The sequence below is a fragment of the Crinia signifera genome, chromosome 8, assembly GCF_055691185.1.
Source record: "Crinia signifera chromosome 8, ASM5569118v1, whole genome shotgun sequence".
NCBI lineage: Eukaryota > Metazoa > Chordata > Amphibia > Anura > Myobatrachidae > Crinia > Crinia signifera.
In genome coordinates, this window is record NC_139224.1 from 144,785,363 (window position 1) to 144,929,541 (window position 144,179).

The window sequence follows — 144,179 nt, forward strand, 5'->3', positions numbered from 1 at the left end:
ATCCAGGGACTGACGTTTCACCATCAGTTAGGCCAAGGTGGTTTTGGGAAGGTAAGCAATGAGGTTTCAGTTGTCACAGGGGAATTACTATATGTCTCCATATTATTAGAGGTGAACAAGGCTGCAGTGCAATATCATTCAATGTCAGTTGTGATTCACCATTCCATGTAATGATATTGCACACAGTATAACTGCATGATGTGTAACATTCCCCTGCTATAATATAACACTACAGTGTCCGATGGTTCTGGTAGGGCGACCTCTTCTAGTAGTCACTGTAATAAGGTTACAGTATGTGGGGTGATAGAAGCATGGAAGGATAGACGCACTGTGTAATGTGTGACCTCCTACCGCTATAGAGTGGCCCCTTTTCTTACATTATCAGTGCAGCATCAGCTAGAACATCAGGGAATGTTGCCTGTATTACATGTGGCACTTATATACGTGTGAAACGTCTTTACATTGTGTAGAAGATGCTGCTTCACTGAAACGCAACCTGCAAGGTGCAAAATCTCTGGCAGTAAAAGTATTATATAATACTCCAGAGTGGGTATGGCCTGGCTGCTTGGGGCATCACATGGTAGCATTCAATGTAGCACTTTATTATTGTTTACCAGTGTAACACTGTCTAATTTATGTCCATCACCAGAGCCAAATTTCCCATTAGGCACATATTTGGGGGCGGCACTCCGATGCTTGTGATAGTACTGTCAGCATGAAATGTACCAGTAACTGCAAATTATCTACTGCACTGTACCATATTCCATTTTGAATAGAGTATAAATGGATAAACTGTCCCACTTAGTAAATATACATACAGAATAACAATCCGCCGCCCCCCCCCCCCCCGGGCGGCATTATTGTTGTGCCTAGGGGCGCCCTCACCCATAAATCCACCCCTGTCCGTCACTTATGTATCACTCCTTAGCACATAGCTCATGTTTTTCTTATTAACAGTAACACAAAAGCATATTTCTAGGGTGGTGCCCGGTGGTGGCTGGGCTTTACCGGCATGGGGGGGATTCCGTACCCCCGATGTAAAGCTGGCCATACACTATCACTATTGCGATGTATCGCAGAAGTGTATGGCCATCCCCCCCCCCCCCCCCCCCCCCCCCCTGGAGCTGACCTGGATCTTCTCGGATGGCAACATCGCATGCCATCCGTTAGCCTCCGTTATGATAGGGGACCATGCACTGGATCCGATGGCATGTCATACACATGGCTCAGCCCGATCCATCAGATTCGGATGAAATTGGCTCAAATCGAATTCAGCTTAGTGTTAGGGACCCACAAGGGATGACGTCACCATGACACTGTGGTTATGAGGTTAACACTGTGATATTTCCTCTAGGTTCTCCTGGCCTCACACTCAGCTCACAGCCAGTTGTTGGCTGTGAAGGTCATGAGCAAGAGATGGCTCCTAGAGATCGGCGTAGAACATGCATTCATGGAAAGAAAAGTGCTAGACCTTGCATCTGGGTGCCCATTCCTCATCCATGGCTACTTCTCCCATCAGAGCACGGTAAGGCTGTGACTGCCTCTGACCTTTTACATGTCGACCTAATGCTTGTGTCAACCTTTTTATCATGTCCAACATATTTCATGTGTTGACCTATTGACTATTGACCTATAGTGGTTAGCCTAATGACTGTCCACCTATGTACTGTTGGCCTAGGCACCGCCCCCTGGTCCCGTCCCCTCCCCATGACTGTCCTAGGGATGGCCATCGACCATCGATGATTCAAAATCATCAATGGTTTATGACCGATGTCGAATACTTTTGCCATCAATGGGGGAGAACCAGATGGCTCTGCCCCCGACACCCGCAAAGCCCCGCCCATTTATTGTGATTGGCCCACAGGCCAATCACTCATACATTATAGATGACCATCGATATGTAAAACTACGATGGTTACCCTTGCATAGTTTTACACTATTGATGGACTGTTGCACTTTTGCCATCGATGGCAACCATCGATGGCAAAGGCACCGATGGCCATCCCTAGACTGTCCATTATATTCCCATGAGAAGTGAATGAATAATGTATAGAATTTCCCCTTACTTAGTTATTTCGGACAAAGGTGACATTCCCCTCGCCCTAGCTCTGTCCCTCCTGCCTGTCCTGCCATGTATAATAACACTATTGCTTCTACCATACACAGAATCACGTGTTCTTTGGGATGGAGTATGCCAGTGGCGGAGACTTCCGTAGTCTCCTGATGAGGAATGGGCCCATGGACATCTCCAGTGCAAGGTGAGGATATAGAGTAATGTGTTGTTACAGCCGCTGATAGAGGGAGGACTTACTGATAGATTATATATTATACATATACATTTTGTATTCATTCAGTATTCAATATATAATACAGTATATAAAAGCATGCCTTATATGTGTCACCTTATATTGGGCAAAGTAATACTATTAGTAGTAACAAACTCCAGATGTGACAGGATTATACAGCTGCTGTCATCACTGTGTGCAGCAACATGAAGGTGGCCATGTACTAAGGGGCAGCTATGTATGTGGTTTGGGAAATGACACACGTCAGATGTGGCAGGATTATACATCACTCAGCCAGGGCCGGCTCTACCACTAGGCAGCTTTAGGCAGCTGCCTAGGGCGCCAGGATCTAAGGGGCGCTACCAAGTCTGCCTATCAAAAAATAAAGGATGTCTGTGAGGATCCTTGTTGTTCTTAATGCACCTCTACGACCTCACCTCGATACTTCCACTTGAGGCAAACTTCCCTATGTTGCTTCCCTCTCTTCCTGTACTCTGTTGTGGGTGGCAAAGGGGAGGGTGCTGGGGGCCTCCAGAGTAAGCAAGAGTCTTGCCCACCCACCTGGGGGGCTGGGAGGACCACTCAATTTTGGGAGGCTCTCTGCTATTCCAGAATGTTAATCAAGTATGCATTAAGGGGTTGAAAATGGTTATTGGTGGCAGTATGGGGGGGGGGGGGGGGGGCAGCAGTAGGCTGGAGTTTTGCCTAGGGTGCTGAGAAGCCTTACACCGGCCCTGCACTCAGCCATTATTTATGGGTGCCGGACCGGGTCCCGACAGTCATTTACCCGACGTCGGGATCCCAACTGTCAAAACACAGAAAGCCAGGTTCCTGACGGCCACCGGCTATTCTCCCTTGAGGGCAAGGCCGGATTATAATGGAGACATTAGCTAAAGGTTTTATGCATGGGAGTGGGGTAGTGCTGCAGCTTCACCTATCTGCCAATATGACAATGATTAATGGTGCTGAGCATCGGGAGCCAAGGCACACTGATTGCACAAGTGTGCAGTGCAGTACTGGGAGTTGACTAAGTCCCATGACACTTTAAACCAGAGGGCAGAGGCTGAGAGGTTTGTGCTGAGCTCTAATTGGTGGAGCTCATTACATGCCCATGGAGAACAGCAGCAGCAGATTAGTCATGGGAGGGTTTTTAATCAAAGGCAGCACTAGGACTGTGAGGTCTCCTACAGAGTAAGGTGCAGAGGGACAAACACAGGCTTTTCATATGGTATGTATTTATGTGTATATGTGTGTGTATGTAATATATATATATATATATATATATATATATATATATATATATATATATATATACATGCAGTTACCCATTACCAAGTTTATACTGCCTTTACTCTGTGTTTTGACAGTGTAATATTCTCCCATGCAGTGTGCGGCCAGTAATGACAAGTGCAAGGGGGCCCCCCTGGCTAAAGTACCCCGGGCCCCCCGAAGGCTTAATCTGGCACTGCTTGTGGGGGTCCCATAGAGGAAGAATACAATAGCGTGGCGAGTGCAGCGAGCCCACAAGGGGCTTTGTTGCGCTCACCATGCTGTCTGAGTCCGGCCAGTCGGGATCCCGATGTCGGGCTAATGACTGTCGGGATCCCGACTGTCGGACCCCTATATTACACCCATTATTTATACATCCTACAATGTAACATTAACCTGTTTTCTATCCAACAGGTTCTATGCAGCAGAGATAGTATGCGGGATTCAATTCCTCCATTCCAAGGGAATAGTCCATGGGTAATTATATAGTTACAGTATGATAATAGTATAATAAAGCAATATTACTATGGAGTGTATAATGCAGAATGTAATATACTGATCATGTCTGCTTCCTACATTCTACACGCTATACATGTTACCAATTGGCACATATTTCCCACTTACATGTTACATGGCCTCCTTTACATAGTAATGTACACTCTTTATCTACAAATCTCAGTAGACACAGAGGCTCTCTCTGCACAATTGTTTTATGCTTTTATTGTCAATTATGGCTGAGGAGAGTATTGAGTAGGGAGTGAGAGGTGCAGGGGAAGGAGGTGCTGAGAAGTGCAGGGGAAGGAGGTGGGATTGAGTGAGAGGTGCAGAGGAGGGAGGTGGAGGTGTAGAGGACGAAAGAGGGAATGAGAGGTGCAGGGGAAGTGCAGGGGAAGGAGGTAGAGGAAGGGAGTGGGAGGTGTAGGGGAGGAAAGATGGAGTGAGAGATGCAGGGCAAGGAGGAGGAAGTGAGCGGTGCAGGGGGATGAGGTGGAAGGATGGAGTAAGAAGTGCAGGGGACGGAGGGGGAGGTGCAGAGGAAGGAGGAGGAAGTAGGTAGTGAGAGGTGCAGGGGAAGCAGGTGGAGGGAGGGAGTGGGAGGCGCAGAGGAGCAAGGAGGGAGTAGACGTGCAGGGGAAGGAGGTGGAGGAATGGGAGGTACATAAAAAAGGGGACGGAGGTTATGAGAGGTGTAGTAAGGGAAGTAAGAGGAGCAGGAGTGACAGATGACAAATTAAGGAAAGCTCAAATAAATAATTGCGGAAGAGGTGGATGGACACAGGTTGGATAACTTCACCTAATATGGTTCCTTTAATTCCATCTCCAATTGCTATTTATATGAATCTAAAGGTGTCTGGCACTCACTACACAGGTAAATAACTCACCCATTGGGCCTTATTCAGATCTGAGCTCAGTACAAATTTGTTTGGAAAATGGGCAAAACCATGTGCACTGCAGGTGGGGCAAATGTAACATTTATATAGAGTTATTTTGATTCTGTGCAGGGTAAATATTGGCTGCATTATTTTTACACTGCAATTTAGATTTCAGTTTCAGCACACCCCACCCAAATGTTACTCTCTCTGCACAGGTTTCAACTGCTCCACCTGCAGTGCACATGGTTTTGCCCATTTTCCAAACAAATTAGTAATGAGTTCAGATCTGAATAAGGCCCATCACCCCTAAAAGCTTACAATCCCCAATGATAAATTGCAGCGGGTGCACTCAGGGAATAACAGCACAATAAGCACAATGTGCTGCCTGGCCCACGTGTCAGTGTATTGTTATTATTTATTTTCTGGTTACAAATAAGAATAAACTGACCCCATTTATAAGCTGCTCCCCTTCCCCAGCTGGGAACGACCAGCATCAGCCTCCATTTGCCGCTTCCTATGACATCAATATCACTAGTTATTTACAGTATGCTGTAACCACACATATTAGTATCACAGGGGTTATTGGGCTGAGGAAGGTTCCACTATTAAATAACCTAGAATTCTGCAGAACACAAACAGATGTACATGACATGGTGGAATCACATGGACACTAACCTAAATATGATTACATTAGTCCTTGCTCCCAAACATATAAAACTACTATTAGTTAGAATGTACACATGTAACGTGCAATATAATCTATGTACCAAATAATTCCTGTTTGTATGAAAACAAAGATTTTATTTTCTTCACAGCGACCTAAAACCAGAGAACATCTTGGTGACTCCAACAGGACATCTCAAGATCGCCGACTTCGGTCTGGCCCTTGAGATCACGCCTAGAGACGAGGGTGTTACTGGCTGTGCTAGAAGGTGTGGAGTCATTATTCCTGAGGTAAATGCAAAGGGTTTCCTACTGTTTCCTCATGTAACTATGTACATGGGGCCTGATTCCAACCCCGTATGTGACGGCATATAGCCAAGTTGGGTAAAAAGGATTCACTGTACCACGCACATGCATCGTTGCACATTTCTGGGTAATTCTGATTCTGCCAAGTGTTGGCAATTTCTCTCCATGTGGAAGATGCACTAACATCCCCCCCCCACCACCACATCACCAGCATTCCCCGGGTACCGCATTATTACTAATCCCACATGCACTAACATATGCGATTATTAATGCAGAGGACAGCTCTTTCCATAAGAGCTGTCATCTGCGATGCAGCTCTGGCATTGGACTTCTGGGTCTGGTGCAGAATTAACAGTAAACAATACGACTCTTATGTTGGGTGCACACCGGAATGATCATGATTGAAAAATACAAATCAGACCAAAGTGCGCAGCTGAACCCAAAGTGCTGCAAACATATCATGCACAAAGTAATAATCCCAAGAGTGATAAAGATGGAAATAGTGCATACATACAATAGGCGCTCAAAGGGTAACCATCAGATCGGAATCGGATCTAAAACATGCCAAAACGTGCCCAATTTACATAAAATCGGACTAAATTGCATCGACATTGATGGGACTGAGCAAAATCGTTCTGGTGTGTAACCAGCATTACCTTAAGTGACTACCCTCCACCATAGCGTCCTCCATGGGAACGGGTCCTCCAATGCGACTTCCGGTCCGGCTCTTACCAGGGGTAGATGACGTGAGACTGCTGCCGTGTGTTGGCAGGACAGCTGCTGTAAACAATATATAGTACGTGAACTGGCATATACAAGTGAAAGAGCAATAACTCGGGTCAAAATATACCTAAAAACAGCGAAGTACTTATTATTTATAAGCAATATAAAATATTGCTGCTGTTACTATAACATGTAGGGGTTATCTTTACCGCTATTTTGTTCATTTAAAAAAAAATTAAAAAATTTAAAAATAAAGTGATTGCTAAAATGTTGGTAACCAATTGCTCTCTTCTGGTAGCTGTATTTCGGCAAGGAGTACATGATTGGCGAAGACTGGTTCTCATTTGGAGTCATCCTGAACGAAATGATAACCGGAGGTCATGCTGCTCACTCAAGATTCTGCGCAACAGAATCTGCCGCCATGGACCTCATTAACATGGTAAATATGATATTACATTTATAAATTATTAATATAAATGATGTCATTGGTTGTATATAACTTTATAAGATGTTGGATGTAAGTAACCATTAGTCACTGTGTTATAGGATCAATCTGTTCAGTCCTCTGATCTCTATTGAAAACCAGAGTATGTGATCTACTCTACTGTCCAATTACTGCTACAAGTAAACTCTGCACTCTGACAGCCGGCCACTATTACTGACTACAGATGTGTCCTGCTACAGCTTTGCTGCGTATAGCAGCTTGCTGTAGTGGGATTGCAGTGTGAGCGCATCGCAGCAGGCTCCCATAAAGCAGCAGGGTGCATGTACCCGCACCAGCCAGCTCCTATATAAGTGTATGCATAGCGGGAGTGTACGCATACCATATGCCCCGCTATGCCGCGCATTGTGCAGCAGTGAATAAAGATTGTGGCTTTATGGAAAATAGCTGAATCTTTCCTCTGGCGACGGCTGACGCAGCTGTTAGCTATGCTATAACTATTGGCAGATAAGTAAAAGATCTACATGGGTGTTTTTTTATTGAGAGGTGACTTTTCTGCATTTTATAAATAGGATTAATAAATATAAAGAGCATCACAATGGAGTACATACTCCACGGCGTCTCTAGTCAGAATGATTTCTGGCCAATCAGGAGCCGAGAAAGTCGGCTCCTGATTGGCCAGAAATCATTCTAACTAGAGACGCCGAGGAAGTAACATCTCTGCTCTAGATGCGCAGAGATGTTTCTTCCTCGGCGTCTGTATTCAGAATGATTTCTGGCCAATCAGGAGCCGACTTTCTCGGCTCCTGATTGGCCAGAAATCATTCTGACTAGAGACGCCAAGGAGGAAACATCTCTGCGCCTGTCAAAGTCCTGCGAGCCGGGTACCAGATGGGAGCAGCGCTGTCACCGGAGAGGATGCCGAGGTCGTCGCCGGGGACCAGGTGAGTAGGATTTCCATCCTTAGGTACCCCTGGGGACTACCTCGGATCCCGGACCCCAGATTCTTCAGCCCAGGAGCCCCGGAACCCCAGGACCATCCCCGGAACCAGGACCAAGGCCCCGGAACCGGACTCTTCTGCCCTGGAGCCCCGGAGCCCGGATCCATGGACCGACCTACGGGCTCAAGGTAGGTAAGTATCAGTGTGTGTGTGTTTTGTGTGTATTAAACTTTTATTTTACAGTGTGTCAGTGTGTTTTTGTTAACTATTTTTTGTACTGCAGAACTACAAGTGCCAGCGGGCTCTTTAATGCCCCGCATGCTGGGACTTGTGGTTCTCCAAGTCCCAGCATGCGGGGTAGGCTTGCTGAGACTCATAGTTCTGATGAAAGGTGGGGGTATATTGCGCTCTACCTGCTAAGTGTACGTGGTGCTGCTTGATCCTAGGGGTTGTCCAGAACCCCGTACTTATAGGTTGAATAAATAGATGGATAGCGCACTCTATGTGTGGTATGTATGGTGAAATGGGTAGGGGTGGGGAGGTAAGGTATGGAAGGGGGGCGGGGGGGGGGGTGTGATGATACCTAAAATGACAGTCAGGAGGATAAGTGGTAAATGAGAAATATTTATTGATATAAACAATAAAGATGTTAATAGGCGGGTGTTCCGCTATAGCTGATGTCGACACAGTCAAAGGAGCAATGTCGGTATATGTCGATGCACACTTTACTGTCCCTATAGGAGCCCTTGTGGGGATTGGGATGCCAACAGGTTCCCTTTTACCATATGACTCATAGTTCGCCAGTAGAAAACAATAGTTTTACTTCTTTTTTTTACACAAGCCATCAGCCCGATGCCCACCGCCCAGGGGCATCGGGGACAGCCCCGGACTATCAGCATGGGCTGGTAAGTCCTGGAGGGGGGGGGACCCCTTCATTGGGGGGGTCCCCACTTCCCCAGGACCCCTGCCCATGCTGACCAGCCAGGGGGTTAATGCTTTGGCCGCGGGAGCTTATATAATAAGTTTCCCCCGGCTGTGGCATTACCCTGCTGGCTGGTTGTGTCCGGTGCTGGTTCTTAAAATACGGGGGACCCCTAGTCATTTTATCCCCCGTATTTTGGGAACCAGCGCCGGACCTTGAGCCTGGTGCTGGTTTCATGAAATCAAGGGGACCCCTATTTGTCGGGGACCCTGATTTTATGTCACCAGCACCGGCTCAGTGAGCCCGGGGCTGGTTATGCTCGGGCGGGGGACCCCGCGCTCGTTTTTTTTTTTATTTTAACCATTTTTTTTATTTTTTACAGCAGAACCCTGCACAGAACATTGCGATCTGTGCAGGGTTCTGGCTATTTCGCCAAACAGAACCTGGTCTGAAATAACTGCGCTAATTAGACACCTAAAAAGCGCGATGTGCAAATGCGCATTGCATTAAATAAGCGACTTGTATACTTTTCTGTACGAAAACATCTGGATGCGATAAAAATGCGAATTACTCTCGCACTTTTGGTCCGCATGCCTTAACGCACATAATATGCGATTTCAGTCCCTTAGCGCATCCCATTAAATTGGCGATTTAATGGAAAAATGCGATATCGCCATTTTGTGGTCTAATTAACGCCAAAAAACGCAGATCTCATCCCATAGAATGTCACCCGTTGTGTATATCTATAAGATGTATGTAAGTAATGCATGTAGTCTTATTTACAAATGTCTATACAATTGCCAAGCAAGACCTGAGCAGCCATTGTTACACAGATACATCAGCATTAAGGCCCATAGACACTGGGTGACTTTAAGCTGAAAGTCCCTCAAAACAGCAGGTTTACGCGGCTTTCAGCTCAAAGCCGCCCAGTGTGTATGCCCCGGCGATGAGCGGTGAGTGCTGCTGCACGCTCCCGCTTCATCGCCAGGAAAGCCCTTCATCTGCTGCTATTACAAGCAGATGAGCGGCTTTGAGGACGGCTTTGCATAGCTCTGCACTATGCAAAGCCGTCCTCCCCGCCGGACAGGGGGAAAGCCGCTCAGTGTGTATGCACTGAGCGGCTTTACGCCCCAGCGATGATAGCGATCATCACTGTCCACACACACACACGGCATAATAGCCCAGTGTGTATGGACCTTTAGGACACATATGACAGGAAATGGCAGAATGGTTACATGTTCTTGGAATGGGGAATGTAATGTGAGACACACGACAGATCCCAGATAGAATGTCAGTAGTAACATACTGTGGCCATGGAGAAATCCCTTTATATTCTTCTGTGCCGGCAGCAGAAATGTTTGTACAATGATTGTATTGAGCAACTGTGCTGTATAATTACATCCAAATACCTTTTTCAGCTTGTCAATAACCATCTGGGCCAAGAACCAGGAGTTACTGACAACATCCGCCACCACCCCTTCTTCCAGCACATTGATTGGGTCGCCATGGAATCCCTTGGGATGGAGCCCCCATACTTCCCTGTAAGTATAAAACAGAACTTCCATGAGCTACTCATTGCTGGTCAGCAGATAATGTATAAGTGCCAAACACATACATGGGGTGTGGATTAAGGGATCGGCTCTGTCTATATAGACAGCCATTATGTCAGCATGCAATAGGCTGACAGGGCCACTAATTAGACAGTGTCTAGGATAGACAGGGTGAAACGTTTAACTGACAAATTGTCAAGTTTTAGTCATTTTAGCCCTACTCCACCCCCTAATGCCTAACCCTAACTATCCACCCCAGTGTCTAAGCCTAACTCTCCCCTTCTGCAGCCTGACCCTGACCTTAATCCTAACTGCCTCCTAGTGCCTAACCCTAACTGTCATCTTCTGCAGACTAACCCTGACCTTAATCCTAACCCTACCTGAGAGAGCTCAATAAGATTTGGCACATGATGTGCCTTTTCTTACACATGAATTACATGGGATTTATCACACATAATCTCAGAGAGCTGCAGGCAGGGGTTGTATGAATTGAAAAATACTATTCAAAATATCAGGTGGCCGCTGATTGGCTGAAAGAGATCTCTCATCCAAACAGTGGCCACCCAGTCTTTTGAATAGGATTTTTCAATTCTCCTTGCCACCTGCCGGACCCTGCTCATCGCACCCAGGATGTCCTGCTGACTGCTGCACATAAGATGTATTTTATGCGCAGCCCGTCCGAGCTCTGATCCGATGCGTACGGGACTGCGCATCGGATCCGATCGGATGTCACAGACAATCTGCTGGATCCTCTGGCCCAAATCGCGTAGCGTACGGGGGCCTTAACAGTGTAAAGTTCCCTAACACAGTTATTCTTGTGCTCAGGGTTACATAAAAATCACTGACAAAGACACATTTTTAGTTTTCTTTCTAGCAGGGGACACACAAGTAGAAAGGACATAATTACTATGTTACCAATATTTTCTTATTGCCCCAGATTTGAGCTCCGTTACATCTTCTGACATTTTTCTAATATAATTGATAATCCTGCGCCTCATAATAAGCTGACAAGGAGACAAAGTGGACTATAGAGCACAGGTTACACTTACCATAGTGAGCTTCTGGAATGTCATTTTCCTCTCTGCACTTCTAGAGTATATAGATGTCTCTTGATAGCACAGAGTAGATGGACACCTGTAATTGCACCATAGCGACCTCACATCTACTGCAATGCTGTGGTTTTATATATATATATATATATATATATATATATATATATATATATAGTCTGAGCGACACCTTTTTACATTTATGCAACACTATTGCCACTGCCTTTAGCTTTATATATAGGCATTTTCTTAGGGTCTATAATAGAAACTACTATAAATAACCTTTATATAAAGAAGTTTGCTAAATGCCTCTGTCTGTCTTACACAGTCCTATGGTAGATGTAATAATCACTGATATACACTGTTACTTCTTATTTCTGTAGGCATTCTTTCCACCCTCTGCCTCCAGTAATAACCATCTAGAACTAATGGAGGCAGAAGAGGCCAATTACCCACCAATTACAGCGGCGGAACAGGCAAATTTTACGGGTTTCTCGTCAATTACCTCCAGCTGGAGAAGCTTCCCAAATCCACCTGGTCTAAGTTCATCTAGTGAGGCAGAGGCACTGCTGGATGCGACCATGCCAGGTTCTGCATGTAAGTACATTATATCTTCATTTTTCTTATTATTTTTAACCATGTTTGATTGAAGACTTCAACTTTAAATGGGGGCATGATAAAGAAAGTAAAAGGGAGCTAGATCTGGGTATAGCAGTATTATAATAACCAATAATACATGTTCAGAATGGAAAGTTTTACACTAAAGGGGCGTACACCCAGGGAGATTTCAGGTCATTCTCTAAGTGATCTCACTAGAAAATGCCCCTACATTTGCTGGTGAATTTATTCCAGCACTACATTATGTAGGCGGCATGTAATATACATAGATGGTACGTACAGCAAAAGGATTAATCAGTGCATTGGAATACATGTATGATAGTAGTTATGCAGAGAACTCAGTGTACATATATCCCTATGGAGCGAAGGAGAAATAGACAGAGTTATCTGCATTATTACTATCCTGTAGGGTGGGGTAATTCTGTGATTCTCTTGCCTTGTTTAGCTCCTCCGTTGCCTGAACTAGCCACTCCCTTGCCTGAACTAGCCCCTCCGTTGCCTGAACTAGCCACTCCCTTGCCTGAACTAGCCCCTACCTTGCCTGAACTAGCCCCTCCCTTGCAAGCACTTGCAATGGACCAATAAGTTCATTTGAGCAACTTGCCACTTTTGTGTACCACATATTTATTTCCTACCTGCTATTCATTAAGATCACCCTGGGCCTGATTCAGACCTGATCTCTATGCAGTGTACACTCGCTCCCTAGTGAATGGGTAAGCACCACCCCAACTAACACGCTGGGCATTCCAATGGTACCTCCATACAGGTGTCTCTGATCTACGAGCGCTGGAGAAATCATTCGATGGTTGCCGACCATCGAGTGATTTCTCCCCGGCTGCGAACGGATTATTATGCATATCATCCATTCGTAGCCGTACCGGGGATCGCGGCGTGCAGTGTGTGTGTGTGTGGGGGGGAGCACGGCAGGCACTGCGGACGAAGTTTGGTCCACACACAACGCTGTGAAATTCATGTCATGGGACCAGAATAAGGTCTTTACTGAGAACCTGTAAAAGAAAGATCCGTAAGCAGGGAAGAGATTTTGCGACCTCTCTGTAACTAAAGATACTCAGTCTGTTCCCCTTCAGTCTCATTTACATATTATATCCTGTACATGCAGCCAGCCAACAATTACTTACAAACACTCTGTCCCATCCACCATTTCCCATTAAGATGTGGCCCCTCCCCATAGAACCCCTGATGTGCAGGTCCAGGTGCTTACTCTACAGATGAGCGCATTAGTGCAAACAGAAGCGTCACAAAGCAGCTTATGCTTTGCAGTCCCGTAATGTTACATTCTAGTAAATTATCCAAGTGTCTATAGATTTCATCATGGAAACAAAGATTTATATTATGCTATATTGTATCTTGTTAGAAATGTGACCAGATTGCACATGGTGTAATAGGTACAATGTACTTTTGTTATCATATAGAACATCAGCTGAAATACAGAAGGTAAGAGGATGGATGTCAACAGGTAAGATATGAAGGAGTGTGAACTACAGTGGCAAAGGCTACACACCGGTCAGGTAGTATAAGACCTTTGTATTTGGTGGTGACGCTGGTAAGAGCAGTTTGGGAATAGGATGCAGGAGGCAGAAAGGTGGTGGTGGTGGCAAAGAAAGGAGAGGAATGTGATGAAGAAAGAAGGCGGTGGCAGCAAAGAGAGGAGGTGACAGGCAATGAGACCCAGAATATAGGCGGTGGCAGCATAGAAAGGAGAGGAGAGGATGGGGAATGAGACGCATTAAGCAGGCGGTGGCAGTAAAAAGAGGAGAAGAGGTGACAGAATGGGATGAAAAATGCAGGCGGTGGCAGTAGAGAGAAGAGAGGAGGTGACGGAAGAGATGAAGCAGGCGGTGGCAGAAAAAAGTTGAAATTTACATTTGAAAATTTTTTTAAGCATATAAATTATAAGAAATTATAGTGAAAAGATACAGTAGAGTGAGATATATAGTGAGATATAGAGTGAATAAATAAATAGATAGTGGATGAATAGATAGATAGGGGAATGCGACAAAGAAAGCAGGCGCTGGAGGTTGAGAGAAGAGAGCAAGTGACGGAAGAGATGAAGCAGGCGGTCGCAGCAAAAAAAATTTTAAGCATATAAGTTATAAGAAATTATAGTGAAAAGATATAGTAGTGTGAGATATATAGTGAATAAATAAATAGATAGTGGATGAATAGATAGATAGGGGAATGCGATAAAGAAAGCAGGCGGTGGAGGTTGAGAGAAGAGAGGAGGTGATGGAAGAGATGAAGCAGGCGGTGGCAGCAAATAAACATTTTAAGCATATAAGTTATAAGAAATGATAGTGAAAATATATAGTAGAGTGAGATATAGAGTGAATAAATAAATATACAGTGGATAAAAAGATTGATAGGGGAATGCAATAAAGAAAGCAGGCGGTGGTGGTTGAGAGAAGAGAGGAGGTGACGGAAGAGATGAAGCAGGCGGTGGCAGCAAAACATTTTTTTAAGTATATAAGTTATAAGAAATTATAGTGAAAAGATAAAGTAGTGTGAGATATATAGTGATATATAGAGTGAATAAATAAATATATAGTGGATAAATAGATAGGGCAATGCGATAAAGAAAGCAGGCGGTGGAGGTTGAGAGAAGAGAGGAGGTGACGGAAGAGATGAAGCAGGCGGTGGCAGTAAAAAAAAAAACATTTTAAGCATATAAGTTATAAGAAGTTATAAGAAATTATAGTGAAAAGATATAGTAGAGTGAGATATATAGTGAGATATAAAGTGAAAAAATAAATATACAGTGAATAAATAGATTGATAGGGGAATGTAATAAAGAAAGCAGGCGGTGGAGGTTGAGAGAAGAGAGGAGGTGACGGAAGAGATGAAGCAGGCGGTGGCAGCAAAAAACATTTTAAGCATATAAGTTATAAGAACTTATAGTGAAAATATATAGTAGAGTGAGATATAGAGTGAATAAATAAATAGATAGTGGATGAATAGATAGATAAAGGAATGCGATAAAGAAAGCAGGCGGTGGATGTTGAGAGAAGAGAGGAGGTGACGGAAGAGATGAAGCAGGCGGTGGCAGCAAAAAAACATTTTAAGAATATAAATTATAAGAAATTATAGTGAAAATATATAGTAGAGTGAGATATAGAGTGAATAAATAAATATACAGTGAATGAATAGATAGATAGGGGAATGCAATAAAGGAAACTGGCGGTGGAGGTTGAGAGAAGAGAGGAGGTGATGGAAGAGATGAAGCAGGCGGTGGCAGAAAAAAATGTAAATTTATTTGAAATTTTTTTAAGCATATAAGTTATAAGAAATTATAGTGAAAAGATATAGTAGAGTGAGATATATAGTGAGATATAAAGTGAAAAAATAAATATACAGTGGATAAATAGATTGATAGGGGAATGCAATAAAGAAAGCAGGTGGTGGAGGTTGAGAGAAGAGAGGAGGTGACGGAAAAGATGAAGCAGGCGGTTGCAGCAAAAATTTTTTTTTACGTATATAAGTTATAAGAAATTATAGTGCAAAGATATAGTAGAGTGAGATATATAGTGATATATAGAGTGAATAAATAAATAGATAGTGGATGAATAGATAGATAGGGGAATGCGATAAAGAAAGCAGGTGGTGGAGGTTGAGAGAAGAGAGGAGGTGACGGAAGAGATGAAGCAGGCGGTGGCAGCAAAAAACATTTTAAGCATATAAGTTATAAGAAATTATAGTGAAAAGATAAGTAGAGTGAGATATATAGTGAGATATAGAGTGAATAAATAAATATACAGTATAGTGGATGAATAGATAGATAGGGGAATGCAATAAAGAAAGCAGGTGGTGGATGTTGAGAGAAGAGAGGAGGTGACGGAAGAGATGAAGCAGGTGGTGGCAGCAAAAAATTTTAAGCATATAAATTATAAGAAATTATAGTGAAAAGATATAGTAGAGTGAGATATATACTGAGATATAGAGTGAATAAATAAATATATAGTGGATGAATAGATAGATAGGGGAATGCAATAAAGAAAGCAGGCAGTGGAGGTTAAGAGAAGAGAGGAGGTGACGGAAGAGATGAAGCAGGCGGTGGCAGCAAAAAAAATGTTAAGCATATAAATTATAAGAAATTATAGTGAAGACATATAAGTGTAAGATATATAGTGAGATAGAGAGTGGATAAATAGATAGTGGATGGATGAATAGATAGATAGACAGTGAGTAGATAGATAGATAGTGTGTAGGTAGATTACACAGATAGATAGGGGAATGCGATAAAGAAAGCAGGAGGTGGAGGTTGACAGAAGAAGGAGGTGGCAGAAGGAACAGTAGGTGGCAGGGGATGGGACAGAGGAAGCAGATGGTGGCAGCAAAGAGGGGAGGTGACAGTGAATGGGACACAGAAAACAAACGGTGGCAGCAGAGACAGTAGGTGAAGGGGAATAGAATGTAGGAAACAGGTGGTGGCAGTAGAGAGCTGACAGAATGGGATGAAGAAAGCAGGCGGTGGCAACAGACAGTAGGTGAAGGGGAGTGGGACGCAGGAAGCAGGCAGTGGCAGTAAAAAGGAGAGTAGGTGACTAAATGGGATGTAGAGAGCAGGCCGTAGCAGCAGAGAGAAGAGAGGAGGTGATGGGGACAGGGATGAAGCAGGCGGTGGCAGCAGGTTTCATATTTTTGTGTCAGTTTATGTTTTCATAATACAACAACACAATAAAGGCGTGTGATGGTCTGGCTAGAGGGGGAAACGGATGGAGGCCAGAATTTTTTTTTTCTTAATTTCAATATTTTTGTGATGTTGTATTATGAAAAAAAACAACAACACAAAACATGGCTAGAAAGGGGCAGAAGTGGCAGAGAGAGAAGGTGATGGGAAACTGGATGCAGAAAGTAGGGGGCAGCAGCAGAAAGCATAGAGGAAGACATATGGAATAGGATGCAGAAAGCAGGTGGTGGCAGCAGAGACAGTAGGTAACAGGGAATGGGACACAGGAAGCAGGCAGTGACAGCACAGAGAGGAGAGGAGGTGATGGAATGGAATGAAGAAAGCAGGCAGTGGCAGCAGAGACACTAGGTGAAGGGGAATGGTACGCAGACTACAGGCAGTGGCAGCATTTAAATGAGTGTCATCTACAGTGGCAAAGGCTACACACAGGTCAAGTAGTATAAGGCCTTTGTATTTGATGGTGACGCTGGTAAGAGCAGTTTGGGAATAGGATGCAGAAGGAGGCAGAAAGCAGGTGGTGGTGGTGGTGGCAAAGAAAGGAGAGGAATGGGATGAAGAAAGCAGGACGTTACAGAAAAAGAGAGGAGGCGACGGAATGAGACGCAGAATATAGGCGGTGGCAGCATAGAAAGGAGAGGCGAGGATGGGGAATTAGACGCAGGAAGCAGGCGGTGGCAGTAAATAGAGGAGGTGACAGAATGGGATGAAAAATGCAGGCATGGCAGTAGAGAGAAGAGGAGGTGATGGAAGAGATGAAGCAGGCGGTGGCAGAAAAAAATGTAAATTTATTTGAAATTTTTTTAAGCATATAAGTTATAAGAAATTATAGTGAAAAGATATAGTAGAGTGAGATAGAGAGTGGATAAATAAGTAGATAGTGGATGAATATATAGATAGATAGATATAGATAGATAGATAGATAGATAGATAGGGGAATGTGATAAAGAAAGCAGGCGGTGGAGGTTGAGAGAAGAGAGGAGGTGACGGAAGAGATGAAGCAGGCAGTGGCAGCAAAAGAAAATTTAAGCATAAAAGTTATAAGAAATTATAGTGAAGACATATATATATTAGAGTGAGATATCTAGTGAGATAGAGAGTGGATAAATAAATAGATAGATATATATCTAGTGGGTAAATAGATAGATAGTGGATGAATAGATAGATAGTGGGTAGATAGATAGACAGATAGTGAGAAGATAGATAGACAGGTAGATGATAGATAGTTAGTGGGTAGATAGATAGATGGATAGATATCTAGTGGGTAAATAGATAGATAGTGGATGGATAGTGGGTAGATAGATAGATAGACAGATAGTGAGTATATAGATAGACAGGTAGATGATAGATAGATAGATAGATAGATAGGTAAATGCAATAAAGAAAGCAGGCGGTGGAGGTTGAGAGAAGAGAGGACGTGATGTGGAAAGGGATGAAGAAAGCAGGCGGTGGTAGCAGAGACAGTAGGTTACGGGAAATGGGATGCAGGAAGCAGGTGACAGCAGTAGAGAGAGGAGAGGAGGTGAATGAATGGGACAAAGAAAGCAGGCGGTGGCAGCAGAGACAGTAGGTGGCAGGGGATGGGATACAGGAAGCAGATGGTGGCAGCAAAGAGTGGAGGTGACGGTGAATGGGACACAGAAAACAAACGGTGGCAGCAGAGACAGTAGGTGAAGGGGAATAGGATGTAGGAAACAGGTGGTGGCAGTAGAGAGAGGAGCTGACAGAATGGGATGAAGAAAGCAGGCGGTGGCAACAGACAGTAGGTGAAGGGGAGTGGGACACAGGAAGCAGGAAGTGGCAGTAAAGAGGAGAGTAGGTGACTAAATGGGATGTAGAGAGCAGGCCGTAGCAGCAGAGAGAAGAGAGGAGGTGATGGGGACAGGGATGAAGCAGGCAGTGGCAGCAGGTTTAATATTTTTGTGTGAGTTTATTTTTTCATGATACAACAACACAATAAAGGCGTGTGATGGTCTGGCTAGAGGGGGAACGGATGGAGGCCAGGTTTTTTTTTCTTAATTTCAATATTTTTGTGATGTTGTATTATGAAAAAAAAACAACACAAAACATGGCTAGAAAGGGGCAGAAGTGGCAGAGAGAGAAGGTGATGGGAAACTGGATGCAGAAAGTAGGGGGCAGCAGCAGAAAGCATAGAGGAAGACATAGGGAATAGGATGCAGAAAGCAGGTGGTGGCAGCAGAGACAGTAGGTGACAGGGAATGGGACACAGGAAGCAGGCAGTGAGAGCAGAGAGAGGAGAGGAGGTGATGGAATGGAATGAAGAAAGCAGGCGGTGGCAGCAGAGACACTAGGTGACGGAGAATGGTATGCAGACTATAGGCAGTGGCAGCAATTAAATGAGTGTAATCTACAGTGGCAAAGGCTACACACTGGTCAAGTAGTATAATACTACAAGTATTTGATGGTGACGCTGGTAAGAGCAATTTGGGAATAGGATGCAGAAAGAAGGTGGTGGTGGCAAAGAAAGGAGAAGAATGGAGTGAAGAAAGCAGGCGGTTGCAGCAAAAGAGAGAAGGCGACGGAGAATGAGACGCAGAATATAGGCGGTGGCAGTAAATAGAGGAGAGGAGGTGACAGAATGGGATTAAAAATGCAGGCGTGGCAGTAGTGAGAAGAGAGGAGGTGACGGAAGAGATGAAGCAGGCGGTGGCAGATTTTTTTTTTTTATTTACATTTGAAACATTTTTAAGCATATACTGTATGTTATAAGAAATTATAGTGAAAAGATATAGTAGAGTGAGATATATAGGACCTTATTCTGGTTGCGGCGGCCAAACGTACGTACGTTCCATATCAGCGTACGTTCCCCGTACGCAGCCGGTGAGCGAAAGTCCACCCACAAAATAGCCGCATACGGACGGACACAAACACCGACAAAGCGGAGTGGCGTACACTTGAGCGTACGCCAACGTACACGGACGGATCACCGCTTAGACTCCAACAACTGGCGTAAAACAGAGCGTACGCCACCGTTTACGGACGTCTCTCGTCCGTCTTCCCACCGACTTCTTGTGGCTATCTGAGCGTACGCCACCGTTTACGGACGTCTCTCGTCCGTCTTCCCACCGACTTCTTGCGGCTATCTGAGCGTACGCCACCGTGCACGGACGGGTCTCTATTGTTTTCAATGGAAAACTCAGCGTATGTCACCGCTCATGAGAGTGAGCGTACGTCCGTGCACGCTGGCATACCCTTCACATATATGTGATTGGTGACATTTTACATCCAGAGTGTAGTAAAATCCAAATCATAGCAGATCACAAAGTGGTACAGTAATGTATTTTGGGTACTATACAAAGATTGTGTGCAAAATAGTGGCCATGGGCTGAAAACATTGCTGAAACATCCTTTGTAGCTGTTAGATGTGGTTTATGCATTTGTATCATACAGTAAATACAAAACATATGTTTGTTTTAGAGTGAAAACGTTGACACATGTCGACTTGTGTAGATTGAGTGTGCTGCTGTGTAAAGTATATGAAAACACGTAGTGATTGTGTAAAAATGTTTTACAAATACCTACCTTAGCATATATAAGCAGGTCTTACAATGATTCTTACCTTAAATTAAACCAACCTTTACATGTAGAGAAGTGTATAAAGATATGCTTCCAATGTGTTTGAGTGCTGTGTGTGGCTTGCAGGTAGTGAAATAATGATTTTGACTTAATAGGCTGCAGCATTGCTTATTACATTCAGGTGTAGGTGTTTGAGTAGTAATCAGCATTAATTAGCAGACCCAGGCGTCCGCTCTCATGCGGTATCTGTAGGGGTGGTCTGAGGTGGCGGTTGGCGGCCGCCTGTTTTGTGTCCGAAATGAACGGTGCTTTCGCCGATCAAGCGGTAGTAGCACCGTACATTTTTTGTGCACACCCCCGTGTATGCCCATGTTTACGCCCAGTTTCCCTCATTATTTCGGCCGCTCCCCTCAACACGCCCCTATGCCGCCCACAATGACCGTACTCTTGCGGACAGGTTTTTTCGCACGGAAAGACCCGTCTGTCAGCGTTGTGGAGTCGTCGCGCCTGCGCATTGCGGAAGGTACGCATGCGCAGATCAAAAAAAAACCCGGAACGTACACTTACGGCCCAGCCGCCCGAACCACAATAAACCCCATAGTGAGATAGAGAGTGGATGAATAGATAGATAGATAAAGGAATGCGATAAAGAAAGCAGGCGGTGGAGGTTGAGAGAAGAGAGGAGGTGACGGAAGAGATGAAGCAGGCGGTGGCAGCAAAAAAAAATTTAAGCATATAAGTTACAAGATATTACAGTGAAGAAATATATATATATATTACAGTGAGATATATAGTGAGATAGAAAGTGAAGAAATAGATAGTGGATGAATAGATAGATAGATAGATAGATAGATAGATAGATGAATAAATAAATAGATAGCGGATAAATAAATAGATAGTGGATGAATAGATAGATAGATAGATATGAAGAGAGATATCCTGCACCCGTATGAGTAAATCAACGCGCCCGGTGCTGCTGTTCCTTGGCAAAGGAAAAATATATAGACATTGTTCGGTAGCACTCGGGTCTAAATCAACTTAGCAACTTTTAGAAAAAAGACACCAACACGGTAATCTTATGTCAACGTTTCGGACAGTGAAGTCCTTTATCAAGACATGAGAAGGTGTACACCTTCTCATGTCTTGATAAAGGACTTCACTGTCCGAAACGTTGACATAAGATTACTGTGTTGGTGTCTTTTTTCTAAAAGTTGCTAAGTTGATTTAGACCCGAGTGCTACCGAACAATGTCTAGATAGATAGATAGATAGATAGATAGATAGATAGATAGATAGATAGATAGATAGATAGATAGATAGATGAATAAATAGATAGCGGATAAATAAATAGATAGTGGATGATTAGATAGACAGATAGATAGATAGATAGATAGTGGGAAAATAGATAAATACTGGATGAATAGATAACTAGATAGATAGATAGTGGGTAGATAGACAGATAGTAAGTAGATAGATAGACAGGTAGATGATAGCTAGAGAACAGGCCGTGGCAGCAGAGAGAAGAGAGGAGGTGATGGGGACAGGGATGAAGCAGGCGGTGGCAGCAGGTTTAATATTTTTGTGTGAGTTTATTTTTTCATGATACAACACAATAATGGCGTGTGATGGTCTGGCTAGAGGGGGAACGGATGGAGGCCAGGTTTTTTTTTTTTTAATTAATTTCAATATTTTTGTGATGTTGTATTATGAAACAAAAACCCACAAAACATGGCTAGAAAGGGGCAGTGGTGGCAGAGAGAGAATGTAATGGGAAACTGGATGCAGAAAGTAGGGGGCAGCAGCAGAAAGCATAGAGGAAGACATAGGGAATAGGATGCAGAAAGCAGGTGGTGGCAGCAGAGGCAATAGGTGACAGGGAATGGGACACAGGAAGCAGGCAGTGGCAGCAAAGCGAGGAGAGGAGGTGATGGAATGGAATGAAGAAAGCAGGCGGTGGCAGCAGAGACACTAGGTGACGGGGAATGGCACGCAGACTACAGGCAGTGGCAGCATTTGAATGAGTGTCATCTACAGTGGCAAAGGCTACACACGGGTCAAGTAGTATAAGACCTTTGTATTTGATGGTGACGCTGGTAAGAGCATTATGGGAAAAGGATGCAGAAGGAGGCAGAATGCAGGCAGTGTCGGAAAATAAAGGAGAGGAGGTGATGGAAAGGGATGAAAAAAGCAGGTGGTGGCAGCAAAAGAGACGAGGGGATGGGGAATAAGACACAGTATACAGGCGGTGGCAGGATAGAAAAGAGAGAAGAGGAAAGGGATGAAGAAAGCAGGAGGTGGCATCAGAGACATAAGGTGATGGGGAATAGGATGCAGGAAGCAGGCGGTGGCAGTAAATAGAGGAGAGGAGGTGACAGAATGGGATGAAAAATGCAGGTGGTGGCAGTAGAGTGAAGAGAGGTGGTGATGGGGAAAGAGATGAAGCAGGCGGTGGCAGCAAAGGTGGTGAGGAATGGGATGCAGAATTACAGGCGGTGGCAGCATAGAAAGAAGAGGATAGGAATGGGATGAAGAAAGGTGGTAGCAGAGACAGGAGGTGATGGAGAATTTACAATGTAATATTTGTTTTAATCATAAAAGTTTATTCAAATTATAGTGAAGATATACAAAATTAAATATACAAGTCTAGAAATCAACATACATTTTAATTATTTTGTGTTAGTTTACTTTGGCAACAGAGACAGTAGGTGCTGGGGAATTAGATGCAGGAAGCAGGCAGTGGCAGTAGAGAGAGGAGAGGAGGTGACTGAATGGGAGGATGAAAGCAGGCGGTGGCAGCAGAGACAGTAGGTGATGGGGAATGGGAAGCAGGAAGCAGGCAGTGGCAGCGGAGAGGGAAGAGGAGGTGATGGAATGGGATGAAGAATGCAGGCAGTGGCAGCAAAGACAGTATGTGACTGTGAATGGGATACAGGGACCAGGTGGTGGCAGCAAAGAGGAGGCAACAGTGAATGGGACACAGAATACAGGCAATGGCAGCAGAGACAGGAGGTGAAGGGGAATAGGATGTATGAAGCAGGCGGTGGCAATAGAGAGAGGAGGTGACGTGAATGAGACACAGAATACAGGCAGTGGCAGCAGAGACAGTAGGTGAAGGGGAATAGGAAGTAGGTGGTTTGAAGTAAAGAGTGAAGTCGATGTGACGAGCAACGGGATGAAGAAAGCAGGCAGAGAGAGGAGAGTAGGTGACTGACTGGGATGTAGAGAGCAGGTAGTGGCAGCAGAGAGAAGAGAGGAAGTGATGGGTAAAGGGATGAAGCAGGCTGTGGCAGCAAAGACAAGAGGTCCAATATTTTTGTGTCAGTTTATTTTCTCATGATACAACAACACAATAAAGGCTAATATTTTTATGATGTTGTATTATGAAAAAATAAAGTAACCCAAAACATGGCTAGAAATTGGCATTGGTGCAGAGAATAGTGATGGGAAACTGGATGCAGAAAGTAGGCCGTGGCAGCAGAAGAGATAGGAAAAAGGAGGCAGGTGGTAGCAGTATAGAGTGGAGATAATGTGGCAAGCAATGGGATGCAGAAAGCAGGTGGTTGCAGCAGATGGAGAAGAGGTGACAATGGGGAATGGAGCGCAGAAAGCAGGTGGTGTCAGCAAAGAAGGAGGAGAGAAAGAGTTAGGGAATGAAGTGCAGAAAGCAGGTGGTGTCAGCAGAGAGAGGAGAGATAGTGTTAGGGAATGGAATGCAGAAAACAGGCAGTAGTGGCAGAGAGAAGAGAGGAGGTGACAGGGAATGGGATGCCAAAAGTAAGCAGTGGCAGGAGAGGAGGAGAATGCAATGCAGAAAACAGGCTGTATGGGCAGAGAGAGGAGGTGAAGGGAAATGGGATACAGACTACAGCCGGTGGCATCATAGAAGGGAGAGGATGAGGAATGGATTGAAGAAAGCAGGCGGTGGCATCAGAGACAGGAGGTGATTGTGAATTGGAGGCAGGAAGCAGGCGGTGGCAGTAAATAGAGGAGGTGACAGAATGGGATGAAACATGCAGGTGGTGGCAGTAGAGAGAAGTGAGGCAGTGATGGGGAGATGAAGCAGGCGGAGGTAGCAAAGACAGGAGGTGGTGAGGGATGGGATGCAGACTACAGGCGGAGGTAGCAAAGAAAGAAGAGGAGAGGAATGGGATGAATAAAGCCGGCGGTGGCAGCAGAGACAGGAGGTGACAGAGAATTTAACATTGAATATTTGTTTTAATCATAAAAGTGTATTGAAATTATATTGAAGATATACAAAATCAAATACACAAGTCAAGAAATCAACATACATTTTAATTATTTTCTGTTAGTTTACTTTTTTTATAGGATAGGTGATGGAGTAAGGGATAAAGATAGCAGGAGGTGGAGGTTGAGAGAAGAGAGGAGGTGAGGGGAAAGGGATGAAAATAGCAGGCGGTGGCAGCAGAGACAGTAGGTGCCGGGGAATGGGATGCAAGAAAGCAGGCAGTGGCAGCAGAGAGAGGAGGTGATGGAATGGGATGAAGAAAGAAGGAGGTGGCAACAGAGACAGTAGGTGCCGGGGAATGGAACCCAGGAAGCAGGCAGTGGCAGCAGAGAGATGAGAGGGGGTGACTGAATGGAATGAAGCAAGCAAGCTGTGGCAGCAGAGACAGTAGGTGACAGGGAATGGAATGCAGGAAGCAGGTGGTGGCAGCAAAAAGAGGAGAGGAGGTGTCTGAATGGGATGAAGAAACCAGGCTTTGGCAGCAGAGACAGTAGGTGATGGCGAATAGAACACAGGGACCAGGTGGTGGCAGCAAAGAGAGGAGCTGGCAGTGAATGGGACACAGAATACAGGCAGTGGCAGCAGAGACAGTAGGTGAAGGGGAATAGGATGTAGGAAGCAGGAGGTGGCAGCAGAGACAGTAAGTGATGCGGAATGGGACACAGAAAGGAGGTGGTGGCAGCAAGGAGAGGAGCTGACGTGAATGGGACACAGAATACAGGCAGTGGCAGCAGAGACAGTAGGTAAAGGGGAATAGGAATAGGAAGCAGGTGGAGAGGATGTGACAAGCAACGGGATGAAGAAAGCAGGCAGTGGCTACAGACAGTAGGTGAAGGGGAGTGGGACGCAGGAAGCAGGCGATGGCAGTAGATAGAGGAGAGTAGGTGACTCAATGGGATGTAGAGAGCAGGAAGTGGCAGCAGAGAGAAGAAAGGAAGAGCTGGGGAAAGTGATGAAGCAGTCGGTGGTAGCAAAGACAGGAGGTCTAATATTTTTGCGTCAGTTTATTTTTTCATGAAATAACAACACAATAAAGGCGAGTGATGGTTTGGCTAGAGGGGACGGTTGGAGGCCAGGTTTTTATTTTCTTTACATTTTAATATTTTTATAAAAAAATAAACCAACCCAAATCATGGCTAGAAAGGGGCATTGGTGCAGAGAAAGGTGATGGGAAACTGGATGCAGAAAGTAGGCAGTGGCAGCAGAAAGCGTAGAGGAAGAGATAGGGAATAGGATACAGAAAGCAGGTGCTGGCGGCAGAGAGAGGATGGGTGACACGGAATGTGATGCAGAAAGCAGGCAGTGGTGGCATAGAGGAGGAAAAAGGGATGCAGAAAGCAGGCAGTAGTAGCAGAGAGAGGAAAGAAACTGACAGGGAATGGGACACAGAGCAGGTGGTAGCAGTATAGAGGAAAGGAGGGGAGTGGGATGCAGGAAGCAGGCGGTAGTAGCAGATCAAGGAGAATAGGTGACTGAATGGGATGTAGAGAGCAGGCAGTGGCAGCAGACAGTAGGTGAAGGGGAGTGGGATGCAGAAAGCAGGCAGTGGCGGCATAGAGGAAAGGAGGGGAGTGGGATGCAGGAAGCAGGCGGTAGTAGCAGAGAGAGGAGAGTAGGTGACTGAATGGGATGTAGAGAGCAGGCAGTGGCAGCAGAGAGAAGAGAGGAGGTGATGGGGAAAGGGATGAAGCAGACGGTGGCAGCAAAGACAGGAGGTCTTATATTTTTGTGTCAGTTTATTTTTTCATGATACAACAACACAATAAAGGCGTGTGATGGTCTGGCTAGAGGGGACGGTTGGAGGCCAGTTTTTTTTTTTTTTGACATTTTAATATTTTTGTGATGTTGTATTATGTAACAATAAACTAACAGAGGAGAGGAAGTGTTAGGGAATGGAATGCAGAAAGCAGGCAGTGGTGGCATAGAGGATAGGAGGGGAATGGGATTATGAAAGTAGGCGGCAGTAGCAGAGAGAGGAGAGGAGCTGACTGGTAATGGGATGCAGAAAGCAGGTGGTGGCAGCAGAGAGCAGGTGACAGGGAATAGGATAAAAAAAGCAGACAAAAACAGTATAGAGTGGAGAGGAGGTGTCAGGCAATGAGATGCAGAAAGCAGACAGTGGCAGCAGAGGGAGAAGGGGTGGCGATGGAGAATTGAATGCAGAAAGTAGGTGTGTTAGCAGAGAGAGGATAGGTGGCAGGGAATAGTATGCATAAAGAAGGCAGTGGTGGCATAGAGGAGAAGAGGGGAATGGGATGCAGAAAGCAGGAAGTAGCAGAGAGAGGAGAGGAAGTGTTGGGGAATGGGATGCAGAGAGCAGGCAGTGGTGACAGCAGAGAGAGGAGAGGAAGTGTTGGGGAATGGGATGCAGAGAGCAGGCAGTAGCAGAGAGAGGAGAGGTGCTGACTGGTAACAGAAGGCAGAAAGCAGGTGGTGGCAGCAGAGAGAGGAGAGGTGCTGACTGGTAACAGAAGGCAGAAAGCAGGTGGTGGCAGCAGAGAGAGGAAGTGTTGGGGAATGGGATGCAGAGAGCAGGCAGTGGTGGCAGCAGAGAGAGGAGAAGAAGTGTTGGGGAATGGGATGCAGAGAGCAGGCAGTGGTGACAGCAGAGAGAGGAGAGGAAGTGTTGGGGAATGGGATGCAGAAAGCAGGCAGTGGTGGCAGCAGAGAGAGGAGAGGAAGTGTAGGGGAATGGGATGCAGAGAGGAGGTGGAAGTAGCAGAGAGAGGAGAGGAGCTGACTGGTAATGGGATGCAGAAAGCAGGAGGTGGCAGCAGAGAGAGGAGGTGACAGGAAATAGGACAAAGAATGCAGGCGGTAGTAGTATAGAGGGGAGAGGATGTGTTGGGCAATGGGATGGAGAAAGTAGGTGGTTTGCAGCAGAGGGAGAAGAGGAGGCTATGGGGAATTGAACGCAGAAAGAGGGTGGTGTCAGCAGAGAGAGAGGAGAGGAAGTAATAGGGGAATAGGATGTAGGAAGCAGGTGGTGGCAGCAGAGAGCGGAGAAAAGGTGACAAAATGGGATGAAGAAAGCAGGCGGTGGCAGCAGAGACAGTAGGTGAAGGGAAATGGAACTCAGAAAGCAGGCGGTGGTGGCAGAGAGAACAGAGGAGGTAATGGGGAATGGAACTCTGAAAGCAGGCGGTAGTGGCAGAGAGAGCAGAGGAGGTTATGGGTAATGGGACACAGAAAGCAGGTGGTGGTGGCAGAGAGAGCAGAGGAGGTAATGGGGAATGGTACACAGAAAGCAGGCGGGGGTGGCAGATAGAGAAAAGGAGGTTATGGGTAATGGGACGCAACAAGCAAGCAGTGCTGGCAGAAAGAGGAGTTGACATGACTTTCCATAGTCTCCCACTCATCTTGTTATACAGGGTGAAGGATGGTGGTACATCAGCGTTCACCGCTCATTGCCTGCCCATACACACTAGGAGATTTTGAGTTAAAAGTAGCTCAAAACGGAAAAAGTGGCAACTTTGAGCTCAAAAGCGCCTAGTGTGTATGGGCCTTAACTTTCCTCCAACCATCCAACTTTTATGTTCTGTGCTGCTCCACATACCTAACCAACTTTATCATTAGTGTACACCAGCCAACTTCTGTCGCTCTCCAACTTGTGATGTCACAGAGGCAAGCGGGCAGTGTCTGTATACTTCTGTATGCCTTGAGTAAATAAACATTTTATTAGAAAAATAAAAAACACTTTTGCATGTGTATTTATATCAATAAAACTAGAGAACCACAAGTGCCAGTTTACCCTGGGATCTCTAGTTTATTATCTCCTGCAGGAATTAATAAATTGACATCTTGCTAAATAGGCTTCAGTGTATACAAAATAATGAGTTATGCCGACCCTAGAAACCAGTATATTTGCGCATGCCCTGGTCCCATAGATGTTTGTGGGCAGCTGACGGTACTGACAGATCCAATGTGCTGGAGCCAAGGTCCTCTGTCCCCTGCATACTGCAGCATGGAACGCCCCCTGTCCAGGATGGTAGAAGACATCGCTACTCACAGATCTTTTATTATTGAAATAACATCTGCTGGAAGTTTACATGCTCTCTCAATATTTGTAAAACTTCTTTTTATAATAAATTCTATCTATTGTACCCACCACCCTTATTTCTCTGGTTTATTTATTGCTCCTGTATTACATATATTATGCAGCCTTAAGAGCGTGATCTCTCATCCTGTGATGTGAATACATTTCTAATTCCAGGAATACACAATGCCATAACAAATGGAATATGGGGTGTTGGGATACTTGCGGACGTACTATTACACTAGTGTGATTCTTGATGTGACCCAAACTTGAACTAATACTCTGAATGAATGAGTCGGGTGGTCAGGATTAGTATCAGGTTCCCACAGACCTCAGTGTCCGCACAATGAAGCAGATCGGCTTTCTGGACATTGGAGTCTGGCAATCTGTCCACAGGGATTACAAGTTGCCTATAAACCCCGTATTTAATGTACATGTCACCCTTGTTCTGTCCTAATATTCTATTACTATTCTTGGTCTAGATCTACAATAAAACTCAAAAGGTCGATATGGGGTTTTCAAAAGGTCGACACAGTGGACATGGACACCGTATCGGTGCATCGCGTCCCCTCGCATGGCTGGCTGTGCTCACCATACTTCGGGCACGGTGCCTCGTTACGCTTGGCACACTATTTTATTCTCCCTCCACACCCTAGTGGATGGTAGGGCATGAAAATCCGCATGTCGGCACATGTCAGCAAAAAACAAACAAACATGTTGGCCTTTTGGCTGTCGACCTTCCCCATGTTGACCTAATTTTTGTGTCGACCTAATGACCCTGTCGACCTAGACCCATGTCAACCTTTTGAGGTTGTTGACCTTCAATGGCCGACCCAATATATGTCGTCGACCTAGTGACCGTTCCTTATCTGGATAACCTTCAGAATACACAAATTGGCCCCACGGCTCTGTAAAATGGTCCTGAAAATCTGTGTCGGAAGATTATCCTGTCCCCGCCCCGCTATACAATGCTCACATTACTGGCCAACATTTGGTAAAGCTGCGTACACGGCCCTGGGCACACTATGGGAACAATTACACCAAAGCATCTGTCAGCACTAGCTTGATAACATGTCCTGCAATTTAATTCTGCAAAATGTAATCTTCAGTGATATCATTACCCCGATCTTAGACGCTCCCAGAGAGGAGAAGCAAAACTCCCTAGTGCAGTGGTTCCCAAACTGTGTGCCGTGGCACCCTGGGGGGCCTCAGGACACTTTCAGGGGTGACTTGGGTTGGGGGTCCAGGAAAAACTTCAATTATTTATGGTCAGTGTGATAGGAAAATCCAGATGTGTGGACAGACAGAAGAGAATCCTGTCCCTCATCACATAAGTGACCTAAGAATGACATATAAACACAAATTACTTAATATTCTTTGAGAAATATCTCAATAGGAAACCTTTGGTCTAGGGGTGATGCAAAAAGAATGTGATTATCTAGGGCGCTATGATGTTCGGGAGCCACTGCCCTAGTGTATAACAGCATCATTCTAGGTACAACCCCAAGCAGGTCAGGTGGAGTCTCCTACCAGAGGACATGCGCTATGTTTTATGGCTGACAATTGCGCATCCACAGAGAGGATTACACCCTATTCGGATGAGGTCAATATTGGGAATCACACGTCACCATTCAGCAGCAACTCCTATGAAACAAATGGAGAAATCTAGTTTAAACAGAATTTAATAAAGTGCAGAAGAATAAAAACATAAAGTGCAGGAGTGAATTGGACTCTGACTAGTTGTATAGTCTACTATAGAAAAAGGTAACGCAATCACAACATTAACATGTACAGTACATCAGGTGCCCCCAGGTTACCCGCCAGGCTCAGAGTTGGGATGCAGTTTAAATCCCGGCGGTCGGGATCCCGGCATTTAGAATCCCGACGCCGGAATCACGACCACCGAAATCCCGACAGTTTCTCCCTCCGTGGGTGTCCACAACACCCCCGGAAAGAGAATAAATTAGCGTGCCGAGCGTAGCGAGGCACCGGGCCCGCTGCATGGCAAGCGCAGCGCGCCCGCAAGGGGGGGGGGGGGGGGCGATCCACGTCCCCCCTTGTCAGGATTTCGGCGGTCGGGATTCCGGCGTCGGGATTTTGAACGCCGGGATCCCGACCGCCGGGATTTCATACTGAATCCTCAGAGTTACCCGGCAGGTTACCCGCCAGGCTCAGTCTAATAGGGCATGCACACGGTTCGATTACAGATGGAGCCCTTGCCATCCTTGGCCGGGGCTCGCCCCGACCCTCCCCGATGGCGAGCGCCGGCGGCAGGGGCTTCACTGAACTGGGACACGCGCGTGTGTCTCACACGCACGCGTGTCCCAGTCTCTCGGCAGGGACGCTGCGTGTCCCTTCCCATCTCCGCTTCAGACGGGCAGGGTTAGGAGGCGCTCGGGGCGGCAAGGGCGACGGCGGGGGAAGCGATGGGGACCGGAGGTAGGCTCCGTTTCCCAGGGGGCGCGCTGTATGTCTATTTTGCTATACGATTTTGCTTCAAATCGAACAGAAATTTAACGTATTAGATTTTCATTCGATCCCCAATACGCGGCACCGTGGCATCGAAATCAAATAGAAAAATAGACTGTGCGGCAAGACTATATAGTACAGATCTGTACTATACAGTCTAAATCAAATGTGTACTCGCAACATTCGATCCGATCCCAATTTATTCGGGACTGAATAGAAAGTATATTGCACGGTGTGTACACCCCATAGCAGCGCTCTGGTAATCCCTCCTCACCTACTTGTTTCCATACCAGGTGCATATTCCTCAAGGCATGCCATGGGATCAGGCTGCCATAAAGCACGGCTATTGCTGCTCTGATCTGGCAGGACGGATGCATTCACCGACAATTGAATTCCTCCACTAAATCTGCATCTGAAAACTATAAACCAAATCAATATAACAAATCATTGTCAAATCATTGGATTATTTATATGGACAAATTATATTGACCCCAGATCTTACCAGATTTATGGGGCAATTCTCAAGGATTTGCCTTAGTTTGCCTCAGGCCAAAACAAACATGGGTAATATAGGAGCCCAGGAGATACAGCAGTGCACCACACACTAATAGAGATGGTCTTACATCATTCCTAGGGGACGTCACTAGTCTGCGTGCTGCTGCTTTAAGGATGATATTGAAAGTGACAGTCACCTCCACAGGCCACATACTGTTATGGGGCCTACACATGGAGAGATTTCTTACGTTACTTCAGGGTTGCTGACTTTTACAGTCTCCTCTCCGGGAGAACCCTGGAAAGGAGATTGTCAGCAGCACTTCTGGGGGGCGGGGCTGATGGAGAGATCATTAGTCCCTGCCCCCAGTAATGCAAATCATGCAATTTGTGAGTCTCTGAGTAAGGGGCAGGGCAAAATAACAGTGATTTGCATATTTAGCCCCTCTGCCGACCATTTTAAATGTAAAACTCTGCCACCGGGGAAATGCGGGGCTCTGCCGGTATCTTGGAGGGTTGCCCACCTGTCCGGGGGGCCCGGGAGGGGGACACGATTTTCGGGACCTTCCCAGCCATTCTGGGAGGGTAGGCAACTCTGCGTTACATATACATGACTGAACAGTTAGAGAAGAAGCTGCTGGCCCACGGGCTACCAAGTATCAGTAACTGGGATAAAAAAATATGGGTGTGGTATAAAAACCCGACAGTCGGGATTCCGACAGTCATTAGTCAGACGTCGGAATCCCGACTGCACAGCGTGGGGAGCGCAATGAACCCCCTTGCGAGCTCGCTGCGCTCGCCAAGCTGCGGGCACGGTGGCCACCTATTTTATTCTCCCTCTATGGGGGTCATGGACCTCCACGTGGGAGCAGTCGGGATTCTGACGTCGGAGTAATGACTGTCGGAATCCCGACTGTCGGAGAGTCTTCCGGCTCGCAAAAAATATATATATCTTAGGTTAAATGTACTAGGCGGGACCCATAAATGGTACATCACGTATGGTGTCAATGCTGTACAAAGATCATGTAGGAACCACTTCATTAATAACACATTAGGTACGTACAGTATATACAGCGCAGTATTACTACTGTATTAAACAGTTGATTTTAAATTTAACAAAAATCATCTTAAAAAATCTATGGACAACTTGTGGGGTACGGATCATTAGGTCTACAAGAGAATGGTCAACAAGCATTGGGTCGCCACCATTAGGTTGACATGCAGAAAGGTCAACATGGGTCTAGGTTGACAGGTCAGTAGGTCGACATGGGCAAGGTTAACAGTCAAAGGTCGACGGGGTTTTCACTCTATTTTTATCCGAATTTCTACACAGAAAACACGGACACTGAACCGTAGCACCGCGTCTCCTCGCTTCGGGCTACGCTCGGCACACAATACCGCCTGTTGGCGCATGTCGGCTCAAAAAACTGTGAAAAACACCATGTCGACCTTGCCCATGTTGATCTAATGTTTGTGTTGACCTAATGACCTGTTAAACTAGACCCATGTCGACCCAGACCCATGTGGACCTAGACCCATGTCGGCCTTTCTGCATGTTGACCTAATGGTGTCGACCCAATGCTTGTCGACCTAATGACAGTATCCCACCTGTAGCTACACCTGCCTGAGGCAGTGGGGTTTGGGGAAAACACGGCATAGATCTCTGTCTCTCCTTTCATGGGTATGGGTCATTGGGTTAACCCAATTTGGGTTGACATACATTGGGTCGACACAGTTAGGTTGGCAGGCCATAGGTCAACACCTGTGAAAGGTCGACATAGCTTAGGTCAACGGGGACTTTAGGTCGGCATGAAAAAGGTCGACTTGAAAAAAGGTCAACATGATTTTTTTTGTGTGTGTGTCTATGCTGACTTACGTCAACATGAAAACTGTATAAGTGTAAAACAAAACATGTCGACCATCTTTATATTGACCTTTATCATATCGACCTAAAGTCCCTGCTGACCTAGGCCATGTCGATATTATATAGGTGACGACCTAACAGTGTCGACCCAATGTACAGTATGCCTACCTAATAAAGGCCAACCTCACAACCATATCCAACCTTCATAACCAGCCACACATTCCGGTACTGGGCAGTTAGGGGGAAATCAGCATGGAGTACCAGTAACCAGCACCGCACAATGCCATAGCAGGGGAACACATTACACCTACATCCGCCATACAGGCCCAGATGTAGGGCCTCATGGGCCTGGAGCTGTTCAAGGGCCTATTATGAGAAGTGGAGGCCAATACCATGTAATGGTGTGTACACACGGCAGGATATGCCGTGAGATGCGAATCCCGATACGATCAGATCTTATCGGGACTCGCATCGCACGGCATGCTGCAGAGGGACAATTTAGACTACATAGTGCAGATCTGCAGTATATAGTCTTGGCTGCCCTCTCTATTTCACTGCCGATTTGCGCTCACACAGGAGCACGCATCGGCAGCGCATCGGGCTCGCAAGCCCTAGAAAAGCATGCGATCTGCATGCGATATGGCTTCCGATGTTCACTATATCGGCAACATCAGATGCCATATCACCCCGTGTGTACACACTATGAGACCTATACACTATGAGACCTATACACTATGGACCTTATTCAGGTCCATTCGTAAGGCCGCGTTCGCACAGGGCAGATGTTTGTTGTGTTGTGTTACCCCGCAGGCTGCGAATGGATGTTTATGTAAGACTTCCATTCGCAGCCAGTGCGTGCGGACACACACTGTGAATGGGTGGCGGACAAGTTGCAATACTTAGGATTTATGGCCGACCATGTGACTGTGGTGTCTGCCTGGTGATCATCACGCTGCCATGGTGATGGGCCTATTTATGTGGAGGCCTGGAGCTGCAGCCTCCCATTGTTAGTCTGGCCCTGATGCTGTGTTATGTGCAGGAGTAATTAGTAAGCTGCAGCTGGTCCATGGTTACAGCTCCCAGCTCAGATTCTGCAACAATGTAACGATGAGCTGCAGAGATTAACCCTCTCTGTGACAGCTGCACAGGGATCTCACACCCTGTATTCACTGCTATCACATTATCCTGCCCCAAACTGGTGTTCTCAGGTTTGGGATTCATCAAGAAGTGTACCCCCCTCCCTCGAAGATAAATGCGGCCCCCACCAGGTATCCCCAAGGCCTGGTGTGAAGCCAAGAGATATTCCTCCCACCTCTAGTGTAAAAGTAGGACTACAGGTAACATCAAAGCAGGCTTACCTAATGCCGTGTTCTCACTGCGAGTGAGAAATACACTCGCTGGACCCCTGTTCTCACTGCAAGGCAAATTCCGGGTGAAGAAGTTCTACCGGGAATTTGCCTTTTAACACGGGTTTTTCGGCAGTGTGAACGGGTATACCCGTGTCTGCATACCCGGATCTCAGACACGGGTAAAAAGCAGGGTTTTACCCGTGTCTGAGATCCAGTTATGCGACCCATTCACACTGCCAAAAATCCCATGTTAAAAGGAAAATTCCCGGGTCTACATGCTAGACCCGGGAATTTGGCTGCAGTGAGAACGGGGTAAAATTTTATAGACTCGTCTCTGGGAGAAGTCTGGAGAGGAGACAATGAGCAGCACTTTCCCCTGGAAAGCTGTGAATCGCAGTATTTAACCTCTTAAGTGGTGAGTTTTGCTGTGGGGCCCTGGCAGGTTTGTCCTGCCCCAGCAAAACCCACCACAGATCGTAGGAAGCCGCAGCCCCCCCTCACCTCCGCTCCGGCATTAGTACCCTCGGGGATGTTTTGCGGCGGTTCAGGAGGACTCGGGAGCCTGAACTCTCCCGAGTCCCCCCAAGCCGCGCCGACCATCCCCGAGCCTGCTGCCTACGTCACTGATGCATATAGTGAGAGCCGGCTGGCGGCAGGGGAGTTCCGGAGTACGATCGCCGGAGCGGAGGGGGTTGCGACAGAAGCGGCAGGGGGGGGGGGGGTGACGGAGGGGACTCCTAAAGGTAGTGCTCCAGTGGTGCTCCGCTGGAGGCACCACTGGCTTGCACCTAAGGCAAAGTGGTATGCCTGGAAATTTTCTGGGACAGCCCAGATATGCCTGGAAATTTTCCAGGCATATCACCCAAGGGGTTAAAGGCCGATGTCAGGGAGGTTAGGGGCAGTGGCATAACAATAACCCCGCAGCCCCAGCGGTAACGGGGAGGCGCTGTGTAAGTGCAGGCGCCGGGGGGCTGTGGGGCTATTATAATGCCGCTGCCACCACAGACCCGCAGATTTGCTTGTATTCACTGCGGTCCCGGCTCCCCTCATGGCTTTGTTCTGAGGCTATGGAGACGGACCATCATAAAATGTCTGCCCCATATAGCAAACTGTTCTCTGAGACACGGGCCCGTAGGATGGAGACGGAGAGACACGGGCCGTAGGATGGGGACGGAGAGACACAGGCCGTAGGATGGGGACGGAGAGACACGGGGCCATAGGATGGGGACGGAGAGACACGGGGCGGTAGGATGGGAAAAGATAGATGCAGGGTGAAACTGAGGGGGGTAGAGAAATGCAAAACACAGGGCCTGAGATCCCTACACAAACTACAGTACTGTTTTGTGCCTGATAAAAGACCCCTCATGAATCATGATCCATGAGGAAGCCCTGGAAGAAGAGTACTTAACTGGGGGGATGGGTGGAAGCAGCCTGACACTGCACAGTGACTCACTCTTACCTTATATGTGCAGCAGAAGTCACCCTCCATCTCCTCCTGTCTGTCCCAAATCCACGAGCACTGCAGATTGTGGTGGTGAGGAATCTACACACTTGCTGGAGGGGATACGTCCGTGCTGCTGGATGTACTAGGGCGGGGGCGGGGCTTCTGTGGTCTGCTCATCTCTGCCTCTTCCTGTTGTGCAGGAGCTTCCATGCTGCCCTGCACAGTGTATGACAGGGGGGAGCGCACCGCAGTATAGAAATAATCCTGAGCATGATACAGTACTCCCTCATGGCAGCCCTGGGACTACAGGCAGCCAGCCCCTCTATAGGTGTCACTGTGGCTGCTGCAAGGAGGGATGATGAAGGACAGACAACGGAGGGATGATACCAGTATCACCACTATAGAGAGTGCAGTGGGTTGGGTTGGATTGGGTTAATAATAATGTCTCTCCACTTTAGCACAGCTTAGTGCATTTGCCCCCCCCCCCCCCTCCAACTGTATAATAATAGGACACCACAGACTGCTCCAACTGTATAATAATAGGACACTACAGGCTGCTCCCACTGTGTCTCCAGTAATCTAATGCTGCTAGCTACTGTAGTGATGAGAACACTGGGACAGCATGAGGTGACAGTGACACAGGGAACAGAGCAGGGAACCGAGATGCGGTGCCCCATGCACAGCGCACATGAGGAGGAGTGTTGGCTAATCCTGTTTTGCACCAGAACAAAGCTGCCTGACCCTGGATAGGCTGATCTCCTGCTAGCAGCACTTCCCACACAGCCAAGACTGCCCGCTGCCTGCTGTTCGCCACTGCCCACCTCACCCTGCAGAGAAGGAGCTTTCCTGACTTCTTCCATCTGTCCCTCTTCATGGGCCAGCAGATCCTGTTGTGGAGTATGCAGGAAACGCTGCAGAGCCGACCAGGAGCCGCCGCTGATGCTGGAGACGGATGTGAGACGATGAAGCTCCGTCTCCAAGACAGGCTTCCGCCATTACCGGTAGTGCAGCGGGAGGCTGTCCAGGAATTTCCAGTCACCCGAATTCCGTGAGAATCCCGGAATCTGGGTGACTGGAAAAGCCTACTGGAGGGTTGCCACCAAATCCAGGAGAATCCCGGAAATCCGGGAGAGGTGTCAACCCTAAGTACAGTACTTCACAGGAGAATGCTTTGCAGGTCTCACAATTACAAGTGAAATGATTATCTTCACCTGTGGATCTTTTCAAATGTGTTAGTGAGTAATGTGCACCTGTCAGTAGCGCACGCAGGGGGGGTTTCCGAGTACCCAGAAACCCCCCCCCCAGAAGTCTAAGGGCCATTGTCTGAAAGCTGAGGGTCCCCTCTTTCCAAAAGTACAAGAATTTTTAAAATCGGACCTTGGGAACCGGAGATATCTGACTTCAAAGCAGTGGTCCCCATCCAAGCCTGTTAATTGCTGTTCCCAGTCAGATATTTCAGGTTCTGTCTGACGTAGAGTTTTTCTGAGGATATATTCCAAAATCTGTGACTCTCCCCCTTTGAAGGAAACTAGAAGCTTGTCTCTACTGCAGGCCAGCACTACCCACTCAGCAGCTCCTGCAAAGCAGGGAGGCGCCATGCTGAAAAGGCGCTGTCTCCCTCCCTGCTCTGCTAAAGCTGCCTCAGCCCTCACTGTCACTGCCTCCTGCATGCCGCCCGCAGCGCCTGTCTGACAGTGGGTGGCAGTATGGAGAGGCTGAGCAGCTCCCTGCACCGCACACACACTGTCCTCCTCCTGCGACCTGCCCCCTCTTCCTCAAGGACACTTGCGCTGAGGCATGTAGCGCTGTCTGTGAATGCCTGGATGACATGTCATGTCCGGATCCGCTCCCTACCCATTGCTCCCTGCACCTGTCAGCTGTCAATCAAATGACAAACAGGCAGCAGCGCCGCCTCCCCTTCCTTCCCTCTTCTCAGTGTGCTGTGCCAGTTTCGCTGCCAGTCCTCAACACTCAGCCCCCTCTATCTCCTCCTTCTCTCCCCTCCTTTCCCCCTCAGTCATGAGTACTGCACATACTTTTTGCACTGCTTTCGGATCGCATCGCACACACATTGCATGCATGCCGTGCGATGCGATCTAGCCCATAACGTATGCGATTCTCGCAGCGTGTATGGGCACCTTTAGTGCCTGCAACATTTTGCGGACACAGCACTGAGATGGTGTATGCATACATGTACATGCACCCGAGATCTTTCATAGGATCGCATGTTGCATACACTCCCACAAACGGGCTGCAGCTTGTTGCAATGGCAATGTGAAAGGGCGCAAAATGTATGGTTTGCAGGAGGGCGCTGGACACCCTAGCACCGGCCCTGCTCTACTGTTCCCAGAACCAGAGATATCAGCCTTCAAGCAGCTGGTTACTGCTCCAGCTCCACACACCTGGTATGTAGTTTTATATACTCCTTGGCAGATTGCTCTGCCTCCTGAACACTGATCCCCTCGTCCCCAGTACCATTTGGTAGATGGGATTCTCTAGTTTTTAATTCCATTAAAATCTAAGAAATCTATTTCCGGGAACTGGAGATATCTGCAGTCAAGCAAGTTGTCCTCCCACCAGAAAATTATGAATAATAAGCCCACTCCACTGTACACCCCTCCTCTGCATATTAAACATCCTCTACCACCCTGGAAGTAATGTATTAGGGCCCCTTCATTCAGCCCAATGCCCCCTTCTCCCACCCCATCTCCCACCATCTGTGCAGTAAAGGGGTACTTAGTGGAAATTACTGATCCAGGCCCTACATGCTGAGCGGTTGATATAATACCCCCTACCACCCGCGGGACATCTAAACATATACTGGGTCACCTAAGTGTCCATCTCCGTACTTTGCTCCGCCCCTCTGGAAACCCCCTTCTGAAAATCCTGCGTTTGCCACTGCCTGTTAGGTGGTCTGGAAAATGGGATCTGTGTGTGATCCTGGGGGGGCAACTTTGAGAACCACTGCATTAGGTCGACAAATACAAAATAGTTGACTGATAAAAGGGCCGACAGTGGTTAAGGTTGAAAGGTACATACTGGAATTTGTTTTCAGTTTTTGGGGTCAAATCTTGTATGATTGGTATTATGTGACCACCATCATTAGAAACATATACCCTGGTGGGTTTGTTTCGCTCGTTACCCTCTGCTCCCCCAGGTTATGATTTCCAATTGTAGTAATTGTGGAAAGCAAAACCTAAATTTGGGACAACATGGGGGAAAAAAAGCAAAAACATTCAGTATATCAACCATTCGTGATTGACCGTTGTCATGTGACCTTGTCCCCTGTAATCTCTGCTTATTTATTTATTATTAACAGTTTCTTATATAGCGCACACATATTCCGCAGTGCTTTACAGAGTATATTTGAACATTCACATCAGTCCCTGTCCCAGTGGAGCTTACAATCTATATCCCCTACCACATGTACACGCACACATTGGCACCTCTGCACAATTCTAGGGTTAATTTTGTTAGGAGCCAATGAACCTACCAGTATATTTTGGAATGTGGGAGGAAACCAGAGTACCCGGAGAAACCCATGCAAGTATGGGGAGAATATACAAACTCCGCACAGTTAGAGCCATGGTGGGAATGGAACCCATGACCTCAGCGCTGTGAGGCAGTAATGCTAACCATTACACCATCCGTACTGCCCATGCCACCTGTTATCTATATTGTGTTAGCCTACTGACTATATTGACGTATACACGGTCCATCATTTGGATTACCAGTGAGAGCAGGTGATGATTACTAGCATGTTTTGTTAAACTCATAACTGGAAACTTGCATGTGATTTATATTTTATTATAAATAACTGAATCATATGCAGCAGATTGGGAAAAGTTCTCCAAAAATAAAGTACAATTTTGGACGACCATTCGTCAGGATTGGTTGCGTGTGGTTCGATTGTATGTTTTTTGTTTGTTGTCTGCAGTGATTGGAGGAGAGTTACTGGTTTCCAGAGAGACTTTTCTCTTATCCGACGCGACTTGTGATGCCTGTGAGCTGGAAGATTCTCTGGAAACTTTCTTATAGGTGCTTTGTAAAATGACAGGGATGGAGGTAATGGTCTGTACCGAGCGGCTTGTAACTTTTTTATTGTCCTCTATGGATTTTTTATACATGAGGTATGCCTTCTCTAAATCATCTCTCTCTTGCTGGGTCTCCTGCAGAAGCTGGGAGAGCTGGCTGTTCTTGTTTGACAGATCCCAAACCTTGCTTTCCATGCCCCCAAGCTGAGCCTGCAGTTCAGCTTTCTGCTTCTGAGTCTTCACAATGACCGGGACCATCTCTCGGAGCTGCACGGAGAGCATTTGGTTTTCCTCCTTTATTTGGGAACACTGGTCTTCCTTCTCATGCAGCTCCTTGATGATATCCTTGGTCATCTTGCCTCTGAATTTGGGGTTCCCCTCCAGACCCAAGTCCACCCGGAGTTTCTTCACTGTTCTATGCAGAGCTTTGTTCTCATTGGTCAGCTCTTTCAGCTTGGCTTTCAGTTCCTGGATCTGGCTGCGTGATGAGACTTCAAGACATTTCAGTTTGTCCCTGGATGACTCCTCCCTGCGGAGGGCGTCCTCCCTTTCCTTCTGGCACCTCTGCACAAAGCGACTGACTTCATAAGAGGACATGTAGGACCTTACCGGAGGATAACGGGGAGTGTCGAGGAGTCTCACCTCAGATGCGGTTCTGCAAGAGAAATCACAGTCATTGACCAGATGAAATATGAAGACCTACAATGTCAAAGCTGTTATAAGTCATTATCATTCATCATTATCATACCAATAGGTCTACCCCAAAAGGTTGACATGCAATATGTCGGCATGAAAAGAGGTAGACACATGACATGAGTTTTTTGTGTATTGTTTTCAAACCAACTTGTTCACTTACTTCACCACCCATGTCGGCATAAAAGGAAAAAATAATAGTGTGCCGAGTGTAGCGAGGCACCGGCCCCGAAGCATGGAAAGCAAAGTGAGTCATACGAGGGTACGCCTTAAAATAATTGGGGGTCCGTGTCGACAATTGCCGACATTGACAGCCCAAAAATTTGAAACCTCATGTCTACCTTTTCATGTGTCTACCTTTTTCCATGTCAAACTTTTGACCCTGTCCACCTTTCCCATGTCGACCTTTTGACACTGTTGGCATATTGAGTGTCGACCTTTTGGATAGACCATGTGGGGGGAAATTTACTAAGATGGGAGTTCTATTTCACATGGGATGTTGCTATGGGCAACCAATCAGATACCATCTATTATCTTCTAGAATATGCTAAATAGATTCTGATTGGTTGCCCATAGCAACATCCTATGGGAAATAGAACTCTCATCTTACTAAATTCCCGCTGCCTATCTAATAATACACCCCCGGGCCCACGTGTTACATGTGCTGGGATTTACCTACAATGTACAGTACCTCTGGGCCTGCTCAGTGTAATGTGGTATACAATGGACAGTACCTCTGGGCCTGCTCAGTGTAATGTGGTATACAATGTACAGTACCTCTGGGCCTGCTCAGTGTAATGTGGTATACAATGTACAGTACCCCTGGGCCTGCTCAGTGTAGTGTGGTATACAATGTACAGTACCTCTGGGCCTGCTCAGTGTAATGTGGTATATAATGTACAGTACCTCTGGGCCTGCTCAGTGTAGTGTGGTATACAATGTACAGTACCTCTGGGCCTGCTCAGTGTAATGTGGTATACAATGTACAGTACCCCTGGGCCTGCTCAGTGTAGTGTGGTATACAATGTACAGTACCTCTGGGCCTGCTCAGTGTAATGTGGTATACAATGTACAGTACCTCTGGGCCTGCTCAGTGTAATGTGGTATACAATGTACAGTTCCCCTGGGCCTGCTCAGTGTAATGTGGTATACAATGTACAGTACCTCCGGGCCTGCTCAGTGTAATGTGGTATACAATGTACAGTACCTCTGGGCCTGCTCAGTGTAATGTGGTATACAATGTACAGTACCCCTGAGCCTGCTCAGTGTAATGTGGTATACAATGTACAGTACCTCTGGGCCTGCTCAGTGTAATGTGGTATACAATGTACAGTACCCCTGGGCCTGCTCAGTGTAATGTGGTATACAATGTACAGTACCTCTGGGCCTGCTCAGTGTAATGTGGTATACAATGGACTGAAGGGCATTATAGTGTTACACAATATAAACTGAAGAACTGTAATATGGCACAATATGAAGTGTAAGCCGTATATCATAATATGAACTGGGGACACTGTATGGCATAATATGAACTGGGGACACTGTATGGCATAATATGAACTGGGGACACTGTGGCATAATATGAACTGGGGATACTGTATGGCATAATATGAACTGCGGACACTGTATGGCATAATATGAATTGGGGACACTGTATGGCATGATATGAATTGGAAAAAGTGTGGAATAATGTGGCAGCTGTACAATGTGACTTCATGTGAACTAGGCCATTACAATGGGGCATAACATTAAATAGGGCACTCCTATAGTTCAGAAAAGGAACTAGGGCACTATTATGGGGCATAGCATTAACAATGGCACTGCTATAGTGCATAAAAGGAAATAGGGCACTACTATAGTTCAGAAAAGGATCTAGTGCACTATTATGGGGCATACCATTAATTAGGACACTACTATAATTTAGAAAAGTAACTAGTGCACTTCTATGGCGCATAACATTAATTAGGACACTACTATAATTCAGAAAAGGAACTAGTGCACTTCTATGGGGCATAACATTAACTAAGGCACTATTATAGTTCAGAAAAGGAACTACAGTAGGGCACTACTATGGGGCATAACATTAACTAGGGCACTAACATGGTTCAGAAAATGAACTAGGGTACTATTATGGGGTATATACATAACAACTGATGCAAAGTGGTGTCTCTATACAAGCACTGGGACAGGGGCCCCTTCAAAATGTTTCTATGGGGCCCACTAGTTTCTGGCTACGACTGAGGTTTGAGGGATAGCTATACTCTAGCACAGTGTTCTTCAAACTAGTTCAAAACCCCTGACAGCTCAGAGACAGGTAATAATGAATACACCTGTGCATCAGCTAGGAGACTTGACCTGTGTGAACTGTTGTGCTGGGTAAACACTGACCAATATATTGACTGTTCAATTGAACCACCCGTACACCCACTGCAGAATTTGGAGGTTGACAGCTCAACTGGAAAGACCCTTGTAAATGACCAAGTTATGACATCAGCCAAGACTGATCCGGCAGCATGTACGCAGAACACACTGCCCAATCCTACTGCAGATACATGACTGGTCTTCAGATAAATATATAGGTGTGTACTCAGCCTGGGGGGATCCTGAGAACTGAGGGGTAGATGTATGAAGCAGCGATAAGGGAGGAGAAGCGATAAAGTGTCTGGTACTTTATCTCCGGCCAATCAGATCCTCACTGTTAAGTTGCAGGCTGGGTTTATATAGGAACAGCCAGGAGCTGATTGGCTGGTGATAATGTACCAGGCACTTTATCACTTCTCCTCCCTTATCACTGCTTCATACATCTACCCCACAGTCTGAGAAGCACTACTCTAACATATATTATATGTGTTGCTATATACATGTATATAAACAGAATACACAGACAAATAAGCCACTGCTTTATTAAATCTATCTATATATTCTAGGAAAGTAGTCATGCCCATAGAGGAGAAGCAGGTGGGAAGTGTTGGGGTGATGCTGGGCTTATTGTGTCATTAGGGCCCACACCTTGTGGGGAATTTACTTTATTTTAGATTTCCTAGTATACATCTGGTATAAAATATATTACATAGAACATTACTTTGTGTCTGGTATTCTAGTATACAATCTGAGCCTATTACGTATGGTAGTCTAGTATACAATACAGAGCCCATTACTTCCTGCCTAGTATTGTAGCAATAAACAATTACTATATCAGGGTTGCCGACTAGGGATGCCAATCCCGGGGCATTTTTTCAATCCCGGGATTCGGGATTGAAAAATGCTCAATCCCGGGATTCCCGGGATTGGCTTCCCTAATAATAAAAAACACCCTGGCCGCCCGAGCGCTGGGTGGGTGGGCGGGTGTCAGGGACCGCTGGGTGGGTGGGGGGGCGGGTGGTTGTCAGGGACCGCTGGGTGGGTGGGGGGGGGCGGGTGGTTGTCAGGGACCGCTGGGTGGGTGGTTGGCAGGGAGCGCTGGGTGCCCGTGAGCGCTGGGTGGGCGGCCGGCCGTCAGCGCTGGGTGGGTGGGCGGGCGGCCGGCCGTCAGCGCTGGGTGGGCGGGCGGCCGGGCGGGTGGCCGGGAGCGCTGGGCGGGCGGGCAGCCATGGATGTGCGGCTGTGCCCTGCGCAGCGTGACCTCGCAGCGTGACCTCGTCACGCTGCGCACTGCGGGGTATGGGAGAAGCCGGGCAGCGTCTGAGTGCTCAGACGCTGCCCGGCATTAAACTGCGCATGCGCAGTTTAATCCCGAAATCCCGGGATTGGAAATTCCAACCCGGGATTGAAATCCCGGCGTTTTGGGGGCCAAATCCCGGGATCCCGCCGATCCCGGGATTGGCCACCCTATTGCCGACCCTCCCAGAATTACCGGGAGTATCCCGAAAATCGGGTCCCCCTCCCGGCCCTCCGGAAGGGTGGGCAACCCTCCCGGAATCAGGAGGACCCCCACTGAGCCCCCCGATCGCAGCATTTAAATGTCGCAATCCGCGGGTCTCAGAGGAGGGGGCGGAGCTAAAACAACACATTCATGTCATTTAGCTTAATGATGTCACAGTCAAGCCCCGCCCCCGGACGGGTAATGAAAGTCTCCTCTCCGGGCTTCTCCCGGAGAGGAGCATTTGAAAGTTGGAAACCCTGTACTATAGGTTTAGGAGGGATGCAGTTAGAATGCCGGCAGTCAAAATCCCGGCGCCGGAATCCCGTCCACCAAAATTCCGACACATAAATTAGTGTGCCGAGCGTAGCGAACCCGCAAGGGGGGGGTGATCCACGTCCCCCCCATTTCAGGATTTCGGCGGTCGGGATTCTGGCAGCGGGATTTCATACCAATCCTGTCTGGTATTCTTGTATACAATACAGAACCCCTTACTTCCCGTGTGCTATTCTAGTATACAATACAGAAATCATTACTATATGCCTGGTAGTGTAGTATACAAGAGTAGTGTACATAAGAGCCCATTGTCTGAAGCCTAACATGCATTATGGTTTGAGAGGTGTACTGTCCCTGTCAAACACCCAACCTGCCACTGTCCTCAGAGCAGGTTGATTAAATGCAATACAGTTGTATTGCAGTAAAGTCCATTGCCTGGAGGCTTAGGGCGGTATTCAATGAGAATACCTGCGAGGTGCAGCGAATCCTTTTTAGGATTCGCTGCACATTCGCCACGTTCCGGAGCCGGCGGGCTCCGGTATTCAACGTGTCAGGGGCTCGCTGCCCCTGACTGGCGAATATGAGCTCCTGCGGCGATTGCCGCAGGGAGCCTGAGGACGGTGCCAGGCAGAGAGATGATAGTCTCTCTGCCTGCCCCAGAACTTTGTGGGGGGTAGGTGGGGCTCCCCGGGTGCCAGGCAGCACAGGCTGCCCCCCGGGGGTGCCAACAGGGGAGCGTATATTCACTACACACGATCGTAACGATCGGGTGCAGTGAATATATGAATATGTAATGAGCGGCTCGGCTCCGGCGCCCCCTGCTGGCTGCTGTGTAAAAAAAAAAAAAAAAAAAAAATTTAATTAAATATATATTCATGTGCTTACAGCACATGAATAAAAATAGCATGCCCCTCCTCAGAATAAAATTCCTGATTTTTTTACACCAAATTATGATTATTTTAAAAGTTCACATTCCACTTCACCATAAAAAGATAGCGATTGCTACTCGGTGAATCATGGTGAAAAAAACCTTGAAATGTATTCGCCATGTTGTCATTGAATAGGGTGATTCACCGTTTTAGTCAGAAATTCGCCAAACAGCACAAATTCGCCATAAAAACATGGCGAATCAGGCTCATTGAATACCGCCCATAATCTTATATACAACACAGTGCACGTTGCCTGGAGACTAATATTACATTGCCTGCGGGATAATATGTAATAGAGAGCCCACTGACTGGAGGAAAATATTAAATACAGTGCTCATTGCCTGTAGAATAATATGCAATACAGTGCCCACTGCCTGTAGGATAATATGCAATACAGTGCCCACTGCCTGGAGGATAATATACTGTACAATACAGTACCAGCTGCCTGGAGGATAATATACTGTACAATACAGTGCCCACTGCCTGGAGGATAATATACTGTACAATACAGTGCCCACTGCCTGGAGGATAATATACTGTACAATACAGTGCCCACTGCCTGTAGGATAATATACTGTATAATACAGTGCCCGCTGCCTGGAGGATAATATACTGTACAATACAGTACCCGCTGCCTGGAGGATAATATACTGTACAATACAGTGCCCACTGCCTGGAGGATAATATACTGTACAATACAGTGCCCACTGCCTGGAGGATAATATGCAATACAGTGCCCACTGCCTGTAGGATAATATACTGTACAATACAGTGCCCGCTGCCTGTAGGATAATATGCAATACAGTGCCCACTGCCTGGAGGATAATATACTGTACAATACAGTGCCCACTGCCTGGAGGATAATATAATGTAGAATACAGTGCCCACTGCCTGGAGGATAATACACTGTACAATACAGTGGCCACTGCCTGGAGGATAATATACTGTACAATACAGTGCCCACTGCCTGGAGGATAATATACTGTAGAATACAGTGCCCACTGCCTGGAGAATAATACACTGTACAATACAGTGGCCACTGCCTGGAGGATAATATACTGTATAATACAGTGCCCGCTGTCTGGATGATAATATGCAACACAGAGCCCACTGCCTGAAGTATAATATGGAATACAGAGCCCCACTGTCTGGAGGCCAATATACAATACAGTGCTTATTGCCTGGACACTAATATTGGTACGTGCTCATTGCCTGGAGGTTGATATGCCATACAGAGCACCCTGCATGCAGTCTAGCTTACAGTACGTAAACGTGGAATAGAGGTTTATGTTGGTTACTGCAAGATGCATATGATTTATGTTATCTGCAGCAAGTCCAATCACCAACTCTGACCCAATGCACGCGGGGCCACACATCGGGTCAGAGAGTGGATGTCAAACACATGCGATTTGGTACAATTTCACATGATTTCCCATCCCAATCCGTTGGAATCATGTAAAATTGAGCCAAAATTGCATCTTTGTATGGGCCACAGAGCAGGATCATATACACGCCACATTTGCAGAGGTGTAAGCATCTCGAAATGTGCATGGCTCTGCAGACATGCACAAATATGCTATTTCCCCTGCTATTTTTCTTTTTTTGAGAGGGTGGGGGGGGGGGGGGGGGGGATTATTTACATTATTTTATTAAATTTTAAAGAAAACACCTGGAAAAAAAAAAGAACAATGTGGTATATTGTCAGTTAATGGCAGAGAAGAATCACTAGGTTTGAGGTGTCCCACAATTAGCATTTGCAGTCTGTTCTCCTCAGTTATGTGAGACATAATACACACACAGAGCAATGTGCACTAATACCTGAGGGTCCATGCAGAGTGAACAGCAAAATGGAAGAAAATTATACCTAAAGTCAACACAGCAAAAATGTTGATACAAGCAATGGGTCAACACAGAAACATTGACACATAAAAAGTTTGACATGAGTTTTCAAGGTGTATTGGTGTTAATGTCGACACCTGAGCCAGGTAGTGTACTGGCATGCTTCAGGCCAGGTGCCTCGTCTCACTGTGCTCGGTACTTTAACGTTCCCAATCCGAGTCCACGTGGATGAAAAAAAATATTTTAAAGATCATGTGAAACGTGTCATGTGTTCATGTCAATGTCGACCTCTTGCTTGTGTGACATTTTGACCATGTCCACCATTTGTATATTGCCCATAATTGACAACTTATTGACTGTCGATCTAAACGTTGTCTGTCAGCCGGGGGCGGATTTAGGGGTCAAGCAGCCCCTAGGCACAACTTTTTTGCCCCCCCCCCCTTATTAGGCGTGAGGGGGGCTGGGGAAAAGATGGGGGTAGATAGAGGGAAAGAGAGACAAGAGAAGAGAGAAAGAGTAAGAGAGAGGTCGGGAAGGTGGAGGAAAGCACAGAAGAGATGAAAGAAAAATAGAGAAGAGGGCTGGGGAGACAGAAAGAGAGCGCGCAGGTGTTTGGAACACACATTACATATGTCCACCACTCCCCCCCTCCCCTTCAGTACAGGCTTCACTGTGCCGCCCCCCTCTTCCCCTTCTGTATAGGTGGTACTACAGTGTACCTGAAAGCCATGGCAGCACAGGGTCGGCCGGGGTCGCACATGGTCGCCGGCTCCTTCACTGGCGCTGGCAGCTCAGCTTTTCCCTCCTCTCACCAGTGCTGGCGGGGGAGGATGGAACGGCGCGTAAGGTGCTGGAGGGAGGATCGCAGGACTGAAGTGACGACGCTGGAGTACAATGGGACCGTGGCTCAATGGATTTGGTAGGTCCCTCTCACCAGCGCCGGCGGGGGGAGCATGGGACGGTGGCGGCAGGAGCATGACTTCAGCTGTGGTGCTGGAGGGGGGAGAGTGAGACTGAGGAGGTGCCGCTGGGCAATGCCCTGCAGCAGGGTCAGCGTGGGACTGAGGCAGTGCTGGAGGGGGGGTTGCAGGGGACTCAATATACTGCCCCCGTCTGCTGGAGGTCTTTCACTCACCAGCCCATGTGAGTGGAACATGGGCTGGTGAGAGGGACTGCATCTGCGATGCTGAAGGAGGGAGCGCGGGACTGCACTGCCCGCAGCACGCATTGTATTGGAAAAAAAAACTTTAAAAAGGGTGCAAGGGAGGGATGGCTAGCTGCCGCCCATAACAGGTGCCGCTTCTTGGCCCGTGCCTCATCGGACCGTGCATCGGACTGAGGAGAGACGCAGAGATGTTTCATCGGCTCCTTTCTTGGCTCCTGATTGGCCGCTAGGCGGCCAATAGAACCATTCTGAGGAGAGGTGCAGAAGATGAAACATCTCTGCGTCTCTCCTCAGTCCCAATGCGGGGAGCTGCTGGAATCGCCGGCATTTGGCAGAAGACCTGGACTACTTCGGAACGAAGAGGACAGATCTTCGCAGGAGGAGCTTGGTGAGAAGGATTTCCTTCCAAAGGTCCCCCATGGATTTCTTCAGATCCAGGACCCCGGACTCTTCAGCCCTGGAGCCCCGGAACCAAGGCCCCGGACCCCGGACTCTGCAGCCCCGGACCCAGGAACCAAGGCACTGGACCATGGAGCCCTGGACCACCGGACCCAGGGACCTACCGACGGGCTCAAGATAGGTAAGTATCAGTATGTGTGGGCTTTGGATGAATTAAAGTTTTATTTTTATTGTGTCTGTGTGTGTGTTTATTTGACTATTTTTATTACTGTGGAACTACAAGTGCCAGCGGGCCCTTTAATGCCCCGCATGCTGGGACTTGTGGTTCTCCAAGTCCCAGCTTGCGGGGGAGGCTTGCTAGTACTCATAGTTCCGCAGTATTAAACAATAGTTTATTTTATTTTTTTACACAGAATCAGCCCCGTGACCACCGCTCCAGGGTCATCGGGGACAGCACCAGGCTTCAGCACGCAGATTTTTTTATTTATTTTTCTATTTTTTTTTACACATTGCAGCCTGCACGGATTTGACTGATCTGTGCAGAATGCCTGCACGAATTCGTATTAGCGGCCATATATACGGCCGTTAAAACGAATCAATACGACATCGGGGATTACAAAGCAGTCGTATTTGACTGCTTTGTAAATTACCCTCCGGAACATGACTTTGAATACGGCTGAAACAGCCACATGCAGTCATAGTGATTCGTATTAAGAATACGAATACGATTTTTTGTATTCGTATTCTTAGTAAATTTCCCCCTGTCACGACCACCATTGCAGCTACCCGTGCTCCCTGTGCTGTTCCAGCCCTGCAGACCTCTGACGCTATGCCCTCTGCCCCGGCACTCACCTCCGCTGCTGACGCCGACCTGCTGCATTCTGTCACTCTGTCACCCAGGCGCCATGTCCATTCACCGGGTGTCAGTTCTGTTGTGCAGTGTCTTGGCGTGCTGGCTCCGGGTGGCGTGAGGCACGATCCGCCATGATGGTGTCCGCGTCCTTCTAGGCCTCAGGCTGGAAGCGCCGTCCGCATTGCCTCCGCGTAGTATTCTCCGCCAGCTGGTTTCTGTCGCCACAATGGGCGGCGGCCATCTTGTTGATGTCCACAACCTATGCTGCGCTGCTCCAGCTGTGATGTCACTCTTGCGGCCCATCCCCATTCAGCTCAGCACTTAAATATTGACTAGCCGGGCCAGAGCGGCAGTCAGTACAATGTTGTCCACCAGATAGCATCTCTGTGCATCCCTGACAATTCCTGCAGTATCCGCTGCAGGCTGACTCCTCTAACTTCTGGGTGAAGTCTATCGTGACTATTCCCGCTGGTCGTCCACTGCTCAAGCCATATCCTCCCACGGAACTCATCTGCCACCTCTTAGGATAAGGACAAGGTTAAACACCCCAAAGGTGTCATCTTCCTCCTGCAATCCTGACAGTCAATATCCGTGGCCAGAGGGAGGGTGGGGCACAGAGTGTCCCTTGAGGGCGCCGTTAAATGGGTGGCTCTGCTAGAGCAGCGGTTTCGTAAGTAAGGGTGTCAAGCCCAAACACAAAATATAGAAAGAAAAGGGGGTGTGAAACCGCGCTTTTACCAGTTAATGTGCAGCAGGTGAGAAATAAAAATACATTTATTATAAAAATACACTTATAAAATTCACTTATAAAAACATATATAATTATATGCGGTAGGCTGGTACTAATTGCTAATAATATGGAGCCGTGATAGTCACCCAGATTTTCTAGTGTTTGAGAGTCCAAGTGTCCGTTCCTATGGATGTCTCCTGAATGTCCCAATAAATGTGCCGATAGGACTGTTGATAATAGGTTCTCCTCCGGCCTAGGGAGCCCCTGTTGGTATCAGGCTCGACCTAGTGGGTAATTTTCCGGCCCAGGGAGCCCCTGCTGGAATAGGGCTCGACCTGGTTGAGAGGTGCAATGTCCTGATAGATGCGGCTGCTGGGGTGTTAATTCAGGAGAGCTGGTCCGGTCACAAGTAAATGTCTGGGTTCCACTGTGGGTGTCAGGGCTCCACCACACCGACGCGTTTCGCTCCTTAGGGCTTTTTCAAGGTGGCCAGTATCCCTGGTATCCTGGCAGCCACGACCTCATACAGCAAGAACTACTACTGGACTTCATCTTATTTCCATTTCTTCTTTGTTATCATTCAATCATCCAATCTTCCAACCACCCAATCACCCAACCATCCAATCTTTCAATCTTCCAACCATCCAATCTTCCAATCATCTTCAAGCTTCTTCAATAAGTATTATCATTATTGTCTTCTGTCATTCAACCAATATCTACAGTTATTTCATTGTGCCTTCATCCATATCTTTGTACCGCAGTATCTTCATTAAAAAAAGGTTTAATTTTATTAAATTGCTTCACTACATTCTGTCGTTCATGCAACAGCCCTACATTAAAGCACCCAGCCTCCGTTACACTCCGGCTGGTGCTTCAGCAAGCTCACGAAACGTGACATCCCCATAGTGTCACAGTGCCCGCTTTATTACACAGAGAATGTCGCAGTGCCCACCTTATTACACAGAGTGTTGAAGTGCCCACCTTATTACACAGAGTGTTGAAGTACCCACCTTATTACATAGTGTCGCAGTGCCCGCATTATTACAGAGTGTCGCAGTGCCCGCAATTATTACAGTAAGTGTTGCAGTGCCCGCATACTTAAACAGTGTCACAGTGCCCTCCTTATTACAGTCTCTGAGTGCCCGCATTATTACAGAAAGTGTCGCAGTGTGTTGACAGTGTCAGAGTGCCCTCCTTATTACATAGAGAGTGGTGCATTGCCTACCTTATTACAGAGTCTCCCAGTGCCCACCTTATTACAGAGAGTGTCTCAGTGCCCACCTTATTACAGACAATTTCACAGTGCCCGCCTTATTACACAGTCTTACAGAGAGTGTCGCAGTGCCCGCCTTATTACAGAGTATCACAGTGCCAAAGCAATGCTCAATATGTATGCGCTATATAAGAAACTTTTTATGAATAAATAATTACAGAGTTTCACAATGCCTGCCTTTTTATGTAGTGTTGCAATGCCTGCCTTCTTACAGAGAGTGTTGCAGTGCCCGCCTTCTTACAGAGAGTGACGCAGTGCCCGCCTTATTACAGAGAGTGTTGCAGTGCCTGCCTTATTACAGAAAGTGTCACAGTGCCTGCCTTCTTTCAGAAAGTATCGCAGTGCCCGCCTTCGTACAGAGAGTGTCGCAGTGCCCGCATTATTACAGAAAGTGTCACAGTGACCGCCTTCTTACAGAGAGTAAAAAAAAAAGGTGTATACAGTAGCAGCGCTTTAAATGGAATATTTAAAATACCATAAAAATTATAATTAGTAAAGGATTGGACCAGATTGTACAATTAAAAGCAATGATACATTTTATTCATAAAGTGACCAAATTGTGCTGGTACGATAAAAAGTTTGTGGGGGGGGGGGGAGAAAATGGGATCACAATGCGGGGCTGTCCATTCCTATTATGCCTGGGACCATATAAAGTGCAGATGCAAAGACAATTGGGTAGGGATTACCGTTCACCTGTAGACACGCTGGGGTGTAAGTTGCTCTCCCTGGGACTCAAGGCCCAAGTTGGTATTAGGGCCGAGTCACCGTCCAGAGTAGGGGAGACACCCGGAGTTGGCACTCCCAAAGATGGTGCTGGGGTCCTTAGAGGTGTTATATGTCCATGGTTAGGTCAATCCAATTTGGTCCAAGGCTGGTCTGGAACAGTCCAAAGATGGGGGTAAAAAGACACCTGACGCATTTCGCCGACTCAGTGGCTTTATCAAAGGTCTTGATAAAGCCGCTGAGTCGGCCAACTCCGGGTGTCTCCCCTACTCTGGACGGTGACTCTGCCCTAATACCAACTTGGGCCTTGAGTCCCAGGGAGAGCAACTTACACCCCAGCGTGTCTACAGGTGGACGGTAATCCCTACCCAATTGTCTTTGCATCTGCACTTTATATGGTCCCAGGCATAATAGGAATGGACATTGTGCATTGTGATCCCATTCCCCCCCCCCCCCCCCCCCCCTAAACTTTTTATCGTACCAGCACAATTTGGTCACTTTATGAATAAAATGTATCATTGCTTTTAATTGTACAATCAGTCCAATCCTTTACTAATTATAATTTTTATGGTATTTTAAATATTCCATTTAAAGCGCTGCTATACACCTTTTTTTTCTCTTTGCCTAGTTCGGGCCTAACTAACCCGATTTAAACCAGCAGCTGCTAGTGACTCAACCCAGGTCACAGCGCCACCTTTACCACCTTCCTCCCCTGTGGAGGAATACCTTCTCCTTATTACAGAGAGTGCCTGCCCTGTTATACAGTGTCACAGTGCCTGCCAGAACCGACTCCCCACACTCTACATCGTCATGTAGTCACAGACACATATATTCAGTTACAGATACACGTTACCATTACACAGACACCTATACTCTAACACATATACAGATGCCTATACGGTGTAATTACACAGACACAATATCATTGAATGTCCTTCGTAAGTTACAGTGACAGTATTGGCAGCTTCTCATTCCTGTGTCTCTCCGTGGGCAAAAATACACTGCAAGAATCCACCCCCAGAGACCCCCTACTGCAACCACCATTCTCTCAGTGAGACTGCCCCTCCTCGTCTGGGAGGCAGAGCCTCTGACTGTCTCAGAGTCTTACCGGGAAGTACAAGAGGCAGGAGGAGGCGGCGCTATTCTGCCTGGTGATCATCATGCTGCCACAATGGTGGGCCTATTTTATGTGGAGGCCTGGAGCTGCAGCTCCATCCGCCCCATTGTTAGTCTGGCCCTGATGCTGTGTACAGGCGTCGTACCCTTATACGTAGTATGCAACAGTAATACACCGTATACACATATTGCCACAGTAAAGCACCTTACACATATGGCACATCTTATTAATCCACTGATTCAAATAATTCCTCCATACACAAACTGCTTCCTATACATTACTTATGCCCTTATACACATAATGCACCTTACACATATGCCCCACATGATTAATGCCCATATACACATAAGGCCTTTTACACATACTGTACTGTATGTCCCACATTATTTATGCCCTTATTCACATAATGCACCTTACACATACTGTATGTCCCCCATTTTTTATGTTTTTATACATATAATGACACATAATGCCCCATACACATAATGTCCTTTACATACATGTATGCCCCACATTATTCAATGCTCCTTTATACTGTACATAATGCCCCACATAATCTCTCACTTTTGCCCCATATTATTAATTGCCCTTATGCATATAATGCACCTTACACATCCCCACTGTCTGCTCCCCTGCTCTTACTTAGCAGCAGCCGGGATCCAACTTCCAGACAGGTGGCACACGGCACCTACATTCCCCCTGGCTACTACCCTCCCGCCTCTGGCTTTCTCCCATCTGCCCAGTCCATGCCCAGGGAGCTACTACTTACCCGGCTCCGGCCATGGCTCTTGGGTGTCCCCTTGAAACACATAGCAGAGGCGGCCACGGGGTTGGGAGCAGCCTATGCCAGACATGCAGGGAGGAGGGCTGAGATCCGGAGATCCGTGCACCCGGTCCGACAGGGAAGAAAGCCTTGCGAAGTTCCGGCACGCACCCGCCAGGGTGTGGGGGTCCGTGCTGCCGCCACCGGGTTGGGAAGGAGGGTTTGCAATGTTCCGTTATGCACACACCAGGAGAGGGAGAAGGTGTGCGGGACCGTGCATCCGCCGGGTGGGGAAGCGGGGGTGGGTGCGGAGGTCCGTGCACCTGCCGAGTGGGGAAACTCTGACCGGCATAGGCAGCAGAGAGTCAGTGAAACCAATCATAGCTGTCTGAGTGACAGGGGCGTGCTATAATAAAGGCAGAAAGCACCCCCCTGTCACTGAGGCAGAGCTATATAGGTTTTTTAAATGTGATTTTGCAGCCTGCTGCTCGGCCCCGCCCCCTGCCCGCCCCTGTTTCTGGAACCTGAACATTATCAGCCGGAGGCACTGCTCCCAGTGCCGCCGAAACCAATAAAAATATAATAATTATGGCATAAAAATGAATAGAATAATATAAAGCATTTACTTATGACACACAATGGGCCTTATTTTGGTTCACTCTTTCTGACAAAATCCTTCTTAGATGGACAAAACCATGTGCACTGCAGGGGAGCATATGCAAAATGTGCAGAGAGAGTTAGATTTGGGTGGGGTTTTACTTCAAAGTGAGATCTATATTGAAGTGTAAAAATAAAGCAGCCAGTATTTTCCCTGCACAGAAACAAAATTACTCACCCAAATCTAATTCTCTCTGCACATGTTACATCTGCCCCCCTGCAGTGCACATGGTTTTGTCCATCTAAGAAGTATTTTGTCAGAAAGAGTGAACCAAAATAAGGCCCCATGTGTCATAAGTATTTTCTTTTATTATGTTTATCATTATTGATTATCATTAATGACAGGGGAGCCACTGCCTCCCCTGCCTCCCCTGACTGCACGTCCCCGACGTTGCCTTAGTTTAAGGGGGGCAGGTGGCAGCGGAATGGAGGCAGGCTGCGAGTGTGATGCCGGAGGGAGGTCAGTGTGTCACTAGACTGTGCAGCCTGGAGAAGTCGGGCGGCGAGCGGGTTCGGTGCTGCGGCCTGTGCTGCAGCTCCGATGTCACAACTCGCTTGCCGTCCCACCTCTCCCGGCCGCACACAGTCATGCCTAACCTGGTCACATCGGCAGGGGAGTTCAGCGAAGAAAGAAAGGTAGAGAGTAAGTTCTGTGCGCCTGGGCAGCCTATGGTGGGTACATCCAACAAGGGTGACCCTGGACCCCCAAGAAACAGTGGAAAAAGTGACAAAAGATGGGATTTTCCCTCCACCGGCGCCCTTGTGAATTTAAAATACGTCCCTAGATATATAGGAATGGTCCTCTTCTCCAAATACTGGCTAGAATATACAGATATATATAACCATATGTTCCTCCTGTCCCAATAGCTTCTCCTCTTCTCCCAAATCGACTGCTTATTTGGATAGTGGAACACCAATCCTCACAACCATAGATCATTTATCTCGGTCCGGATGAGACCCCAAAATAAATGCAGAAAAGATACATACAGTATGGTGCAATACCACTTTTATTGATATACGACAAACATGTGATGTTATAGTACAAGAAAAGAAAATGGCTAAGTACCGGATGGAATGGAGAATCTGAATTGAATCATTTCTTAAAAGCGCTTGAAATACAAAAGGATGATGGTCCGGAATCCATCATCCAAAGTTCTCTGCGGTCGGTAAAAGAAGTCCAGATCCTATTCAGGGTTACACAAATAAACACCAAAGACCTCCGTTCAGCAAAGAGCCTCCAGTTGTAGAGAGCGGCGGCGGTGCGGGGGGCGTGTTCGATTGGCTGCACAGTGTGACGCCCAGCATGACCTCTGACCACATCACGCTGCGCGTCTGAGCTGCACAGCCGGCACAGGACTCAGAGCAGCCAGGCAGCGTCTGAGCAAGTGCTCAGACGCTGCCCAGCATTAGACTAATCCCGAAATATTGGGCAATATTGGGGCCAAATCCCGGGATCCCACCGATCCCGATCCCGGGATTGGCCACACTAGTCACGGGCCTGGCTAATAATGTACAAGGGCCTATTATGAGAAGTGGAGGAGGTGAGGCCAATGCCATGTAGAACCCGTACACTGTAAGCAACAATGTCTTCCTAAACACATCAAAATACCAACATGATTTATGGCCCACATGATGATGGGCCTACTTTATGTGTAGGCCTGGAGCTGCAGCTCCATCTGGCCCTGTATAACCAAAATTCTCTGCACTACATCAATACACTATATACCCCCTGTACGCCGCACTACAACACTACACTATATACCCCGCACTACATTACTACACTATATACCCCTACACTTCACACTACATCACTGCACTATATACCCCCTGTACTGCGCATTATATCACTACACTATTTACCCCCTATACCCTGCACTATATTACTACACTATATACCCCCACACTCCACACTACATCACTGCACTATATACCCCTATACTCCGCACTACATCACTGCACTAAATACCTCCTACATGCCGCAATACACTACTACACTATGTGGATTAAACGGCGCCGCCCCCCCCCCCCCCTTTGTTCGCCGAATTCACTGGTACAGCTGCGAATGGATGTTTTGCATAACATCACTACAATATATACCCCCTATACTCCACACTACATCACTACACTTTATACCCTCTATACTCCATACTACATCACAACTCTATATAACCCCTATATTCTGCACTACATCACTACACTATATATCCTCTATACTCCATACTACATCACTACAATACATACCCCCTATACTCCGCACTACATCACTACACTATATACCCTCTATACTCCATACTACCATACATACCCCCTATACTCCGCAGTACATCAGTACACTATATACTCTTTATACTCCATACTACATCACTACAATACATATCCCCTATACTCCACATTACATCACTACACTTTATACCCTCTATACTCCACACTACATCACTACTCTATATAACCCCTATACTCTGCACTACATCACTACAATACATACCCCCTATACTCTGCACTACATCCCTACACTATATACCCTCTATACTCCATACTACATCACTACAATACATACCCCCTATACGCCGCAGTACATCACTACACTATGGGCCTGATTCTGGTTAATTCAGTAAATTGCAAAGCTCGCAGCTTATCGAGTCCCAGTTTGCCAACCCCACAAATTGCTGACCTCCCGCCGCCGTATCCCCTTCGCAACCATGGTATGAAAACACATCCCCTTACATGTCCCGCTGCTGGAGAAATCATTCGATGGTTGGTGACCATCTAATGATTTCTGCAGGGCTCACATATATAGTCAGTGGAGACTGAGTTATATTTAAGGGCTTCCGGCCAAAGACAGGGCAAGCGGCTGACATCATGTGACGTCCGCCACCTGCTCCCGGCAATGTCCATGAAACGCTGGGCGTTCCCATGGCGCATAGCCGCCACTAGCTCCCCCCGCCCCCCATGCTGACAGTGCTGATTATGCGTATGTGCAGGGTACCACCATCGGTCCCCCATGCGAACATGCGAGGGACCGAATTCACTAGAATCAGGCCCTATATACCCACTATACTCTGTTATTTAAAGTTATTGGAATCTATGGGACACATTCGGGTAACTGTGATAATGGCATTATGAATTGGGATGATCTACACAAGTAACAACAACTGAGTTCTGTAGACATTATGGCAGGAGAATTGTGTGGGCCTCACCTGTCAGGACCTATGGGGCTCTGCAGGATGAGGCTGCTCTTTTGTGTTTTATTGGACTAAGGCCCTTATTCTGATCGGTGCGTACTTTCCCGAATTCTTTCGGATCGCGTTTTTTAGCCGTCTGCGCATGCGTGGGGAACGCCATGCGCATGTGCCACGCATGGTCTCCGTACTTGTTCTCACTAATACCGTACAGAAATGTGCACCGCAATCACTCGGGCAATATGGGCGTGTTATGGGCGTCATGCGGAATGACACAGGGGCGTAGTTTCAAAGTGGGCTAAACTGGGCGGAAACATGGGCGGACACGGGGGAGTACACTTATTTTGGTAGGTGTGCATTCGGATAGCACACCGAATGCACGCGAACAAAAAGGGAAGAAATGTGCGGTGTCCAAAAGGCTAGTATTGCTTAGCGGGCACCACTCGGTCATGCGCTAGGCAATCGGAATGCCTAATCAGGACGGACGCACCTCAACCAATGTCAGCTGAACAGAATACAATCACCTAATTTACTCATTACTTGTAAATTACACGCTTCTCACTGCTTCAATTGAAACCAATGCACCTTAAATGGACCATTACTAAACACACACATATATGCTGCAGTTTTCACACACTTTTACACTGCAAATAATGAACACAACTTAATATTAATAATACGGTACTTGTGAGTTATCTGGGCTGCCGATTTTTTGATTGTATGCCTTAAGTTAAGGCATACAATCAGATGCGATGCGATGCGATATCGCATCGCATCGCATGCGACCATCGGATGCGATGACCCGATTTTTCCATAGGAATCAATGTTAAAATGGACTGAGTCCATTTTAACATGGAATTCAATGGGAAAAAGGGGTCCTTTTCATACCCCTACTATCCAAGTGGGCATGGAGTTGGATACAAACCTGTGGCGAGCGTAGCGAGCCACCGAGCCCGAAGCGTGGCGAGCGAAGCGAGCCCCGCGAGGGGACGGTATTCCGTGTCCCCTCGCGGGGCTCGCTACGCTCGCCACGCTTCGGGCTCGGTGGCTCGCTACGCTCGCCACAGGTTTATATCCAACTCCATGCCCACTTGGATAGTAGGGGTATGAAAAGAACCCCTTTTTCCCATTGAATTCCATGTTAAAATGGACTCAGTCCATTTTAACATTGATTCCTATGGAAAAATCGGGTCATCGCATCGCATCGCATCCGATGGTCGCATGCGATGCGATGCGATGTGCCCGATCCGACCCGATTTAGAAATCGGACGCCCAGATAACTCACAAGTACCAATAATACTAATACACATGTCACTTCTGCATGTATCAATTAATACAGACATTTGGGGGGCAAAAATAACATTTATTAAATCAACTTAGAAAATAATTTTGAAACCATCACAAAATAAATGGTACCATAACAGGACTAAAAGTAAATAATATATAATAAATAGCCACAGCGGAATCATTAGGAACACATCAGGTGGCTTCACAACAAAAGTAGAGCACCAACACTTCAAGTACAGCACACAGTAATGCTAGCCGAAACAGGGCAACAGGGGAACCAAACATGACATTTGAACCGCGGGCAAATGTGGTGACCCTCGGCACGGAATTTGTCACACGATGCTGACACACACAGCTCAATGGAAGATTTGGGAAGACATAACGCTGGAGATTAATGGGGACACAAGTTCATTTGGGGGCACGTTTGCCCCTGGCAGGCTCCTTGCCACGTGCAGCAGCTCTTCGGCCTCGCCCACGGCCACGCTCAGATGGTGGGTCACGTGGAGCACATGCTGGGGAGGGGGGGGGGGATGTTCTTCCCCCTCTGGCAGCAGGGAGTGATGATGGTGTTAATGCACCAGAAACGGATGCTATCAGGACCCTATTGCTGGTAACTAGCTCCACCATAAGCTCATTATGGCGGAGGAGGAGGTCATTTTGCCGCAGGGCTTGATCAGCCAGCACCTGCAGGCTATCAGCAATGGATTGCTGGGTGACAGCCATAGCCTGCAGGCTCCCAGCGATACTCTGCTGGCTGGTGGTCAAACCCTGCAGGCTCGCAGCAATACTCTGCTGGCTGGTGGTCAAACCCTGCAGCACCTCCTCGGCCCTACGCACCCGCTCTGATGCCGACTCTCCCTGCTGCACAATACTTTCAAGCACATGCCCCCACGTGGCCAATTCAGCCGCGGACATTGGCGGCTGCTGCTGCACGGGCCTGCTACTGGGGCCAGGTGGCATAGACTCCACAACCTCCTCAAGAGATTGTTGACCAAGCGGTGGGGATGCTGTTGAACGAGAAAATACCAATTACCACACATTCCATGCAAAATTCAAAACATCTACTTATGGCCTGGCAAATAATTACCTTCAAGCGTAGAAGCCATCACTTCCGCTGGGGACTCGCTGTCTATGGTGCTCACCCCCCGGACCTCCTCCACTGCAATGCAGCACTCTGCCATCTCTTCCAGGGGGGTGAGCTGCAGCTTTGATGGCATGGGGCCAGCCCCAGAGGTGTGGCTGTGTTCCCACCGCTGGGTCAATTTCTTTTTGAGGTTCCCTTTGAAGTCGTGCCACCTGCAATCAAAGTGTACATATTAATACATGTCACTCCTCATGTTTGCTGTAGCACCCATTGCAATCTGAAACATAATACAACATGTGCCTCCTCACACCAAACTTAGATTATATTCATTTTGAAAAACAACCCTTAGAAGATACAATCACACTCACCCTACAATAACTATCAATTCAATGACATGGCAAACATGTCTGTGCCTCCAAGCAACGTGACCACCCATTGACCAACTCCATCTAATATCTAATGTAAACATTACTGGACTTGTACTGCTCAAATGTAACACACATGAACTTGCCTCTTCTTAACGTGCTCCGCCTCACGAACTTGTGGAGCCACCGTATTAATCTCCGCCGGTATTTCCTCCCAGATCTTCCATCTCCTTGTGTGTGTCAACTTTTCCGGTGGGCACTCGATCAAATCCCGTGCCCGGGTCACCAGGATGGCAAGCTCCTTCGGTTCATATGCCATGTTTCTGGTGGTTGGTTCCTCTGTTGCCCGATTGCGGCCACGGCCACGACCACTGGCACTGACACTGGCACCGCCACTGGCACCGCCACGACCACCGGTTGCTGTACTTGAAGTGCTGGCCAGGCTACTCTGTTGGGAAGCCACCTGCTGTGTTCCCAATGATTCTGCTGATGCTGAGGATGGGCCAGCTGCCGATTGGCCTGATGTCGATGGCCCATCTGGCTGCTCTTCCCCCAATGGCTGTTCAGGGTTGATGGGGACATAGGTGGTGCTGGAGTCCATCTGAGCAAATAGGGCCTGCAACTCCTGCTCTTCCTCAGATGCAGATGCAGACATGTGTGCAACCACATTGCATTTGGCACACACACCTTTATATACTATTTCTGTAATAAGCGTACATCAGTGCCACCCTGCGTTCCGTACAGCCGCGTTCTGTACGGCCACGTTCCGTACGGCAGCGTCAACCGTGCGGCGCATAGGCCACGCCCCCTGCTGCGGGCAAAAATTCAAATAAAACCAGGCAGACTGAGTAAGTCTGATTTACTAGGTAAATGCAGATTAGTACACCAATGACCAAATAAAACTGAGTTCAGACATGAAATGTATATGTGAATGTACATCTGTACTGTGCACTTGTTTGGTATGTAGTAGAAATGACAATACCCATTCCATATGTAAATCCAGTCCACCACTTAGGCACAAGTAATCAGTGCTAGCATCCAAAACACATGTGAAAGCTCTCCAAATTCAGCCTTGATGCTAGCTTCATTTCATTCTACCTCTCTAGTATAGGCCTGTAGAAGGTAAGTGTACACATGGCGGCATGGCCTAATATTGGTAAAAGGTCTGGCACTATTTGCCATGTTTCTGCTGCATAGCTTTCATTATAAAATAGCTGTTTAGTACCGTGTTGAGTTAGGTGTAAGTGGCTAGTGATGCAGACTATTTCACCTGTTGCTTATAGCCATGTTTGGTGAATGTTATAGATTATATATAATGGTCTGCTAAACTATGCAAAGGTACAGCAAGTGTGGGTTTGCGATGCAAAGGGTTAGCCGTCTGTTCTGGCGCATACACGCTGTTACTGTAAAAATTAACAATAAAGTTAATACCAAATAACAATCTTCCCAACCAATGACAGTCCATGATTGCTTGTGGTGCCCCATTGGGAAAATGGCGACCTCCCATCGTGCAGCACCATTCTGTACTGCTGAACTAAGGGTCCTGGTGTCTGTCATGGAGACCAGGCTAGGGCGTGCGGGGCCCTTTATTACAAATGCCCAAAAGCGCCAGGCCTATCGTACAGCCCGCAGACGGATCTTCGCACGCACACAGGTGCGGAGGTCCGTGGCCCAATTGGAGCGAAGGTGGTCAGATCTGCGGCGGCGGCAACCTGAGCTACTGCAACGCCTCAGGCTACAGATCGCAAGATGTGAGTTTTAATGCAAATATTACATATTAACCAGTGAATGTTTTTAATAGATTATTTCAGTTAATGTGGGTAAATGGCTGGTAATGATTAGAAAAATCATTCACTATATATGTGTGACTTCCTGTTTGACATGCTGTAATGTAGGTATATGTATTTTTTTTAATGGAAAGATGCATGTAAAAATCATGTGCATTCATTAACACTCTTTATTTTTTTTTTACAGCACGTGAACGCGCAAGACAGGCCCGGGAGGAGGCCGAGGAGGAGCAGGGCCGGGAGGAGGTGCCAGAGGAATATATTGTGGAGGAGGAGGCTGCAGAGGTGGTTGTGGAGGAGGAGGCTGCAGAGGTGCTTGTGGAGGAGGAGGCTGCAGAGGTGCTTGTGGAGGAGGAGGCTGCAGAGGTGCTTGTGGAGGAGGAAGTGGGAGAGGAGGTGCTGACGGAGGAGGAGGCCTGTGAGGTGCAGGTGGCTGAAAGTGGTAGGTATACATAATGCATCACTAATAATTAGTAGAACAATTATTTGTAATGTAGCACTGCAGAATCAATTGTGTATTACTATAGTATTCAGTAAAAAAACAAAGTGGGTAACAACAGACACACTTAGGGGTTAGATAGGGTGACCAAGTCATCCATTTCATCCGGGACACATCTTAATGACACAGGTTTGGGGGATGGCTTTCAGCACCATTGAAACTGCCACAGATCCTGTGTATGTCATCGGTATCCTGGATTAAAGGGATGAGTTGGTGACTTTAGGGTTAGAGGGCCCTGCTGCAAGCGTGCAATCTGTAGCCTCATATAGGTCAATAGAGTTTATAGTGGAATGTTATTTCTAAACAAGATTAAGTATGGCATAAATGGACAGGCGTGGCTTATAATGGAGTCACACAGGGCTGGTCTAAGGCTTCTCATAACACTAGCCAAAAGTTCAAACTACTGCCCTTCACACCCCCCCATAATGCCACCAATAACCATATTCCAACATCAATGCATACTTGCCTAACATTCAGTAATGGCAGGGAGCCACCCACAATTGAGTGGTCTGCCCAGCCCCTCTGGTAGTTGAGAAAGACCCCTGTTTTCTCTGGAGGCCCCCAGCACCCTCCCCTTTGCCACCCACAACAGAGTACAGGAAGAGAAGGTAGCAAAATAAGAAAGTATGCCTCAAGAGGAAGTATGGAGGTGAGGTCGTAGATGTTCCACAGCAACCTCCTGCATTAAGTACAACAAGGATCCTCACAGACATCCTTGATTTTTCCCTAGCCAGACTTGGTGGTGCCCCCCTAGATCCTGGCACCTTAGGCAGCTGCCTAAAGCTGGCTAGTGGTAGAGCCGGCCCTGCAGTCACAAGTGGTCAGTGCCCCTGGGCCCTCCCCTAGCTAGCCACCCCCTGTGGTTGGAATGTATTTTTGCTAACATAATTGTTGGTTGATTTTGTCTTAATAAGAATAACGTAATGACTGCCATAGGAAAGGAGTGAATTAAACATCCAAGGCTGTGTGGACACTATGGAGCATGTGACTCGGAGCCAATAGGAAAACAGGGGAGGGCAGAGTTAGCTGGGATAATAGGGACAGGGAAGGAGGAGTCTTCCTCTTTTCCCTGTGGAATTTCCTCTGGATGGTTGGAGTGAGTACTGCTCCTGCTATAGCCTATTTCCTGTGGGATGGGGTGAGGGAATCCTTTGTTCTCACCACTGACCCTGCTGTAGATTTGAGGCATAGGTTGTGAATTGCTTTCAGTGCTTAACAACTTTAGCATTATATAGTTTATTAGGCCTTACCTGGTTTAACGGGATATACATAGGAAAGGGGTTACTTTTATATCACTTTATCTAGTACTGTTAGGATTGGTATAGCAGGGAATCTCTTAGCATTTTTATCTGTGCCCTCCTGCTCTATCACCTAAGCACCAGTGGCGTCTACCCGGCCACAGCGCTTGTCCCGGCCGCCCGCACGCTTCGCTGTGGACTCCGGCCTAAGTAATGCATCCCCGGGCCCAGTGCTGCACTCCCTGCGTCGCCCTGCGGCCAACCAACAACGCCTCCCACCCCCACTCTTAACCGAGTGGTGCCGCACCAACTGTAGCATCGGCTGTGTCCCCGCGGCACCTCTCAAGGTTCCCCCTTTCCTCCCGGCACCGGACAAGTCATGCTGTGGCTGCGTCCTGCCGCAGGGGAGCGGGGAGAGCATCATCTACCCCCACCGCAGACGCTAGGCGAATGAAAGGGGAAGGGGGGTCGCCTTCGGTCATCGGCGGGGGGGTGCAGCAGCGGCGGACAATGGGAACAGTGCCGGACGGAGGGGGGCACACAAGCCAGACTACATCCCCGGTCTGCCCCGGCTGAGAGTGGAGTTCCGGCCACAATCCTCTGTCCACCCGCCCACATGCTTTCGGCGAGCGGGCACTGGGCTGCAGAGCAGCAACAACGGCGCTGCATCTCCCAACGGCTCCCATTACTGTTGTCCGCCACGCTGCTTACAAAGCAGAAACCACTGCCAGCAGCTCATCGCACTGCAGCCGGGTCAGGGACCCAGCGTACGGGCAGGAAGGTGGATGAGGCGTCAGGCTGTGGGAAAGAGATAGAGCAGCAGCTCCCGTTCCCCACACTTGGTCACAGACGAACGGAAGTGGCCTGCTTCTGGCCCACGGCTGCAGCCGGGATAAAGGCAGGTTTGGGGGAGAAAAACAGGGCAACATCCAGAGGCCCACATGGGAAAAGAGCAGCAAACTCCAGTTTACCTGCACTTAGCAGGGAAGCTAGGAGCAAGGTGGAGGGGAAACGAAAAGCACTGTAAAAATTATTATTATTAATTTCATGGTAATCCGGGGGACCGATATTACCTCCGGCCCTCTGCAGTATTCCCCGTTCCTCCAAAAAATGGCGTTTAAGTAGACATGAAAATGCATCATATTTAAAACATCTGCTAGATTATACACTAGCAACCTGGGCAAACATATTCTCCACAGCTACAATAAGGTAGCTATACCCACACATAACTCTGTTACATTTGCCTCAAAATAACTGCTTTGGGGATTATCAACAATTGAATAAGGCATTTTAAAAGATTCCTCTCAGGTGTACAACCACACTTTTGGGGCTGCGTTCACCTTTAGCCTTTGGAGGGAGCAGGACACGCCGCATCAGGGGAGCACTTTGCAAAATTCTATTACCAACTATAATCTTCCTGAAACAAGTTTTCAAAAAGTAGCCTAGTATGTCCCAGAGTAACAATCGCAAGGGGGTCACTGCTGGTTAAGACCCGGAGGCCACTTAGATGTGATATGGCAATCGGGGGTGCCTCTATGCAGACACGGTGCCCCAAAGCTAATAGCCACCTTCAAGACGGGCGGCCTTAACCCCTTCACGACATTTGACGTATATATACGTCATGGCCGGGAAGTACTTCCCGACCGTTGACGTATATATACGTCATGGCTTAAAACTGTCACTGCGTCTAGAGACGCAGTGACAGAGGGACGATGTCTGCTGTCCCTGACAGCAGACATGTCCGTGCATGCCCAGGGGGGGCGGCGATGCCGCCCCCCCGTCGGCGATCGCTGTGATTGGCTGTTCATTGTGAACAGCCATTCACAGCGTTTTCTGTGTCACCGGCGAATAACGTTCGCCGGTGACACGGGATCGGAGGTGATTGGTGCTGTAAAGTACAGCACCAATCACCGCGGGGTGTAAGGGTGACACTGGTGTCACCCCACCTCACCCCTCCCGCCCCCAAAGGCCGTGATTGGTTCGTCGGACCGACGGACCAATCACAGCCATGGAGGGGGGTTTAAACTAACGGTGACTGCACTGCAGACGCCATTCCGGTCTGGAATAGCGTGCAGTGCGGTCACCGTGCCCAGCTGCCGCCTATACTGACCAGAACCCATCCAAAATACTTACCTGATCATTGATATTGCTTATGCTTGTGACATCTTGTGACATCCTGTGACATCTTGTGCTGCTGCGATTTATTAGATAGAGAGAGAGTTAGAGAGAGAGAGATAGAGAGAGATAGAGAGAGATAGAGAGGCCTAGTGCTATATTTTGTGCTGCTGCAGTGTGATAGAGCTATAGATAGAGAGATAGAGAGAGATAGAGAGAGATAGAGAGAGAGAGATAGAGAGAGAGATAGTGACAGATTGTGCTATTTATTTTTTATATAACTGAAAGAGATAGAGAGAGATAGAGAGAGATAGAGAGGCCTAGTGCTATATTTTGTGCTGCTGCAGTGTGATAGAGCTATAGATAGATAGAGAGAGATAGAGAGAGATAGAGAGAGAGAGATAGAGAGATAGTGACAGATTGTGCTATATATTTTTTATATAACTGACTGCTGCCCCCCCTTTTGTGCTGATCAGTATAAATTAACTGATCAGCAACTTTTTGGGGGCGCAGGTTTTTTTTTATATATAGATATACCTGTCAGTGCTGCTGCTGCAGTGTCATAGAGTGATAGATAGTGAGAGATAGAGAGATAGAGAGAGATAGTGACAGAGAGTGATAGAGAGTGCTAAATTTTGTGTCTGCTGCCCCCGCCTTTTGTGCTGATCACTATATCTGAGGTGATCAGCAACTTTTTGGGGGTACAGAGGTTTTTTTTTTTATATATACCTGTCAGTACCACCAAAGGTTGTGCACCTGCTGCCCCTCACTGGTAATCAGTGTCGCATCACTGATCACCTTTTTTTATTTTTTGTGAGTGCTGTGGGGTCTTTTTTACATTTTTTTTTTTACACACACTGTGATTTTGTGTGTGTCCTGTGGCCACTGTGCGCTGATCAGTGACGTACATCACTGATCAGCTTTTTCGGCACAGGGTTGATCTATTTTTTTTTTTTTTTGGATCAAATTCCTGTTGCCTTTGAGCGCTGTTCAGTGACGGACGTTACTGACCAACATCTGTGCTCAATTTTTGGCGCAGGACCTTTTTTTTTTTTTAACCCCTTCCATTTTTTTTTTTTAACCCCTTCCATTTTTTTTTTTTTTAACCCCTTCCATTTTTTTTTTTTAACCCCTTCCATTTTTTTTTTTTTGAACCCTTCAATTTTTTTTTTTTTGTATTTTTTTTTTTCTGCACTACATACACACTACACACAACATACCCCCCGGGTTGAAATAAAGTTTGTACCCCCCCCTACACTATACACGTGTTGAAACATTTCACTACCAGTAACACAAAAATATAAATGGCATCCCAAATGTCATCCCAAATGTCGTCCCAGTCATCCAGGAGAATGTATTCGGTGGAGGAGGCATATGCCATGCTTGCCTCTGACTCTGACACAGCCAGTGAGGCAAGCGGGGAATTTGAAGGATTTGTCTTAAGCTCCTCTTCCTCCTCTGATGATGAGGGACCCCCTCAAAGACGCCCCCGTAGAGCAGCTGAGACCCCCCCCCAATAATTGATCTCGTATGGACCCCACCACCAGACAATTTTGAGCCCCAGGTTCCTGAGTTTTTGGCCATCCCAGGAATCCAATTTGATTCAACAGGTCTCAGAGAAATTGACTTTTTCAAATTATTTTTCTCTGATGATTTTATAAATTTAATGGTGGACCAAACTAATTTATATGCCCAGCAGTTTATTGCTCAAAACCCCACGTCATCATTTGCTAGGTGGACCCCTGTAGATGCAGTAGAGATGATGACGTTTTGGGGTCTGGTGTTACATATGGGCATAGTAAAAAAGCCACAAATTAGGCAATATTGGAGTACAGATGTTCTGTACAGCACCCCATTTCACCGTATGGCCATGCCCCGGGCTCGTTTTGAGGCAATCCATAAATTTATACATTACACCGATAATGCACAGTGCCCACCCAGAGATGATCCCACCTTTGACAGGCTATTCAAAGTCAGGCCGGTCATTGATCATTTCAGTGCCAAATTTGCAGAGCTATACATCCCTGATAAATGTATTAGTATCGACGAGTCCCTTATACATTTTAAAGGAAGGGTTAAATTCCGCCAGTACCTTCCCAGTAAGAGGGCAAGGTATGGCATAAAAATGTATAAGCTGTGTGAAAGCACCACAGGGTACACCCACAAGTTTAGGGTATATGAAGGGAAGGATTCAAGAATTGAACCGCCAGAATGCCCCCCCTCCCTCGTAGGTGTTAGTGGAAAAATTGTCTGGGATTTAGTGCACCCCTTCCTGGATAAAGGTTATCACCTCTATGTGGATAACTTTTACACCAGCATCCCCCTGTTTAAGGCCCTTGGTTCAAGAGGTACAGCAGCTTGCGGTACTGTGCGCAAGAACCAAAGAGGCCTCCCCAAAACGCACATTGCCCAAGTACTAAGAAGGGGTGAAAGCAGGGGAATATGCACCGAAAATATGTTGTTGGTCAAATATAAGGACAAGAGGGATGTCCTTATACTGACAACAATTCATGGAGACAGTACCACCTCCATCCCTGTACGAGGTACCAGTACCCACACCTCAAAACCAAATTGTATCCTAGATTACAATAAGTACATGGGCGGAGTGGATCTTTCAGATCAGGTACTGAAGCCGTACAGTGCCCTGCGGAAAACAAATATCTGGTACAAGAAGCTGGCCGTGTATATCATCCAGATGGCACTGTATAACGCTTACGTGCTATTCCGTTCTACCGGCCAGAGGGGGACATTTATGCACTTTCAAGAGGAAGTCATAAAGGGCCTAGTATTTGGGAACCAGCAGGCAGAGGGCCCCAGTACTTCTAGTACTGGCCCCCGTATTGTACCAGGGCAGCATTTTCCCAACGAAATCCCCTCCACTGCAAGAAAGGGCAGGACACAAAAAAGGTGCAAAGTTTGCTATAAAAAGGGAATAAGAAAGGAAACTATTTTCCACTGTGAAACTTGCCCCGACAAACCCGGCCTATGTATGAAGGAGTGTTTCAAAATATACCACACATCTATGGATTATTAGGTTCATCATTTCACCGTGCTTCGGGGGTCTTGCTAATGCCATATAGCACCCACCATTCATTCCACCAGAATCTGAGCTGCAAAATCCAAAAATCACTCCTTCCCTTCTGAGTCCTGCCATGCACCCAACTGGTATTTTTTGGTCACATGTGAGGCATTGCCGTACTCGGGAGAAATTGGGGCACAGACTTTGGGGTGCTTTGTCTCCTTCATTCCTTGTGAAAATGAAAAATTTTGAGCCAGAACTGCATTTTTGTGTAAAAAAAATGTAATTTTTCATTTTCACAGCCCAGTTGTACCACAATTGGTGAAACCCCTGGGGGTTTGAAATGTACACTATACCCCTAGATGAATTCCCTGAGGGGTGTACTTTGCAAAATGGGGTGACTTGTGGGGGGGTTCCACTGTATTGGTAATGCAACATAGCACCCACCATTCATTCCACCAAAATCTGTGCTCCAAAATCCAAAAATCACTCCTTCCCTTCTGAGTCCTGCCATGCGCCCAACTGGTATTTTTTGGTCACATGTGAGGCATTGCCGTACTCGGGAGAAATTGGGGCACAGACTTTGGGGTGCTTTGTCTCCTTCATTCCTTGTGAAAATGAAAAATTTTGAGCCAGAACTGCATTTTTGTGTAAAAAAAATGTAATTTTTCATTTTCACAGCCCAGTTGTACCACAATTGGTGAAACCCCTGGGGGTTTGAAATGTACACTATAAACCTAGATGAATTCCCTGAGGGTTGTACTTTGCAAAATGGGGTGACTTGTGGGGGGGTTCCACTGTATTGGTAATGCAACATAGCACCCACCATTCATTCCACCAAAATCTGTGCTGCAAAATCCAAAAAACACTCCTTCCCTTCTGAGTCCTGCCATGCGCCCAACTGGTATTTTTTGGTCACATGTGAGGCATTGCCGTACTCGGGAGAAATTGGGGCACAGACTTTGGGGTGCTTTGTCTCCTTCATTCCTTGTGAAAATGAAAAATTTTGAGCCAGAACTGCATTTTTGTGTAAAAAAAATGTAATTTTTCATTTTCACTGCCCACTTGTATCAAAATTGGTGAAACCCCTGGGGGTTTGAAATGTACACTATACCCCTAGATGAATTCCCTGAGGGGTGTACTTTGCAAAATGGGGTGACTTGTGGGGGGGTTCCACTGTATTGGTGCTTGGGGGGTCTTGCTAATGCGACATAGCACCCACCAAAATTCCACCAGAATCTGAGCTGCAAAATCCAAAAATCACTCCTTCCCTTCTGAGTCCTGCCATGCACCCAACTGGTATTTTTTGGTCACATGTGAGGCATTGCCGTACTCGGGAGAAATTGGGGCACAGATTTTGGGGTGCTTTTTCTCCTTCATACCTTCTGAAAATGAAAAATTTTGAGCCAGAACTGCATTTTTGTGTAAAAAAATGTAATTTTTCATTTTCACTGCCCACTTGTATCAAAATTGGTGAAACCCCTGGGGGTTTGAAATGTACACTATACCCCTAGATTAATTCCCTGAGGGGTGTACTTTGCAAAATGGGGTGACTTGTGGGGGGGTTCCACTGTATTGGTGCTTGGGGGGTCTTGCTAATGCGACATAGCACCCACCAAAATTCCACCAGAATCTGAGCTGCAAAATCCAAAAATCACTCCTTCCCTTCTGAGTCCTGCCATGCACCCAACTGGTATTTTTTGGTCACATGTGAGGCATTGCCGTACTCGGGAGAAATTGGGGCACAGATTTTGGGGTGCTTTTTCTCCTTCATACCTTCTGAAAATGAAAAATTTTGAGCCAGAACTGCATTTTTGTGTAAAAAAATGTAATTTTTCATTTTCACTGCCCACTTGTATCAAAATTGGTGAAACCCCTGGGGGTTTGAAATGTACACTATACCCCTAGATGAATTCCCTGAGGGGTGTAGTTTTCAAAATGGGGTGACTTGTGGGGGGGTTCCACTGTATTGGTGCTTGGGGGGTCTTGCTAATGCGACATAGCACCCACCAAAATTCCACCAGAATCTGAGCTGCAAAATCCAAAAATCACTCCTTCCCTTCTGAGTCCTGCCATGCACCCAACTGGTATTTTTTGGTCACATGTGAGGCATTACCGTACTCGGGAGAAATTGGGGCACAGATTTTGGGGTGCTTTTTCTCCTTCATACCTTCTGAAAATGAAAAATTTTGAGCCAGAACTGCATTTTTGTGTAAAAAAATGTAATTTTTCATTTTCACTGCCCACTTGTATCAAAATTGGTGAAACCCCTGGGGGTTTGAAATGTACACTATACCCCTAGATGAATTCCCTGAGGGGTGTACTTTGCAAAATGGGGTGACTTGTGGGGGGGTTCCACTGTATTGGTGCTTGGGGGGTCTTGCTAATGCGACATAGCACCCACCAAAATTCCACCAGAATCTGAGCTGCAAAATCCAAAAATCACTCCTTCCCTTCTGAGTCCTGCCATGCACCCAACTGGTATTTTTTGGTCACATGTGAGGCATTGCCGTACTCGGGAGAAATTGGGGCACAGATTTTGGGGTGCTTTTTCTCCTTCATACCTTCTGAAAATGAAAAATTTTGAGCCAGAACTGCATTTTTGTGTAAAAAAATGTAATTTTTCATTTTCACTGCCCACTTGTATCAAAATTGGTGAAACCCCTGGGGGTTTGAAATGTACACTATACCCCTAGATGAATTCCCTGAGGGGTGTACTTTGCAAAATGGGGTGACTTGTGGGGGGGTTCCACTGTATTGGTGCTTGGGGGGTCTTGCTAATGCGACATAGCACCCACCAAAATTCCACCAGAATCTGAGCTGCAAAATCCAAAAATCACTCCTTCCCTTCTGAGTCCTGCCATGCGCCCAACTGGTATTTTTTGGTCACATGTGAGGCATTGCCATACTCGGGAGAAATTGGGGCACAGACTTTGGGGTGCTTTGTCTCCTTCATTCCTTGTGAAAATGAAAAATCTTGAGCCAGAAGTGCATGTTTGTGTAAAAAAATGTAATTTTTCATTTTCACAGCCCAGTTGTACCAAAATTGGTGAAACCCCTGGGGGTTTGAAATGTACACTATACCCCTAGATGAATTCCCTGAGGGGTGTACTTTGCAAAATGGGGTGACTTGTGGGGGGTTCCACTGTATTGGTGCTTGGGGGGTCTTGCTAATGCGACATAGCACCCACCAAAATTCCACCAGAATCTGAGCTGCAAAATCCAAAAATCACTCCTTCCCTTCTGAGTCCTGCCATGCACCCAACTGGTATTTTTTGGTCACATGTGAGGCATTGCCGTACTCGGGAGAAATTGGGGCACAGATTTTGGGGTGCTTTTTCTCCTTCATACCTTCTGAAAATGAAAAATTTTGAGCCAGAACTGCATTTTTGTGTAAAAAAATGTAATTTTTCATTTTCACTGCCCACTTGTATCAAAATTGGTGAAACCCCTGGGGGTTTGAAATGTACACTATACCCCTAGATGAATTCCCTGAGGGGTGTACTTTGCAAAATGGGGTGACTTGTGGGGGGGTTCCACTGTATTGGTGCTTGGGGGGTCTTGCTAATGCGACATAGCACCCACCAAAATTCCACCAGAATCTGAGCTGCAAAATCCAAAAATCACTCCTTCCCTTCTGAGTCCTGCCATGCACCCAACTGGTATTTTTTGGTCACATGTGAGGCATTGCCGTACTCGGGAGAAATTGGGGCACAGATTTTGGGGTGCTTTTTCTCCTTCATACCTTCTGAAAATGAAAAATTTTGAGCCAGAACTGCATTTTTGTGTAAAAAAATGTAATTTTTCATTTTCACTGCCCACTTGTATCAAAATTGGTGAAACCCCTGGGGGTTTGAAATGTACACTATACCCCTAGATGAATTCCCTGAGGGGTGTACTTTGCAAAATGGGGTGACTTGTGGGGGGGTTCCACTGTATTGGTGCTTGGGGGGTCTTGCTAATGCGACATAGCACCCACCAAAATTCCACCAGAATCTGAGCTGCAAAATCCAAAAATCACTCCTTCCCTTCTGAGTCCTGCCATGCACCCAACTGGTATTTTTTGGTCACATGTGAGGCATTACCGTACTCGGGAGAAATTGGGGCACAGATTTTGGGGTGCTTTTTCTCCTTCATACCTTCTGAAAATGAAAAATTTTGAGCCAGAACTGCATTTTTGTGTAAAAAAATGTAATTTTTCATTTTCACTGCCCACTTGTATCAAAATTGGTGAAACCCCTGGGGGTTTGAAATGTACACTATACCCCTAGATGAATTCCCTGAGGGGTGTACTTTGCAAAATGGGGTGACTTGTGGGGGGGTTCCACTGTATTGGTGCTTGGGGGGTCTTGCTAATGCGACATAGCACCCACCAAAATTCCACCAGAATCTGAGCTGCAAAATCCAAAAATCACTCCTTCCCTTCTGAGTCCTGCCATGCACCCAACTGGTATTTTTTGGTCACATGTGAGGCATTGCCGTACTCGGGAGAAATTGGGGCACAGATTTTGGGGTGCTTTTTCTCCTTCATACCTTCTGAAAATGAAAAATTTTGAGCCAGAACTGCATTTTTGTGTAAAAAAATGTAATTTTTCATTTTCACTGCCCACTTGTATCAAAATTGGTGAAACCCCTGGGGGTTTGAAATGTACACTATACCCCTAGATGAATTCCCTGAGGGGTGTACTTTGCAAAATGGGGTGACTTGTGGGGGGGTTCCACTGTATTGGTGCTTGGGGGGTCTTGCTAATGCGACATAGCACCCACCAAAATTCCACCAGAATCTGAGCTGCAAAATCCAAAAATCACTCCTTCCCTTCTGAGTCCTGCCATGCGCCCAACTGGTATTTTTTGGTCACATGTGAGGCATTGCCATACTCGGGAGAAATTGGGGCACAGACTTTGGGGTGCTTTGTCTCCTTCATTCCTTGTGAAAATGAAAAATCTTGAGCCAGAAGTGCATGTTTGTGTAAAAAAATGTAATTTTTCATTTTCACAGCCCAGTTGTACCAAAATTGGTGAAACCCCTGGGGGTTTGAAATGTACACTATACCCCTAGATGAATTCCCTGAGGGGTGTACTTTGCTAAATGGGGTGACTTGTGGGGGGGTTCCACTGTATTGGTGCAACATAGCACCCACCATTCATTCCACCAAAATCTGTGCTGCAAAATCCAAAAAACACTCCTTCCCTTCTGAGTCCTGCCATGCACCCAACTGGTATTTTTTGGTCACATGTGAGGCATTGCCGTACTCGGGAGAAATTGGGGCACAGATTTTGGGGTGCTTTTTCTCCTTCATACCTTGTGAAAATGAAAAATTTTGAGCCAGAACTGCATGTTTGTGTAAAAAAAATGTAATTTTCCATTTTCACATCCCAGTTGTACCAAAATTGGTGAAACCCCTGGGGGTTTGAAATGTACACTATACCCCTAGATGAATTCCCTGAGGGGTGTAGATTGCAAAATGGGGTGACTTGTGGGGGAGGTTCCTAACTTTTAGCACTTATGGTGCCTAGAAACCTACATGGTGCCTAAAAAAAAATCTCATAAAAAGGAGGCTCCAAAATCAAGTAGGTGCTCCTTCTATTATGAAGCCTGTGGTTTGGTCAACGTGCACACTAGGGCCACATATAGGATATTTTTGAAAACAAAAGAATTGGGGGAATCAATTTTTAGTCACATTTCTCTAGTAAAATCTACTGTATTCGTTAGAAAAATGTATTAAAATTGAAACTCTGCAAAAAAAAAGAAATTTTGAAATTTCACCTACACTTTGTTTTAATTCCTGTGAAACACCTAAAGGGTTAACAAACTTCCAAAATGCTGTTTTGAATACTGTGAGGGGTGCAGTTTTTGAAATGTCATCATTTATGGGAGTGTCTCACATACAAGTCCCTCAAAGTCACATCAGAACTGAACTGATCCCTAAAAAAATCAGTGTTTGAAATTTTCTTGAAAATTTGAGAATTTGCTATTCATATTGTAAGCCTCCTAGTGTCCAAAAAAATTAAAAGGAAGTTGAAATAATGATGGAAACATAAAGTAGACATATGGTCTATGTTAGTTATTAACTATTTTGAGTGGTATGATTATTTGTCTCACAAGCAGAAAATTTAACATTTTGCAAATTGCTAAATTTTCCATTTTTTCACGATATTTTGGTATTTTTCACAAAAAAACACAGACTGTATCGACCCAAATTTACCACTAACTTGAAGTACAATGTGTCACGAGAAAACAATCTCAAAATCACTGGGATAAGTAAAAGCAAAAAAAAGTTATCCCCACTTAAGTGAGACATGTCAGATTTGAAAAAAAGGGCTCTGTCATGAAGGCACAAACTGGCTCTGTCATGAAGGGGTTAAGGCACCCATAGACGGTCCGTTCCCGGACCGTCCGTTTTGTACTATGCGATGCGCGCTCCCGCGCATCACATAGTACGCTACAAAAAGTATGTGCTGCACATACTTTTTGTACTTGCTATACATCGCATCGGATGGCATTGCATGCACACCGCATGCACTAGGCATGCGATCCGATGCGATGCATGCTAATTAAGACCCGAACGGATCCGTTTAACGGACCGTGTATGGGCCCCTTTAGACTTATATACTGTTCCAATTTACAGACAAACTTGCTGATGAATGGGTGGACAAGGATTGCAGTTATACAATGGCCCTGCTAGTAGCAGTGATGCTAACCACGGCACCACCATACTGCACTAACAGCAACTTCCTTCTAAAATTACCACATTTGCACATTGATTTATTGATTTGCAGTTCCTATTTAGCAGCAGATTTTGTAGGGCTTTACAATCGTAGACAGGGGAAAAACAAACTAGTTAACAACAAACAGACTGGGAAGTAGGAGGGCCCTGCTGCAAGCTTACAATCTATAGCTTTTCTGTCATATTGCCCACTAACCGCAATCTCTTGCTATAATTGCACTTGGCCCTTTGTGTTTTATGTCTCAAAACATCAGCCGCAATCTCTAGGTATACAGTTCTTAATAAAGGTGTTCGTCTCAGGGATCACCGTTCTCCAGGCATTTGTCGAGAATTGGGGCCGTATAACAGCATAATAAATAGATTACATAATATGACAGTGGAAGCACAGGGCACGGCATAATTAGTTATTTAAGAGCAATAACCTTTAATTGTTTAAGTAGCTACATTCAAGGAGAGAGGAGCCGCCATCTGCTACTCCAATCTACAATTATTAAGAGCAACGGCAAAGTTATGGCATGTTTTGGCTGCAGAACACAGAGGTTATGTGTAGGGACAGAGCTAGGTTCCCGCTCAGATATTCACTATGGCTTGGCTATTGGGTCACAAGCAGCAACATAAGTAAAGCTAAAACCGCTAGCATTAATAACCAATAGTCCCAATGTATGTATTCCTGCACTTGCTACTATCTACGTGTTAGCGGTGATTCATATTGTTCCCATATTACGTAGTGCATTACCGGTAACCTTGTACCCATAGCTCACTACCCTGGGATCTTACATTCTATATTTCCTTCCATGTGGACGCATATGGCCATTAAAAAGCTCATTTGGTTGTCCGCACCCAATGAATTTACAAGTATGAGTGTGGAATATTATAATTATATTCCACACTATAGCTTCCTTTAGTTGGATATGGCCATATGTGGCAATGTCATAGCATCATGTTGATACCCACTTAAGGAGGTGGAAAGCACCTAGTGGATATATATTTATTCCAAAAAACTGGGGGGTGTAGGTCGACACAGACAAAGGCCGACATGCCAAGCTACTGGAATGCTTGGGAGTCGCCACCATAGCGCCTAGATTCTAGTATAGGGGAGATTGAAGCCGGTAAGGGGGGATTAGTAAGTAGTAGTGATAGGCGTAGGCTTATTGACCTGGTCGCACTATATGCATTAACATAACTCCAGCATTAGGGAAGCGTGCCGCAGGAGGCGCACAATAGGCAGATGGGTTAATGCTAGCAGCCGCACAGCAAGGGAAGTAGGACAGGGCCCAATCACATGTCTCCACAGATGGCAAATTGCTCGAAAAAACGTGTAAGGAGGTGGAAAGCGAACCCAAATTGAACAAGGGTGTTGAGGAGACGTGGACAGCCGAGTCAGAGCAAGCAGGTGACAGTCCTTCCAGTGGTGAGACTATGTTTTTGGTGTTCTTCCTTTTCTGCGTATGCTGGGTCTCACGCCAGCCACTCTTGAAAGGAAGGGGCCGGGAGTAAGTAGCACGGTCAGGCCTCCCAAGCGCACAGCCAGCCAGATAGGCCAGTAGGCGGGCGAGCAAGCAAGGACACAGCAATAAGGGCGGGAGGGCGGCTTGGCCAGGGGCGGTCCAATATGGCTACACCGCGGAACTGCGAGGATTGAAAAAGAACCGCAGGCACAACAGCCAATTACTGCTATATTTCATAGCCCAGGGCAACCTTCACAACGGTTACAGCAGCCTTCAGCGGTGCAGTATTGTAATCCCTCTTACCTAACTACAGTAAGGGGAGTAAGTGGGGCAAAAAAGGGACATGCCGACCTTAAGGGGTCTAATGCATACTAGCGCAGCAGGGAAGCTGCGGGCCCTGACCTGTAAGTGGTCAGTCGGCCATGGGTGCAGCATAGAAGCTGGGGGCCCACGACCTTGACGGGTCTGATGCGTATTAGCGCAGCAGGGAAGCTGCGGGCCCTGACCTGTAAGTGGTCAGATGGCCATGGGTGCAGCATAGAAGCTGGGGGCCCACGACCTTGACGGGTCAGCTGGATGTTGCGCTGATGCCTTGAGGGGTTAGGCCTCTCCTCAAGGGAATTCTGCACACACTCTCACAGAATAGGGGCGGCTACAACCGCGGCAAGGGCAGGCCGCACGGCAAAAAAAAAAAAACATTTAAGGCCTTAGGCCGATGGCGTACCGCTAGTTACAATAAGTACATCTGCCCGCATCTACTGCCATGAGGGCAGTGCGCCAGCCAGATCGCGCTAGCGCTTGGGTGGATGTTCGTATGTCATTTGTGCCCATCCTACTCGGGGATTAACTACGCTCTGTTGTTGGGCAGAGCGTCCGGAGTTTTCACGCTTTTTTACCTGAGCTGACAGACTGAATTCTATAGTCAATAGTCCCTCAGCAGGTCCAGACTTTTTTGTCCTCCGGCCGAGTAATCCCCTTTCCCCAGAACCCTTCCCCCCTTTGTGTCAGAAATGGGCGTTCTGAAATTTTTATTTTCTTTGGCAGATCCTCCTAAAATACGCTAACATATCATAGCCTTACAAACCAGTGCACAATTCTTGTACCCACCCATAAGGGGTCAGGAAGAGATAGTATCGGGGTATGGAGGGCAGGTCACACCTTAGTCCAAAGGCATACTAGCGCAGCAGGGAAGCTGCGGGCCCTGACCTGTAAGTGGTCAGTTGGCCATGGGCACAGCATGGAAGCTGGGGGCCCACGACCTTGAGCGGTCTGATGCATATTAGCACAGCAGGAAAGCTGCGGGCCCTCACCTGTAAGTGGTCAGTTGGCCATTGGGCACAGCATGGAAGCTGGGGGCCCATGACCTTGAGCGGTCTGATGCATATTAGCGCAGCAGGGAAGCTGCGGCCCCTGATCTGGAAGTGGTCAGTTGGCCACTGGGCACAGCATGGAAGCTGTGGGCCCATGACCTTGAGTGGTCTGATGCATATTAGCGCAGCAGGGAAGCTGCAGGCCCCGACCTAGAAGGGGTCAGCTGGCCAAGGGCACAGCATGTAAGCTGCAGGCCCTGACCTTGAGTGGTCTGATGCACACTAGCGCAGCAGGGAAGATTCGGGCCCTGACCTGGAGAGGTCCCATGGCCATTAGCACGGCATAAGAACTGCGGGCCTCGACCTTTAGTAGTCTGATGGCCATTAGCGCATCATTACTTGCCCGCATCATAATTTGGACTTGCATCATGTCTCAGTTTGTGTTAGAGAGGTTATGGGTAGGTCAAGGCAGCACAGTGGGCCTGGCTGCCCAAGGTGCAGGCGCCACACATGGGCAAATGAAGTTTCATTGCCACCATCGGTTTCTCCCTGTTAGAATCCCCTATGTAAGGAAAGGGAGGATCAGATTTGTGGAGGATCTATTTCTAGGAGCGTCCTTTTGGTGCTCTAGTCTGGTGGCGGGGCGGGGGTGTCCTGGGACCAGGACCCCCGCTTTGGCGGAAAAGAACGGCAGATTAATTGATTTAGGTCTTCAGTAAGCGATGTTGATACATCATATCGGTTGTTTTCGGTGCGCTCACCTTCATTGGCTATAGGCCTGCGCTAGATCACCCGCTCGGGGGACAGCGAGACCACCCGCTCGGGTTGGCAGTCAATGGAGTAGGTGGAGCCATACCGCTTGTGTAGGGAATACGTCATTACATACGTCAGTCGTGGGGTGGAGCTTAGATCACTAGCCGTTCTTTCTGGGCCACCATTTATTTAAGGAATTGTAATACAAGCAATTAGCTTAAAGGTTTTAAATAAATTCAGCTAACAATTTCTGCCAAACCCAAGTCTCCGAGTCGTTATTTCAGGTTTATATAAGTAAGTGTTGAAATGTAAAAATGTATACATGCACAAGGTCGCACATCAGATGCTAGGATGTTTATGATTTTGTGCATGGGAGTGGGTTAGTGATGCAGCTTCACCGAACTGGCAATATGACAATGATTTAGGGAGCAGACCATCAGCAGGCAAGCCATGCTTGATTGCACAAATGTACTGTGCATTCCTGAGATTATTGTATTGATGTATGACTATGTTAAATGTATGTATGATTATCATTACTAATTGTACCCTTTTTAACATGCCCACAGATGAGCCACCCCAAGCAGATGAGGGTATCCGTGGGGCCCTTATACGAGTGAGGACACACATGCAGCTGGCCTTTGCAGCTATACAGGACCTCACGGACCTGCTAACTTAATTTTTGTATAATATTTGAATAAAAAAATAAAAAAAATTAATAATAAATAGTTGCCAATAGTTCGAAGTTGTCTGTGTGTTTTTTTTACATGAAACAGTATATGTGTAAATTGTTTAGATTTTTTTAAATGTGTAAAATGTACATACTGTATATAGATGTATGTTAGGTTCACATGATGTAAGGGTTACTATGTGTAATGAATGTGTTTCAGTATATATTAGGATTTAATTGATTCAAATAGATAACAATCCCTTTTTAATCAGGTTGCCTAATTGCATAAGTGGGTCATGTGATCGCTGTGTGTGCTCAGAGAAATAGTGTTGGATTTAGCGTAAATACTCCGCATCAGTGCGTACAGCCAGATTCCCGTCCGTTCTGACGCGGTAAGACCGTGCTTACGCTGTAAGACCGTGCAGAATCTGTACGTGTCCACCGCACACGCAAAGTTTGTATGTCGTCCGTACACACGCCCTGTTCTTAAAGAGTGAGTCCGTCCGAATGCGGAGGACACGTGGGCGTTTCTACGGACGATGCCCGCACGCCACCGCACGTTGCGTGCGGCCTGCACCGTAAGAATTCGGGAAAGTACGCACCGATCAGAATAAGGGCCCAAGTGACTTTTAGGGGAAAATGTACTAAGATGTGAGTTCTACTGAAGATGCATACCTCCTAACTGTCCCGATTTACACCAAACTGTCACTTTTCTCAGGACGGTCCCACGTCACACCCGGGGCCTGCAGTGTACCACTGTGGGGCCACAGTTGGCAGTCTCCCCTGCCACACTAATTTACACTGTGCGCCTACACAGGTATCAGAGGGACAGGGGTGTCCACCAGCTCACATAGGGCAGTATTCAATGAGGATAATTCGCCCTGTTTCACGGCGTATTTGTGCTATTTTCGCATTGGAAGGTGATTTTTTGGGTCAGAAAGTGATGACATCATCACACACCTCAATAGGTGATCTACCTGGCAGACTTTCAGACCTCCAGCTTGTTTCACAGAAGTAGCGCAGCCCACTACACGCTGCCGGCAATTCAGCCGCTTCACGCTGATTAAGCGTATCGCAGTACAGCCTCACCCGCCGGCTCACCGCCGTCTTCACGTTCTGTCCCACAGCTGAAGTGCAGCTTCCCCCCTCGCTGCCGGCAATCAGCTGCTTTCATCCAGCCGCTCTCCGCGCTACATCAGTAGAGCCGGGGCTCCACACAGAGTAGAGCGTCTCACCAACTGTCCGACTCACTCCTTCACCGCCGTGGTCAGTGCGGTGAATCCGTATCTGACAACAGGCAGGCTTCACCGGCGAGCAGCCGAGAGGAGTGCAAGTCACATCAGGAAAGGAGCTACCATCCTCCAACAACTGGGACCGCTCGCTGGATACCCCCACATACTAGCACGAAGCAAGTGCTATCTTCAAGGGTGAGCAATCAAATTAAAACCTGCGACCTATATTTGTAAATTAAATTACCACTTGACTGTGTATGAACTGGACATTCTGCCCCATTTATCACCACAATTACCACCCTCTATTCATGGTTATATAACCTTATTAAAACAAGCTACCTTGCTGCAAGTCTGCCACAATTGGCTAAAGATATATATTTTTTCCTACCTTAAGGGATCCCCTTTCATGAGATATTTTAGTGTAATTTTATTGATTGCTTGTATGTATTAAATGTATGTATATGTATTGATATATTTTTCCATAAAAAAAAATTATAAATATAACAGTGTGTCCAGCATTCATTCATCTTCTCTCAGCCAATCAGCGTGTTTCCAAATTTTTCTAACCAGCAGCGCAATCCACTTCAAACCCCCCCCCCCCCCCCCCCTTCTATTCATATTAAATTTCGCCCTTGGTTTCTGCTTATCAGCATTGCTGGCAGCAAAACAGAACATGTCTTATGGCCACTACTGACAAGTCTCACCAACTTCAAATGTGCACTTATCCCTCACCTTTTCTTCAAAGATTTCCATCCCTCCTCCTAAAACTCCGCTTTCCTCTACTCCGTTCACCCTCCATAACCCCTATAAACTTTCCGACGGATGAAGTGTGTCATGCAGTTGCGGAACTAGAAATGTTGCGCCCCCCCTTCCCACCTCAAAAGTCTCTGCCCCCGCCCCATACATTTATTATAATTTGATATACCTAAAATATCATTGCAAGGGGTTTAAATGCTTGTTAACAGGGTTTGCACGCCATTGCTAGGGTTTTCATACTCATTTCCGGAGGGATATATATGTATATATTAATTCTGGGTAGCGATATACGCTACCCAGTAGGACCTCTAGCATCTATCCATCTGTCCAGTAGGACCTCTATAGCATCTGTCTCCTAAAAGGCAGCGGACATTTTGGGAGGGACATTTTCAGTAGATTCCACATGGATGGCCAGACCAATTGGAATCCGCAGAGACCATGCACCGCTTGGGCTGCAGTGCCATTGTTTCACCATTGGCGCCATGTATGCAAATCGCTTGCCAATAATGTAATAATAATAAAAAGAAGAAATATCTAATAAATAAAAACACAGATATATAGATTTGGCAGAAAAAAAAGAGCTATTACTTATTTAAGTTTATATTTAAGAGAAAGTATGGTGGCAAAGAAAGGAAGCAAAGAAAGTGTGCAGGACGCACAGCTAGTGTGTAACCAACACAGATTGCCCGGCCTGAAGCAGAGAAGGAATAACATCTTTCAGATAATAATGTGTTACAGGAACATAACCCCAAGTTATATGGGAAACAAAGACGTAATATGAGGTTCCCAAATGGGCCCCATCGAAAAAATCCAAGTAAGGCAGCAGAGAAATGGCGGGATTCTCTAAAATCCGCAGCCCTCTTCGCCGGCCACCGCATTTCTAATAAACGCATATTCTCTAAAATATGCGGTCATTAACGCAAGGGACAGCTCTTGCGGTAAGAGCTGTCCCTTGCGATGCGGCGCCGTTGCTGGACTTCCGGGTCTATGCGCAGACTGACGCGCCGGCCGCAGGGCATGCTGGGAGGGATCCGTGACGGATCCCTCACACACCGCTGCGGTAAGAAGCCCATAGGCTTCTGCAGGGAACCGCCAGCTTTGCTGGCGATTCCCTCCGCAGCGGTGACACTGCGGAGGGAGGTTAGAGAATACAGAAATGCAGTAAAAACCCCGATAACGGGGTTTTTACCGCATTTCTGTAATAGAGAATCTCGCCCATAGTCTGCATGCTATTCAGTGTCTCTGAGAGCACAGGCATGTAGCAGTAACAACTATAACAGATAAGAACCACTTGGTCATCTACTCTGCCCCTTTTTTAAACATGTTACCTCAAACCAAATTTGTCCCTTATTTCTTTGTAAGGATATCAATATGCCTATCCTAAGCATGTTTAAATTGTACTACTGTATTTGCCTCTACCACCTCTGATGGGAGGCTGTTCCATTTATCCACTACCCTTTCTGTGAAGTAATTCTTCCTCACATTACCCCTGAATCTTCCTCCCTCTAGTTTCAGTCCGTGTCCTTGTGTCCTGTTGCTCCTCTTCCTGTAGGAGCCGGACTGGAGGCAAAGCCTAAGGGTAGGCTCCCCTGACAGGGTTTGTAGGGAGCTGATTAGCAAGATAGTCATAGAAGGGGTGGCTAAGGAGAGGGTCATAGGGGGAGGGGCTTAACGGGGTGTTGAAGGGGTTTATAAGCAGGGTTCAGGCGGGAAATAGGGGTCACTGGGAGAATTTTCCAACAGCTAAGCAACGCTGGCATCTCCCATGGCTTCCCCAGGCAACGCTGATGCAGAGGTATCCGCTGCGCTGGCTGCCCTTAGGGAGGCAGCGGGCACCAGAGGGGCAGAGTGGCTGCAGCAGCAGATGTAAGGTCTGCTGGGGGGACTGGGAGCAGCAGCGCAAGAGGCTGCTCCAGCGGGTGCACGGCCTCGGAGGTCTAGGCCTCCGGAGCGCTTCAGCCCATCTGTGTCCCCCAGGGTTCAGCGCCGTTCACGGAGCCCCGTTAGGGACCCTCCAGGCCTGGCTGCGGGCCGGGCGACTTCCGCCCGCAGGACCAGGTCTAGGAGGAATCCAACCAGCAGGCGGAACCCTCCGCGCGGGGGGGATCCCCCCCCCCGTGCAAGAAGATCCGGCGGTGCGAGGTACTGGACCAGGAGCGGCGGGGCATGCGGCGCATGCTGCTGCCCAGCGCGGGGTGAGTCGTGCCAGGGGGGCAGAAGTACAGGCTGAGGAACGCAGGCCTGGTACACGGAGCGAGCGGCGTCGAGCTGGCTCCGCCTCCAATGAGGTCACGCCGGCTGGCGCCGTACCTGAAGGTCGGGATGACAGGAGAAGAGAGATGGCAGCGTCAGCAGAGGATGGAGAAGTACCTGGTCCTTCCTCATTGGCTGCGGCTCGTCAGGACACTGGATCTGCGGCTGCTGGGTTCACAGCCCCCAGGCAGCCTGGTGAGTCTGTCTCTATGTCTGTTAATGCTTTAGCGCAGAGTCAGGGGGGGGGAGGGTTAGCCCTCCAAGGGGAGATGAGCAGGGGTTTTACTGAATTATTGAGTGGTTTTGCAGATTGGTTAGCGGGTTTGTGGCAGGGGGCGGGGCCGTCCCCGGCGGCGGCGTGGGTGCCGCAGAATGCGGGCACACCAGCCAGCAATAATGTGCCAATCAACAGTAGTGTGCCAGTTAGCAGTGGGGTGCCGGTGAGCGGCGGGGTGCCGATATCGGGCGGTGGGCAAATCAGCAGTAGTGCGAGGGCAGAAGTGAGCAGTGTGGAGACGCAGGAGGAGAGTGGGAGGCTCAGTGACACTGCAAAAGGGGAGGTGTATGTATGTTTTGAGGGGCCATTGGGGGCCCACCTGAAGCAGGAGGTGAGGGAGAAGATTTGGAAAGGGGAATACGTGGATATATTTTCACTGCTCCCTCTGGAACGTTTTAATTTGGATAGGCCCCGTAAGGAGGAGAAGAAGGAGGAGGAGGAACGGCGGCGGTATCGGCTGATTCCGCGGTCATTCACGAACTGGTTGCAAGCATTTGCTATATTAGCTAGCGTGATTGGGGAGAAGGCACCTGACAATTGTTCAGGTTTGTTTTGTTACATGGATGCGATAGGGGAGGCGTACCGCGTGTACGGGGGCCTGGCTTGGCTACGGTACGATGAGCAGTTTAGACAGAGGAAGGCGGTGCGCCCTAACATACGTTGGGACCATAAGGATATTGCTTTATGGTTAAAGGTGACGGCTCCTGAAAAGCGGGCAGCCCTTTCGTGGGGACGGGGGGGGGGGCCGAGGGAGGCCACAAATGGGACGGCCATGCAAAAGGGACTCTGTTTTGCCTTCAACGATGGGGCATGCCGGTTTGGGGCAAAGTGTAAATTTAAGCACGAATGTTCCTCGTGTGGAGGGACCCATGGTGCAAATAAATGCTTCAGAGGGAAGTCACGGGACGGTAATTCAAAAGGGGGAGACACCAGTTCGGCTGGAAAGGATGCTGGGCTATCTGCGTAGATATCCTGACCAGCAGACAGCCGCGTTGTTGGAGGAGGGGTTTAGGGAGGGTTTTAAGATACCTTCCGACGTGCAGGTTTCAGGGGGCTTTAGGAGGAATTTGAGGTCTGCAAGGGAGCATCCAGAGGTGGTGCAGGAGAAATTGCTTAAGGAGGTGCTGCTGGGTCATATGGCTGGACCTTTTGGGTCGGCACCATGGCCAGATTTGATAGTCTCTCCATTGGGGGTGGTGCCAAAAAAGGAGGCGAACAAGTTTCGTCTTATACACCATTTATCTTCTCCAAAGGGGGCGTCGGTCAATGATGGCATTGACCCCGACATCTGCTCGGTGGTTTATACATCGTTTGACGCGGCTGTTCAGTGGGTGAAGCGGTTTGGGAAAGGGGCTAGGTTGGCGAAGACTGATATTGAATCGGCATTTCGTTTGCTGCCGGTTCACCCGACCAGTTTGCTTTTGTTAGGATGTTGTTGAGACGGGGAGTTTTTTGTTGATCGTTGTTTACCGATGGGTTGCTCCCTGTCGTGTGCTTATTTTGAGGCCTTTAGTTCTTTTTTGGAGTGGGTGGTTAAGGATGTCTCCGGGTGCAGTTCAGTTATTCATTACCTAGATGACTTCTTATGTATTGGTCCCGGGGGGTCCGGGGTTTGCGATTAATTGTTGAGGACGGTTGAAAGGGTGTCGGCAGATTTCGGGGTCCCGCTTGCACCGGGTAAGACGGAGGGCCCTGCGACTGTAATCAGTTTTATGGGTATTGTCATTGATACCGAGAATATGGAGTGCCGCTTGCCTGAGGAGAAATTGCTGGGTTTGAAGGCTGAGGTAGGGAGGGCATTGCTGTTGAAGAAAATTAGATTGCGGGAATTGCAGTCCTTGCTGGGTAAATTGAATTTCGCGTGTCGCATTATGCCTATGGGCCGCATATTCAGCAGGAGGCTAGCAGCAGCGACAGCGGGGGTGGTTCTTCCTCATCATTTTGTCAGATTAGGTAGGGAGTTGAAAGGTGACTTGCGGGTGTGGGCAACTTTTCTAGAGGCTTTTAACGGCAGAGCTTTGTGGATGTCAGACACATGTGTGGCCACGGAGTTAGACCTCTTCACAGACGCGGCCGGTAGTGGCGGTTTTGGGGCATATTGCCAGGGACATTGGTGCGTAGGCCGGTGGCCTGAGTCTTGGGTGCAGAAGGGCATGGTTAAAAACTTGGCATTGTTGGAGTTGTTTCCTATTTTGGTTGCAGTAGTTGTTTGGGGGGATTTGTTCCGCAATAGGAAGATTTGTTTTTACTGCGATAATTTAGGGGTTGTCATGGCCATTAACCAATTGTCGGCATCTTCACCGCCAGTGGTCACTATTTTGCAGCAGTTAGTATTGGAATGCCTGGCCTTGAATTTGTGGGTGGTGGCGAGGCACGTTCCCGGTGTCTCTAACGGCATTGCGGATTCTTTATCTCGTTCACAGTGGGAGCGTTTCCGGGAGTTGGCACCAGATGCGGACAGGGAGGGGACCGGGTTCCCGAGTCGGCTTTGGGATCTGCTGGACGGGTAGTCGACCAGCTCATCAGGGAATCTCTGGCCCCGAATACATGGTCGGCGTATAATCAGGAATGGCGGAGCTGGTTGGAATGGCGTGAGGTAGCAGGTTTGAAAGAGGATGGGGACGAGTTGGCTGTCCTGCTATATATAGGCCATTGTAAGGAGATTGGTTGGTCAGTGGCAAAAATCACGCGCTGCATGGCGGGTTTGGCTTTTGGGTTTCGCGCCGGCGGTAGGCCGGATGTCACTAAGAATTTCCTGATTGCACAAGCTTTGAAAGGTTGGAGGAGAGGACATGTGGTAAATGATAAGAGAAGGCCGGTTTCCTTTCAGTTATTGCAGAAGATGGGCATAAAGTTAGGGGCGGTTTGTAGTTCCAATTTTGAGGAAAGGTTGTTCGGGTTAGCTTTTTCGCTTGCCTTCTTCGGGGCACTGCGGATAGGTGAGCTGGTGAGTCCAAGCGTGTCCAGGCCCGGGGGCTTGTTAGAGGAGGATGTGGATTTATACCCGGATAGGGTGGAGCTGGTGGTGAGGAGGTCAAAGACGGATCAGTTGGGGAGGGGGAAGAAGGTAGTTCTCTTCTCTGTACCAGGGTCAGATATGTGCCCGGTGGCACGGCTAAGGATATTTAAGGAAGTCAGAGTAGGCAGGGAAAGGGATCCTTTGTTGATGCATGCGAATGGATCCTTTTTATCACGATTCCAGTTCACAAGTGTGTTTAGAGCAGTCCTGCGGACGTTGGGCCTCAAGGGGGAGGAATATGCGGGTCACTCTTTCCGCATTGGGGCCGCAACTGAGGCTGCTAGAATGGGATTTGGGGATGAGTTAATTAAGCGTATTGGGCGGTGGGAATCGTCTAGTTTTCGCTCTTATGTTCGTTTAGGGGATTGTTGAGGTTGACTGTGTTCTTTTCTGTTTTAGGGCAGCCTCCGTGCCTGATTTGGATTTTAGGACATTCTTATGTCTTTTGGGGAGCTTTACGGGCTGATGTCAGACCGAACGGCCGCCAGCTAGGTTTGGATAGAGAGGAGGCAGTGGTTCGCTGGCTGGGGAAGCGCGGTATGGTATGGAGTGGAGTGTTCCATGAATTTCACCGTTTTGTTCGGCTCGATAGGGCTCCCGACATATTAGTGTTGCACGTGGGTGGGAATGACCTTGGGGGCAGACCGTTTAGGGAGTTGATACGGGATATCAAGTTTGATCTCCTACGTTTATGGGCAACGTTTCCGGAAGTGATCACGGTTTGGTCGGATATTGTGCCACGCCATTATTGGAGGGATGCAAGGTCGGCTGACAAGCTCAATAAGGCGCGGATTAAGGTTAACAGGGCGATTGGGCGTTTTATGGCCAGGAACGGGGCTGTGGTGGTGAGGCACAGGGAACTTGAGTCTGGTGCCGGGGCATTTTGGAGAGGGGATGGTGTGCACCTGAATGCGGTAGGGATAGATGTTTGGTTTTTGGGACTACAAGAAGGAATAGAAACAGCGTTCCGGATGTGGGGGGGGGGCGCACGGGGTTAAGGGTTTAACCCCGTGCTTGGTGGCGGAGGGGGGTCCTCGAGGTTAGTGGCATTGAGGCTTAATTATGCGGCGGGGAGGGCCCCATGAGGGGGCTGGACTCCCCTGGGTGAGGTTAATTAATGAGCACTGGGTGTTGACAATTGGTGCCCTCGAGCCAATCGCTATCGGCTGGGGGTAAGAACTCCTGGAAGTGCTTAGACGTGGGGATTGATTTATTGAGGGCCTCGGGGACCACCTTCCGTGGGGAATGTTTTTTGGTTATTGTTAAACTTGTATTGTTTCAATAAAGATGGCCGCTGTGGCCAATTTTATCCAACAAGAGAATTATGTCATTTTTGGGTGGATATATGGGCACAGCGATTAGACAATACCCTGTCATGTAGGAGCCGGACTGGAGGCAAAGCCTAAGGGTAGGCTCCCCTGACAGGGTTTGTAGGGAGCTGATTAGCAAGATAGTCATAGAAGGGGTGGCTAAGGAGAGGGTCATAGGGGGAGGGGCTTAACGGGGTGTTGAAGGGGTTTATAAGCAGGGTTCAGGCGGGAAATAGGGGTCACTGGGAGAATTTTCCAACAGCTCCCACCCACCCTCCCTGTTTTCTATAAAGTTTTTAGGTAGAATAATTGATAGGATGTCTTTTTGTCACAGTGGCCTGTGCGGAGGGGGGTCCTCGAGGTTAGTGGCATTGAGGCTTAATTATGCGGCGGGGAGGGCCCCATGAGGGGGCTGGACTCCCCTGGGTGAGGTTAATTAATGAGCACTGGGTGTTGACAATTGGTGCCCTCGAGCCAATCGCTATCGGCTGGGGGTAAGAACTCCTGGAAGTGCTTAGACGTGGGGATTGATTTATTGAGGGCCTCGGGGACCACCTTCCGTGGGGAATGTTTTTTGGTTATTGTTAAACTTGTATTGTTTCAATAAAGATGGCCGCTGTGGCCAATTTTATCCAACAAGAGAGTTATGTCATTTTTGGGTGGATATATGGGCACAGCGATTAGACAATACCCTGTCATGTAGGAGCCGGACTGGAGGCAAAGCCTAAGGGTAGGCTCCCCTGACAGGGTTTGTAGGGAGCTGATTAGCAAGATAGTCATAGAAGGGGTGGCTAAGGAGAGGGTCATAGGGGGAGGGGCTTAACGGGGTGTTGAAGGGGTTTATAAGCAGGGTTCAGGCGGGAAATAGGGGTCACTGGGAGAATTTTCCAACAGCTCCCACCCACCCTCCCTGTTTTCTATAAAGTTTTTAGGTAGAATAATTGATAGGATGTCTTTTTGTCACAGTGGCCTGTGCGGAGGGGGGTCCTCGAGGTTAGTGGCATTGAGGCTTAATTATGCGGCGGGGAGGGCCCCATGAGGGGGCTGGACTCCCCTGGGTGAGGTTAATTAATGAGCACTGGGTGTTGACAATTGGTGCCCTCGAGCCAATCGCTATCGGCTGGGGGTAAGAACTCCTGGAAGTGCTTAGACGTGGGGATTGATTTATTGAGGGCCTCGGGGACCACCTTCCGTGGGGAATGTTTTTTGGTTATTGTTAAACTTGTATTGTTTCAATAAAGATGGCCGCTGTGGCCAATTTTATCCAACAAGAGAGTTATGTCATTTTTGGGTGGATATATGGGCACAGCGATTAGACAATACCCTGTCATGTAAAGAATGTCTCCCACCTGGACCTTGTTAAAACCCTTGATATATTTGAAAGTTTCTATCATGTCCCCCCTTTCCCTTCTCTGCTGTAAAGTATACATATTAAGATCTTTTAGTTTTTCCTGGTATGTTTTGTGATGTAGCCCATGCACCATTTTAGTTGCCCTTCTTTGTACAGTCTCTAATGTATTTATATCCTTCTGGAGATATGGCCTCCAGAACTGAACACAGTACTCTAGATGAGGTCGTACCAATGACCTATACAGTGGCATTATTACTTCTTTCTTTCTACTGCTGATACCTCTCCCTATGCAACCAATCATTTGACTTGCCTTCTTCATTGCTTTGTTACATGACATAGGATATTGCAGTGCCTGACTTATTACATAGAGAGTGTCGCAGTGTCCACCTTATTGCACAGAGTGTTGCAGTGCCCACCTTATTGCACAGAGTGTTGCAATGCCTGACTTATTACACAGAGAGTGTTGCAGTGCCTGCCTTATTACACAGAGAGCATTGCAGTGCCCGCCTTATTACACAGTGTCGCAGTGCCCGCCTTATTACACAGAGTGTCACAGTGCCCGCCTTATTTCAGAGTGTCGCAGTGCCCACCTTATTACAGAGTGACACTGTGCCAGCCTGATTACACAGAGAACATCAAAGTGTCCGCGTTATTACACAGAGAGTGTCGCAGTGCCCGCCTTATTAGATATTCACACAGTGCCCACCTTATTACACAGAGAGCATTGCAGTGCCTGCCTTATTACAGAGTGTCACAGTGCCAGCTTAATTACACAGAGTGTCACAGTGCCCGCCTTATTACACAGAGTGTCACAGTGCCCGCCTTATTACACAGAGCATCGCAGTGCCCGCCTTATTACACAGTGTCACAGTGCCCGCCTTATTACACAGAGTGTCACAGTGCCAGCTTTATTACACAGTGTCACAGTGCCAGCTTTATTACACAGAGTGTCACAGTGCCCGCCTTATTACACAGAGTGTCACAGTGCCAGCTTTATTACACAGAGTGTCACAGTGCCCGCCTTATTACACAGAGTGTCACAGTGCCAGCTTTATTACACAGTGTCACAGTGCCCGCCTTATTACAGTGTCGCAGTGCCCACCTTATTACACAGAGAGCATTGCAGTGCCTGCCTTAATACACAGTGTGTCGCAGTGCCTGCCTTATTACAGAGTGTCACAGTGCCAGCCTTATTACACAGAGCATCGCAGTGCCCGCCTTATTACACAGAGTGTCACAGTGCCCGCCTTATTACACAGAGCATCGCAGTGCCCGCCTTATTACACAGAGTGTCACAGTGCCCACCTTATTACACAGAGCATCGCAGTGCCCGCCTTATTACACAGTGTCACAGTGCCCGCCTTATTACACAGAGTGTCACAGTGCCAGCTTTATTACACACAGTGTCACAGTGCCAGCTTTATTACACACAGTGTCGCAGTGCCCGCCTTATTACAGTGTCGCAGTGCCCACCTTATTACACAGAGAGCATTGCAGTGCCTGCCTTATTACACAGAGTGTCGCAGTGCCAGCTTTATTACAGAGTGTCACAGTGCCAGCCTTATTACACAGAGCATCGCAGTGCCTGCCTTATTACACAGAGTGTCACAGTGCCCGCCTTATTACACAGAGCATCGCAGTGCCCGCCTTATTACAGTGTCACAGTGCCCGCCTTATTACACAGAGCATCGCAGTGCCCGCCTTATTACACAGTGTCACAGTGCCCGCCTTATTACACAGAGTGTCACAGTGCCCGCCTTATTACACAGAGCATAGCAGTGCCCGCCTTATTACACAGTGTCACAGTGCCCGCCTTATTACACAGTGTCACAGTGCCCGCCTTATTACACAGAGCATCACAGTGCCCACCTTATTACAGAGTGACACTGTGCCAACCTTATTACACAGTGTCGCAGTGCCTACCTTATCACACAGAGAACATTGTAGTGCCCACCCCTTTACACAGAGCGACACAGTGCCTGCCATATTACACAGTGTCGCAGTGCCCGCCTTATTACACAGAGAGAGACACTGTGCCCTCTTTATTAAATATTGACACAGTGCCCACCTTATTACACAGAGAGCATTGCAGTGCCCGCCTTATTACACAGAGAGCATTGCAGTGCCGCCTTATTACACAGAGAGCATTGCAGTGCCCGCCTTATTAAATAGAGAGCATTGCAGTGCCCACCTTATTACACAGAGAGCATTGCAGTGTCCGCCTTATTACACAGAGAGCATTGCAGTGCCCGCCTTATTACACAGAGAGCATTGCAGTGCCCGCCTTATTACACAGAGAGCATTGCAGTGCCCGCCTTATTACACAGAGAGCATTGCAGTGCCCACCTTATTACACAGAGAGCATTGCAGTGTCCGCCTTATTACACAGAGAGCATTGCAGTGCCCGCCTTATTACACAGAGAGCATTGCAGTGTCCGCCTTATTACACAGAGAGCATTGCAGTGCCCGCCTTATTACACAGAGAGCATTGCAGTGCCCACCTTATTACACAGAGAGCATTGCAGTGCCCGCCTTATTACACAGAGAGCATTGCAGTGCCCGCCTTATTACACAGAGAGCATTGCAGTGCCCGCCTTATTACACAGAGAGCATTGCAGTGCCCGCCTTATTACACAGAGAGCATTGCAGTGCCCGCCTTATTACACAGAGAGCATTGCAGTGCCCACCTTATTACACAGAGAGCATTGCAGTGTCCGCCTTATTACACAGAGTGACACAGTGCCCACCTTATTACACAGAGAGCATTGCAGTGCCCGCCTTATTACACAGAGAGCATTGCAGTGCCCGCCTTATTACACAGAGAGCATTGCAGTGCCCGCCTTATTACACAGAGAGCATTGCAGTGCCCGCCTTATTACAGAGAGCATTGCAGTGCCCACCTTATTACACAGAGATCATTGCAGTGCCCGCCTTATTACACAGAGAGCATTGCAGTGCCCGCCTTATTACACAGAGAGCATTGCAGTGCCCGCCTTATTACACAGAGGCAGACACAGAAGTGACCCCCCACCTTCCCCACCACCATTTATTTGCTCATATGCAGCTAAAGAATATGGTCGCCAGGTGGACAGGACTTAGGTTGACACATGAAATCTGTCGACAGGGTCCGAAAGTCAACACAAGTATAGTTTCCTTTTTCCGGAGTAAAGTCGGCCATAGTAGTGTCTGCCATCATGAAATACTAACTAAGATGATCATTAGCCCTGTATCAGTGTACCGCATCCCAGTCAAAGGGTCAACATGGTCAAAAGGTCGACACAAGCAAAAAGGTTTTCATTGTTTTGGTCTTTATGTTGACATAGGTCGACATGGGCACTGCATCAGTCTACCGCATCCCCTTGTGTGAGCCATGCTGCGCTAATTACACTATTATACCCTCCCTCTATGCCCACTGGTGTGGTAATGTATGAACAAGTCATAAAGAAAAATCATGAAAAACTCAGGGTCGACCTTTTTCATGTCGACCTTCAGCTTGTGTTGTCCTTTTGACTGTCGACCTAATGACGACATGCTGTAAGATATATACCTGGAACTAGACAAAGCTGAGCGCTGCATAGCCGCCTGTCCTGCCCACACGCCCGCACTGTACGGTACCTATGTGACAGCATCCTGTGAGCATACTACATACACCTCTGCATCACTCATACTTGGGTACTGTACGTGTTGCTGCATTCCCGATGTGAGAACACACAGGATCTGCTGCATCAGCTCAGAGGCACATACATCACACATGTGCAACACGCCCATGACTTCCATTTATAAGCATTATTACATTTACCAACAAGGCAAACAGCACTAAGGCCCTTATTCTGATCGGTGCGGCCCGATCAGAATATGCGGCCAGGACCGTGCAGGCGAATCCCCGTCTTCCATACGGATCGCCACCTCCGTCCGTATGCGGATATGTGGCGGTCCGCATGAAAGTGGACGGGGATACGCCTCCTCCATCTTGGGAGCAGCCCCTGCATTCGATGGTCGCCGAACATCGAATGCAGGGCCGCACGCTCCACCAGCTCCCGCCACCCTAGACCACACGGACACTTGTCCGTATGAAATCATGTATGGGGGCGGGCAGCTGACATCCGGCGATGTCAGATGCCCGCCCCCTACACAAGCGTCACGGCTTCATTACCATGCATACGCCCCGCGTTTGCATGGGAACGCCCATGAAACGCGGGGCGTATGCATAGGGTAATGAGGCTAAGTAGCCCTTCACGCCCCTCTCCGCCCCCTGTGCGGCGTGTAAAGAATACGTACGGCGAAACCGCTTGCACATGCGCAGAGTGACCTCTGCACATGCGCAATCCAAAACCATCGGCGGTACGACCGCATGCGGAGAAATCTGCACCGATCAGAATAAGGGCCTAAATGACACTATGGTGCGAGTAACTGAGCGTGTTGTACATAAATTCATGGAAATGTATTTATAAATGGTAGTAATAGAAATAGAGGCCTCAGCACTTGCCTCCTATAGTACTATTGAATGGTTGATATATCGATGCACCATCGGCTGATGTGTACGAGCGATATATATCTGTGAGCTGCGTCGTTCACAGATATATCGCATCATTATGCACCACAGCCGATGCTTGATATATCAAGGAGCGCCACCGTGATTGACAGCTTAGTGGGTGGGCGCATGTAAATCCCCGCCCATTTGTGATGTTAGTCCCGACGGATCAGGTAGCGGCATGGAGAACACAATGCCCAATCCGTCTGTAGATATATCTATTAGTGTGTACCCAGCTGTAGATGCTTCTGTGCTCAGCTGTCAGTGCATCTGTGTGTTCTGTATGTATCATTTTAGTGACTATATGGTATTATTATACACTGCGTGTGCATGTGATAGATAGTAGATTGTGGGCCAGATGCAACAGCCAGTCAATCAGCTCCTAAATTCAATGTCACAGACAAAAAATGTCAGGCAACAGCTGATTGGTTGGTTGTTTATCACTCTCCATTTTATTACTTTTGAAGCTTAGTGCATCTGGCCCACAAGCTACTACCTATTCCAGGTCACCCAGCAGGTGCTCTGTGTACCAGCAACGGTCACATTTCAAAAATCCACAGGTGACCTGGAATATGAAAGCTGATGGGGGACTGGGGGCTGAGGTTGGGAATCACTGCTCTAAAATGAGCTATATATAGAAGTAACTGGTAATAAATAAAATAGGAATATAAATGAATGTTTCTAAGAATTTTTTTATAACAGAGGTGAAAAACATAACCAAATATGTACCTCAATATATATAACTTGTAATCTAATCAGTCTGCTTATAAAAATGTCCCCCCACCATAATTCAGGAAATCACTATTAAATCCAATGCTAATATCACACATTCCCCCCAATTGATATAACATATACAACTTGTACTCAGGGGCTGGCTGGCAACTTTTAGCCTAGGGGGCAAGTCCAGAGCACTGGCCCATAATCAGCCAAGTCACCGCCGGAAGGAATGCTTTTGCGCGCCTTAGGCGCGCCGAAAAATTAGGGGCGTGGCCTATCATAAGGGGCGTTGCCTGTACCATGATTGTATTGTGTACCTGCAGATTGCACATTTTAGCGAACCTTGTAATACCCATTACACATAAAGCCACATGCCGTAATGCCAATTACACATTATGCTGAACACCATGATGCCAGTTACACATTACGCCCAACACTGTGATGCTAATTACTCAATACACCGCACACTGTGATGCTAATTACACATTATGCTGCACACCTTGATGCCCATTACACCCCATACTGTGATGGCAATTACCCAATGCTCCCCACACCGTAATGTCCATTACGCCCCATACCATGATGCCCATTACACCGCACAATGTGATGTCCACAGTGCCAGTAATGCCCCCACAGTGCAAGATATTCCGCCACAGTACCAAATACACATATGCCCCCACAGTGCCAGACACAAATGCCGCCAGTGTGCCAGATATTCTGCCACAGTGCCAAATACGCATATTCCTCCACAGTGCCAGATATGCCCCCAGAGTGCCAGAGACACATATGCCCCCACAGTGCCAGAGACACATATTCCCCCACAGTGCCAAAGACACATATGCCCCCACAGTGCCAGATATGCCCCCACAGTGCCAGAGACACATATGCCCCCACAGTGCCAGAGACACATATGCCCCCTCAGTGCCAGAGACACATATTCCCCCACAGTGCCAAAGACACATATGCCCCCACAGTGCCAGATATGCCCCCACAGTGCCAGAGACACATATGCCACCACAGTGCCAAATACACATATGCCCCCACAGTGCCAGACACATATGCCCCCACAGTGCCAGATACACATATGTCCCCACAGTGCCAGATACACATATGCCCCCACAGTGCCAGATACACATATGCCCCCACAGTGCCAGATACACATATGCCCCCACAGTGCCAGATACACATATGCCCCACAGTGCCAGATACACATATGCCCCCACAGTGCCAAATACACATATGCCCCACTGTGCCAGATACACATATGCCCCCACAGTGCCAAATACATATATGCCCCCCACAGTGCCAGATATGCCCCCACACAGTGCCAGATATGCCCCCACACAGTGCCAGATATGCCCCCACACAGTGCCAGATATGCCCCCACACAGTGCCAGATATGCCCCCACACAGTGCCAGATATGCCCCCACACAGTGCCAGATATGCCCCCACAGTGACAGAAACACATATGCTGGGGTGAGGGAGGGGGGGGGGGGAGAGAGCGCTTACCCACTCGCTAGCTGCGGGCCGTGCTGCGGCTGGATCAGCTTCTCCAGCCCTCCTGCGCTGGCCGCGGCTTCCAGAACACGGCCGCGGCTACAGGAAAATGGCCGCCGGCCTCCTGCACTGAGAACATGTCCTCAGTGCAGGGGGCCGGCGGCCATTTTCCTGTAGCCGCGGCCGTGTTCTGTAAGCCGCGGCCAGTGCAGGAGGGCTGGAGAAGCTGATCCAGCCGCAGCACGGCCCGCAGCCAGTGGGTGGGTAAGCGGCCCGGGGGGCATATGGCACTCTGCCCCCCGGCCCAGCCCGCCCCTGCTTGTACTGTATGTAGTGCACAGATATAACTGGGTAATGCCACAGCACAGCACTTGCTGCTTTGGCTGTTGTCATGGCAACCAAGCTGTTTACTTTCCACCCTCTGCTGCAAAAGTGGCAGTTGGTAGTCAGATGACAGTTGGTAGCTATAGATGTGGAGGAGAGCTACAGGCAAGATCGCTACGTGCATGAGGACGGCTTTGCAGAGAGAAAAGATGAAGAAGACGGCAATGAAGACTTCGATGTGGAGCATGGCCATGCGGAGGATGACCAGGTGGAGTTTGGCCATGCGGTGGAAGGCCAAGTGGAGTTTTGGCATGCAGAAAAGGACGGCGACGAGGAGGAAGGTGGCCACAAGGAGAAAGAAGATCTGCAGGAGGACATCACCCTGCTCAGAGACCAGCGCGGTAAGAAAGAAGAGAGAAGACCCACGAGCACATGCAGACCGAAGAAGTAAGTGATACATACACACACACGGTGGTTATACAGGCACTGAATGTAGTTTGGTAGCTGTAGTATAGGAGGTACCGTGTTTCCCCGATAATAAGACCTACCCCGAAAATAAGCCCTACCCTTGATTTTGGACACTGGTCCTAAATAAGCCCTACCCCGAAAATAAGCCCTAGTAAAATTTCATTATCTGGCGTTCAGACAATAGATTCTACACCTGCTAAACCCCCCCTTATCCCCCACTCACCACCCCTAACCCCCCTCACCTCCGTTGTATAGGTAAAAGCACAGGCTTCTTCTGAAGAACGCTTCTATTCCCATGGATGCATTGCGGTGCTGTACGTCACTGCGCACATAACGCGGTTGCAGAACGGAGCTGTGTCACAGCAAAGAAGAGCTGGACATTATTGAGACTTAAAGGAGTACTGGGATATGTTTACCTTTATCAGGGAGGACTGGGGACATGTTTATTACGGTAAGGAGGACTGGGGGCATGTTTACCAGTATAATGGCGGACTGGGGGCATGTTTATTAAGGAGTACTGGGGTATATTTACCTGTATCAAGAAGGACTGGGGGCATGTTTATTAAGGAGGACTGGGGGCATGTTTCTTGACATTTGCTGTCAATGTTCATTAAAATAAGCCCTACCCCTAAAATAAGCCCTATGGTGTTTTTTGTTCAAGAAAAAAAAATAAGACAGTGGGCGAAATGTAATAGGGTGCGATTTTTAGACATGTGCGATTTTTGGTCAAAAACGGGCGAAATCGCACATTTTCCGAAAATCGCACATTTAATAGGTTGAAAATCGCGGTAAAAAATCGCACTTTTTACCGCGAAATCACACTTTTGGAAGTGGCGATTTTTAGTCACATTTCAAATCGCATCCAGATGTTTTCCCATTATAAAGTATACAACTCGCAAATGTAATAGGGTGCGATTTTTGGTAAACGTTACCAAAAATCGCCAAAAAAATAGACCAGGTTCTGACAGGCGAATTTGACAGAACCATGCACAGATCATTGAGATCTGTGCATGGTCCTGTTAATAAAAATGTGTAAAAGTGTTTTTATAAAAAAAAAACGGCGTGGGGTCCCCCCTCCTAAGCATAACCAGCCCCGGGCTCATTGAGCCGGACCTGGTTCCAAAAATACGGGGGGACAAAAAGCATAGGGGTCCCCCGTATTTCTGAAACCAGCCCCGGACTCTTGGACCGGTCCTGGTTCCAAAAATACGGGGGGACAAAAAATCTGGGGTCCCCCGTATTTTGAAACCAGCACCGGGCTCCAACAGCCCGCGGTGTCATGCCACAGCCGGGGGACACTTTTTATACAAGGTCCCCCGGCCAAAACATGAGCACCGTGGCTGGTCAGCCTTGGACGGGGTACCTGGAGGAGTGGGGACCCCCCCCCCAATAAAGGGGTCCCCCCCCCCAGGCTTCACCCGTCCAGGGCTGAAGCCCGGGGCTGTCACCGGCGTCCGTGGCCAGTGGACGCCGGCCTGATAGGGTTAAATCGATCATACGTTACATTGCTTTATACCGGAGAACTACAAGTGCCAGCAGACCTCCCCCATATGCTGGGACTTGGAGAACCACAAGTCCCAGCATGCGGGGCATTAATGGGCCCGCTGGGACTTGTAGTCCACCTGTAAAAAGAATGTTTATAAAAAACACACACACAGAGAAGTAAAAGTTTATTACACACACACACACCTCACTTTTACACCAGCGTTACTTACCATTCCTGGATCCAGCGCTGGTCTGGCTGCTTCACAGCCGGCTCCCCCTGCACTGACAGGCAGCGGGGAGAACCGGCTTTCTCCGTTGCCTCTAACAGCTTCTGTAGCGCTGTTCCAGCGCTACAGAGGCTGAGAGTGCGATTGGCCGATACGTCTCCATGGAGACACATAGCTCAGTCCTGATTGGCTGAGCTATGCGTCTCCATGGACGTTATGTCTGACACTGTCTGTGTCAGGATTGGAGCGAATGGCATCCACTACTTCCCCATAAGTGACAGGGGCATCTGGGGGTCGGCATACCTGGTGCGCTGCGTCTGAGTGTTCTGCGGCAGCTTTCTTATGTGCAGGTGAGTCCACGCCATTACCCCGATCCGGCGCCATATTGTCAGCTGAGCGGCGCTTCTCTTGTGGGGGAGCCAGCGGTCCCGGCGGAGGTGACAAGCTTGTCCATCGGGGGTTGAGGGAGGTGCGGGGTCGGAGTTGGGGGAGATCGAAGCTGGGTAGAGCCTTTAAAAGGTTCCGTTTGCTGGAGGGTTGACGGAGCTCCGGGCTGCGTGTGTTAGCCCATGTAACCCGGAACCGGAAGTCCGATAACAGGGTTTTTACCGCATTTCTTTGTTATTCTCTAGGATTCAAAAGTGATAAAATGGAGTGTGATAAACAGCCAGCCAATCAGCTCCTGCCTGACATTTTTCAAACACAGTATGTGACATGGCAGGTAGGAGCTGATTGGCTGGCTGTTTATCACTCTCCGTTTTATCACTTTTGAAGCTTAGAGAATCCGGCCCTTAAGCTGCCCATACACAGGTCTGATTTGGCCTGTTTTCACACGATTCTGATGGATTGGGCCGATATATGGGATAAAAACTGCAGAAATTGGAGGTGTGTGACATCAGATCGGATCTAAAGCGCATCCCCATATGCATCAGATCAGTCGCTGGAGATCTTATGTGCTACACATAGGATACATTTGTAATGGACCATCAGCGGCACCTGGTGGGGGCTTTTAGCATCCAATTTCCATTGAACTCTAAGGATGTACTATTGCATGCCAAGTAACATGGAACCCTCCCGGGGCGCTGCTAGGGGGTTCTGGTTACATCAGGTCTGACTTGTGCATCAGACAAGTCGGACCTCTGTATGGGCACAGGGCCTGATTAAGGGTTCCAGCCACCAGAGGCAGACACAGAAGTGACCCCCACCTTCCCCCCCACCATTTATTTGCTCATATGCAGCTAAAGAATACGGTCGCCAGGTGGACAGGACTTAGGTTGACACATGAAATCTGTCGACAGGGTCGGAAAGTCAACACAAGTATAGTTTCCTTTTTCCGGAGTAAAGGTGGCCATAGTAGTGTCTGCCATCATGAAATACTAACTAAGATGATCATTAGCCCTGTATCAGTGTACCGCATCCCAGTCAAAGGGTCAACATGGTCAAAAGGTCGACACCAGCAAAAAGGTTTTCATTGTTTTGGTGTCTATGTTGACATAGGTCGACATGGGCACTGCATCAGTCTACCGCATCCCCTTGTGTGAGCCAGGCTGCGCTAATTACACTATTATACCCTCCCTCTATGCCCACTGGTGTGGTAATGTATGAACAAGTCATAAAGAAAAATCATGAAAAACTCAGGGTTGACCTTTTTCATGTCGACCTTCAGCTTGTGTTGTCCTTTTGACTGTCGACCTAATGACGACATGCTGTAAGATATATACCTGGAACTAGACAAAGCTGAGCGCTGCATAGCCGCCTGTCCTGCCCGCACTGTACGGTACCTATGTGAGAGCATCCTGTGACCATACTACATACACCTCTGCATCACTCATACTTGGGTACTGTAAGTGTTGGTGCATTCCCGATGTGAGAACACACAGGATCTGCTGCATCAGCTCAGAGGCACATACATCACACATGTGCAACACGCCCATGACTTCCATTTATAAGCATTATTACATTTACCAACAAGGCCAATAGCACTAAATGACCCTATGGTGCGAGTACCTGAGCGGGTTGTACATAAATTCATGGAAAGGTATTTATAAATGGTAGTAAAAGAAATAGAGGCCTCAGCACTTGCCTCCTGTAGTACTATTGAATGGTTGATATATCGATGCACCATCGGCTGATGTGTACGAGCGATATATATCTGTGAACTGCGTCGTTCACAGATATGTCGCATCATTATGCACCACAGCCGATGCTTGATATATCAAGGAGCGCCACCGTGATTGACAGCTTAGTGGGTGCGCGCATGTAAATCCCCGCCCATTTGTGATGTTAGTCCCGACGGATCAGGTAGCGGGCATGGAGAACACAATGCCCAATCCGTCTGTAGATATATCTATTAGTGTGTACCCAGCTTTAGATGCTTCTGTGCTCAGCTGTCAGTGCATCTGTGTGTTCTGTATGTATCATTTTAGTGACTTTTTGGTATTATTATACACTGCGTGTGCATGTGATAGATAGTAGATTGTGGGCCAGATGCAACAGCCAGTCAGTCAGCTCCTAAATTCAATGTTACAGAGAAAAAATGTCAGGCAACATCTGATTGGTTGGTTGTTTATTACTCTCCATTTTATTACTTTTGAAGCTTAGTGCATCTGGCCCACAATCTACTACCTATTCCAGGTCACCCAGCAGGTGCTCTGTGTATCAGCAACGGTCACATTTAAAAAATCCACAGGTAACCTGGAATATGAAAGCTGATGGGGGACTGGGGGCTGAGGTTGGAAATCACTGCTCTAAAATGAGCTATATATAGAAGTAACTGGTAATAAATAAAATAGGAATATAAATTAATGTTTCTAAGAATTTTTTTTATAATAGAAGTGACAAACATAACCAAATATGTACCTCAATATATATAAATTGTAATCTAATCAGTCTGCTTATAAAAATGTCCCCCCACCATAATTTAGGAAATCACTATTAAATCCAATTCTAATATCACACATTCCCCCCAACTGATATAACATATACAACTTGTACTGTATGTAGTGCACAGATATAACTGGGTAATGCCACAGCACAGCACTTGCTGCTTTGAATGTTGTCATGGCAACCAAGCTGTTTACTTTCCACCCTCTGCTGCAAAAGTGGCAGTTGGTAGTCAGATGACAGTTGGTAGCTATAGATGTGGAGGAGAGCTACAGGCAAGATCGCTACGTGGATGAGGACGGCTTTGCAGAGAGAAAACATGAAGAAGACGGCAATGAAGACTTCGATGTGGAGCATGGCCATGCGGAGGATGACCAGGTGGAGTTTGGCCATGCGGTGGAAGGCCAAGTGGAGTTTTGGCATGCAGAAAAGGACGGTGACGAGGAGGAAGGCGGCCACAAGGAGAAAGAAGATCTGCAGGAGGACATCACCCTGCTCGGAGACCAGCGCGGTAAGAAAGAAGAGAGAAGACCCACAAGCAGATGCAGACCGAAGAAGTAAGTGATACATACACACACACGGTGGTTATACAGGCACTGAATGTAGTTTGGTAGCTGTAGTATAGGAGCTAGGTGCTGAGGCCTCTGTGTCTACTACTTATATTACAAAATACATCTCCATGAATTTATGTACAACATGCTCAGTTACTTGTATCCAAATCTAATTCAGTGATATCTACCTTGTTGTTAAATACAATAATGCTTATATATAGCAGTACAGGTATACCACAATAATCCGGCACTGCACTGGAGATCACCTGCTTTGGCAGATTATCAGTGGCAGAGAATTTCTTGTTGTATCTGCGCACTGAGATTGATGTTATGACTAGCTGCGAACACTTATGGATCTGACTGGGATCCAATCTTTGTGAACTTATATCATTTTTGTGGGTTAGTGTCGCGCTCTGTCTTAATTATCAATCAATATGCAGTGAATATACATATATATGGGTGCATATGGCTGTATACAGTAGAAATTGGTAATAGACTCAGTATGTTCGCAATTGTAATTTACTTCAAACAAGGATTCAATTAAAATGTACACAATTGGCCACAAAAAAAGGTCAATTGGTCATAAGCATAAGTTGGATAGTCTGTATGCTCAGTCCTAACTGTGCGCATCAAAGGTTGGTGATTCCTCCCTAGGATTGCGTAAACTTTAGGAACAGTCTGATAAGTCTCTGGTGAGAGCACTTGGATAATAGTCTCTTAGGGTTATCTGAGTGCGGCGTCCCGCTGTCAGATAAGCTAGTGGATTCTTCGGGTACCCCTTTAACAGCCTGATGTCACTCCTAGGTTTTCGGAGGAGTGTGCGGTAGGTGAAGTTTAGGGTGACCGGTGTCACTTCTGCTTGGTGCCGTGTTGTTGCAGCGCGCACTCATCGGAGTGCCCCAGGCGAGGGGGGGGGGGGGGGTGTGCCCCGGTGCTCAGGGGGGGTGTACCTGCTGTGGGGTACCTGCTGCGCCATCCGGCAGGAGCAGGCAGGGGTGTCCGTGCCGCGGGGGTACCTGCTGTGCTGTGTATTAAGCTGGCGGCGGCGGGGTCCCTGCAGTGATTAGCAAATAACTAGCGCTATTCGGCGGCCGGGCGGTGGCGCCGGAAGTGCTTCTGATTTTGAAAACACTAGCCGCACGCTGATTGGCTGAATCTCAGCCAATCAGCGTGCGGCAAGTGTTTTCAAACCCAGCAGCGCTTCCCGCGCCGCCACCCGGCCGTCGGATAGCACTAGTTATTGGCTAATCACTGCAGGGACCCTGCCGCCGCCAGCTTAATACACAGGGCCGCAGGTAGTGGTACCCCTGCGGCACGGACAACCCTGCCCGCTCCAGTCTCTGCACCTCCGCTCACCTCCATGCGGGGGCAAACTGCCGCCCTCCAGTAGCCGGCACCTTAAGCAAATGCCTAGAGCTGCCAAGTGGTGGAGCCGGCCATGCACAGCGTGACTCCCTCCTGCAGTCTGCCCCTCCCCCCCCCACAGTGTGATTCCCTCCTGCAGTCTGTCCCCACCCACAGCATGACTCCCTCCTGCACTCTGTCCCCCCCAGAGTGACTCCCTCCTGCAGTCTGTCCCCCCTGCAGTGTGACTCCCCCCACAGTATGTCTACCACCCCTCAGAGTGACTCCCCCATGCACCAGTTTCACCCCTGTGACTCCCTCCTGCAGTCTGTTTCCCCCCGCAGTGTGACTCCCTCCTGCAGTCTGTTCCCCCTTGCAGCGTGAATTCCTCCCGCAGTCTGCCCCCCCCCCCCCGCAGCATGACTCCCTCCTGCAGTCTGCCCCCCCCCCCCCCCCCCCCGCAGCATGACTCCCCCCTGCAGTGTGACTCCCTCTCTCTGCCAGCAGCAGCGCTTTTCTTGCTGACAGTAAAGGAGATATTTCTGCTGTTTTTGACCCATGTTTGTTTGTATTGATTTAACAGACTAGTTATCCCATGAGTTTTATAAATGATTTCTGTAAATCACGTTTAATATTAACTTTAGTGCCAGTTGTATAATAGTCATTATAGGCAGGGCCGGCGCCACCACTAGGCAGGTTAAGGCATTTGCCTAGGGCGCCGGCCACTGGAGGGCGGTAGTGACCTGCAGCAGAAGCAGAGGAGAGCCCCCCGGCAGAAGGAAGATGCTTCTCGGTGAGTGTGCAGCACGGCATCCACCCCCCCACCCCGAGCAACACAGCAAACCCCCCCCAGGCATCATCGCGTTCCCCATACCCCTACCCTGGAGCAGCATGGCGCACAGGCACCCCCCCCCCCCGGGGCGCTCTGGCCCTGATTATAGGTAGTGTCAGTGGATAAGGCCCAGCGCTGATCACTGTCTGTGAGAGAAGCAGATAGAGGTGTCACTTCTGCTTGGTGCCGTGTTGTTGCAGCGCGCACTCATCGGAGTGCCCCAGGCGAGGGGGGGGGGGGGTGTGCCCCGGTGCTCAGGGGGTGTGTACCTGCTGTGGGGTACCTGCTGCGCCATCCGGCAGGAGCAGGCAGGGGTGTCCGTGCCGCGGGGGTACCTGCTGTGCTGTGTATTAAGCTGGCGGCGGCGGGGTCCCTGCAGTGATTAGCAAATAACTAGCGCTATTCGGCGGCCGGGCGGTGGCGCCGGAAGTGCTTCTGATTTTGAAAACACTAGCCGCACGCTGATTGGCTGAATCTCAGCCAATCAGCGTGCGGCAAGTGTTTTCAAACCCAGCAGCGCTTCCCGCGCCGCCACCCGGCCGTCGGATAGCACTAGTTATTGGCTAATCACTGCAGGGACCCTGCCGCCGCCAGCTTAATACACAGGGCCGCAGGTAGTGGTACCCCTGCGGCACGGACAACCTTGCCCGCTCCAGTCTCTGCACCTCCGCTCACCTCCATGCGGGGGCAAACTGCCGCCCTCCAGTAGCCGGCACCTTAAGCAAATGCCTAGAGCTGCCAAGTGGTGGAGCCGGCCATGCACAGCGTGACTCCCTCCTGCAGTCTGCCCCTCCCCCCCCACAGTGTGATTCCCTCCTGCAGTCTGTCCCCACCCACAGCATACCTCCCAACTTCTGGCCGGAGGAAATAGGGACACTCGCGCGGCGAAGCCGCGCGAGCGTCCGAAAAGGGGCGGGGCGTATGCAAATGAGGGCGCGGCTTATGCTAATTAGCCGCGACCTCATTTTCATACGAGAATAGACGCTGTGCGCATGCGCACAGCGTCTATTCTACTAGATTGGGGGGTCTCCCAACTGTCACCCCCCGCAGCGGGACAATGCCTGCCGCGGGTGGGACAGCGGGACAGTACCCGAAAATCGGGACTGTCCCTCTAAAATCGTGACAGTTGGGAGGTATGCCCACAGCATGACTCCCTCCTGCACTCTGTCCCCCCCAGAGTGACTCCCTCCTGCAGTCTGTCCCCCCTGCAGTGTGACTCCCCCCACAGTATGTCTACCACCCCTCAGCGTGACTCCCCCATGCACCAGTTTCACCCCTGTGACTCCCTCCTGCATTCTGTTTCCCCCCGCAGTGTGACTCCCTCCTGCAGTCTGTTCCCCCTTGCAGCGTGAATTCCTCCCGCAGTCTGCCCCCCCCCCCCGCAGCATGACTCCCTCCTGCAGTCTGCCCCCCCCGCAGCATGACTCCCCCCTGCAGTGTGACTCCCTCTCTCTGCCAGCAGCAGCGCTTTTCTTGCTGACAGTAAAGGAGATATTTCTGCTGTTTTTGACCCATGTTTGTTTGTATTGATTTAACAGACTAGTTATCCCATCAGTTTTATAAATGATTTCTGTAAATCACGTTTAATATTAACTTTAGTGCCAGTTGTATAATAGTCATTATAGGCAGGGCCGGCGCCACCACTAGGCAGGTTTAGGCATTTGCCTAGGGCGCCGGCCACTGGAGGGCGGTAGTGACCTGCAGCAGAAGCAGAGGAGAGCCCCCCGGCAGAAGGAAAATGCTTCTCGGTGAGTGTGCAGCACGGCATCCACCCCCCCACCCCGAGCAACACAGCAAACCCCCCCCAGGCATCATCGCGTTCCCCATACCCCTACCCTGGAGCAGCATGGCGCACAGGCACCCCCCCCCCGGGGCGCTCTGGCCCTGATTATAGGTAGTGTCAGTGGGTAAGGCCCAGCGCTGATCACTGTCTGTGAGAGAAGCAGATAGAGGTGTAGATAAAGGTAGTCAGCACTTAATGAGAGCGGTACATAAGCTCCTCCCCTCCAGTCCCTTCCTCAGATTAAACATAAAAAGAGTGATGGGTCAGTTGCATAAACAGCTGCTGGCATCCGTCTCCTATACCCAACCAATAAGGGAGGGACGAAGTGTCCACCAGATGTGGTCTCCATCCAACCATACAATAATTCCTCTGACCATGTAACTTACTCAGCCAGTAATTATTTGTTGCACACTGCCCCCTATCTGAAGATAGCATTACCCAATGGGGACAAGATACAGTTGGTGGAGTTGGATATGTACTTCTCCCGTCAGAGCTGAACACGTGTGCATATGACAATGTGCATCGCTCTGTCCTGTTTTCATAAAAGAAAATCTCTAAGCAAAATAGCTTATTAGCCTCCTGATGCTACTGGACTAACATTTTCCCCAGTAGGATAACTGAATGGAAATCTTCATGTCACTTGCCTGATTTTCTGGTCACTTTACCCTGTTTTCTGCTGTAATACATTCTTCCAAACTGTCCTGATTTTCGCTGAACCATCCCCTTTTTTATGATAGTCTGCCATCCCACCCGGGGCCGGCAGCGTTCCGCAGTGGTGATGGTGCGGCAACAGGGAATCCCCCCTGTGCACAGCATCTATTCAGGCAGGCAGAGGGGCTGGGAGCATGGCCAGTAGCTCACAAAGTGCTGGACATGCCCCCAGAGCTGCATAGATGGGGCGTGCCTCGCAGCAGTTCCATGAGCATAGGTCACACCCATGGAGCATGAGGCCACGCCCACAGAAATTTGGGCACACACAAGCATCCCTCTTCCTTCTCTGCCAAAGTTGGGGGGCATGGTAATATAAATGTCACCTTAATTTATGTTCTATCATATATGGGCACTGTTTAAATGTTCTCCTCTGGCTTCTCTCTCCATCAGAAACCAGCAGTGCTCCATCATCCTGCCTCAGAGATGCAGTCTCTCGTACCATCCAGGGACTGACGTTTCACCATCAGTTAGGCCAAGGTGGTTTTGGGAAGGTAAGCAATGAGGTTTCAGTTGTCACAGGGGAATTACTATATGTCTCCATATTATTAGAGGTGAACAAGGCTGCAGTGCAATATCATTCAATGTCAGTTGTGATTCACCATTCCATGTAATGATATTGCACACAGTATAACTGCATAATGTGTAACATTCCCCCGCTATAATATAACACTACAGTGTCCGATGGTTCTGGTAGGGCGACCTCTTCTAGTAGTCACTGTAATAAGGTTACAGTATGTGGGGTGATAGAAGCATGGAAGGATAGACGCACTGTGTAATGTGTGACCTCCTACCGCTATAGAGTGGCCCCTTTTCTTACATTATCAGTGCAGCATCAGCTAGAACATCAGGGAATGTTGCGTGTATTACAAGTGGCACTTATATACGTGTGAAACATCTTTACATTGTGTAGAAGATGCTGCTTCGCTGAAACGCAACCTGCAAGGTGCAAAATCTCTGGCAGTAAAAGTATTATATAATACTCCAGAGTGGGTACGGCCTGGCTGCTTGGGGCATCACATGGTAGCATTCAATGTAGCACTTTATTATTGTTTACCAGTGTAACACTGTCTAATTTATGTCCATCACCAGAGCCAAATTTCCCATTAGGCACGTAAGGCACGTGCCTAGGGGCGGCACATGTTTGGGGGCGGCACTCCGATGCTTGTGATAGTACTGTCAGCCTGAAATGTACCAGTAACTGCAAATTATCTACTGCACTGTACCATATTCCATTTTGAATAGAGTATAAATGGATAAACTGTCCCACTTAGTAAATATACATACAGAATAACAAATAAAAAATGTCACAGTAATACAATTAGGCGGGGGGGGGGGGGGGGGGGGGCGGCATTATTGTTGTGCCTAGGGGCGCCCTCACCCATAAATCCACCCCTGTCCATCACTTATGTATCACTCCTTAGCACATAGCTCATGTTTTTCTTATTAACAGTAACACAAAAGCATATTTCTAGGGTGGTGACCGGTGGTGGCTGGGCTTTACCGGCATGGGGGGATTCCGTACCCCCGATGTAAAGCTGGCCATACACTATCACTATTGCGATGTATCGCAGAAGTGTATGGATCTTCTCGGATGGCAACATCGCATGCCATCCGTTAGCCTCCGTTATGATAGGGGACCATGCACTGGATCCAATGGCATGTCATACACATGGCTCAGCCCGATCCATCAGATTCGGATGAAATTGAATTCAGCTTAGTGTTAGGGACCCACAAGGGATGACGTCACCAGGACACTGTGGTTATGAGGTTAACACTGTAATATTTCCTCTAGGTTCTCCTGGCCTCACACTCAGCTCACAGCCAGTTGTTGGCTGTGAAGGTCATGAGCAAGAGATGGCTCCTAGAGATCGGCGTAGAACATGCATTCATGGAAAGAAAAGTGCTAGACCTTGCATCTGGGTGCCCATTCCTCATCCATGGCTACTTCTCCCATCAGAGCACGGTACGGCTGTGACTGCCTCTGACCTTTTGCATGTCGACCTAATGCTTGTGTCAACCTTTTCATCATGTCCACCTAATGCAGGTCAACATATTTCATGTGTTGACCTATTGACTATTGACCTATAGTGGTTAGCCTAATGACTGTCCACCTATGTACTGTTGGCCTCGGCACCGCCCCCTGGTCCCGTCCCCTCCCCATGACAGTCCTAGGCATGGCCATCAACCATCGATGATTCAAAATCACCAATGGTTTATGACCGATGTCGAATACTTTTGCCATCAATGGGGGAGAACCAGATGGCTCTGCCCCCGACACCCGCAATGCCCCGCCCATTTGTTGCGATTGGCCCACAGGCCAATCACTCATACATTATAGATGACCATCGATATGTAAAACTACGATGGTTACCCTTGCATAGTTTTACACTATTGATGGACTGTTGCACTTTTGCCATCGATGGCAACCATCGATGGCAAAGGCACCGATGGCCATCCCTAGACTGTCCATTATATTCTCATGAGAGGATGAGAAGTGAATGAATAATGTATAGAATTTCCCCTTAGTTATTTCGGACAAAGGTGACATTCCCCTCGCCCTAGCTCTGTCCCTTCTGCCTGTCCTGCCATGTATAATAACACTATTGCTTCTACCATACACAGAATCACGTGTTCTTTGGGATGGAGTATGCCAGTGGCGGAGACTTCCGTAGTCTCCTGATGAGGAATGGGCCCATGGACATCTCCAGTGCAAGGTGAGGATATAGAGTAATGTGTTGTTACAGCCGCTGATAGAGGGAGGACTTACTGATAGATTATATATTATACATATACATTTTGTATTCATTCAGAAGGGTTCTGATGTATCAATATATAATACAGTATAGAAAAGCATGCCTTATATGTGTCACCTTATATTGGGCAAAGTAATACTATTAGTAATAACAAACTCCAGCTGTGACAGGATTATACAGCTGCTGTCATCACTGTGTGCAGCAACATGAAGGTGGCCGTGTACTAAGGGGCAGCTGTGTATGTGGTTTGGGAAATGACACACGTCAGATGTGGAAGGATTATACATCACTCAGCCATTATTTATGGGTGCCGGACCGGGTCCCGACGGTCATTTACCCGACGTCGGGATCCCAACTGTCAAAACACAGATAGCCGGGTTCCTGACGGCCACCGGCTATTCTCCCTTGTGGAGGTCCACGACCCCCATAGAGGAATAATACAATAGCGTAGCGAGCGCAGCGAGCCCGCAAGGGGCTCTGTTGCGCTCACCATGCTGTCTGATTCCGGCCAGTCGGGATCCCGATGTTGGGCTAATGACTGTCTGGATCCCGACTGTCAGACCCCTATACCACACCCATTATTTATACATCCTACAATGTAACATTAACCTGTTTTCTATCCAACAGGTTCTATGCAGCAGAGATAGTATGCGGGATTCAATTCCTCCATTCCAAGGGAATAGTCCATGGGTAATTATATAGTTACAGTATGATAATAGTATAATAAAGCGATATTACTATGGAGTGTATAATGCAGAATGTAATATACTGATCATGTCTGCTTCCTACATTCTACACGCTATACATGTTACCAATTAGCACATATTTCCCACTCACATGGTACATGCCTTCTTTACATAGTAATGTATAATCGTTATCTACAGCTCTCAGTAGCCACAGAGGCTGTCTCTGCACAATTGTTTTATGCTTTTATTGTCAATTATGGCTGAGGAGAGTATTGAGTAGGGAGTGAGAGGTGCAGGGGAAGGAGGTGCTGAGAAGTGCAGGGGAAGGAGGTGGGATTGAGTGAGAGGTGCAGAGGAGGGAGGTGGAGGAAGGGAGTCGGAGGTTTAGAGGACGAAAGAGGGAGTGAGAGGTGCAGGGGAAGGAGGTGGAAGGATGGAGTAAGAAGTGCAGGGGAAGGAGGTAGAGGAAGGGAGTGGGAGGTGTAGGGGAGGAAAGATGGAGTGAGAGATGCAGGGCAAGGAGGAGGAAGTGAGCGGTGCAGGGGGATGAGGTGGAAGGATGAGTAAGAAGTGCAGGGGATGGAGGGGGAGGTGCAGAGGAAGGAGGAAGAAGTAGGTAGTGAGAGGTGCAGGGGAAGCAGGTGGAGGGAGGGAGTGGGAGGCGCAGAGGAGCAAGGAGGGAGTAGACATGCAGGAGAAGGAGGTGGAGGGATGGAGTGGGAGGTGCAGAGGAGAAAGAAGTGGAAGGTGCAGGGGAAGGAGGTGGAGGAATGGGAGGTACATAAAAAAGAGGAGGACGGAGGTTATGAGAGGTGTAGTAAGGGAAGTAAGAGGAGCAGGAGTGACAGGTGACAAATTAAGGAAAGCTAAAATAAATAATATGCGGAAGAGGTGGATGGACACAGGTTGGATAACTTCACCTAATATGGTTCCTTTAATTCCATCTCCAATTGCTATTTATATGAATCTAAAGGTGTCTGGCACTCACTACACAGGTAAATAACTCACCCATTGGGCCTTATTCAGATCTGAGCTCAGTACAAATTTGTTTGGAAAATGGGCAAAACCATGTGCACTGCAGGTGGGGCAAATGTAACATGTATAGAGAGTTATTTTGTTTCTGTGCAGGGTAAATACTGGCTGCATTATTTTTACACTGCAATTTAGAATTCAGTTTCAGCACACCCCACCCAAATTTAACTCTCTCTGCACAGGTTTCATACACGGTACAGGTACACGGACGGCTGGCGATCCGCATTAAAATGGTGGAGGCTACGCCTCCACCATGGTGGGAGCTGCCCCCTGCATTCGATGGTCGTCGACCATCGAAGGCAGGCCCGCACGCCGCGGCAGCTCCCGCAAGCTAAGACCACACGGACAATCGTCCGTGTGGTAGCTTGTATGGGGGCTGAAAGCTGACATCCGGCGACGTCAGCTTTCCGCCCCCATGTCATGGTAATGAGGGCGTCATGGCCTCATTACCATGCATACGCCCCGCGTTTGCATGGGAACGCCCATGAAACGCGGGGCGTACACATAGGGAAATGAGGGCATGAAGCCTCTCACGCCCCTATACGCCCCCTTTGCGGCGGACGAAATACGTCTGCGGCGAAGGGGGCTGCACATGCGCAGATTGACCTCTGCGCATGTGCAGAGTCCAAACATCGGCGGTACGGCCGCACGCGGGCCGTACCGACCGAATCAGAATAAGGGCCAATGTGCTGCCTGGCCCACGTGTCAGTGTATTGTTATTATTTATTTTCTGGTTACAAATAAGAATAAACTGACCCCATTTATAAGCTGCTCCCCTTCCCCAGCTGGGAACGACCAGCATCAGCCTCCATTTGCCGCTTCCTATGACATCAATATCACTAGTTATTTACAGACTGCTGTAACCACACATATTAGTATCACAGGGGTTATTGGGCTGAGGAAGGTTCCACTATTAAATAACCTAGAATTCTGCAGAACACATACAGATGTACATGACATGGTGGAATCACATGGACACTAACCTAAATATGATTACATTAGTCCGTGCTCCCAAACATATAAAACTACTATTAGTTAGAATGTACACATGTAACGTGCAAAATAATTTATGTACCAAATAATTCCTGTTTGTATGAAAACAAAGATTTTATTTTCTTCACAGCGACCTAAAACCAGAGAACATCTTGGTGACTCCAACAGGACATCTCAAGATCGACGACTTCGGTCTGGCCCTTGAGATCACGCCTAGAGACGAGGGTGTTACTGGCTGTGCTAGAAGGTGTGGAGTCATTATTCCTGAGGTAAATGCAAAGGGTTTCCTACTGTTTCCTCATGTAACTATGTACATGGGGCCTGATTCCAACCCTGTATGTGACGGCATATAGCCAAGTTGGGTAAAAAAGGATTCACTGTAGCACGCACATGCATCGTTGCACATTTCTGGGTAATTCTGATTCTGCCAAGTGTTGGCAATTTCTCTCCATGTGGAAGATGCACTAACATCCCCCCCCCCCACCACCACCACCACCACATCACCAGCATTCCCCGGGTGCCGCATTAATAATAATCCCACATGCACTAACATATGCGATTATTAATGCAGAGGACAGCTCTTTCCATAAGAGCTGTCAATTGCGATGCAGCTCTGGCATTGGACTTCTGGGTCTGTTGCAGAATTAACAGTAAACAATACGACTCTTATGTTGGGTGCACACCGGAATGATCATGATTGAAAAATACAAATCAGACCAAAGTGCGCAGCTGAACCCAAAGTGCTGCAAACATATCATGCACAAAGGAATAATCCCAAGAGTGATAAAGATGGAAATAGTGCATACATACAATAAGCGCTCAAACGGTAACCATCAGATCGGAATCGGATCTAAAACATGCCAAAACGTGCCCAATTTACATAAAATCGGACTAAATTGCATCGACATTGATGGGACTGAGCAAAATCGTTCTGGTGTGTAACCAGCATTACCTTAAGTGACTACGCTCCACCATAGCGTCCTCCATGGGATCGGGTACATGCAACTTCCGGTCCGGCTCTTACCAGGGGAAGATGACGTGAGACTGTTGCCGTGTGTTGGCAGGACAGCTGCTGTAAACAATATATAGTACGTGAACTAGCATATACAGATAGCGCCGGCCTTATTATTGCTGGCGGAGCGCCAGGACCGTGTCCCTGGCGATCCGCCAGCAATCTGGCGCTCTGGCTGAATGAGACGCTCGTGCGTTTCCCACGCACGAGCGTCTCAATAGCCGGGCGGCGCGGCGGCGCGGCGGGTGCAGTCCTGCCCGTCTCCAGCTTCAGGAAGACGGGCAGGGCTGCGGGGGGCTGCGGGGGGGCGGTGTGGACCGGCGGGGACCCGGGGAAGCCGGCGGGGACCCGGGGAAAAGCACCGTCGGAACGGGACGCGCGTGCACCTCGTGCACGCGCGTCCCCTTCCGACATACAGATGGCGCGGGGCGGGGGATGGCGGGTGGCGAGTCCTCCGCCATCCCCAGCAAAGACAAGCCCGGCGCCATCTGTACAAGTGAAAGAGCAATAACTGGGGACAAAATATACCTAAAAACAGCGAAGTACTTATTATTTATAAACAATATAAAATATTGCTGCTGTTACTATAACATGTAGGGGTTATCTTTACCGCTAGTTTGTTCATTTAAAAAAAAATTAAAAATTTTAAAAATAAAGTGATTGCTAAAATGTTGGTAACCAATCGCTCTCTTCTGGTAGCTGTATTTCGGCAAGGAGTACATGATTGGCGAAGACTGGTTCTCATTTGGAGTCATCCTGAACGAAATGATAACCGGAGGTCATGCTGGGCACTCAAGATTCTGCGCAACAGAATCTGCCGCCATGGACCTCATTAACATGGTAAATATGATATTACATTTATAAATTATTAATATAAATGATGTAATTGGTTGTATATAACTTTATAAGATGTTGGATGTAAGTAACCATTAGTCACTGTGTTATAGGATCAATCTGTTCAGTCCTCTGATCTCTATTGAAAACCAGAGTATTTGATCTACTCTACTGTCCAATTACTGCTACAAGTAAACTCTGCACTCTGACAGCCGGCCACTATTACTGACTACAGATGTGTCCTGCTACAGCTTTGCTGCGTATAGCAGCTTGCTGTAGTGGGATTGCAGTGTGAGCGCATCGCAGCAGGCTCCCATAAAGCAGCAGGGTGCATGCGCCCGCACCAGCCTGCTCCTATATAAGTGAATGCATAGCGGGAGTGTACGCATACCATATGCCCCGCTATGCCGCGCATTGTGCAGCAGTGAATAAAGATTGTGGCTTTATGGAAAATAGCTGAATCTTTCCTCTGGCGACGGCTGACGCAGCTGTTAGCTATGCTATAACTATTGGCAGATAAGTAAAAGATCTACATGGGTGTTTTTTTATTGAGAGGTGACTTTTCTGCATTTTATAAATAGGATTAATAAATATAAAGAGCATCACAATGGAGTACATACTCAACTAAAGCCCTGTACACATGGGGCGACTTGAGTCCTGTGCTGCTTAAGCACAGATGGCTCAGCACACATCGCTGCACACATGGGAATCACCTGCTATATGCGCTGAGCAATCTGTGCTGAGCAGTGTTTGCCTATGCGGACTGGTAATGTAAGCAGGATAGAACGTGCATGCACTGTCTATATCTGTGGGCGATAGTGATGTGCAGGGCTGCGAACCACAATAGCTGTAGGGTGTACAAAGGGAGCGATCCGAGCTTCATTTCTAAGTGTTCTAGACAGATCGCTTAGAAATAGGGCATAAATCGCCCGTGTGTTTGCCCCTTACCTGCATCATCCCACTGGTTTCTCTGCAGTCATTCCTGTTAGACAGACAATAATCAGATAAGTAACGTTAGACTATTGTATAGTGACAATATAACAATGTACAGATATGTTTCTATCAAACACCAATACATATATTTCCAGTGATAACAGGTTTAGAAAGTTATGGCCGAGTCCTCTTAGTGCCCCATGCCTATGTTATATGTTGTGTATATCTATAAGATGTATGTAAGTAATGCATGTAGTCTTATTTACAAATGTCTATACATTTGCCAAGCAAGACCTGAGCAGCCATTGTTACACAGACACATCAGCATTAAGGCCCATAGACACTGGGCGACTTTAAGCTGAAAGTCGCTCAAAAAAGCAGGTTTGAGCGGCTTTCAGCTCAAAGCCGCCCAGTGTGTGCCCCGGCCATGAGCGCTGCTGCACGCTCCCGCATCATCGCCAGGAAAGCCCTTCATCTGCTGCTATTACAAGCAGATGAGCGGCTTTGAGGACGGCTTTGCATAGCTCTGCACTATGCAAAGCCGTCCTCCCCGCCGGGCAGGGGGAAAGCCGCCCAGTGTGTATGCCCCGGCGGTGAGTGCTGCTGCACGCTCCTGCATCATCGCCAGGAAAGCCCTTCATCTGCTGCTATTACAAGCAGATGAGCGGCTTTGAGGACGGCATTGCATAGCTCTGCACTATGCAAAGCCGTCCTCCCCCGCCGGGCAGGGGGAAAGCCGCCCAGTGAGTATGCACTGAGAAGCTTTCCCCCTCAGCGATGATAGCGATCATCGCTGTGCACACACACACACTGGGCATAATCGCCCAGTGTGTATGGACCTTTAGGACACATATGACAGGAAATGGGGAATGGGGAATGTAATGTGAGACACACAACAGATCCCAGATAGAATGTCAGTAGTAACATACTGTGGCCATGGAGAAATCCCTTTATATTCTTCTGTGCCGGCAGCAGAAATGATTGTACAATGATTGTATTGAGCAACTGTGCTGAATAATTACATCCAAATACCTTTTTCAGCTTGTCAATAACCATCTGGGCCAAGAACCAGGAGTTACTGACAGCATTCGCCACCACCCCTTCTTCCAGCACATCGACTGGGTCGCCATGGAATCCCTTGGGATGGAGCCCCCATACTTCCCTGTAAGTATAAAACAGAACTTCCATGAGCTACTCATTGCTGGTCAGCAGATAATGTATAAGTGCCAAACACATACTTGGGGTGTGGATTAAGGGATCGGCTCTGTCTATATAGACAGCCATTATGTCAGCATGCAATAGGCTGACAGGGTCACTAATTAGACAGTGTCTAGGATAGACAGGGTGAAACGTTTAACTGACAAATTGTCAAGTTTTAGTCATTTTAGCCCTACTCCACCCCCTAATGCCTAACCCTAACTATCCACCCCAGTGTCTAAGCCTAACTCTCCCCTTCTGCAGCCTGACCCTGACCTTAATCCTAACTACCCTCTAGTGCCTAACCCTAACTGTCCTCTTCTGCAGACTAACCCTGACCTTAATCCTAACACTACCTGAGAGAGCTCAATAAGATTTGGCATATGATGTGCCTTTTCTTACACATGAATTACATGCGATTTATCACACACAATCTCGGAGAGCTGCAGGCAGGGGGTGTATGAATTGAAAAATCCTATTCAAAAGATCAGGTGGCTGCTGATTGGCTGAAAGAGATCTCTCAGCCAAACAGTGGCCACCCAGTCTTTTGAATAGGATTTTTCAATTCTCCTTGCCACCTGCCGCACCCTGCTCATCACACCCAGGATTTTCTGCTGACTGCTGCACATAAGATATATTTTATGTGCAGCCCGTCCGAGCTCTGATCCGATGCGTACGGGACTGCGCATCAGATCCGATCGGATGTCACAGACAATCTGCTGGATCCTCTAGCCCAAATCGCGTAGCATATGGGGGCCTTAACAGTGTAAAGTTCCCTAACACAGTTATTCTTGTGCTCAGGGTTACATAAAAATCACTGACAAAGACACATTTTTAGTTTTCTTTCTAGCAGGGGACACACAAGTAGAAAGGACATAATTACTATGTTACCAATACTTTCTTATTGTCCCAGATGTGAGCTCCGTTACATCTTCTGACATTTTTCTAATATAATTGATAATCCTGCGCCTCATAATAAGCTGACAAGGAGACAAAGTGGACTATAGAGCACAGGTTACACTTTCCATAGTGAGCTTCTGGAATGTCATTTTCCTCTCTGCACTTCTAGAGTATATAGATGTCTCTTGATAACACAGAGTAGATGGACACCTGTAATTGCACCATAGCGACCTCACATCTACTGCAATGCTGTGGTTTTATATATATATATATATATAGTCTGAGCGACACCTTTTTACATTTATGCAACACTTATGCCACTGCCTTTAGCTTTATATATAGGCATTTTCTTAGGGTCTATAATAGAAACTACTATAAATAACCTTTATATAAAGAAGTTTGCTAAATGCCTCTGTCTGTCTTACACAGTCCTATGGTAGATGTAATAATCACTGATATACACTGTTACTTCTTATTTCTGTAGGCATTCTTTCCACCCTCTGCCTCCAGTAATAACCATCTAGAACTAATGGAGGCAGAAGAGGCCAATTACCCACCAATTACAGCGGCGGAACAGGCACATTTTACGGGTTTCTCGTCAATTACCTCCAGCTGGAGAAGCTTCCCAAATCCACCTGGTCTAAGTTCATCTAGTGAGGCAGAGGCACTGCTGGATGCGACCATGCCAGGTTCTGCATGTAAATACATTATATCTTCATTTTTCTTATTATTTTTAACCATGTTTGATTGAAGACTTCAACTTTAAATGGGGGCATGATCAGGGGCTGGCTGGCAACTTTTAGTCTAGGGGGCAAGTACAGAGTACTGGCCCGAAAAGGGGTGTGGTCACTGAATAAATATGATAAAGAAAGTAAAAGGGAGCTAGATCTGGGTATAGCAGTATTATAATAACCAATAATACATGTTCAGAATGGAAAGTTTTACACTAAAGGGGCGTACACTCGGGGAGATTTCAGGTCATTCTCTAAGTGATCTCACTAGAAAATGCCCCTACATTTGCTGGTGAATTTATTCCAGCACTACATTATCTATGCGGCATGTAATATACATAGATGGTACGTACAGCAAAAGGATTAATCAGTGCATTGGAATACATGTATGATAGTAGTAATGCAGAGAACTCAGTGTACATATATCCCTATGGAGCGAAGGAGAAATAGACAGAGTTATCTGCATTACTACTATCCTGTAGGGTGGGGGAATTCTGTGATTCTCTTGCCTTGTTTAGCCCCTCCGTTGCCTGAACTAGCCACTCCCTTGCCTGAACTAGCCCCTCCCTTGCCTGAACTAGCCCCTCCCTTGCAAGCACTTGCAATGGACCAATAAGTTCATTTGAGCAACTTGCCACTTTTGTGTACCACATATTTATTTCCTACCTGCTATTATTTATGATCACCCTGGGCCTGATTCAGACCTGATCTCTATGCAGTGTACACTCGCTCCCTAGTGAATGGGTAAGCACCACCCCAACTAACACGCTGGGCATTCCAATGGTACCTCCATACAGGTGTCTCTGATCTACGAGCGCTGGAGAAATCATTCGATGGTTGCCGACCATCGAGTGATTTCTCCCCGGCTGCGAACGGATTATTATGCATATCATCCATTCGTAGCCGTACCGGGGATCGCGGCGTGCAGTGTGTGTGTGTGGGGGGGAGCACGTCAGGCACTGCGGACGAAGTTTGGTCCACACACAACGCTGTGAAATTCATGTCATGGGACCAGAATAAGGTCTTTACTGAGAACCTGTAAAAGAAAGATCCGTAAGCAGGGAAGAGATTTTGTGACCTCTCTGTAACTAAAGATACTCAGTCTGTTCCCCTTCAGTCTCATTTACATATTATATCCTGTACATGCAGCCAGCCAACAATTACTTACAAACATTGTGTTCCATCCACCATTTCCCATTAAGATGTGGCCCCTCCCCATAGAACCCCTGATGTGCAGGTCCAGGTGCTTACTCTACAGATGAGCGCATTAGTGCAAACAGAAGCGTCACAAAGCAGCTTATGCTCTGCAGTCCCGTAATGTTACATTCTAGTAAATTATCCAAGTGTCTATAGATTTCATCATGGAAACAAAGATTTATATTATGCTATATTGTATCTTGTTAGAAATGTGACCAGATTGCACATGGTGTAATAGGTACAATGTACTTTTGTTATCATATAGAACATCAGCTGAAATACAGAAGGTAAGAGGATGGATGTCAACAGGTAAGATATGAAGGAGTGTGAACTACAGTGGCAAAGGCTACACACCGGTCAGGTAGTATGAGACCTTTGTATTTGGTGGTGACGCTGGTAAGAGCAGTTTGGGAATAGGATGCAGAAGGCGGCAGAAAGGTGGTGGTGGTGGCAAAGAAAGGAGAGGAATGTGATGAAGAAAGAAGGCGGTGGCAGCAAAGAGAGGAGGTGACAGGCAATGAGACCCAGAATATAGGCGGTGGCAGCATAGAAAGGAGAGGAGAGGATGGGGAATGAGACGCATTAAGCAGGCGGTGGCAGTAAATAGAGGAGAAGAGGTGACAGAATGGGATGAAAAATGCAGGCGGTGGCAGTAGAGAGAAGAGAGGAGGTGACGGAAGAGATGAAGCAGGCAGTGGCAGAAAAAAGTTGAAATTTACATTTGAAAAAAATTTTAAGCATATAAATTATAAGAAATTATAGTGAAAAGATACAGTAGAGTGAGATATATAGTGAGATATAGAGTGAATAAATAGATAGTGGATGAATAGATAGATAGGGGAATGCGACAAAGAAAGCAGGCGATGGAGGTTGAGAGAAGAGAGCAAGTGACGGAAGAGATGAAGCAGGCGGTGGCAGCAAAAAAAATTTTAAGCATATAAGTTATAAGAAATTATAGTGAAAAGATATAGTAGTGTGAGATATATAGTGAGATATAGAGTAAATAAATAGATAGTGGATGAATAGATAGATAGGGGAATGCGATAAAGAAAGCAGGCGGTGGAGGTTGAGAGAAGAGAGGAGGTGATGGAAGAGATGAAGCAGGCGGTGGCAGCAAAAAACATTTTAAGCATATAAGTTATAAGAAATGATAGTGAAAATATATAGTAGAGTGAGATATAGAGTGAATAAATAAATATACAGTGGATAAAAAGATTGATAGGGGAATGCAATAAAGAAAGCAGGCGGTGGAGGTTGAGAGAAGAGAGGAGGTGACGGAAGAGATGAAGCAGGTGGTGGCAGCAAAACATTTTTTTAAGTATATAAGTTATAAGAAATTATAGTGAAAAGATAAAGTAGTGTGAGATATATAGTGATATATAGAGTTAATAAATAAATATATAGTGGATAAATAGATAGGGCAATGCGATAAAGAAAGCAGGCGGTGGAGGTTGAGAGAAGAGAGGAGGTGACGGAAGAGATGAAGCAGGCGGTGGCAGCAAAAAAAAAAAACATTTTAAGCATATAAGTTATAAGAAGTTATAAGAAATTATAGTGAAAAGATATAGTAGAGTGAGATATATAGTGAGATATAAAGTGAAAAAATAAATATACAGTGAATAAATAGATTGATAGGGGAATGTAATAAAGAAAGCAGGCGGTGGAGGTTGAGAGAAGAGAGGAGGTGACGGAAGAGATGAAGCAGGCGGTGGCAGCAAAAAACATTTTAAGCATATAAGTTATAAGAACTTATAGTGAAAATATATAGTAGAGTAGATATAGAGTGAATAAATAAATAGATAGTGGATGAATAGATAGATAAAGGAATGCGATAAAGAAAGCAGGCGGTGGATGTTGAGAGAAGAGAGGAGGTGACGGAAGAGATGAAGCAGGCGGTGGCAGCAAAAAAACATTTTAAGCATATAAGTTATAAGAAATTATAGTGAAAATATATAGTAGAGTGAGATATAGAGTGAATAAATAAATATACAGTGAATGAATAGATAGATAGGGGAATGCAATAAAGGAAACTGTCGGTGGAGGTTGAGAGAAGAGAGGAGGTGACGGAAGAGATGAAGCAGGCGGTGGCAGCAAAACATTTTTAAGCATATAAATTATAAGAAATTATAGTGAAAAGATATAGTAGAGTGAGATATATAGTGATATATAAAGTGAAAAAATAAATATACAGTGGATAAATAGATTGATAGGGGAATGCAATAAAGAAAGCAGGTGGTGGAGGTTGAGAGAAGAGAGGAGGTGACGGAAAAGATGAAGCAGGCGGTTGCAGCAAAAAACATTTTAAGCATATAAGTTATAAGAAATTATAGTGAAAAGATATAGTAGAGTGAGATATATACTAAGATATAGAGTGAATAAATAAATATATAGTGGATGAATAGATAGATAGGGGAATGCAATAAAGAAAGCAGGCAGTGGAGGTTAAGAGAAGGTTAAGGTGACGGAAGAGATGAAGCAGGCGGTGGCAGCAAAAAAAATGTTAAGCATATAAATTATAAGAAATTATAGTGAAGACATATAAGTGTAAGATATATAGTGAGATAGAGAGTGGATAAATAGATAGTGGATGGATGAATAGATAGATAGACAGTGAGTAGATAGATAGATAGATAGTGTGTAGGTAGAGTACACAGATAGATAGGGGAATGCGATAAAGAAAGCAGGAGGTGGAGGTTGACAGAAGAAGCAGGTGGCAGAAGGAACAGTAGGTGGCAGGGGATGGGACAGAGGAAGCAGATGGTGGCAGCAAAGAGGAGAGGTGACAGTGAATGGGACACAGAAAACAAACGGTGGCAGCAGAGACAGTAGGTGAAGGGGAATAGAATGTAGGAAACAGGTGGTGGCAGTAGAGAGCTGACAGAATGGGATGAAGAAAGCAGGCGGTGGCAACAGACAGTAGGTGAAGGGGAGTGGGACGCAGGAAGCAGGCAGTGGCAGTAAAAAGGAGAGTAGGTGACTAAATGGGATGTAGAGAGCAGGCCGTAGCAGCAGAGAGAAGAGAGGAGGTGATGGGGACAGGGATGAAGCAGGCGGTGGCAGCAGGTTTCATATTTTTGTGTCAGTTTATGTTTTCATAATACAACAACACAATAAAGGCGTGTGATGGTCTGGCTAGAGGGGGAAACGGATGGAGGCCAGAATTTTTTTTTTCTTAATTTCAATATTTTTGTGATGTTGTATTATGAAAAAAACAACAACACAAAACATGGCTAGAAAGGGGCAGAAGTGGCAGAGAGAGAAGGTCATGGGAAACTGGATGCAGAAAGTAGGGGGCAGCAGCAGAAAGCATAGAGGAAGACATATGGAATAGGATGCAGAAAGCAGGTGGTGGCAGCAGAGACAGTAGGTGACAGGGAATGGGACACAGGAAGCAGGCAGTGACAGCACAGAGAGGAGAGGAGGTGATGGAATGGAATGAAGAAAGCAGGCGGTGGCAGCAGAGACACTAGGTGAAGGGGAATGGTACGCAGACTACAGGCAGTGGCAGCATTTAAATGAGTGTCATCTACAGTGGCAAAGGCTACACACAGGTCAAGTAGTATAAGGCCTTTGTATTTGATGGTGATGCTGGTAAGAGCAGTTTGGGAATAGGATGCAGAAGGAGGCAGAAAGCAGGTGGTGGTGGTGGCAAAGAAAGGAGAGGAATGGGATGAAGAAAGCAGGACGTTACAGAAAAAGAGAGGAGGCGACGGAATGAGACGCAGAATATAGGCGGTGGCAGCATAGAAAGGAGAGGCGAGGATGGGGAATTAGACGCAGGAAGCAGGCGGTGGCAGTAAATAGAGGAGGTGACAGAATGGGATGAAAAATGCAGGCATGGCAGTAGAGAGAAGAGGAGGTGATGGAAGAGATGAAGCAGGCGGTGGCAGAAAAATGTAAATTTATTTGAAATTTTTTTAAGCATATAAATTATAAGAAATTATAGTGAAAAGATATAGTAGAGTGAGATATATATAGTGAGATAGAGAGTGGATAAATAAGTAGATAGTGGATGAATAGATAGATAGATAGATAGATAGGGGAATGTGATAAAGAAAGCAGGCGGTGGAGGTTGAGAGAAGAGAGGAGGTGACGGAAGAGATGAAGCAGGCAGTGGCAGCAAAAGAAAATTTAAGCATAAAAGTTATAAGAAATTATTGTGAAGACATATATATATTAGAGTGAGATATCTAGTGAGATAGAGAGTGGATAAATAAATAGATAGATATATATCTAGTGGGTAAATAGATAGATAGTGGATGAATAGATAGATAGTGGGTAGATAGATAGACAGATAGTGAGAAGATAGATAGACAGGTAGATGATAGATAGTTAGTGGGTAGATAGATAGATGGATAGATATCTAGTGAGTAAATAGATAGATAGTGGATGGATAGTGGGTAGATAGATAGATAGACAGATAGTGAGTATATAGATAGACAGGTAGATGATAGATAGATAGATAGATAGATAGGTAAATTCAATAAAAGAAAGCAGGCGGTGGAGGTTGAGAGAAGAGAGGACGTGATGTGGAAAGGGATGAAGAAAGCAGCCGGTGGTAGCAGAGACAGTAGGTTACGGGAAATGGGATGCAGGAAGCAGGTGACAGCAGTAGAGAGAGGAGAGGAGGTGAATGAATGGGACAAAGAAAGCAGGCGGTGGCAGCAGAGACAGTAGGTGGCAGGGGATGGGATACAGGAAGCAGATGGTGGCAGCAAAGAGTGGAGGTGACGGTGAATGGGACACAGAAAACAAACGGTGGCAGCAGAGACAGTAGGTGAAGGGGAATAGGATGTAGGAAACAGGTGGTGGCAGTAGAGAGAGGAGCTGACAGAATGGGATGAAGAAAGCAGGCGGTGGCAACAGACAGTAGGTGAAGGGGAGTGGGACACAGGAAGCAGGAAGTGGCAGTAAAGAGGAGAGTAGGTGACTAAATGGGATGTAGAGAGCAGGCCGTAGCAGCAGAGAGAAGAGAGGAGGTGATGGGGACAGGGATGAAGCAGGCAGTGGCAGCAGGTTTAATATTTTTGTGTGAGTTTATTTTTTCATGATACAACAACACAATAAAGGCGTGTGATGGTCTGGCTAGAGGGGGAACGGATGGAGGCCAGGTTTTTTTTTCTTAATTTCAATATTTTTGTGATGTTGTATTATGAAAAAAAAAACACAAAACATGGCTAGAAAGGGGCAGAAGTGGCAGAGAGAGAAGGTGATGGGAAACTGGATGCAGAAAGTAGGGGGCAGCAGCAGAAAGCATAGAGGAAGACATAGGGAATAGGATGCAGAAAGCAGGTGGTGGCAGCAGAGACAGTAGGTGACAGGGAATGGGACACAGGAAGCAGGCAGTGAGAGCAGAGAGAGGAGAGGAGGTGATGGAATGGAATGAATAAAGCAGGCGGTGGCAGCAGAGACACTAGGTGACGGAGAATGGTATGCAGACTATAGGCAGTGGCAGCATTTGAATGAGTGTAATCTACAGTGGCAAAGGCTACACACAGGTCAAGTAGTATAATACTACAAGTATTTGATGGTGACGCTGGTAAGAGCAATTTGGGAATAGGATGCAGAAAGCAGGTGGTGGTGGCAAAGAAAGGAGAAGAATGGAGTGAAGAAAGCAGGCGGTTGCAGCAAAAGAGAGAAGGCGACGGGGAATGAGACGCAGAATATAGGCGGTGGCAGTAAATAGAGGAGAGGAGGTGACAGAATGGGATGAAAAATGCAGGCGTGGCAGTAGTGAGAAGAGAGGAGGTGACGGAAGAGTTGAAGCAGGCGGTGGCAGATTTATTTTTTTTATTTACATTTGAAACATTTTTAAGCATATACTGTATGTTATAAGAAATTATAGTGAAAATTTATAGTAGAGTGAGATATATAGGACCTTATTCTGGTTGCGGCGGCCAAACGTACGTACGTTCCATATCAGCGTACGTTCCCCGTACGCAGCCGGTGAGCGAAAGTCCACCCACAAAATAGCCACATACGGACGGACACAAACAACGACAAAGGGGAGTGGACGGACGGATCACCGCTTAGACTCCAACAACTGGAGTAAAACAGAGCGTACGCCACCGTTTACGGACGTCTCTCGTCCGTCTTCCCACCGACTTCTTGCGGCTATCTGAGCGTACGCCACCGTTTACGGACGTCTCTCGTCCGTCTTCCCACCGACTTCTTGCGGCTATCTGAGCGTACGCCACCGTGCACGGACGGGTCTCTATTGTTTTCAATGGAAAACTCAGCGTATGTCACCGCTCATGAGAGTGAGCGTACGTCCGTGCACGCTGGCATACCCTTCACATATATGTGATTGGTGACATTTTACATCCAGAGTGTAGTAAAATCCAATAGCAGATCACAAAGTGGTACAGTAATGTATTTTGGGTACTATACAAAGATTGTGTGCAAAATAGTGGCCATGGGCTGAAAACATTGCTGAAACATCCTTTGTAGCTGTTAGATGTGGTTTATGCATTTGTATCATAAATACAAAACATATGTTTGTTTTAGAGTGAAAACGTTGACACATGTCGACTTGTGTAGATTGAGTGTGCTGCTGTGTAAAGTATATGAAAACACGTAGTGATTGTGTAAAAATGTTTTACAAATACCTACCTTAACATATATAAGCAGGTCTTACAATGATTCTTACCTTAAATTAAACCAACCATTACATGTAGAGAAGTGTATAAAGATATGCTTCCAATGTGTTTGAGTGCTGTGTGTGGCTTGCAGGTAGTGAAATAATGGTTTTGACTTAATAGGCTGCTGCATTGCTTATTACATTCAGGTGCAGGTTATTGAGTAGTAATCAGCGTTAATTAGCAGACCCAGGCGTCCGCTCTCATGCGGTATCTGTAGGGGTGGTCTGAGGTGGCGGTTGGCGGCCGCCTGTTTTGTGTCCGAAATGAACGGTGCTTTCGCCGATCAAGCGGTAGTAGCACCGTACATTTTTTGTGCACACCCCCGTGTATGCCCATGTTTACGCCCAGTTTCCCTCATTATTTCGGCCGCTCCCCTCAACACGCCCCTATGCCGCCCACAATGACCGTACTCTTGCGGACAGGTTTTTTTCGCACGGAAAGACCCGTCTGTCAGCGTTGTGGAGTCGTCGCGCCTGCGCATTGCGGAAGGTACGCCTGCGCAGATTAAAAAAAACCCGGAACGTACGCTTACGGCCCAGCCGCCCGAACCACAATAAACCCCATAGTGAGATAGAGAGTGTATGAATAGATAGATAGATAAAGGAATGCGATAAAGAAAGCAGGCGGTGGAGGTTGAGAGAAGAGAGGAGGTGACGGAAGAGATGAAGCAGGCGGTGGCAGCAAAAAAAAATGTAAGCATATAAGTTACAAGATATTATAGTGAAGACATATATATATTATATATTAGAGTGAGATATATAGTGAGATAGAAAGTGGAGAAATAGGGGGCGTGGCCTGGATGCCGAGCTGAGAGGACGCTGGTATTGGGAGCTCCTCAACCTCAGCCATTTAAACCACCTTTAGCAACCCCCTGACCCACCTCAGACACCCCTGGAGGCTTGATTGTAGCTCCGGTGGCAAGCGGGGCAGAGCTGCGGAGCCGGGGGTCTCTCCGTGAGACCTTGCAGGTTGCGGCCTGCTCTGCAGACGGAAGCCGGGGCCTCGATTTCTGGGGACGCCGGCAGCGCAACTCCCCGGGAGAGAGCCTGCGACGGGAGAAGCACCGCACCTATAAGCCGCACAGCACCCGGCTAGAATCGGGTGGCTGTGAGAATCTGCCCAGCACCGCTGAAGAGAGGTGTGCCTCAGGGGGACTGACGGTACGCCGGGAGCCTTCCCTACAGAAGCGGCGGCCATTTTATGCACGGCGCTCAGAAGCTGGTGAGCGCACAAGCCGCATCCTTCCCAGCACAGCCTCTGGACTTAAGGTACAGGCAGCACCATCCCCTCGTAGGAGATCCCTTGTACCCTTATACAGCTGGGCCCTGGCAATCCCCTATCCTGAGCCCTAGCCAGCGTTCCCTATAAAGTTTGGAGCTACATTTCAGTGACAAAAGAATTGCTGCTTTAACCCTTCAGCCCTAGGGATCAATACTTACTGCAGCTTTGAAGACAATTAATCCTGGAGCCCCCTCTAGTGGCCCAAATAAATAATATCATCCTCAGAATTTCTTTTAGTGACAGGGAGGGTGAAGAACAAATACTTGTGACAACCTCCAGTCCCTTACCTACATTACTCAAAGAAAGGCCGCTTATCGACACCAAGTAGCGGGCTGGCCCTCTGGACCTTAGAGGCCTCAGTGGCCCCGGCACTCAGACCCGGTCTCATCTGCAAATAACTACCATTCTCCTAGGGCCCAGAGGTCCTATACGCATGGACGATGGAACAGGGAGCATGTGACTGAGCCCTCCCACTCCACCCCACGCCCATCTAGATGATGTCATTGTACTCCAACTCTCCGACAGCTGCCATTGAGATATCTAATTGATAAGACTCCTATCAAGCCTCCACACACTCTTTGCTTTAAGGACTTTACTGCTCTGCTAGTGGGCCGGCCCCAATGCCTCCCAAACGGAACAAAATTCCCAAGTCAGTCTCCCAGGTCCCCTTCTTCAAACCGTCCCCAAAAAGCTCCAACTCCAGGGCAGGGGTACCACCAGCCTCTACCGCGGACATCCCCTCAGTTCCACTCCCACCTGCCCTGCCTTCCCCTTCCACCAATATGAAGGAGCTGTCGAGCCGGGCCCAGATTGCAGACGACGCTGCGCTGACAGTAGGCACCTTAAAGCTACTTCTCACTCAGATGAAGGAAGATGTAACAACTGAAATCCGAACCTCCCTCCAGTCCTGTCAGCGTTCCATAGATGACCTTGGGGAGCGCACAAACTCCCTTGAAACCAAAATGGGGGAAATGGTGGACTCCCACAACAATTTGATTGATTCCCATGCTGCCCTGGAGGAGGAGGTTTCAGCTCTCCGTGACAAGCTAGCGGACCTGGAGGACAGGTCGCGCAGAAACAACCTCAAAATTCGCGGCATCCCGGAGAATGTCTCTAACAGCTGCCTCCACGACTTTGTTCTGGACATCTTCAGAAAGCTGCTGCCCTCAGCCTCGTCTGCTGACCTTCTACTCGACCGGATACACAGACTCCCCAAGGCCAGGAGTGCCCCTGAAGGCGTACCGAGAGATGTCCTAATGAGGGTGCACTTCTTCCATGTGAAGAAGGCACTGTTGAAAGCGGCTAGGCCCTTGTCTGAGTCTGCATCGGCCCTGGGCTCCTTCCAGCTCTTTGGCGATCTCTCAAGAGAAACACTCGCTAAACGGCGCTCTCTCCAGCCGATCACGTCAGCTTTAAGGAAGGCAAATATTCCCTATCGCTGGGGCTTCCCAACGCGGCTATTGATCCAACGTGAAGGATCTACAATCTCTGTCTCGTCAGTAGAGGAAGGTGAGAAACTTTTATCTAGATGGAGGCTGTCGGAGTCGCCCCCTGCGGCATCGCCTGCTGGACAGGTACAGCAGGACTGGACACTGGCAGAGTAATGCCTTGGCAGTGGCACGCTCCAGGCCCTGCATTGGTCTGTACAGACGCTTGATACAATTAATGTGGTGTATGTAGATTTAAGCGGGCTACTCATAGAACTCATGTGCAGGCCTGGCCTGCCCAGAACTAGAGCTAATGTTATTACTGCTTTAAATGTTAGAGCTATTTGCTCCTCTCCAGTCAGCTGGCTAAGCTTCTGTTAAGTTAAAGTACAGGTAATCAGTTGATAATGGTATGTTATGTTATTAGATGGGCGGGGTATCCAGTCCACTACCCCCCCTAGTACTATGTTTGGGGAACCCTCTGTTTGGTCCCCCACTACGACTCTTCTGAGAGTCGCCTTTTTTACTTTCACCTTTTCTTTACCTTTTGATCTTTCTGCGTTCCTCCCTAGTGTTTCCTGTCTCCCCCTGCTTATGTACCAGGTAGTCTTACTCTTTGGGTCGGGGCATATTTCCATATTGAAGAGAGCATTTTCTAGCGAATATATCCCAGCTTCCCTTAACTTTGACAATGGTTAACATCATCTCTATGAATGTAAAAGGTCTGAACTCGCCGCAGAAGAGGAAATTAGCGTTAACCTCCTTCTATAAAATGAAGGCTCACATTGTAGCTATCCAAGAGACACATTTCATCAAGTCAGCCCCCCCGAGATTCAGTGACAATAGGTATCCGCAGTGCTTTACAGCTAATGGCCCCTCCAAGAAGGCAGGAGTGGCGATTCTAATATCAGCAGACTGCGCTTACACACTGTCTCACCAGTATGCCGACCGCGAGGGTAGGTTTCTGATATTGGTTGGTAATTTAGAGGGAGTTGAGACCACCCTAGTTTCATGCTATGCCCCAAACAGTAAGCAAATTAGTTTCTGTAGGAAGCTGCTGCTAAAGGTTCAGAAACTTGCTAAAGGTCCTATATTAATCCTGGGGGACTTCAATATGGTCTTAGATTCAGTCCTGGATAGATCCCACACCTCTAAACGTAGGGCCCCTCATCCACCGGATCATTCCCGTAGATTTAGACAGGCTATTAATGAATATGACCTCCATGATGCCTGGCGAGCAAAACACCCTGGTCTGCGTGATTATACCTTCTTCTCACATCCCCACCAGTCGTACTCGAGAATTGATTTAGCGCTAATTGACAAATGGACTCTGGCTTCCCTACGTAAAGCCGAGATACTTCCTATTACGTGGTCGGACCACGCCCCGCTGCGACTGGAGTGGGATCTGAGATCGTTCCGGGCCCCCCCAGGTCCTTGGAAATTGGGGAGACTTGCCCTGTCACACATAGAATCAAAGCAGGCCATTCAAGAGTCCCTCTCCCTTTATTTATCTAATAATATACCAGAGGATACAGGGGTATTTAATCATTGGTGCGCTTTAAAGGCAGTAGTGAGGGGATCCGCAATTAAGGCAGCAGCTAGATTGAAGAGGTCTGAAGCAAGGAGTTTGAAGGAAGCGGAGGTAGAGCTCTCCAGACTAGAGGCGGAACATAAGGCCAATCCCTCAGACAAATCCCTATTTAAGTCTCTTACCCAAACTAGGGACAAGGTTAACACTTTCGCATTCCGGGAAATCCAAAAAAATATAGCTAAATTAAAGCAACGTTTCTATGTTTTTGGCAACAAGGCGGGCCGTCTTTTAGCCAGGAAGCTAAGGGGAAAAAGGGCTAAGGCGAAGGTAAATTTATTGATAAACTCCAGTGGTGCCAGGGTGACAGATCCCTTCCAGATTGCCGACACCTTCGCGGAATACTATAGCAAACTATATAACCTCAATAAAGACCAACTCACGCCTCAACCTTTGAAGGCTGACATAGATGCGTTTCTCGAAGGTATTAATCTGCCTGCGTTAGACTCCGGGGCCTGTCAGTCCCTGTGCACCCCATGGTCGCTAGCTGAGGTGGAAGCTGCAGTTGATGGTCTGCCAAATGACAAAGCCCCTGGACCGGATGGTTTCCCATCCAATTTCTATAAATGTTTTAAGACAGAGTTGTGCCCAACGCTTACCAGAGTCTTCAATGAAGCTTCTTCTTCTACATGCTTCCCAAGAGAACTACTTGAAGCTCGTATAGTCACTATACCAAAGCCTGGGAAATCTCCCACTTCGGTCCAGAATTACCGCCCTATAGCCCTATTGAATACAGACCTGAAACTATACGCTAAACTAATAGCCAATAGACTGGCACCTCTGCTCCCCTCTCTAGTTGCGGCAGATCAGGTGGGGTTTGTGCAAGGAAGACAGGCCCCGGACAATACACGGAGAGTCTTTGATATTCTAGGAGTATGTGATCACAGAAAATCCCCATTACTGCTACTCTCTTTAGACGCTGAAAAAGCGTTTGATAGATTGCATTGGGGATATTTAAGAGAGGTTTTGCAGCGGTTCGGAATCAAGGGGAGATTTCTAGATTCCATTTTTGCCTTATACTCCTGCCCTTCCGCGAAGGTGTTGGTCAATGGTTGCCTCTCGTCTAGTTTCCCCATCTCCAATGGCACCAGGCAGGGCTGCCCCCTATCCCCACTCATATTCGTCTTGGCTATGGAACCGTTAGCTGAAAAAATTAGGACAGATAGCCTAATAAAAGGCCCAAAGATAGGAGGTATGACCCACAAGATCTCCTTGTTTGCCGACGACGTTCTCCTCTGCCTAGAGAACCCAGAGAGCTCTCTTCCGGCTCTACACAAAGTGCTGGAGGAATACTCCTCTGTATCATATTACAAACTCAATACCTCTAAGACGGAAGCCCTTCCACTCAACATTCCAGTTGAGGGGGTGGCCCGTATGAAGGATATGTATAGATACGCCTGGCAAACGCGATCAATTAAATACTTGGGAGTGTTCGTAACTAGGGATGTGCATTTGATTGAGTGCAACTTTCTGCCGCTTCTCAAATCTTTTGAGAAAATAATAACAGAATGGTTCACCCACGAAATATCATGGCTGGGAAGATTGGCGGCCTCTAAAATGATTCTCCTTCCTAAACTAATCTATCTCTTCCGTGCAATACCTAGGAAACTTCCCAAGTCTTTAATGCATAAAATTAACCAGATATTCACTAAATATATTTGGAGGGGGACTAGACCAAGACTAGCTAGGAGCACAATGGCGCTGCCAAAGTGCCTTGGGGGACTCGGGTACCCAGATATTGAAAAATACAACCTGGCCTGCCTGTTAGGCCAGGCAAGGGATTGGTTCGAACCGAGCTCCCCCAAGCCATGGGTGGTGCTGGAGCGATCCCTTTCCCCGAACGTACCATTAGTAGACCTATGCTGGCTTCCTGCCCGGGCTATTCCGCATACGCCGGAGCTGGGACTAGCAGTTAAGGCAACCCTGGAGGTATGGAACGAGGCGATCGCGGGGACAAAAGAGATGTCTCTGCCATGCGCGGAGCTATCCCTTAACTCTATCGCCAAACTGATCCCTGATCTACGTTTAGAGTCTTGGATCTCGGCGGGCATATCCTCCCTCGGCCAATTAGTGCAGGGGGGATCTCTAATGCAATTCTCCTCGCTCCAGGGAAAATACGGGTTACATAAAAATGATTTCTATAAATACTTACAGATTCGACACTGGCTTACCGCTACTAGCACAGGCTCCACAGTAGGACTCCCTACACCTAAAATACTCACCTCTAAGCTATCTCCCCAATCGCACAAAGGCGGCATCTCTAGGTGGTACAACTTCCTAGTATCTACAACTAAGCAAGGGAAACTACCTGCCCAACTAAAGTGGGAACTCGACCTCAATACTTCCCTGAACGAAGAGACATGGGACTCTATCCTCTACTCAGGCTTTAAAATGTCCAAATGCTCGCAACATGCGGAAATGTTCTATAAACTCTGCCATAGGACATATTTCACTCCCAAGAGACTACATGCCATATGGCCAAATGTCTCAGACTTATGTTGGAGAAATTGTGGCGAGGTGGGCTCTATCTTCCACATTTTCTGGGAGTGCCCAAAGATCCGTCCCCTGTGGATAGAAATCTTTGATCTTATTAGCGTAGTAATCAGAACCAATATCCAGTTAGACCCGGTGGTTGCGCTACTGCACCATCATGAACATCTAAGGGGGGGAGATTTATATATTTTAAGACACATCTTAATAGCTACAAAAGCAGCTATAGGCCATAACTGGAAATCCACAGACATACCTTCATTCAACCATATTGTGAACAAGGTCCATAATCACTTTCTATTCGAAACAGCAAATGTACAATACTCACCTGTCGCCTCATCGACTCACCTCAAGTGGATGAAGTGGTGCGAATATAGAGAATCACAGAACCTCCCAATGTTTATCGACGACAGGTGGAACTTTTCAGCCTTCAACTAGCCTCCACACAGATAAGATGTTTACCTCAATCCATTGATAGACCTTATTACATGCCCTCCCACCTGACAATGAGTAATTCCTAATGTGACGCGGGTACTAAACGGTGACTACTCCATTATATGTTGTTGTATCTCTTCCCTTTTGTGTCTGTCTACTTCTCTCTTCTCTTCCCCCCTCTATCTTTCTTCTATATATTTGTTACCTCCCAAGTTTGTATGCACTAATGGTTATATTAAAATTGAAAAAGTTTAGGTCCCTAAGGAAGTTTATAAAAATGCTATATATCTCCATGTCACTGCCCAACCAGATTAATGGATGATTTCATTGTGAAGCAAACTTCTTTAACACTGACGTGGTTAAGTATCGCTCATGTTTCTGTATATGCATTTGTACTTTGTACTTTTTTTTGAAGACCTAATAAAAATCTATTATTGAAAAAAAGAAAGTGGAGAAATAGATAGTGGATGGATAGATAGATAGATAGATAGATAGATGAATAAATAAATAGATAGCGGATAGATAAATAAATAGATAGCGGATAAATAGATAGTGGATGATTAGACAGATAGATAGATAGTGGGAAAATAGATAGATACTGGATGAATAGATAACTAGATAGATAGATAGTGGGTAGATAGACAGATAGTAAGTAGATAGATAGATAGACAGGTAGATGATAGATAGAGAGCAGGCCGTGGCAGCAGAGAGAAGAGAGGAGGTGATGGGGACAAGGAAGAAGCAGGCGGTGGCAGCAGGTTTAATATTTTTGTGTCAGTTTCTTTTTTCATGATACAACACAATAATGGCGTGTGATGGTCTGGCTAGAGGGGGAACGGATGGAGGCCAGGTTTTTTTTATTAATTTCAATATTTTTGTGATGTTGTATTATGAAAAAAAAAAAAAAAAAACATGGCTAGAAAGGGGCAGTGGTGGCAGAGAGAGAAGGTGATGGGAAACTGGATGCAGAAAGTAGGGTGCAGCAGCAGAAAGCATAGAGGAAGACATATGGAATAGGATGCAGAAAGCAGGTGGTGGCAGCAGAGGCAGTAGGTGACAGGGAATGGGACACAGGAAGCAGGCAGTGGCAGCAGAGAGAGGAGAGGAGGTGATGGAATGGAATGAAGAAAGCAGGCGGTGGCAGCAGAGACACTAGGTGACGGGGAATGGCACGCAGACTATAGGCAGTGGCAGCATTTGAATGAGTGTCATCTACAGTGGCAAAGGCTACACACGGGTCAAGTAGTGTAAGACGTTTGTATTTGATGGTGACGCTGGTAAGAGCATTATGGGAAAAGGATGCAGAAGGAGGCAGAATGCAGGCAGTGGCAGAAAATAAATGAGAGGAGGTGATGGAAAGGGATGAAAAAAGCAGGCGGTGGCAGCAAAAGAGACAAGGGGATGGGGAATAAGACACAGAATACAGGCGGTGGCAGGATAGAAAAGAGAGAAGAGGAAAGGGATGAAGAAAGCAGGAGGTGGCATCAGAGACATGAGGTGATGGGGAATAGGATGCAGGAAGCAGGCGGTGGCAGTAAATAGAGGAGAGGAGGTGACAGAATAGGATGAAAAATGCAGGCGGTGGCAGTAGAGTGAAGAGAGGTGGTGATGGGGAAAGAGATGAAGCAGGCGGTGGCAGTAAAGGTGGTGAGGAATGGGATGCAGAATTACAGGCGGTGGCAGCATAGAAAGAAGAAGATAGGAATGGGATAAAGAAAGGTGTCAGCAGAGACAGGAGGTGATGGAGAATTTACAATGTAATATTTGTTTTAATCATAAAAGTTTATTCAAATTATAGTGAAGATATACAAAATTAAATATACAAGTCTAGAAATCAACATACATTTTAATTATTTTGTGTTAGTTTACTTTGGCAACAGAGACAGTAGGTGCTTGGGAATTAGATGCAAGAAGCAGGCAGTGGCAGTAGAGAGAGGAGAGGAGGTGACTGAATGGGAGGAAGAAAGCAGGCGGTGGCAGCAGAGACAGTAGGTGATGGGGAATGGAATGCAGGAAGCAGGCAGTGGCAGCGGAGAGGGAAGAGGAGGTGATGGAATGGGATGAAGAATGCAGGCAGTGGCAGCAAAGACAGTATGTGACTGTGAATGGGATACAGGGACCAGGTGGTGGCAGCAAAGAGGAGGCAACAGTGAATGGGACACAGAATACAGGCAATGGCAGCAGAGACAGTAGGTGAAGGGGAATAGGATGTATGAAGCAGGCGGTGGCAATAGAGAGAGGAGGTGACGTGAATGAGACACATAATACAGGCAGTGGCAGCAGAGACAGTAGGTGAAGGGGAATAGGAAGTAGGTGGTTTGAAGTAAAGAGTGCAGTCGATGTGACGAGCAACGGGATGAAGAAAGCAGGCAGAGGCCCTTATTCTAATCGGATCGGTACGGCCCGCGTGCGGCCGTACCGCCGATGTTTTTACTCTGCACATGCGCAGAGGTCAATCTGCGCATGTGCAGCCCCCTTCGCCGCAGACGGATTTCGTCCGCCGCAAAGGGGGCGTATAGGGGCGTGAGGGGCTTCATCCCCTCATTTCCCTATGTGTACGCCCCGCGTTTCATGGGCGTTCCTATGCAAACGCGGGGCGTATGCATGGTAATGAGGGCATGACGCAACTCATGGGGGCGGAAAGCTGACGTCGCCGGATGTCAGCTTTCAGCCCCCATACAAGCTACCACACGGACGATTGTCCGTGTGGTCTCAGCTTGCGGGAGCTGCCGCGGCGTGCGGACCTGCCTTCGATGGTCGACGACCATCGAATGCAGGGGGCAGCTCCCACCATGGTGGAGGCGTACGCCTCCACCATTTTTATGCGGATCGCCAGCCGTCCGTGTACGGACGGCCGTGGCGATCCGTAGGGTGGGCGGGGATTGGTTTGTGCGGCCAGAGCCCCGTGTGCGGCTCTGGCCGCACCAACCAGAATAAGGGCCAGAGAGAGGAGAGTAGGTGACTGACTGGGAAGTAGAGAGCAGGAAGTGGCAGCAGAGAGAAGAGAGGAAGTGATGGGTAAAGGGATGAAGCAGACGGTGGCAGCAAAGACAAATGGTCCAATATTTTTGTGTCAGTTTAATTTTTCATGATACAACAACACAATAAAGGCTAATATTTTTTATGATGTTGTATTATGAAAAAATAAAGTAACCCAAAACATGGCTAGAAATTGGCATTGGTGCAGAGAATAGTGATGGGAAACTGGATGCAGAAAATAGGCCGTGGCAGCAGAAGAGATAGGAAAAAGGAAGCAGGTGGTAGCAGTATAGAGTGGAGATAATGTGGCAAGCAATGGGATGCATGAAGCAGTTTGTTGCAGCAGAGGGAGAAGAGGTGACAATGGGGAATGAAGTGCAGAAAGCAGGTGGTGTCAGCAAAGAAGGAGGAAAGAGTTAGGGAATGAAGTGCAGAAAGCAGGTGGTGTCAGCAGAGAGAGGAGAGATAGTGTTAGGGAATGGAATGCAGAAAACAGGCAATAGTGGCAGAGAGAAGAGAGGAGGTGACAGGGAATGGGATGCCAAAAGTAAGCAGTGGCAGGAGAGGAGGAGAATGCAATGCAGAAAACAGGCTGTATGGGCAGAGAGAGGAGGTGAAGGGAAATGGGATACAGACTACAGCCGGTGGCGTCATAGAAGGGAAGATGAGGAATGGATTGAAAAAGCAGGCGGTGGCATCAGAGACAGGAGGTGATTGTGAATTGGAGGCAGGAAGCTGGCTGTGGCAGTAAATAGAGGAGGTGACAGAATGGGATGAAAAATGCAGGTGGTGGCAGTAGAGAGAAGAGAGGCAGTGACGGGGAGATGAAGCAGGCGAAGGTAGCAAAGACAGGAGGTGGTGAGGAATGGGATGCAGACTACAGGCGGAGGTAGCAAAGAAAGAAGAGGAGAGCAATGGGATGAAGAAAGCAGGCGGTGGCAGCAGAGACAGGAGGTGACAGAGAATTTAACATTGAATATTTGTTTTAATCATAAAAGTGTATTGAAATTATATTGAAGATATACAAAATCAAATACACAAGTCAAGAAATCAACATACATTTTAATTATTTTGTGTTATTTTACTTTTTTTATAGGATAGGTGAGTGAGTAAGGGATAAAGATAGCAGGAGGTGGAGGTTGAGAGAAGAGAGGAGGTGAGGGGAAAGGGATGAAAAAAGCAGGCGGTGGCAACAGAGACAGTAGGTGCCGGGGAATGGAACACAGGAAGCAGGCAGTGGCAGCAGAGAGATGAGAGGGGGTGACTGAGTGGAATGAAGCAAGCAAGCTGTGGCATCAGAGACAGTAGGTGACAGGGAATGGAATGCAGGAAGCAGGCGGTGGCAGCAGAGAGAGGAGAGGAGGTATCTGAGTGGGATGAAGAAACCAGGCTTTGGCAGCAGAGACAGTAGGTGATGGCGAATAGAACACAGGGACCAGGTGGTGGCAGCAAAGAGAGGAGGTGGCAGTGGCAGGGACCAGGTGGTGGCAGCAAGGAGAGGAGCTGACGTGAATGGGACACAGAATACAGGCAGTGGCAGCAGAGACAGTAGGTAAAGGGGAATAGGAATAGGAAGCAGGTGGTGGAAGTAGAGAGTGGAGAGGATGGGACAAGCAACGGGATAAAGAAAGCAGGCAGTGGCTACAGACAGTAGGTGAAGGGGAGTGGGACGCAGGAAGCAGACGATGGCAGTAGATAGAGGAGAGTAGGTGACTCAATGGGATGTAGAGAGCAGGAAGTGGCAGCAGAGAGAAGAAAGGAAGTGCTGGGGAAAGTGATGAAGCAGTCGGTGGTAGCAAAGACAGGAGGTCTAATATTTTTGCGTCAGTTTATTTTTTCATGAAATAACAACACAATAAAGGCAAGTGATGGTTTGGCTAGAGGGGACGGTTGGAGGCCAGGTTTTTATTTTCTTTACATTTTAATATTTTTATAAAAAAATAAACCAACCCAAATCATGGCTAGAAAGGGGCATTGGTGCAGAGAAAGGTGATGGGAAACTGGATGCAGAAAGTAGGCGGTGGCAGCAGAAAGCATAGAGGAAGAGATAGGGAATAGGATGCAGAAAGCAGGTGCTGGCGGCAGAGAGAGGATGGGTGACAGGGAATGTGATGCAGAAAGCAGGCAGTGGTGGCATAGAGGAGGAAAAAGGATGCAGAAAGCAGGCAGTAGTAGCAGAGAAAGGAAAGAAACTGACAGGGAATGGGACACAGAGAGCAGGTGGTAGCAGTATAGAGGAAAGGAGGGGAGTGGGATGCAGGAAGCAGGCGGTAGTAGCAGATCGAGGAGAATAGGTGACTGAATAGGAAGTAGAGAGCAGGCAGTGGCAGCAGACAGTAGGTGAAGGGGAGTGGGATGCAGAAAGCAGGCAGTGGCGGCATAGAGGAAAGGAGGGGAGTGGGATGCAGGAAGCAGGCGGTAGTAGCAGATCGAGGAGAATAGATGACTGAATGGGATGTTGAGAGCAGGCAGTGGCAGCAGACAGTAGGTGAAGGGGAGTGGGATGCAGAAAGCAGGCAGTGGCGGCATAGAGGAAAGGAGGGGAGTGGGATGCAGGAAGCAGGCGGTAGTAGCAGAGAGGAGAGTAGGTGACTGAATGGGATGTAGAGAGCAGGCAGTGGCAGCAGAGAGAAGAGAGGAGGTGATGGGGAAAGGGATGAAGCAGACGGTGGCAGCAAAGACAGGAGGTCTTATATTTTTGTGTCAGTTTATTTTTTCATGATACAACAACACAATAAAGGCGTGTGATGGTCTGGCTAGAGGGGACGGTTGGAGGCCAGTTTTTTTTTTTTTTTACATTTTAATATTTTTGTGATGTTGTATTATGTAACAATAAACTAACAGAGGAGAGGAAGTGTTAGGGAATGGAATGCAGAAAGCAGGCAGTGGTGGCATAGAGGATAGGAGGGGAATGGGATTATGAAAGTAGGCGGCAGTAGCAGAGAGAGGAGAGGAGCTGACTGGTAATGGGATGCAGAAAGCAGGCAGTGGCAGCAGAGGAAGAAGGGGTGGCAATGGAGAATTGAATGCAGAAAGCAGGTGTGTTAGCAGAGAGAGGATAGGTGACAGGGAATAGTATGCATAAAGAAGGCAGTGGTGGCATAGAGGAGAAGAAGGGAATGGGATGCAGAAAACAGGCAGTAGCAGAGAGAGGAGAGGTGCTGACCGGTAACAGAAGGCAGAAAGCAGGTGGTGGCAGCAGAGAGAGGAGTGGAAGTGTTGGGGAATGGGATGCAGAGAGCAGGCAGTGGTGGCAGCAGAGAGAGGAGAGGAAGTGTTGGGGAATGGGATGCAGAGAGCAGGCAGTGGCAGCAGAGGAAGAAGGGGTGGCGATGGAGAATTGAATGCAGAAAGCAGGTGTGTTAGCAGAGAGAGGATAGGTGACAGGGAATAGTATGCATAAAGAAGGCAGTGGTGGCATAGAGGAGAAGAGGGGAATGGGATGCAGAAAACAGGCAGTAGCAGAGAGAGGAGAGGTGCTGACCGGTAACAGAAGGCAGAAAGCAGGTGGTGGCAGCAGAGAGAGGAGAGGATGTGTTGGGGAATGGGATGCAGAGAGCAGGCAGTGGTGGCAGTAGAGAGAGGAGAGGAAGTGTAGGGGAATGGGATGCAAAGAGGAGGGGAATGGAATGCAGAAAGCAGGTGGAAGTAGCAGAGAGAGGAGAGGAGCTGACTGGTAATGGGATGCAGAAAGCAGGTGGTGGCAGCAGAGAGAGGAGGTGACAGGGAATAGGACAAAGAATGCAGGCGGTAGTTATTATAGAGGGGAGAGGATGTGTTGGGCAATGGGATGCAGAAAGTAGGTGGTTTGCAGCAGAGGGAGAAGAGGAGGCTATGGGGAATTGAACGCAGAAAGTGGGTGGTGTCAGCAGAGAGAGGAGAGGAAGTGATAGGGGAATAGGATGTAGGAAGCAGGTGGTGGCAGCAGAGAGCGGAGAGAAGGTGACAAAATGGGATGAAGAAAGCAGGCGGTGGCAGCAGAGACAGTAGGTCTTATATTTTTGTGTCAGTTTATTTTTTCATGATACAACAACACAATAAAGGCGTGTGATGGTCTGGCTAGAGGGGACGGTTGGAGGCCAGTTTTTTTTTTTTTTTACATTTTAATATTTTTGTGATGTTGTATTATGTAACAATAAACTAACAGAGGAGAGGAAGTGTTAGGGAATGGAATGCAGAAAGCAGGCAGTGGTGGCATAGAGGATAGGAGGGGAATGGGATTATGAAAGTAGGCGGCAGTAGCAGAGAGAGGAGAGGAGCTGACTGGTAATGGGATGCAGAAAGCAGGCAGTGGCAGCAGAGGAAGAAGGGGTGGCGATGGAGAATTGAATGCAGAAAGCTGGTGTGTTAGCAGAGAGAGGATAGGTGACAGGGAATAGTATGCAGAAAGCAGGCAGTGGTGGCTTAGAGGAGAAGAGGGGAATGGGATGCAGAAAACAGGCAGTAGCAGAGAGAGGAGAGGTGCTGACCGGTAACAGAAGGCAGAAAGCAGGTGGTGGCAGCAGAGAGAGGAGTGGAAGTGTTGGGGAATGGGATGCAGAGAGCAGGCAGTGGTGGCAGCAGAGAGAGGAGAGGAAGTGTTGGGGAATGGGATGCAGAGAGCAGGCAGTGGCAGCAGAGGAAGAAGGGGTGGCGATGGAGAATTGAATGCAGAAAGCAGGTGTGTTAGCAGAGAGAGGATAGGTGACAGAGAATAGTATGCATAAAGAAGGCAGTGGTGGCATAGAGGAGAAGAGGGGAATGGGATGCAGAAAACAGGCAGTAGCAGAGAGAGGAGAGGTGCTGACCGGTAACAGAAGGCAGAAAGCAGGTGGTGGCAGCAGAGAGAGGAGAGGATGTGTTGGGGAATGGGATGCAGAGAGCAGGCAGTGGTGGCAGTAGAGAGAGGAGAGGAAGTGTAGGGGAATGGGATGCAGAGAGGAGGGGAATGGAATGCAGAAAGCAGGTGGAAGTAGCAGAGAGAGGAGAGGAGCTGACTGGTAATGGGATGCAGAAAGCAGGTGGTGGCAGCAGAGAGAGGAGGTGACAGGGAATAGGACAAAGAATGCAGGCGGTAGTTATTATAGAGGGGAGAGGATGTGTTGGGCAATGGGATGCAGAAAGTAGGTGGTTTGCAGCAGAGGGAGAAGAGGAGGCTATGGGGAATTGAACGCAGAAAGCGGGTGGTGTCAGCAGAGAGAGGAGAGGAAGTGATAGGGGAATAGGATGTAGGAAGCAGGTGGTGGCAGCAGAGAGCGGAGAGAAGGTGACAAAATGGGATGAAGAAAGCAGGCAGTGGCAGCAGAGACAGTAGGTGAAGGGAAATGGAACTCAGAAAGCAGGCGGTAGTGGCAGAGAGAGCAGAGGAGGTTATGGGTAATGGGACACAGAAAGCAGGTGGTGGTGGCAGAGAGAGCAGAGGAGGTAATGGGGAATGGGACACAGAAAGCAGGCGGGGGTGGCAGATAGAGAAAAGGAGGTTATGGGGAATGGGACACAACAAGCACGCAGTGCTGGCAGAAAGAGGAGTTGACATGACTTTCCATAGTGTCCCACTCATCCTGTTATACAGGGAGAAGGATTGTGGTACATTAGTGCTCACCGCTCATAGCCTGCCCATACACACTAGGAGATTTTGAGTTAAAAGTAGCTCAAAACGGAAAAAGTGGCAACTTTGAGCTCAAAAGCGCCTAGTGTGTATGGGCCCTAACTTTCCTCCAACCATCCAACTTTTATGTTCTGTGCTGCTCCACATACCTAACCAACTTTATCATTAGTGTACACCAGCCAACTTCTGTCGCTCTCCAACTTGTGATGTCACAGAGGCAAGCGGGCAGTGTCTGTATACTTCTGTATGCCTTGAGTAAATAAACATTTTATTAGAAAAATAAAAAACACTTTTGCATGTGTATTTATATCAATAAAACTAGAGAACCACAAGTGCCAGTTTACCCTGGAATCTGTAGTTTATTATCTCCTGCAGCAATTAATAAATTGACATCTTGCTAAATAGGCTTCAGTGTATACAAAATAATGAGTAATGCAGACCCCAGAAACCAGTATATTTGCGCATGCCCTGGTCCCATAGATGTTTGTGGGCAGCTGACGGTGCTGCCAGATCCAATGTGCTGGAGCCAAGGTCCTCTGTCCCCTGCATACTGCAGCATGGAACGCCCCCTGTCCAGGATGGTAGAAGACATCGCTACTCACAGATCTTTTATTATTGAAATAACATCTGCTGGAAGTTTACATTCTCTCTCAATATTTGTACAACTTCTTTTTATAATAAATTCTATCTATTGTACCCATCACCCTTATTTCTCTGGTTTATTTATTGCTCCTGTATTACATATATTATGCAGCCTTAAGAGCGTGATCTCTCATCCTGTGATGTGAATACATTTCTAATTCCAGGAATATACAATGCCATAACAAATGGAATATGGGGTGTTGGGATACTTGCGGACGTAC

The 144,179-nt window shown here is 47.6% G+C and overlaps 1 protein-coding gene across 1 annotated transcript; it reads right to left on the reverse strand.

Moving 5' to 3' along the window:
• Positions 1-39,990: 39,990 nt before the first annotated feature.
• Positions 39,991-115,159, reverse strand: LOC146027123 (uncharacterized). Its single transcript, XM_083158095.1, has 2 exons — positions 115,037-115,159; positions 39,991-40,968 (listed from the first exon to the last, which is right to left on the reverse strand). The coding sequence occupies exons 1-2, from the start codon at positions 115,069-115,071 to the stop codon at positions 40,164-40,166; spliced, it is 840 nt and encodes a 279-aa protein (XP_083014221.1). The 5' UTR covers positions 115,072-115,159; the 3' UTR covers positions 39,991-40,163.
• Positions 115,160-144,179: the final 29,020 nt, after the last annotated feature.

Bases quoted from the DNA above. Each gene is read 5' to 3' on its own strand.
- LOC146027123 (XM_083158095.1), bottom strand. From the start codon at position 115,071: ATGGAGGACGCTATGGTGGAGCGTAGTCACTTAAG. The intron at 40,969-115,036 runs GTAATGCTGGTT...TTTCTCTTGCAG, and splicing joins GTGGAGCGTAGTCACTTAAG to AACCGCATCTGAGGTGAGAC.